A 144,179-nucleotide genomic window follows, 5' to 3' on the forward strand; every position below is an offset into this window, starting at 1 on the left:
GTGCGTTTATTTTTTTAGTGTTTTGGTTTTTCTGGACTTCTGTTTAGGTAATTTCTATTATTTTTAACTTCAAGTCCATTGATCTTTTCTTCTTTAGTATTTCATATGATATTAAGACATTCTATTAGTTTTAAATACACATGATGTGTTTTTCACCTCCAGAATTTCCATTTGGTTCTTCTTCTTATCTCCTGTTTTTCTCCTCATTATGTTAATGCTTTTATTTAAATCCTTGGGCATATTTAGAATAACTGTAATTGCTTTTTTAAAATTCCTTCACTGCTATTTCCATTATCTTTGCCATTTCTTGGTTTGTTTTTATTGACGGATTTTCCTTGTGATTATGGGTCATAATGTATGCTACTTTTTTGTACATCTATAAGCTTCTTTAGTCAAGCAGCTCAGTTATCTATTGATCAGCTTATCTTTTTCCTTTTACTTCTCTTAAAAACCCTCTTTTATTTTTAAGCTTTGTTAGAGCATATTTACAGTAACCTTTCCAGTAAAGCTAGTTTAGTCTTAATATTTAGGTGTGACTCTGGCAGCTCTGCTGATTGCCTCAGTGTTCAACAAGGTCTCACTACTTCCCATGAGTTCTAGAAGGTTTTGCTTATAGATATCCAACTGTTTTTGTTTTGTTTTGCTTCAGCTGATGGAATATTTCCCTTTGAAAATGATGATTACTATTTAGCTGAAAACTCTGCAAACCTCCTATGCAGACTACTGGAGCCCTTTTTTTCTGTATCTCCCTCCCACTCAGTACTCTGTCCCACAAATTACAGCTGATTTCGCTTCTCCAAACTCCAATCAGTGTATCTTAAGCTTATCAAGATCTCCATTCTCTGCTCAGGTTCCTCCTTCCTGTGCCATTGTTCTGAAATTGGCTCTAGGTAGTAAGCTGTGGCAGTTTTTAAGGTGGACTACTTCTTTCTCTTCCCTCAGGGATCACAGTCCTACACTTCTTGTTCAAATGTTTGAAAACAGTCCTTTCCTATATTCAGTCAAGTTTCTATCTCTTATTTCAGAAAGGCAAGTTTCATACCTGTCACTCTTTTATAGTCAGATGCAAAAGTTCTGAATTATACTTCCATGTCATTGAATTCCCATAATATAAACTATCATAAATGATTGGGGACTCTGGGATCACAAAATAACCTTAACTTTATAGAGATTTATGGGATAAGTTGTAAAGAATTTTAGTTTCCTTATTTTTAGCCAATTTTGTTCTTAAAAGTGATTACCTAATTGCACATTAATATAGTAATATTGTTTTTAATTATTCAATTGCTTGGCAATGGATCGATTTCTTTCCCCAAAGTTTCTCAGCATACATTCAAAATTAGCAAAAATGTATTGAGGTTAACTGGGATAATAATGACAACATTAGCTAATATTTATGGAGCCCTAATTATGTGCCAGCTGCTGAGCTAGATTCTTTATATAGTTTATTTTATTGAAACTCTGAACGGTCTTTAAAGGCAGTTGTTATTATTGTACTGATATTATTGATGAGAAAACAAATAAGGTAGGTAGTATTATCATACCCATGTTACATAAGGAACAAAATGCTTAGAAAGATTATATACTTAATAGGATATGAACTTAGGTTTCTCTCAGAAAAGTACAAATAAATGCTATTTTCTCTTTAAAAAAATGTGAATTTAATGTGTATGATTTAGGATATTCTTGAAAGAGTAAGCTTAAAAGCTAAAGCGAGAGGCTTATTTGGGTGTGTGAAAAACACTTCTCTGTTAAAATTACTTTCAGTGTCCATTTGAGATTTCAAAGGTTCATATCAGAAACATAAAGTTTATCTCACAATCTTTTATTTATTTTCACTTTTATAGTTATTGACATCATTATTTTATGTGGACAAATATCTTCCCCTTTTCTAATTTGTAATCAAGATCATCACCATTTGTATTTCTCCAAAGATCTACCTACCATTACGATCTGTTCTGTTTTACTCTAGACGTGGATTTATTTATATTCCAGCACCTCCCAGTGCACTTTGCACATACTGTAGTGGTATTCATTATGCATTTGTTGAATAAATGAGTAAATGCAATAAATAAGTAATGAAAGCCTGAAATCCCTGTCTGCTCTCCAAGTTCCCTATGCCAATTACTTGCTCTTTTCACTCGCCACAGAATTCCACATCTCTAAATCACTTATACTGTGAACGAGTCATTGCTCTTCTGTAGAGAATCTACATTTTAACACTTTCTTCATTCTTTCCTCCCTTCTTCTCTTTACCCTTACCTCTCTAAATTGTAAATGTGCACTTACAAACAAAACACAGACCCACATACAGCATACATTTACCCACAGTTTACTTATAATTGTGTTACAAGTTTCATTTACTCTTTCACTAATGGAAAACTCCTCATTGACAGGAAACATAATTTTTCTCTTTCCAGCACTTTATTCCTCAGTTGCAATGAATGGAATCAATGCGTCCATCAAAGACTGTCCACTCCCAAGGAAAATGCTATCTGATATTTTTTTGGTTGCTTACTAGCGCACCATATGCCACCAAATTTGGTCATATTTAAGGATTACACACACACACACACACACACACACACACACACACACACACGACCAAGTACTGTCTGCACATAGCATTTTATTGTGTATGCATTTTATTTCATGATATAAGTAAACAGACACAATCCTAATTTATAGAAATTTACATTATAATATGAAGAGAATTTCAAAAAGTTTAACCCAGGAATAATGACAGAGAGGATATTTAAAATAATATGCATACAGTACAGAGTAGTGCGATTGAAACAATTAAAATTAAGAAAAGATTAAAAATTATCATGATAATGATATATACACAGTTACTTGTATATATTTCATGTATACACGTTTTGACCCTTGAACAATGCAGGGGTTAGGGATGCTGACCCTCCATGCAGTCTCAAACCGATGTGTCCGATGTGTAACTTATAGCTGGCCTGCTGTATATGCAATTCCTCATATCCACAGATTTAACTAACCTCGGATCCTGTCTACTCTAGTATTTACATTGAAAATATCCATATATAAGTGAACCAACGCAGTTCAAACCTGTGTTGTTCAAGGGTCAAATGTATATATTTTGGGGAAATATAAAACTGGAAATGCAGAAGAGGATATAACATAAGATTAAGGACATGAATTTGGGTATCAGCTCTGGGTTTAAATGTTAACTCTGGACACACAAGCTGTAGGATTCTGGGAGAGTTACAGAAACTCTCTGATCCTTGGAGATAATACCTGTTTTATGGCACTATTTTGATGATTGAATGGTAAAAAGCAACTTCTCTCAAATATTATTTTCCCATGAATACTTTCACAATCGTCGCCATATTTACATATCACCTATAATTTACTTAATGTTTCTATAAATGTACCCATATTTTGACTATTGTATTTAAAAAGAAAACTATAAATGGAAGCAGTATTTTTCTAATTCACATGAAAATGAATGCATACATATTAATATAAGAAATATTTGTGTATCTTCCATGATACACATACTATTGTATTGATACTTGGGTTAACCCTGAGATAATACTAAATTGAATTGTATTATCTCTTCATTATGTAGATAACACTAAATTGAATTTACTGCTCAGTAAATTATGACTCAGTAAATTATTGCTCATAACTAAAATAACTAAAATAGTATAATAATGAAAAAATAAATTGTGTTATTAGAGGTATTTTTTAAGGAGAAGATGAAATTTCACTGTGGTAGCTAAGCAGCGAAATTTGGTAAATGTGTGCTAAAGTTTCAGGGAGCATCCTAATTTCATTTAATCAAACCCTGTTCTGAGCCTATATCCCAATTTTTACTTCCAAATATATGAAACAGGATATAAGTTTGGTGCTTGAGGTCTAGGGAGGAGAGCAGAGCATGTATTTCTAGTAAATTTCCAAGTAGTACTGATACTGCTGGTTCTTGGTTCACACTTAGAGAACCACTGCTCTAAGTCATTTAGTCCATCTTTCTCTGTTGTTCATTTGCACATTTGTTTCTTTACTTCATGTTGGAATAAATCTACCCTTAGAGGAAATGAATTCATGTGAAATATTGGGACTTAAGATAAGGGACTCCCCTAAATTATCTACATTAGGTTAGTCCCTTTTTTCTTGAGTTTGACAATCCAATTCGCCCACCCTAGCTCACTAACCCTAATGATTCTGAATCTTAAGATAAATCTCTTCTATCAAGGTTCATAAATCCCTTCCCAAACCCTGCTCCTTCTTTCACAGAGTTGCATCTGAGCAGAATCTGCTCTTAGGAACTTTTTCCGAACACCACTGATGCTTCTATCAAAGTCTACCAGTCCTTTGTCTTCCTCTTGACTCTGCTATCTTATTGGACTGGACAAATAAGCTTGTATTATGTCTGATAATGTATATTTTCATAAGCAAAAGTGGATACTTTATCACTTGGATATAGACATGTCTTATAGAACATAAGGGCAAGGAGTGTGACTGGACTTCCTAAGGACTGGCTAGAATCAGGAACTACAAAGGTATCAGGAAATCAAGTGACTACTCACTTGTTTTCTCCCCTTCAGAAAACACAGTCACTTGTCTGTTGCATTCATCTCTGCAGATAGCTTTCTATTTCTCCATTCATATGTCCATGCCACAGCTCTCAATTTCATGTTTGTATGAGCAAACAGGATGATCAGTGTCTTTGTTACAAATCAATGGAATACAGAATTTGGCCCATGTTGGTGTCAACTGTCCCGCCCTTTATCAATTAACCATGTCCACAGGAAAAGTGTATATAGTAAAATTGTAACTGTTGATGCCAAACCCTGGGGATCAGGACAACTCTTAAGATGAATGTGGATTTTTCATAAAAGGAAAACATTGATATTTATGTTCTACTGAAAAATATGTATATATGAATTTTAAAATTACAAAAATAAAACTTGCATATAATAAAACAAAACACATTCAGATAGGTCATTAATGGAGCTGGAGGAATCAGGCTCCCTGACTTCAGACTATACTACAAAGCTACAGTCATCAAAAAAGTATGTTACTGGCACAAAAACAGAAATATAGCTCAATGGAACAGGATAGAAAGTCCAGAGATAAACCCATGCACCTATGGTCACCTAATCTATGACAAAGGAGGCAAGAATATACAATAGAGAAAAGACAGTCTCTTCAATAAGTGGTGCTGGGAAAACTGAATGGCTACATTAAATGAATATTAGAATACTCCCTAACACCATACAAAATAAAAAACTCAAAATGGATTAAAGACTCAATGTAAGACCAGATACTATAAAACTCTTAGAGGAAAACATAGGCAGAACACTCTCTGACATAAATTGCAGCAAGATCTTTTTTGATCCACCTCCTAGAATAATGAAATAAAAACAAAAATAAATATATGAGACCTAATTAAAGTTAAAAGCCTTTGCACAGCAGAGGAAACCATAAACAAAACGTAAAGACAACCCACAGGATGGGAGAAAATACTTGCAAACGAAGGAACCAACAAGGGATTAATTTCCAAAATATACAAACAGCTCATGCAGCCCAATTAAAAAAAAAAAAAATGGGTGATATATCTAAATAGACATTTCTCCAAAGAAGACATACAGATGGCCAAGAATCACATGAAAAGATGCTCAACATCACTAATTATTAGAGAAGTGCAAATCAAAACTACAATGAGGTATCGCTTCATACTGCTCAGAATGGCCATCATCAAAAAATCTACAAACAATAAATGCTGGAGAGGGTGTGGAGAAAAGGGAATGCTCTTGCACTGTTGGTAGGGATGTAATTTGGTATGGCCACTATGGAGAACAGTATAGAGGCTCCTTGCTAAAAACAGACCTACCATATGATCCAGCAATCCCACTCCTGGGCATATACCTGGAGAAAACCATAATTTGAAAAGATACATGCACCCCAATGTTCATTGCAGCACTATTTGCAATAGTCAGGACATGGAAGCAACCTAAATGTCCATCAGACAGAGGAATAGATAAAGAAGATGTGGTACATATATACAGTGGAATATTAGCCATAAAAAAGAGTGAAATAATGCCATTTGCAGCAACATGGATGGACCTAGAGATTGTCATGCTGAGTGAAGTAAGTCAGACAGAGAAAGACAAATACCATATGATATTGCTTATATGTGGAATCTAAAGATGGTCAAATGAACTTATTTACAAAACAGAAGTAGAGTCACAGATGTAGAAAACAAACTTGTGGTTACCAGAGGGGAAAGGGTGGGGGAGGGGTAAACTGGGAGATTGGGATTGACATATATGTACTACTATACATAAAATAGATAACTAATAAAGACCTACTGTTTAGCACAAGGAACTCTACTTAATACTCTGCTATGACTTATATGGGAAAAGAATTTTAAAAAGAGTGGATACATGTATATGTATAACTGATTCACTTTGTTGTACAGCAGAAACTAACACAACATTGTAAATCAGCTATACTCCAATAAAAAGTTTTAAAAAATTAAAAAAATATATATTATATATACCATCCTTGAGGTAACCACTTTTAAATTTTTTTAGTTTGCATGATTATTTCTTTTTAAATATTTAAAAAACTTAAATAGATGAAAACAGATATTCAGATATTCAATTTTTCCAACAACATTCTCTAAAAGGTTCTTTTCTAACAAAAAATTTGGGGTTTGTCAACACTCAGTTTGCAAAATATTTGTGGGTATCTCCATACTCTCTATTCTGTTCCATTTATCATTTAACTGTACTTAAAACCAAGAGAACACTATCTTCATTAACGTAGTTTCATATGCAGTCTTGACATTAGGTAGTAGGAGTCTTACAGCTTGTGGAATCTTAGTTCCCTGACCAGGGACCAAACCCGTACCCTCGGCAGTGAAAGCACAGAGTCCTAACAACTGAACGGCCAGGGAATTCCCTGTTCTACTCTTTCAAGATTGCTTTGGTATAGTAGATTGTTGGCATTTCATTATACATTTTAGAACCAGTTTGTCAGTTTCTCTAAAAATCCTGTTAGGATTTTGATCAGGATTTACTTGAGCTATTCATTGGTTTTGGTGAGAATAGACATTGATGTCTTCTAATCCGAATGATGGTACATTTCTCCATTTATTTAGATCATCTTTGGTTTCTCTCTCAACAATGTTTTGTAGTTTTCAGTATAGGGAACTTACCCCGTTTATTCCTAGGTATTTGGTATTTTGACATGCAAAGAGTTTTCTTAAAATTTCACTTTCCCATTGTTCATTAACAAGATATAGAACTAGGATTGAATTTTGATTACTGACTTTATATCCCTTGGCCTTACAAAATTCACTAATTGTAGTATATTTAAAAAAAAATTCTTGGTGTTTTCTATGTACACAATTCTGTCATATAGAAATCATTAAAAAATTTAATTTCCCTTTCCACTCTGTATGCTTTTTTTTTTCCTTTTTCTTATTTTATTTCAGTGGCTAAGACTTCTAGTACAATGTTGAATAGAAGTGCTGGGTGAAAATATTCTTGTCTCATTTGTTATGCAGGGACAAAGCCTTCAATGTTCTATCATTAAGTAGAGGTTTAGGCTTTTTGTCAGATTGAAGCATTTTCCTTCTATTTCTAGTTTACTAAACATTTTTATTATTCCAGTTATTAAAATGATGGTGTTTTTCTTCTTCCTTTCATCTGTTAACATTGTAATATTGATTGATTTTCTAATGTTAAATTAACCTAACATTACTGGGATAAACTCTATGTGATTATGATATATTCTCTTTTCATATATTTTTAGATGCTGTTTGTTAATAGTGCCTAAAGCATTTCGTATTTATGATCATGAGTGATAATAAGTAATTTTTTTCTTTGTCGGGTTTTGATATTAGGGTTATGCTGCTCTTATAAAGCAAGTTGGGTTGTGTTCCTTCTACTTTTAAGTTGAAAGAGTTGTCTAAGATTGACATTCCTTCTTTCCTAAATGATTAATAAAATTCACAAGTGAAAGCCTCTAGACCCAGGATATTTTTGTGGGATGGTTTTTGATTAGGAACTCAGTGTTTAATGTATATAGAGCTATTCAGATTTTCAATATCTTCTTGCAATATTTTTTGTAATTTTTGTTTTTTAAGGAATTTATTTCTCCTAAGTTTCTGAATTAATTAGCATAATGTTCATAGTATTATCTTATTGTCATTATTGTCCTTTTCATCTTTGCAGGATCTGTTCTGATGTCTCCTCCTTCATTCCTGAATTATGTCATTTGTATTTTTTGTTCCTTGATCCATCATGCTAGGAGTTTATTAATTTTATTAATCCTTTCAAAGTTCAATTTCTGATTGTTTCTCTATTATTTATTTGTTATTTACTTCATTTATTTTATTTCTATTTTTATTACTTCCTTTAAAATTTTCCTTTGGTTTAAGCTTGATATTTTAAATTTTATTATAAATTGATTGGGACATTTTTATTGTCCAGATTATGGTAAATCTTAGTAAATATTCTAAGAGAACATGAAAAAATTGTATTCTGTGCTTGATGACTACAGTGTTCTATAAAAGTTCATTCAAATTGGGGGATGGTACTGTTTAAATATTTTATGTTTTTACTGAATTTTTGTCTACTTTTCTCTACATATACCTGTCCACTTGTCTTCTATGTTCTGATTTTGATTGTCTCCTTATTGTGAACTTATCCATTATATTAGTTTTCCACTGGTGTGTAAAAATTACCAGACATTTAGCAGCTTAAAAGAACACAAATTTATTATCTCATAGTTTCTGAGGTCAGGAATCTGTGTTCCCTAGAACACAGAATATGTGTTCCCTAGATACTGTGCTCAGGGTTCCAACCTGGCTGGGGCTGCAATTTCATCTGATGTTTGGAGTCCTCTTCCAAGATCATTCTAATTTTTGGCAGAATTTATTTGTAGAATCTATGTCCCTGCTGACGGTTGGGGTTCACTGTCAGCGCCTAGAGGCTGCTCTCAAAGCCTAACCATGTGGTACTCTCACAACATGGCAACTTACTTCAAAACCAGGAAAAGAAGCTCTCATTAGTCTCCTAAGGCAGAGTCATATGTAATATAGCATAGTCAGGAGAGAGATCATTGCAACAACTTTATCATACGATGTATCCTAATTAAGGGAATGACTATCTCATGGTATTCACAGGTCACACATACACTCAAGGGAATGAGATTATTCAGTGCGTACACCAAGGGGCAGAAACCTTGGGAGCCTTCTTAGAATTTGTCTGCCACAATGAGGAAATCAAAATGAACCAGTAGGATTGCTCTATTGTATATCAAACATCTCCACGTTCATAAGATTACTGTAAAAAAGTGTAACTTGTGATTCCTTGAAGTGATGGGCTGGGCCCTGGAAATGTGGCAGAAGGATCTGGGCCATGTTTGAAGAGCTATGTTTTATCATGAGGAGAGGGATTTTAATTGCCTGAAGAACATCCCAGAGTAGAAGCTTGTATAATAAAAGAGTAGCTAGGCACTGCCTTGTGGGTAAAATATTTTTAAAAGAAAATTGCTGCCAAAAGCATGGGATGAAGGAACTTTGGAGAGGAGAAAAGTTGAAATGATATTTTTCAAATGAAATACATTGCAATGTAACATGAGGACATCTACTCACTCCCAAATCTCAGTAAAGACCATAAAATTTGCAAAAATAAATTGACATTTTCATATATTTTGTAGAAACTAGTGAAGGGGCTGGATTCCATGTCTTACTCGATGCGAGGGCAAAGCAGACTCAGTCTGGGCAGATGAGAAGGCCGACATCTCTGTGATAGTGGAAATTGCTGTTTAATAAACATACAACCCATCCTTAATCAATTTTGTGATAAAAAAGTTTGGCAGATAACATGTGAAACTAGTTTCCCCTAACCCCTTTTCTAGCTATAAATTAGGTTAGCTCAATGACTCTTACACTGTATTTTTTTGGACATATTTGGCTGTTTCTTGAACTTCTTAAAAGCTTAATTGTAGGAACAATTTGCTGCTGAAAGCAGAGTTTCAAAAATGTTCATTTTATTTTATTAAAAAATTACTTCTGAGTATTTATAAAATTTAGAAAAGTGCATATAATAAAATAATACTCCTCCATATTTTCCACTGCTGTGGAAATCTTAGCCTATTTGCTTGCTTTCTTTACTTCCAGTCTCCTCCTCCTCCTTCTTCTCTCTCTCTCACTCTCTCTGTCTGTATCTCTCATTCTATGTCTCTCAACTTCTTACTCTATTAATTTTGTTAAAATTATAACTGCACAGCATAAAAACTAAAATAATCCAACAATTATAATGTTATTGTAAGATCAAAATTAAAACAATGGCAATAAAATAAACTGTAAAACGCACCACTATGAACATTAGGTGACTGCCATTTCCTGTTTTACATGTAGTAGCAGGGTAAATAGAATGCTAGATAGGCAGGTAGACAGACAGACTTACATTAAAAAGTAAGTAATATATATTTTTTATATAATTACTGCTATTTTTTAATTTGAGAGTAATAACTTTATTATTTGAATTAAATTTACTTGAATGAACAAGTAAATATCTGTTTCAAGAAATATTTCGTAAATGACATTTAGGTTCAAAAAAGTGATTATAAAATGCATTACGTAGTTGAATTCATATTCTTCTAGCCTGCATTTCCCTATCATAAACAATTCGGACATGGACATTCTCCCAGGTCTCCTCTCCACCCACATGTGTCTTTTTATTTTTGTTTTAAATAACTGATCGACATTTTCATTGTGGATAATCTTGGTTTATATTCTTTTTCTCTCAGACACTGGTATATGTCTGTTCTGTTGTCTGTTGTCTTCTGGCATCGAACTTTGCCTCAGAGGTGAGGACAGCCAGCTGCTTTGTATTTCTCCATTATCGGTTGCTTGTTTGTTTTTCTTTCTGGGTATTTAAAAGAATTCTTTATGTTTGAGGTACTAACTAGGCTATTTCTAGGTGTGGAATGTCTACATCAACTTTTTTTTGAAACAGGATGGGTTATTTCAATCTGTAGTATTTTCTTCATTTAAAGTAAAATATATAAATCTATGTCATTTTTGGCTTCTTTAGTTTTATATCAATGTCTATAATTTTAAACGCTTTGACTTTTTAATTTGTATTCACTTTGCTTAAGCCTTCTTTTTATGTCAACAATTCAGTTTTTAGTGTGGCCTCTATTCGGCCCCTTCTTATTTTTTAACTTCTTAGCTCTGTAATGATGATGCCATTCTGTTGGTCAATGTGTTTCTTTGGGAGGGTCTGCAATCTGAGTTTCATTTCATACTATCATTTATTTCATTGCTGTTTTGTGTTGTTTTATCAAATTCATGTTCTAATTGATTTGTTGTCTATTGTGAAAAATAATTATGAGGAATTTTATTCTTTTCCTTGAAATTTTAATTTTTTCTGAACTAGATTACTTGCTTTCCTATTACACCTTACTTCCTCTCTTTCTTTTTTCTGTCTTCCTCCTTCCCTTCCTCTCTCCCTTTCTTCCTTTCCTCCCTCCCTCCCTTCCTTCCTTCTTTCCCTGCTCTGTAGTATATCTCCATTATTGCCATGTGGTTTCTTTCATCTGGGTTATGCTTGGCTATTCTGCCCATAAATTTTTTTGTTTATATATAGAGTGAATGAATGTTGACTCTCCTCTTGGAATATCTGACACTAGTTTGCTTTTCCTTTCAAGGTAGAGATAGGTGTTGGGGATTGTGTATCTTGACCATGTTCCTGCAGATTTATATGGGATAGTAGAACGAGGGATGTAAAGATGAGGTGAGTGAGAACTCAGTAGAGTTCTCGCACTTTTCAGCTTCTGGTTAAGGTCTTGAAGCAGGTTTCACTCTGTCTAATTTGAAGGCTGGTATTTTTTTCATGGAGAGACTTTTGGCGTACCCTTGGGCTTTGGACTTTTTTGTCAATTTAATATGTAGAGCCTTTAGTTGATTGAGTCATTTCCTTTGTTGTCTTCTTTATATTAACCTTCAGATTCCAATATTCCTCAATACAAAAAGGAAAAATAAAGTGGATGTCCACTCAGTTGCTTCATTCTGGGTTTGGGGAGGCATTAACAGTGAGTACTAATGGGATTTTGTTAACTCATTAGTAAAACTTCTAGAAAGTGAGATCAGTGTTAGGAATCAAGTGCTTTATCTCCTGTAGCCACTATTACTTGCTAAAGAATCTTAATATATGAAGCAACTAAAGTTTCTGTGTCACATGGTGTCTTAATTTGGGTGCCTCCAGAAGAGCTTGAGACAAGATTTGACTGCAGGTAGTTTATTTGGGAGGTAACTCCAGGTGCTGAAGAGGAGACTTGAGCAGAGAAAGAAAGACATTGTCAGTGCTTACTTTTCAAGACAGAAAGTCACATAAATAGTTGGAGAAACTCTGGAAGCCACTCCTCAGAATTCTGCCACCTGAGAAATAAATACCTGCCACCAGGTATTTATACCCCAAACACCTGTCAGTCATTCATTAGTTGTGTGTTGTTCCTGAGGTTGTTAATCCTCAGCACTTTTAATCTGTTGTATAGTCAGAAAAGCAGGTTTCATCCTGCCAGAGAAAACCCTCAGGCAAAGCAGTGTAGGTGCTGCAGGTTGGAAGATGCAGTGAACGCTGAATTAGTAATGGGGGAATGGGCACGGTTCTGACAGCATCTGTTACAGATAGATGAATTTTCCACTAATTTGCTGTCAATATGGTGAAATGGTAGCCAAAGGAAAAAAGAATATGCCCATATAATTTATGGTAGACCCCAGTACATTCTAAAAAGCTATTAATTTATAAATAATAAGGGATTACCAATTTTGCTCCAGTATTTGGCTTAATGTGTGTTTTTATTTCCCTCAAGTGACACTTAAAAATACAAAGGTTAGATCAAACCACTCAAAAGTAATGTGTAACAACAATATTATAAAGCACATTTCAGGAAATCACAGCAAATGACACAGAAGAAAGAAATTCAGCTACAACATTACAAAAGGGATGAAAATTCGCTGAACATATTAACATAAATAATTTTAGCTTCTAGCTCAATTTTGGAAGTTGGAAAGTTTGGATCTCTTCCTCGGAGATCCCATTATGATCATGGCATTGAAGTACAAATAATAATAAACCCAGAACGACAAAGAGAATTAACACGTGAGATCTCAAGACATTTCTGCAAGCTAGAAAGTCTGTTGTTTGAACAATGAATGTACTTCAGACTCTTAGAAGCTGTAGCCCAACATATGACCCTAGAGAACTCTTGTGGAGGTAAGATTCGGTCTTCAAAACAAAACTTCAGAAAGGTGCTCAAATTGGAGTTAGAAGAAAGGAAAGAGAGAAATAATGAGAATGAATGTAGGAATTGGGGGAATGATTGACCAGGAAACAACCCAGTATAAACAGCCACTACCAATCCAGGAGGGTCTTCTATAAAGAAATCAGATGCAGTCTCTTGGGAGAACTAATACATTTGGTACATGTGATGGCGACTTGGAATAAAACCCTTCTTAATTCCGTCATTTAATAGAACCATGCTTGGCCTGCTAGCATTTTCTTGTGTGATAACCCTAAATTGAAGCTTTATAGTTAACACCAGACTTCCTAATCTGGCATGCCACTCTGAGAAAAGATCTGTTAGAAAAAAGACAAGGTTATTAAAAAGCAAAAGAAACTCATATTAGCTACCTAAAGTAGTCCTCTCAGCTCTTTATTCTTAAATAAGAAATGGTACTTAGATATCACCTGATTATGAAGAAAGCTAGAATAATGAAAAAGATAGGTGTAAATTGAAGAAAAACTGACCTCCTTAGGATACAGAAATAATTCTTTAAAACTATCTCTTAAAAATAAAACATTGATGTCTTCAAAACAGAATAAAACCTGAAAAACTAATTTTAATCTTCCTTGAGTGGTAAACAATTGCACTCATAAAACATGAAGAATAGATTATGTGATATAAAGCATTATAGAGCATGAAAATAACTGTTATAAGTTAAAAATAGATTGCAAAATTTTTAAATCAATTGAAGTGCTGGAAATTAATCTAAATAAAATATCCCAGAATGAAGAGCTAAAATATTAGACACAGAAACTATTTGAAAAAACCTGAGAAACAGATAGCTAGTATAGAACATTCATCATCAGAATTATAGCCCTGGAAAAACAGTTAAGAAAACAGACAAGAAAAAAATCATCAAAGATTACACCAGAAAATCTCACACTGTGGAAGGGGACTACAAGTCTCTAACATAAAAGTGTTCGTTGATGAACATGAAAATTGCTACACCTTGTCACATTTATGTGATTTCATGAATGATGAGAAGACTCTGAAACTAAGTTGAAAAATACTTAAACAGAAGATAGGATATGTACAAAGTAAAGCAAAGCAGGCAGGTATCAGTAACATGGAATGATAAAAGTTAATGAAGCAATACCTTTAAAGTTCTGCGAAAAAAAATATATTAAATCTAGAATTCTATATTCATCCAAAATATCAATCAATTCAAACATTAAAAATGTTCAAGACTGTCAGCATTTACCATTTGTGTAATCTTTTCATAGAAATTTCTTGAAATACTCTAGCAAAATTAGGAAGAAAACCAAGAAAAACAAAGCTCATGAGATCCAGGAAAGTATAGTTATAGCCTAGGAGAGTGGAGAAGTTCTAGGTTAACAGCTTTTGACCACGTGACTCTAAGATTGGAGAAGATTATAGCACTTTGGTATTTTTATATTTGGGGGAAAAGATCTTATATGTGATATTTTTGTCAATAGGTATATGATAAATTGAAGCTATGGTGAAGCTTTTTCTTGTTTTGGTTTTTGGTCAAGAAGAAAAAGGAAAGGCGAATAGACTGTTCAGGAAAAATCAAATTTTGTATAGGAAAATATGAAGCGGACTAATATGTGGAATGGTTTGAAGTAAAGGAGTGTAAGAAAAGTAATTTTATTTGACTTATTCCTCACAGCTACTCTGGAATCGAAATAAGCTACAATAAAGTAGAAAGTTCTCAATATGGCAAAGACATGTGAAGTTAGGACATTCATAATAATATTGATACAGACTATTAGTTTTCAACTTTACAAATATATCTGTACAAAAGGTCAGACAAAATTATGAATATAGAACATAATGTTTTTTTGTATATTTTTTGCCTCTGAGTCCTTGTGGGATTTTTTTTTTTATTCAAACAGAAAGTCACAAAAATTATAATCGTCCTCATCAGTTCACTCAGTCCCATCGAATTCATTTTTTTTCATCTTGATCTTTTGTTAGCACTTTTATGAATTCATCAGTTTTCCATTAGAGTTCTGAAAATGCTTATTCATTCAGTTCAGCAGTATAGTCAGTTACCAGAAACCTGTACTCATCAGAGTCTTTTCCATGAAGTCCTTGAAGATGAAACCCTTTTACAGGAACATTTTTGCAAAAGCATCAGAGTACACCCAGAATATAAAGTTAATTTTAATCTTAAAAATATGCAAACAAAGAAATATTTGAGAAAAGATAGAAGGTTAAATGTAGTGGGAGAAGATGGGATGGAAGGGCATGGGTGATGATATGTCCATCTTACCTTGACAAAACTATTATACTGACTGAGGTTAATGACATAAGAAATAGAGCTGTAAAAATTTTATTCAAAATTACAAAAAAATGACATAAAGAGTGCAATTGTGAGGATGGTTGCTTTTCATTATAATTTTTATGTACTCTTTAATTTTTATTATTTCCCGGTATTACTATGATAAATTATTAATTTATGTGCAATATGGAGAATCAATTTGTTTGCTTTTTATGTTACTTTATCTCTTATGTGACACTATGCAAAAGCAACATTTTTCTTGGTGTAATTATTTCATGATAGCTGGAGAATGGCTCCATTTATAATTGCTCAGAATTTTTAATCCATTTTATTATCAAAAAACAAAATAAACCAAGGGTGATGTAAAAAAACCAAGGCAGACTTAAACTCTAAAACTGATTCTGAAAAGGATTTAAGGGCAAGGGGAAGTGGCTGAATAAATTTACAACGAATGTGAATTTTCAGGCTGCCAATAAATCTGTTAATTACTAGGCAATTCATTGTGAAATATTTAACTTATATAAAAGAAAAGGAAAATTTAAGCAATTACTTTTATAGCAGATGGTTTTAACTCTCTAGTTACAAATCTTATCTCTTTCTGGCTCCCGTATTTATAATCTCTTTTCAAATGTACTGTTAAGACAATTTCTTATTAAAAATAGATTGAGTAACATATGCCTCCTAATATATGAGTTTACAAAGTCAATTGTAGTTGTATTATCACAGAGCTTTTTACATGTCTGTAATAAGACTTACAGTCTTATTTAGATGGCAATATTAAACACATTCGTAACATTTAGGCACAAATATTTTAGGGATTCAATGTGAAAAACTCTGCAGTTTTCATTTTGGTGTTTCATTTCAGTATGCTGGCTGTCATTACGTACTACGTGATGTGCTTTGAGCTCTACAGCTTAACAAAAGATGTGGGAAAATGAGAGAGTCAATGAAAAGGATTAAAGAATTGACAAGATTTAAGATTTGGATATAGAAATTGGGGTTTAGTTTGGCAAAAATGATTTTTGGAGAAATAACTAGTCATTTGTGCCATTTTAACAGGGTGACTTGTGTAAGTCACATTGAGGGGGTTAATTTCTCCATCCTTAAAATTAAAGGATTATTTTAGAAAATCTTTAAGCTCTCTTCCATATATAAAATTGTGTAATTCTAGGAAGCATTAGCACAGAAAAGGTATTGTCTTAAAATATTTTAAATTGAAGCAAGAAAAGGATAGGCTACATATTGCAAAGCAAAAAAAAAACCAACTGTTAACTTAGTTATATTCTTTTAAAAGAATCTCTTTACAGATTTTTGTAACATCAGGCAGCTAATTTGTGTGGGGAAAATGTCTACTTATATGTTGGGACAGAGTGGACTGAGTCCACTTTAAAAATTGATACCTAATCTTAGAAATCTAAGTTCTAAAGAAACGAAAGCCAGCCACAGCTTCAGTCATTTGCTTTAAATAGTCCAGACTCACAGACCTTCTCCTGGTCCTAAGTATTCTTCATCAACCCCCCCACCTTCACAGGATCTTTGCACATGCTGTTGCCTCCATTTAGAATATTTTTCCATCACCTTTTAAGTCTGCTCATCCTGAAGATCTCAGTTTAAGCATCATTCCTCCCTTGGACATTCCTTAACTCTCCTCATTACATCAAACTGCCCTAATATGAACTCTTTTAGCAGCAAAATATCTCCTCTACAAAGTACATGTCAGAGTTGGAATCTTCATGTCATTTGTGTACATACTTGGATGTGTTCTGTCTCCTTCTGTTCTCTAACTCCATGAGGGTAGGGACGAATTAGGGTTTGATCTTAGTTGCATTCCCAGTGTCCTGAGACAGACACTGGTACAAAGAAGGCACAAAACACATAGATGTTGAATGAAGGGATGGATATTTTTAAACCTCTATCCATAATTTTGGAGGTCCTAGCTCTCTTTGGAATATCATTATTTTCTAGAATTCCCATTCTGAGGATTGATAAAGTTCTTTATAAACTCACAATTTCTTCCTTCACTTTTACTCTCAGATGGTAGGTAATCCTTATTAATATTCAGGAAATAAATTGTTAGAATAATGAGACAGTGGGAAGGGCAATGTCATACAATATAAAAAATATCAGATATCAGAAAGACATAGGTTCCAGTCCAAGATATAACGTATTAGCCTTGTCCTTTCTTCCTTGTTTATCTGTAAAATAGAATTAATAATATTTGCCTTACCTGCTATGCTGGATGGCTTTATGAATAAAGATGAAATACTTCCAAATTTTATTGTTTTCTGTTGTTTATTAAACTGTGTATATTTATCTAAATATAACCAGGAAAAACAATAAGCAAATCATGAACAGTTATGTGTTATTAGAGCTCTTTCAATTGTAAGTAATGCAAATGAAATTCAAATAGGCTTAAGAAAAAAGGGACTGTATTAACTCATTCGAACTGAAATGTTCAAAAGAGATTTGAGCACAACTGGATTCAAAGGCTTAAATGAACTCTTAGGCTTCACCTGTACTCTGCTTCCATTGTATTAGCTTTAGTTTCAGGTAGGACCACCACATATGTTGACTAAGATGGCCACATGCAAATCCATTGCCTACCAGGTTAGCATCCCCAGCTGGAAAAAAAAAAAAAATCTTCCTTAATTGCTGCCTCAAACGTCCCAACATTCACTGGCCTGTCTTGCCTCATACTGTCCCCTGAACCAATCATTTTGAGATTTGATTAGTTAGGCCTGAGACAAACATGCTTTTGTTGAGTAAAGGGTAGGGTACTGTCATACCCACACTTGGACTGAATTGCGGAGGACTGAATTGAGTTTTCTACAGCAAAAACAGTGGGCTCTTTGGGAGGATGAAATACTAAGAAGGCAAAAGAAAATATGCCTCCAATATTTATCTTGTTACTAGGATTACCTATAATCTGTTATCTACTTTTTGCTTCTCTGTGTTTTTCAATAATTGTACAATAATCGTGTACTGTGTGGGCAGTAACAAAAATATAAATGAGATACTGTATACAATAGTGTGCTCTAAACTCTAGGGAGCTATATAATGAAAGGGATTATTAAGAAGACTGGATTTTTTTTCAAATAGAAGAAACAGGGTAAGCAAAAACCTCAGCCAAAATACCTTTAATCCCCATTTTAGACTTATTGAGAGTGTTTTTGTAATTTTTTTTAATGTGCTTGACCTAAGAAAAGAATTTGAGATGGTTTTTCCAGCATAAAGCTGTCATTGCCTCTTAAGGAAGATTTGGTCTATTTGCTGTGAATGCCAGTGAATAACTGTGGCTTCTTATGATAACTCAGCACCTATTTCTCTACACGCTTTATGGCCTTAGGGAGCATTTTCTCATTTTTTCATATATTTCCAGTCGTGTTCTATTATTTTATCTTTGGCACTGCAGACTGGTGGTAGATGGAACCCACGTATGGCTCTTAGAGTTGGTAGAGTCTAGATGGAAAGTGGGTCTCAACACTGTCATTTGGCTTTCCGTGAATGTGTTTTATTTAGCCCATCATACTGAGAGAAACAATCTAAGTGATTATTTTCGACTGAAAGTTGCTGTTATGCTTGTTTTTTCTCACCCCCTCATCTTGCGCAGTATTTTCAAAGGACTCAGCTTTAGAAGGGTTCTGTGTATGATAAACTCTCTTAGGTCAGGTTACCCAGGAAATAGACTAGGAGACAGAGATTTGCGTGCACAAGGTTTTTTGGGGAGTGCCTTTCGAGCAACACCTACCAGGGAGGGATGAAATAAGATCACGCAGAGAAAAAAGTTGTACTGTGACGTTGTGAGAACAGAGGCTGATTCTGTGGGGAGCTGTGGAGCTGCAGTGACCCTTCAGACTTGTCCTGAATTCCGGCGAGGCGGCTGGACTTTTGTACCCAGCACAGACCAGTCACTGAATGTGGGGGTCCCTGGGACAGAGGTGCAATGGGGGTGAGGGAGCCCCTGTGAATGAGGGCAGTTCTTGAGCAGGTCTCTTCTGTGAGTGTTCAGTAGCCAACAAGTCTTGGCAGCTGAGGAAATAAGAACTTTTGTCCTTTAGGACAAAAGTGACTTAAATGGTTTTCCTCCTCTCTTTAACGTATTTAAGTTTCGTTTGTAATGTCTTTGATTTTTTGCATTTTGATTATTATGTATCTATGCATGTTTTCCTTAGAATTTATCCTATTTGGAATTTTTTGAGTTTCTAGATTCTATGATTCCCACCAAATTTAGCATATTTTGAAATGTTATTTCTACAATTACAATTCTGCCCTAAACTCTTTATTCTCTTCTTCTGGGACAACAATGTAACTTACTTTAGACCTTTTCCTATTGTTCCACAGATCCCTAAGTCTTGTTCAATTTTTAGGAAGTATTTGGGCAGCACGACACAGCTTCTACTACATATATCTAGTGAATTGATGGTTTCATTTATAATTGAAATTAAAATAACATTCGAACAATCTCCATAGTTAGGGCCAAAAATCTAACTTAAGGTTTTGATATTTGTATCTAGCTATCCAAATCAATTTCATTCTTTTTATCAGCATGCATTTTGTTAGAATTTTCTCAATCTCTTCATTTATTCCTGAAGATTAAATTTTTCCTCTACTATTATTTTCCTTCAACTTGAACTTCCTTAAATTTTTTCTTGTAGTTTAGATTGGCTGGGAACAAACTGTCTTTGTTGTTCCTTGATTTGACAACATCTTTATTTCCCTTTCATTCCTGAAGGATATTTTTGCTAGATATATAATTGGAGCTTTTATGTTTTTATTTTTCCTGTCAGCATTTTATTTCACTAACTACTATTCTTGATGGATTTTTGATAAGAAATCCAGTGATTTATTTAAATGGCTTTCCTCCTCTCTTTAACATATTTAAGTTTTGTTTGTAATGTCTTTGATTTTTTTGCAGTTTGATTATTATGTATCTATGCATGTTTTCCTTAGAATTTATCCTATTTGGAATTTACTGAGCTTCTAGATTCTATAAACTTATGATTCTCACCAAATTTAGCATATTTCAAAATGCTATTTCTACAAATACACTTCTGCCCTAAACTCTTTATTCTCTTCTTCTAGGACAACAATGTAACTTACTTTAGACCTTTTATATATATATGTATATATATATACATATATATCTGTTTATATATATACATATTCTGGTTTTGAGCCCATTCAGTGAACTATTTATGTAAGTAAGATAGTGTACTTTTTACTTTTAAAATTTTCATTTACTTATTTTTTTTAACATCTTTATTGGAGTATAACTGCTTCATTTAGTTATTTTTTATAGTTTCATTTTCTACTGATATTTCTCATCTTTACATTCATTTCAGTACATTTGTTATGAAAGTTATAACAAATAGTGATATTTAAAATAGCTGCTGGAAAGTCCTTGTTGGATAATTACAAAATCTGGGTCATCTTGACCTTGGCATCTGTTGTCTTTTCGCTTAAAAATGAGTCTCTTTTTCCTACGTCTTTCCATGTCAATTTTGGGTTGTACGTTGGTCATTGTTAATGTTATATTTTATACATTCTGGTTTCTATTATAATCCTCTTGGGAGTGTGGATATTTTTGTTTTGGGAGGCAACCAGTCTGGATACATCTGAACTGTAAGATCTGTCTTGTCTTTTGTGGGTGGTGGTTTAAATTTCAGCTCAGTTCTTTCAGCTTTTACTATGCTGTTTTTTTTGGTTTTGGTTCTTTTTTTTTCTTTTTTTCATCTTGCCCTATTCTCAGTAAGTTATACTCATGAGTTGCATTTTTCCTTATCATCAAGCAATATCATAAATTACCAATTACAGACTGACATATCTCAGCTAAATTTTCTGCATGTCATTGAACTAAATTTACATTAGGGAAATCTTGTCTCTATTAGATTTATCAGACAAGATAATATTTTAATATTTTTGAAAGCTGGTCCATTAACTTCTACAAATATTTATTTTTTAAGCAATGATAAAGAAATTCTGCTTCTAGTAATGACTAGGAGTTTTCGGAACAACCTTTTTGCTGAGAACAATGAAATAAGCTAGAAAAATATTTAGAAAATTATCAGTTTTAAGACATAAAAAAGGTACCAATACATTGAAAACTTAAAGAACCAGGAGACAGAAAATGAGGAATACCAAGGGAGGTTATTTCAGTATCTGGAGCCACTTTTACCAGTAAAATTAATGCCAAATGCTAAAGCAGTGGTTGAGAGGATATCAAATGCCAAATGCTAAAGCAGTGGTTGAGAGGATAATCAACTGAGCAGAATATGGGCTGTCTTATGTTGCTGGGGAAACTATGGTATTAAGGGCTCTGGGTAAATACCCCGATCTGTCAGTTGGTATCTAAAGGTAGTGCATTCTACATGTGATGTTGAATGGGAACTAAATAAGCTCTCATAATAACTAATGCCCAGCTTAAAATCATCTCATCTCCTCTGTGGATTATGGCGATGTACCCCCCTGCTTCATGATAACAAAAATAATTCCTCTCTGGAGAAAGATGACGTTAGTTAAAGCTTCAAATGATTGATACTAATTTTCTATACAATGGTAGGCAATGTGGGTGAGCAATAAAAAGTAATCAGGCACTTATAAAATAAATAAGATACAAGGACGTATTGTACAGTGAATATAACCAATATTTTATAATAAGTATAAATGGAGTATAATCTATAAAATATCAAATCACTATGTTGTACACCTGAAACTAATATAACACTTTAAATCAACTATACTTCCATAAAAAACAATCAGGTGCAAAACATCAAGAACCGGCCAAAAACAAGAAAAAAAAGCCAAGAGAAGAACCACATATTAGAGTTATAAACTATAGCTTAATTAATATGTTCAGAAATTGTGACAAGATGGAGAATTTTAGCAGAGAACTGGAAATTTTTAAAGATGGGAATTCTAGTACTTAAGTAATAAAATGAGTGGTTAAGATCTCAACAGTGGAGATTTTATTAAACTAAGTGGTTGGGTTTATCAACAGACTAGATACAGCTGAAGAAAGAAGAAGCTGGAAAATAAGTCAAAAGAAAATATTCAAACTGAAGGTGAAGCTCCAAAAGGATAGAAAATTTAGAAAAGAACATAATGGATATTTAGAATATAGTACAAAAATGTCTAACAAATATGTAATTGGGGTCTTAGAAGCAGACAAAAGAGTGAATTGGGCAGAAACAATAGTTGAGAATATTGAGATTAAGAATGTTAAAAAAACTGAATAGAGTGTTCAAGGCAGAGATTCAAGAAGTGGTATAAAACCGAAGAAACACAGATACAAAGAAAAATATGAGCTATGTCATATTGCTGAAAACAAAAGATAAATAATAAATCACAAAAGCAGTCAGAAATCTGTAGATTCAACTCAGTCCCAATCAAAATTCCAGCAGTAGTTTTTGAAGAAATTCATGAACTTATTCTAAAATTAAAATGCAATTGCAAAGGATATGTATATTTACATAAAATATAATAAAATATATGTTTATATAAAAGCATGTATATTTTTTTTCTTAATGAACAAAGTTGAAAGACATATTACCTACTATTGAGAACCACTATAAAGCTACGTTAATTAAGACTGTAGTATCAGTATAAGCAATAACAAATAGATCAGTTGACCCAAACGGAGTTGAGATATAGACCTATATATACAGCCAGCTATTTTAAACCAAGGTGCGAAATTAAATCCATGGGATAGGAAAGTTTTTTTTAAACAAATAATGCTGAATCAATTCCATATATCACTCCAAAATTAAATTAATTCAAGATAGATCAAAGGCCTACATCTAAAATCTACAACCATAAATCTGTAGGAAAATGTCTTTGTCATCTTGAGTAGGCAAAGATTTATTGGACAAACACAAAAAAGCACTAGTCATTACAAAAACTGATAATATGAACTTTATCAACATTAAAGATAAAACTTCTGGGCTTCCCTGGTGGCGCAGTGGTTGAGAATCTGCCTGCCAATGCAGGGGACACGGGTTCGAGCCCTGGTCTGGGAGGATCCCACATGCCGCGGAGCAACTAGGCCCGTGAGCCACAACTACTGAGCCTGCGCGTCTGGAGCTTGTGCTCCATGACAAGAGAGGCCGCGAGAGTGAGAGGCCCGTGCACCGCGATGAAGAGTGGCCCCCGCTCGCTGCAACTGGAGAAAGCCCTTGCACAGAAACGAAGACCCAACACAGCCATAAATAAATAAATGAATAAAATTTTAAAAAACAAATAAAACAAAAAAACCCTTCTATTTTTGAAAAAAATTAGGAAAATGAATAGGCAAGTCACAGACTGAAACAAAATATTTACAATGCATAAATCTGAGAAAGGACTTTTATCTGGAATATATAAAGAACTTCTACTTATCAATGTTATAAAGACAGATTACTCAATAAAAAGGGTAAAACTTTTGAACAGACACTTCCCAAAAGGAGATATAAGAGTGATCAATAAGCACAAGCATGTAAAAAAACGCTTAACATCATTAATTATCAGAAAATTAAAACCACAATCATATATCATTTTACACCCACTGCAATGGATATATCCGTTAAGAGTGACAATGCCAATTGTTGGCAAAGATGTGGAGCTACTGTAACTTTCATAAATGCTGGTAGGAAGGTTAAATTGTTCAAATACTTTGCATAACTGTTTGGCAGTTTCTTATCAAATTAAATATACATTCTATCTCACACCCTGAGAATTCCATTCTAGGTATTTACCCAAGATAAATAAAAAGCTCTGTCTGCAAAAGATTTATAAAAATGTTCATCATAACCTAATTTGAAACAACTCAAATGCTCATCCACAAGGAGAACGGAATAAACAATCTATGGTATATTCATACAATGGAATATTGCTTGACAACGAAAAGGAAATTAATAATGCTGACACATGCCATGACAAATGTTATAAACACAACATCGAGCACACAATGTTGAGCAAAAGAAGCCACACATAAGTGATTTTATGCTGTAGGATTTTACTTATTTGAAGTCCAACAAGAGAAACTATAGTGACAGAAATCAGGACAGTAATTCTTAAGGTGAGAGTATGAAATTGAATGGAAAAAGGCAAGAGAACTTTCTGGGATAATGGAAATATTCTATATATTTTGCTTTGGATAGTAGTTACATGGGTAAATAAATTTGTCAAAACCCATCGATACTTATGTGCCTTTTGTTGCATGTATACTATACCTCAATAAAACAGGAAACCAGTGAGATGTCATTACATATAAAAAATGGCTAAAATTCAAAACAAAGTAAACATGGTAATACTAATGAGGGGTTTATGGACCCATGGAAACATCCAAGCAGTGCTTGCAATAGCGTAAGTTAGCACTATCATTTTGGAAACCTAAAGGATGAGCTCCACAGTGCTTTGACCCAGCAATTCCACTCCTAGTTATATTCCAAAAATACATAAGTAGAAAAGGTGGTCCAGGCTATTTATAACAATACACTATTTTAATGGCAAAACTTGTGGTATATACATTAGAGCAATGAAAATTACTACTACATGTAACAACATGGAAGAAAATTTCACAACCATAATAATTTGTGAAGGAAACCCCAAAAGAAAGTATACATATTGTGTGAGTCCATTTATAAAAGCTTCAAAAATGATTATAAATTTCTATATGCATTTTTGTGTGTGTATGTTTTATTTCAGTTTCAGAAAGTGTATTATAAAAGAGAGAAAGTAGAGGCTGTGCTAAAGGATGGGTTTGGGGTAAAGAGGAAGAGGAGATTGGATGAGAAGCAAGTATTTTATATTTAATTGCCATTTTTATTATCAGAAAAACATAGTATCTCTCTTATACTTATGTTCAATTTTTTCTTCATTGATTTTTACTATATTCATCCCAGAAAAAAGTCACAAATCTTTAGCCATTGAAATTTTTTTTTGTTCTCTTCCATATGCACTCTGCATTACAATTTTTAAAGTTCACCAATGCTATGGGAATGTAAGTTGGTACAGCCACTGTGGAAAACACTATGGAGGTTCCTCAGAAAACTAAAAATAGAACTACCATATGATCTAGCAATCCTACTCCTGGGCGTATATCCAGACAAAACTATAATTCAAAAAGATGAATGTACCCCAAAGTTCATAGCAGCACTATTCACAATAGCCAAGACATGGAAACAACCTAAGTGTCCATCAACAGATGAATGGATAAAGAAGATATGGTACATACAATGGAATACTACTCATCCATAAAAAAGAACAAAATAATGCCATTTGCAGCAACATGGATACAACTAGAGATTATCATACTAAGTGAAGTAAGTCAGAAAGAGAAAGACAAATACCATATGTTATCACTTATATATGGAATCTAAAATATGACACAATGAACCTATCTATGAAACAGAAGCAGAATCATGGACATAGAGAACAGACTTGTGGTTGCCAAGGGGGAGAGGGTTGAGGGAGGGTTGGAGAGGGAAGTTGGGGTTAGCAGATGTAAGCTTTTATATATAAGAATGGATAAACAACAAGGTCCTACTGTATAACACGGAGAGCTATATTCAATAACCTATGACAAACCATAATGGAAAAGAATATAAAAAAAGAATGTGTGTGTGTGTGTGTGTGTGTGTGTGTAACTGAATCACTTTGCTGTATAGCAGAAATTAACACAACATTGTAAATCAACTGTACTTCAATAAAAAAATAAAGTTCACCAATGCAGTATTACCTTATTATCTTGCTGAATATTTTATGCATAGACACTTCTTTCTGTATTTGCTTTCACAACTTTGCAGGTTTTTCATTGACTTCCAAATGCTAGCTTTCTGCAGAGACTAATACCTTTTGCAAGTCTGTTAGACCCTTATCAGCTTTTGTAAAGTACACTGACCTTTGTGATTGCACTGTTAAACAGCGTGATTAACATACACATTTTTGAAATTAGGACATTAACGGGCTCTAAAAGAAGTCATAATTTAATTAGATTATTAATGTGTTTCATTTATGCATATTATTTACTTATAAAAACATGATTGCCTCAAATTATTGCACAAACCCAATTTTGTTCTATTGTGCCATTCCATAATTTCAGTGTGAATAACTGCTTTATAAAAAATAAATAACCTGATTAGGAGGACGGGTTAATTAGATATTTACATGATTCTAAGCATTTTTCTTCTGAAACTCCAGTATTTTAACTATGACAACAATATAGGATTCTGAAAAATCAAGATTTTTCCTTTTATAGATCCTTTCATGTATACATTTTGTCTGGGAAAAGTAAATTCTGTCTTAAATATGTGCATTTACAGACAAAGGCAAATGTAATTGGCAAACAAATGTAAAATGTGTTTATAGAAAATACAGCAGCTATAATTTAATTAGTACCTACTGTATTATGGCGCCACATAGACCATTTTCATATATTATTTTATACTGAGTGTAATTTTCACTGCAAATCTCTATAATATATCATCTCTATATTCTATTCCTTTTTGCAGATGAGTAAACTTAGTCTTAGGGAGGTAAAATGACTTGAACAAAACATATATGACTGTACTGATTTCCATTGTTACTGTTCATGGCTTTTCATGGTTCACAATGATGTGCTCAAGGGTTTGGCCATTCCAGGCCCCACCTGTTCATCCATACAGAGAAAGGTCATCAAGTAGCTCAGTGTAGTGGTTGGAAAGCTCTCAACCGATAAGTGGTAGAGGTATTTCTTAATAAGGTAAAAAATATGGAATGAATATTAACATAATGGACACCCTGGCTCATGGCAGAGGTAATATCAGTGGAGAAATAGTTTTGTTGGAGTAGTTTAGTTTGAGTTCTGAATAAAACTGTAGATCTCACATTTTGCTAAATCATTCCTAACCCCAAACACTGCACTCAAGTACATGAAAACATGTCTTCTACCTCTGCTCGCTTCCCTTTTTAATGCCCCTCCCGTCACCAGCCCCCCCACCTCTCTGTTCTGGGTACCTGATTATTCTGCATTCCATTCAGAGCCTATGGATTGTGCTTACTTTTCTAGATTCTTCCTCCTCCTCCCTCACAAAATGTTTCTGTCAGGTATCACATATCTTCAAAATTTTGATGTCTGATAAGCATATCATAATAGAGCTTTCATTACGTTTTGAGCATTTGTAAAAATACCTTGTCCTTGTGACTATCCTCTTGCAAGTGACAATAACCCATCTCTAAACAGCTTAAGCAAAAAGTGAACTTATTAACTTCAACTAACTGAAAAGTTACGGTGGTTCTTCCATTAGGTAGCACTTCACTCTTGGACTTAAATGATGCCCTTTGGGATTTGTCTTTCTGAGTCCCCTAACTCTGCTCTTTGTGCTGACTGCACCTTCAGACAGACTCTGCCTTTTTGGAGCAAATATACTTAAAGCTCCAAGGTTACCCATGAGCAGGTGGGCATCCTCAGTGGAAAGAGAATGCATTTCTTCTAAGAGTGGTAAAGAAAGACCTGTCTCCAGCTGGTTTGTTTGTCATATGCTGACTGCTGGAACAGATTGCCACCTCATGGTGACACAGTTTTCTCCTTGGATGGATGCTTGGTCGAGAAAAAATATATCGAACTCACTCAGTATATTTTCAAACAAGCCTTAAGGCAGTCTTATCAAGACATATGTAACTGTAGGATTAGTGAAAGCATTCCTATTTGCATTTTAGCAGTTTCAGTACCAGGAAATTGACATTCCAGGAGTGTAATTTACAGATATGAGGGCTGATGCAAATGCTCCTTTGGACTATTTGGAATTGGAATGGGGGCCACAACTTCTTTCTATAAGTGGAGCAACATGCAGAAATGAATGAATTGTTCTTAGTAAGATCTTAACTGGGAGATATGATTCTCTCATCCACATTGCAATCCTGTTTTCCTTGTCAACAGCTTTCTTGTGCTGATTTTAAAACATTCTAAGGATTGTAGTTTGTTTTGCTTTTCTGGTAGCCAAAAATGTGTTCCTCCTTTGAGGGGGATTATATTCTGCTCTGGCTTGCGGTGAACACTTATACATTTTCAAATTCATGGCTTTACTCTTGAGTTTGTTGAAAATATGAAAATTCTTAAGGTTTGTGTGCCTAACAGTGAAACATGGTGCATGATGAAACATGACTAGTTTATTTAAATAGCACAAGTGAAATGTCTGCAGCAACTTGCACACCATAGAGATATTTCTCAGTGGTATACCCTGCTGCCTAATATGTCTCACGTAACTGCTGGAAATTTGATCAGGGATTCCCTGTGCAGTCTAGAGTTTCGGATAAAGTATCAGAACTTGAATTTCACATCTAAAATATCCTCCTTCCACCCAATCAGGGAAGATTGGAGTAATCAGTTTGCGTGTAAAAAACGGAAACATTATCCCTAGAGTTTAATTCAGAATCAGGGAAAATACAGTATGCTCTTCCGTTAAGCAAATAGCCTTCTTTATTGAAAGTGGGTCATCCAGAGCCCAAGCTGCTTAAGGAAAACAGATGAAACACAGTAATTCCAAGAACAGACCAATAAAGGCCAAGTGCCCAGTTGATCTTTCAAAGGACAAGTCCCTCAGTAGCCATGAATGCCTGTTAAGAGTTGAACATGTCTAATTTATATATGACTCCAGCGTCAACATGATTTAGTGGGAGGGGAACAAGGTATATATAATTTGTAGAAACCAATGCAAGGGAAACTGTTAAGGAAAGTTTTAAGGTTTAAAAGATTTTAAGGAAACTTTTCAAGAAAAAGTACATGTCATAGCCTCCAATTGACAGTTGCCCCACAGAGAGTAAATGAAAAGGTTTCAGCTCATTAACTCCTTTTTTAAAGGTCTAAATAGAAACAATATAAAGTAAGATGCCCTAAAGCAGGAGAGGACACTCCTGGCATCTCAACTGTTCTGAGGCAGCTTGCCTGATAAACACGTCATTACTGCATTTTCAAAGGTCAGTTTGAGGTATGATATCACATTCCTTTTATAGCATGAGAAATTCAATATGTATTGATAAAATATTCGTTTCCTTCCCAGTGATTTACAAGCTAGGAGAAAAATTTCTGGGTTTTTGGAATTTATCTTTAAACATTCAAATCCTCCTTGAAGCATGCATGCCATATTCTAGAACATGGCAACCTTTTTCTGTAGAGGACTGATAGCAAATATTTTCAACCTCTGGGGATAGATGGTCCCTGTAGAAACTGTTTAACTCTGCCATTGTAGTGCAAAGGCAGCAATAAGCAATATGTAAATTAATGTGCATGGCTATGTTCTGATAAAGCTTTACTAACAAAAACAGGCATCAGGCTGGATTTGAACGATAGACCATCATTTGCCAAATCTTACTGTAGAAAATTGTTTACGTAACTGGTAACTTAATGACTGGCTGTAGAGGTTGGTGGGTTGCCGGCATATGAACAGCCAAGTTTGAAATGACTGGTTAGTGATGTCCCAGTATGACTTTGAATAATTCTGATATCACTAGTAACTGATATAACTCATAATTCTGATATAACTAGTAAGAGCTGTGGATGGTTCTCATGTTTTGATTGTTAATAACTCTTTTGGAAACACTGATTTCTAATTTTCTGTGTACACACACATACACATCCATACATGTACATATCTATTGTGAAAATCATTTTTTGGAACACTGTTGTATTTTGGAAATAAGGTAACTGAATTATTTAAGACACTATGATACTGATTTTGTCACAGATCGGTTATGGACATTATTAGTCAACCATATTCTACTATACTCTTCTGTTGTTACAAACAAACATCATTTTTTGAAGCCACGTAATGAAGTTATTTCACTTTGCAGCTTCTGTTTTCTTGTATTCTCTGAAAATAAGATATCAAGTTAGTTCTTATGGAAGCAGTATAGTGGTTAAGAGTCTCAAGAACCTGAACTGGGAAATCAGATAAATCCATATTGTATTTTAGCTCTGCCTTTTATTAGCTTTAGGGATTCTGTGCAAGTGACATCACTTTTTTGAGCCTCTGCTTCTTCATCTTTGGGTAAGATAAAGTAGATAACATGTGTACAGCATTTAGCACAATCCCAGATGTATAGCAAGTGCTCAATAATTTACAGCTATTATTATCTTTAGTAAGATGGGGAAACCACTTTGTCACTTACCATTATGTCTTTACTGTTAATATTCGTCTTGATAAGGTGGATGACTACTGTTTTTTGCTTGCCAAATATTCATTCTCGAATCTTACAGTAATTTTACTGGATTTTCCTTGTGGTTTCTAGGTGTTTAAAAGTGAGGCTGCCTTCATCTCTGGTTCAAAGTATAAGCATATGGCCTATCTTGGCCATAGGACTGCTTCAAATGTGGCACATGGCCCTTTCTGGCCCATGAGATTTAATTCTGGGACATCTCTCTGGGAAAGTGAAGATGAGCGTATAAGCCTAGAGCTTTGCCAGCAGGCAAAGATATTTGCCTGAAGCCATACCACCCATGAACTTTTCATTTGTGCGTATCACTAAATATTTTGTTGTTGGTTTTTTTGCTTTATCCATTTTGAAAGGGGTTTCTGTCACTTGTAACTGAATAAGTCCTAACCAGTACAGCTAATTATTTTACATTTGCTAGCAAGACAGATTCAATCAGCTAATCAACGTCTGAACTTTCTTATTTTGATTTTTTTATTTTATTTTTCTTTTGTAGAATAGCACATATGATTGACCAACTTTCTTTCTTTTCTTTTCTTTTTTTCTTTTCTTCCTTCCTTCCTTCCTCCCTCCCTCCCTCCCTCCTCCCCCCTCTCTTTCTTTCTTTCTTTCTTCCTTCCTTCCTTCTCTCTCCTCCCCCTCCCCCTCCTCCTCCTCCTCCTCTCTTTCATTCTTTCATTTTTTTACCTTGGGGACCAAAATTCAGAGTAATCAAGTGGCAGGACCTAAACCTGTTATAAAGATCAAATATTTTCAAAGAGTATTAACTCTGGGGGAGGGGTAATGCTAAAGACCAACAGCCCGTTTTTCCCATAAGGGAACACCTTGTCCTATGAGATTTGTCCTAAAGTGACCTGCCCAACGTCCCATAATTAGTTACAAAATAGGATTAGAATTCAGGTTTCCTATCCATACAGGACTTGGCTTTTGATGTGCATTTATATGTTTAGCAAGCCATCTTGTCTGTGCTACATGAACCCGAATTAGTAAGATTTCTTGGATAAAAACAAGGAATAAAAAAAAGAATAAAATACAAACAAACAAGGAATAGACACAGATATATTTCTTTTGTACATAAAGCCTAATTATACCTGTAAAAATAATAGCATCTATTTAAATGCAGGTAATAGTTTAATATAGATGTCAAAATGTGTTAACATTTCATGTACTTGGGGTGCTTTGGATGGCTCTATAGCTGCTAGCATTTAACATACATATTGCTTAAAGTTTGCATGGGGTATCTTTGGACTCAGATTCAAAGTAAATAGGAGATGGCTTTGGAATAATAACAGAGGGACTTTGGGAAGTCACTTAACCTCAGTGAGCCTCAGTTTCCTCATTTGTAAAGCATTTATAATATTAGTAACTTTAGCTTAGTAATAATGTAGGTAAAGATCAAATGAGACAATATCTGTGAAGTATGTAGCACTGGGCATGGCACATAGTGTCTTAGTCTGCTCATGCTGCCATAAAAAAATACCACAGACTGTGTGGCTTGTACAACAAAAATGTATTTCTCTCAGTTCTACAGGCTGGAAAGTCCAAGATCAAGATCAAAATGCCAGTCAAACTGATTTCTAGTGAGAGCTGTCTTCCTGACTTGTAGATGGCTGCTTTCTCACTCTGTCCTCACATGGCCTTTCCTCCATGCTTCTGTAGACAGAGAGAAAGAATGTGTGTATGTGTGTGTGTGTGTGTGTGAGAGACAGAGAGACAGAGACAGAGAGACAGAGAGAGAGAGAGAGAGAAAGAGAGATATCTTTCTATTATCATACCAGTAATCCCATCATGAGAATCCCACCCTATTAAAGAAAAAATTATTGTGAGCCTTGTTAAAGTGGTAAGGCAAGCTGTGTTCAGGATTATCAGGCTAGGTATGAGGGCTACTGCAATGAGGTTTTTGAAGTAAGAGAGGTGGCTCAACTCTAAATACAGCAAGAAATGGTGGGAATTTGTAGCCAAGGATCAGGGTGGGGGTCAGTAGATGGAATATTGCTAAGAAGAAACATCAGCGGTAAGAGAGGATTCTAGCTAAATGAACCTAACAGAATTCTTGCTTAAGGGGCCAGGGAGATCAGATGTCACCTGGGGTAAGGCGGGGAAGAGGAACCCAATTAGCTATAGAGGGTGATCAGATATTGAGGTGGGAAATTCTGGCTAAATTGACTTAGCAGGACTCTTGCTAAAATTGTACAATGCAAGAGGTAGAAAGAGTAGGACAAAAGTTGAGGCCCAGTTGGTAAGAAGATCAAAGGAACCTGACTAAAATTTGGTCAAGGAGAGACACTTTGTCAAATCTCATGACCTCATCTGACCCTCATACCCCACAAAGGCCCTCTCTCCCACTACCATCACATTGAGGGTTAGGGCTTCCACATATGAATTTTGAGAGGATACATTCAGTCCTTAATGATTAGTAAGTGTTCATTTTAAGATTATTATCATTTTGTTATCCTCATCTTTCTTTAGCTCAAATATTAAACCTGAGCCTAGGTTAGCTATTTGGAAGTTTTTTCTATCCTCCCATATGTTGTAATGCTTTGTTTAGAAGTCTGGGATTTTGGTGAGCTTCCTCAGGTATTTTGTCATGTAATAGACTGTGTAATAAAAGTGGAGTGGAGCACGCGTCGGAAATGGGTACCAACCACAAGTTGATCTATTTGTATAATAACAGTACAGTTAAAAATAAATAGGCAACCATACTTCTAAAAAACAGAACTACAATTTCAGGAAGCCAGTGAGTTCATTAGTTTCTTTTAATGATCTAACAAGTAACATTTCACCGGGAACGCTAAAAAAGATAATTAAGCTTTTTGCGTCACAGCCTGTATTCTGTTGGTATGATACGTAGCAATCCTACTCACAACAGCAAGACATTAGAGAGGGATAGTACAGGGGAAAGGATGGGAAGGGAAGACAGCAGGGCAATACCTGGAAATCATGTTTGGAAAGAACTGTAAGACAATCTTTTTCCCCCCCAGATGTAAAGCATTTGACTGGAACCAAGTGGTGTGTATATTTCACTGAGTTCCTAAGGGGACTTGAGGAGATCTCATAAAATTGAGGCCCAAATTGGTACCAGGCAATATCCTCATCTCTTCAGTCATTCTCTATATTGGAATTTTCTCTATGCTTTTCACCCCATTCAAAGTAGCAAATGAGGGGCTTCCTGGTGGCGCAGTGGTTAAGAATCTGCCTGCCAATGCAAGGGATACGGGTTCGAGCCCTGGTCCGGGAAGATCTCACGTGCCGCGGAGCAACTAAGCCTGAGCACAACTAAGCCCGTGCGCCACAATTACTGAGCCTGTGCTCTAGAGCCCGACAGCTACAACTACTGAGCCTGCATGCCACAACTACTGAAATCCACACACCTAGAGCCCATGCTCTGCAACAAGAGAAGCCATTGCAATGAGAAGCCCGCACACCACAACGAAGAGTAGCCCCGGCTCGCTGTAACTAGAGAAAGCCCGCGTGCAGCAATGAAGACCCAATGCAGCCAAAAGTAAATAAATAAATTTATTAAAAAGAAAAGTAGCAAATGATTAATAGGACTCCATTAAAAGGTCAGTTACCTTTTAGAATATGGTTCTCAAACTTTAATATGCACAGGTCACCTAAGAATCACCTTCAAATGCAGTGTGGGACTTGACATTGTGCATTTCTAACTAGCTCTCAGGGGATGTCTGCCATGCTGGGGTCTGCAGACCACACTTTGAGCAGCTGTGCCAATAGAACTCTCTGGGACAATGAATATTCTGTATCTGTGCTGTCAGATAGGTAGCTACCAGCCACATGTGGCTTTCAAAATGTAAATACTGTGACTGAGAAATTGAACTTCTAATTTTATTACATTTAAACATAAATAGACATGTGGCTAGTGGCTACCTGATTGGACAGTGCAGCTCTAGGATAAGACTAATGTCAACTATAACACTGCCAGTGTCCTCTCCCCCATTAAAGCCTCCAAGAGGTTCCCTTTGTATTTGTAGAATGAAGGAGGAGCTAGTCTACAAGACTCAGCTGTCACCTCAATGGCTTCTTCTCACAATCTGCTTCCCCTTCCCTGTTGCTATCACACCCTGGGCTTTGTGCATTAGTCCTTCTCTCTGCAAGCTCCTTTACCCACCGTGTGATTTATGACATCATTTTCCTCTTGGCTGGAACACAACCCCCTTTTCCCCTCTTCCTGAGTTCATTTATACTCAGCTTTGGGTTTCAGTTCAGAGATGCCTTCCTTGAAATTCCTGCCCAACTGTCCGTATTTCTGAATTTCTCTCCTTCATAGCCCGGATCCCTGTTGAGAGTCTGTGCTTGTTTGTGTGGTGGTTGTTTACAAATATCTGGCTCCTCACTAGGCTGAAATTTTATGAGGACAGGGATTATATCTCTTTCTGTTTATTATTATATTCCCAGAAATCAGTATAGGAAATGGCATCTAGTAGAGGCTGAACATTTATTTGTTGAATAACGTTTAATGTATATATTATACACACACAAATTACTTGGGGGTACTTGTTAAAAATGCAAACCCTTTTGTCCTACCTCCTCAAATTTCAGTTCACTAAAAGGTCAGGATGAGGGGTAGTGGTCCTCCTTTTTTAACAAGCACTCAAGCTGCCTGTGATGCAGTTGTTGTCTGTGGGTTCTATTTTGAGAAACAGTGTTCTAGGTAGTCCTAGAGGACAGCTAAGTTTAAGTGTATTTTTGTTTTCTTTTGGTGAGAGGGGCAGTGAACAGTAGTTTCTGTCACTCCCTTTCAAGAACTAAAGGAGAAGCCCTCCTCCCTCCCTCATATGACATACTTAAGCAAAGCTAGAGCAGAGCTGGGCACAGCTAGAAAGTATTGCTTTCGTAATACAGCCCTGTGGAGTTTCATAATGCATCCAGCAAGCAACTCGTATCCCAATAAAAGAAATTATATTAAAGGGCAGTATGTATAGAGTGGCAAAAGAACACAGTATTCCAGTGAATTGAACACAGTTATGATGTAGTTGTTCGAAAACTGCTGCTATTAATAGTATACTAGCAAGTTGTGCTATATTTATTGAAAATTAAAAGGTAACATGCCCAAGTTAAAGGGAAAACACACTGGCTAGCAAAGGTTATTTGCTTTACAGATGCAAATCATTAGTGTGGAGCTGGAAACTGAGTGAAGGTGACGAAAATAATAAAGGAAAATCCAACATATTTGGACACTCAGCCAACAGGAAGGTGGCCCATCTCATGTTGAAGGTGAGATGAGAAATGAAAACCTCACTATTCTACCTTCTTGCCTGCATTCCTCTGGTGAGAAAAAGATAATCTTAGAAGAACTAGAATTCACTTTTTTTCAGAAGGAGGTAGGGACTACCAAAGAAACGTGATCCTGTTGATATGACAGCCCTTCCTTCTTTGGTTGGTTCAGTTCATTCAATCGATACATATTCAGTAGAAGCATAGCATAGTGATCAAGAATATTCTGTCTGGAGCCAGACTGCCTGGGTTCAAATTCTTTCACCACTTACTAGCATTACCAGTTGGGAAGGCTGCTTATGTATTTGAACGCCCCAACTTTCTTATCTATAAAATGGAGATCATAATAATAATCCCTATTCCATGGGTTGTGGCAGGAGCAAATGATTAATATATTTTAAAAGCTTAGGACAGTGATGGCATTCTAGGTTCTATATTAGTATTAGTTTTTTGTGTATATGGGTGTATTTTTTAGTGCAGTTTTGTTTGAGGAACACTTCAGGGTGAAAACCTACCTTTGTAGAATTTACAATCTAGTGAGAGGAGATGAGACAGTCCACAATAAACATAATGTATCAGTAAATTATAATAATAACAGTAATAACCAGTAAGTAATAGAGTATGCTATGAAATACAAATGGACTGTGGAAAAAATAGCATTAAAAAAAGAGCTGGGGACTTCCCTGGTGGTCCAGTGGTTAAGACTTCACCTTCCAATGCAGGGGGTGCGGGTTCGATCCCTGGTTGGGAAGCTAAGATCACACATGCCTCATGGCCAAAAAACCAAAACATAAAATAAATAGAAGCAATACTGTAACAAATTCAATAAAGACTTAAAAAAAAAAAGAGTGGAGTTTGGGCCCTGAGAATAGTTATTGTTGTTCCCCAAAGGACAGAGAGGTTCAGCAGTTTTCCCAAGGTCACACAGCTAGTATGTGAATTCTGACTCCAGAGACCATGACCACAGTCACCTGATAGGTCATGGTACATCCCACAGAACTTTGCCATTTGGAGGAGGAGGTGGAATGAACCATGCACGTCAGGAGAGGAAGGACTGCAGGCCAAGGGGACAGCTACTATAAAGGCATTAACTTGGGTCCATCATGGCACGTTGGAGGAATTGCAGTGGATTTGTTGCGACCAGAGTAAAGTTAAGGAGTGGGAGGTAGTTGGGTCAGATAGATAATGAGAGGATGTAATTCATGTAGATCACTGTAAGAATTAGGCTCTTACTTAAAGTGAGATGTATGTTTATTGAAAAATTTTTTTTAAGCAAATGATTGTCATAGGAAAATATCAAATATAATAAGTGTATATTAAAAAACAAGATGCAGACGATTATATATACAATTCTAGAAAATAAATTCTGGAGAGAAATACAATACACTGTTAACAGTAATAACTATCTTGTGTTTGGAACATGGCAGGCTTTTATTTCCTTAATACCTTTCAGTATTTTCCAAATAATATAAAATGATATGCATCATATAGTCAGAGAAATAGAATATTATTTTCTAAAATATAGGTGGCTGCTAAGCAACCAGAAGTGAAATATTAACATCTGATAACATAATTATCAGGTGCTTGGCCACTTTACTGATGGTCGCCAAAGAAAACTTTTTACTGTGTCGAGGCAAGCTGATTAAGTTTTCTTTACTCAATTACAGAAAAAACACTTCACCTATATTATCTAGAAAAATAGGTTTATGTAGACTTGACTCTAGGACAGATATAATTTATTCTCTCCTTCATCTGAGGTGTTTTTGTGTCGTGTTTATAAACCTGGTATTAAATTTGTTCATTTTAAATTTAGTAGAGTTTTAGATAGTCTTTTTTTTTTCAAGTTAACAAACTGTAACTGTGTTCCCAAAGATACATTTTTTTTCATAAACATCCATCATACACTGTAACCAAAAAAAGCAGTGTACATGAAATAAGGGAAAATAAATTAAAAATCCATAGCATAGGTAAGGAGGCTCTAGTCTGGAGCACAGCTGAGTTTCCAGCCGTATAATGAGGCTCGAAAGTTTCTTTTATAAGAATGCCTGCTAGCAAAGGTTCCAGCCAGGTGGCTGGTTGGTCTGTAAGTCCGTCTTGAGTACTTGAAACAGTTCTGTGTCTGTTTTTCTTTTTTTTTTCCTTAGCGTTTAGAATAGCCATCATTGTCCTGCAATAGGCAGAGCTATCATGTCCAGGAAAAGTGAGGGAGGGAACCACAGAGGCAGAGGGAGATCCAAATACAGCATTCAAAGATAACTGGTCCAGGGGCTTCCCTGGTGGCACAGTGGTTGAGAGTCTGCCTGCCGATGCAGGGGATGGGGGTTCGTGCCCTGGTCCGGGAGGGTCCCACATGCTGCGGAGCGGCCAGGCCCGTGAGCCATGGCTGCTGAGCCTGCGCGTCCGGAGCCTGTGCTCCGCAACGGGAGAGGCCACAACAGTGAGAGGCCCGCGTATCGCAAAAAAAGAAAAAAAAAAGGTAATTGGTCCAGTGATGCCTAGGGAAGGAGGAAGGGGATGGCACTCCCGGGTTAGCCATCTTCCTTCGGGGGTGTGTACCAGCCGTTTTTTTCATGGATCTGCACCAAGGACTTGTAGGCCTGCTGTGCTCTTGTCGGGCTGTATTGAGATTTGTTGACTCCAAACTGCACTCGTGCTTTTTCCTTCACCCGTGTGGCACTGATCTGCATGATCACTGACTCTATTGAGTAGGCACTGCTCCAGTCCTGCTTGGTGAGAAGTTCCATGCAGATGGCACCTCTGCCCAGAACATACCCTCGGAGAGGACTGGAGACACAACCCTGACAAACGGCACGTCAAAGGGAAAGTTATCTGTAAAAGAAGAGTTAAGTAGGATGAAGTCGGCTCCTTTCTCTGAGGATCTGGAGATGGTTGTGCAAAAAGCACTGTCCTGGTCAACTTTGAGGAGTTTGACATTCCAATCATACAGGCTGTCATTCACAAGTTCGACGGTATAGTTTCTGCCTTTGAAACTCAGTGATCAGTATATATCCCTGAGCTCCTTCATCACCTGGTCAGTAGCCTGCGCTGAGCCAGACACTGCACCATTTAAGTAATCTTGCCTCTGGTTCTTTTTAATTTTCTCTGGTATGGCCAAGTTTTCTTTTCCAATGCCGTCATCTTCAGATTTCTTGCCCTCAGCTGGCGCTTCTTCTTTCATTTATTTCATAGTGATCTAGGTCTTCTGTGTCCTCAGGCATCTCTTCATCTTCACCTTCCGAAGATACATCTTCCTGTGTACACTGCTCTTCTGGCAAGGGCTGATCCAGCATCTCCACATCTGGATGCTGAAAGAGGTTACAGAGTTTACACAGGTCGGAGATGATCCTCTTCAGATGCTGCAACAGCAGAGTATTCCCTTTCTTTATGTCCACCAGCCTCTCCAAGAGAGCAGCCAAGTTAGGGTCATCGGACTCCGCTGACCAGATGGGGGGCACAGCTGGGTATGACTCCGTGATGTTGCAGTGGACGCAGACGGGATCCCCAGGCACCGACCCCTGTGGGGAGAAATGCAGCCCGGGCGCGGCCCTCGTCCCGGCCCCTCGGGCCTCAGCCAGCGGGAACTCGCATCTCAGCTGGTCCAGGAAGGCGCTGGCAATGCGGAAGCGCTCGTGGCCGCGGGGGAGAAGGAACTGGAGCAGTTTCAGCTCCCCACTCAGGCAGGGCCCCCGCTCTGGGCCCCGCCCCCATCCCGGGACTGTCTCCCTCCCCCCTGCCCCCCCAGCTGCTGCCCCGGCCCCGGCTGCTGCTGCGGCCCCAGGGCCGGCGGGCGGGAGCCTCCGGCCTCCGCTCCAGGCTCCGCTGTCGCCCCTGCCGTCCACACTTTCTGATCCCCCCTTCGACAAGACGGCGCCACCGCCACCTCCGGGACAGGCCCCCCTCCGCTCGCAGGCCGCCCCCAGCCGCCGGAAGCCAGGCGCCCCTCCTCCTCGGTAGCCCCGCCTCCCTTAGATAGTCTCCTATACTTCCTGTGAAGTTTGGAAGATTATAAATTTAGATTGAACTGGTAAAATATTTTGGCCTGCAGGAAAAATATTATAATTCTATTATATCTTTGAAATGTTAATTTTACATTGGGATTTGGATAAACTATAATTATGTCAAAATGATACTCACTTTTACAAGAAAATTATATGAATAGAAGACTTAGACATGTATTTTGCATACGCTTTTATAATTACTCTGTTCCTGTGATAAATTCTTCTTTTTATACACATTACAGAATAACTGAGTGTTTCAGTTCAAATAAAGGAAAATTGTGTTTAAGAAAAATATTTTCTCTGGATAAATGCCCAGAAGTGGGATAACGGGATCATATGGTAGTTCTAAATTTTTTGGGGGGAACCTCCATACTGACTTTCATAGTGGCTGCACCAATTTACATTCCCACCAACCTCATCCTCACCAACACTTGTTATTTCTTGTCTTGTGAGCACATTGTAGGGTATACAGAAGTATAATGCTGTGCACATGAAACTCATATAATGTTATAAATCAGTGTTACCTCAATAAACTAATTTTTAAAAAGACAAAAAAAATATTTTCTCTATTTCCTATCCTTTAAATTGACACCATAGATACTGTATCCTTTACGAAGCTCTCTGTGGTCAGAGACCATTAACTCAATTAAAATTAGATTAAGGAATAAATGGAAATTATCAACACATAAATATCCAGAGCTAGATTAATTTTCAGGTATAGTTGGGTTCAGAGACTGGGCCACCTCCTCAGGATTTGTTTCTTTCTGTTTCTTGACTCTATTTTCAACTTTGTTGGCTTAAGTCTAGGTAGCACTAGATTTCTCCTTGTGTCAGGAAGATGTCGGAAAGCAGCTTAAACTTCCCATTCTTCTAGTAAGAGACTATAAGGAAACAGTGAAATTCTTTTCTGGTAGCTTTTCCAGAAGTCCTGAAATTTATTGTGATTGGCCGAACTAAAATCTTATGTCCATAACTGAATCAAATTACAGTGACCAGAAAAATGCCAAGACTTGGTTTACCCCAGAAACTCCTTCCTAAAGATATGGAATGAAGGTGGATCTTCGATTAAAAATCAGGGAGACAAATGCTGGGGCGGTAAACATGAAACATCCATAGTATAAACATTTCTGGAAAAGCCTTTATTAAGGGAAATAGTAATTTCTGCTGTTAACAAACAAGTTCAAAAATCTCACTGTCTTACAACGACAAATATCTTCTTTGCTTTCAAGTCGTGGGTCAGCTCTGCATTTCTCTAATTAGTTAATCGTCACGTGAGGCATGTTTCTCTAATAGCAAATGGCATGAAAACAAAAAAGGTGAGCAGAGTTATGAAATGCCTTTAAAGGCTTCAGCTTGTGTCTAGGGCCCATCACTTTAATCCACATGCTATTGGACAAACAAGTCATGTGGCTAAACTCAACATCAGTTGAATGAGGAAACATATTCATTAGTGCGAGGTAATGCAAAGTCCTGTGACAAATGGTATGGGGTAATTCGAATACAGGACAGAAGTGAAGAATTAAGAGCAATGAACCTATTTACCAGAGGACGTTTCTAGTGCTCACTTGATGACAAAGTCAGCTGTCAGAAGAATTTTCTCCAATTCACGTCTCTGTAGAGTTTATTATTAAGATCCAAGAAGATAGTGTTCATCAGCATTACATTTCTGTTCAGATTAAATTATACACGAATATCTGTATATAAATTTGTTTTATAACAGATAAGTAACCAAAACAGTAACAAATGTAATTTATTTTTAAATTATTATTGACATTTTCCCATATTACAGTTTTTGAATACCAAACTTTATTGAAATCTTTTTTTTTTTTCCGTACGCGGGCCTCCCACCGCCGCAGTCTCTCCCGCTGCGGAGCACAGGCCCCAGACGCGCAGGCCCAGCGGCCATGGCCCACAGGCCCAGCCGCTCCGCGGCATGCGGGATCCTCCCGGACCAGGGCACGAACCCGCGTCCCCTGCATCAGCAGGCAGACTCCCAACCACTGCGCCACCAGGGAAGCCCTATTGAAATCTTTTATACTAGTTCCGGAAGAATTCTGATGTCAATTTCATGTTTCCAATTAAGATTTTTATACTGTCTTTGGTTTATTCCTGTGGAGTATATTTTCTAAATCCCCACAAAGGAAAGTTAGGTCAAATCACCATTAATTCTGAATATGCTTGTGTTTGGTTAGTGTCGTAACTTTAATATGAGCTAAGTGTATTTTTATGCAGTAATTTGGTAAATCATCTCAGTAGATGATAGGAAATTACCCACCTTTTTTCTGCCTGATGGATGATATGTTCTAGTTGAGTAATTAGGTATTAGTTAGACACAGCTGCAGCTTGTGTTCGACAAGTACTTTTTCAGTCACACATTTATCTCTCTCTTGGTGGATGAATTGGCAACATGCCTCATACGGGTCTTTAATGTACTGTTTTTATGCAGCTATAGGCTGCTGGTCCAAAGGGTATGTATACAGTTTGATATATATGTAATACCATCTTTGAAGAAGAGGACAACTTTTTCTTAAAAATCATACATGGTAATATTGATATATTATTATTTTTTATATAATACAATATTTTTAATCTTTCAATCATCCCTACATAATTCTTTCTTTTAGGCTGTCCTTTCCAACTGTGAGAGTTTAAGGGTTATATTTCATGACTTTGCAGATAACATTTGCCTATGCATAATTAGTATGTCTGAAATGCTGGAGACTATGCCATTGGCTGGAATGCCATTGTGCTACAGTGGTGCTCCTTTGAAGTGGTGTATGTCAACCTGGGCATAACTGAAATTTTGGGCCAGCAGATAATTTGTTGCGGGAGGCTGTCCCGTGCTTTGTGGGATGTTTAACAGCACCCTGGCCTTTACCCACAAGATGTCTGTAGTACTCTGCCCTACCCCAGGTTGTGTCAATCCAGAATGCCTCCAGACATCTCCAAATGTCCCCGGAGGGGCAAAATTGCCCCCACTGAGTGCTACTGCTTTAAAGTAATTTCTAATTAATGGTGACATATATTATAGCAACCTCTCCCTCCTATCTGCCTATCATACTTAAAATTGTTGGCCTGAAAATTGATAAAGGAATGAGGAAGAAAGAGGCTAATATGTCTCATTTAACATAAATCTCTGAATCTGGACAATAGTGAATTACATGTTAGAAAAAATTGTTTACATTCTTTTATTCAGGTTTTTCATGTAGACCTTTATAGGATAGGAAGGTTCTGGTCTACCAGTTTTCTCTTTCCTTTCATTAGAAATGTCTCTCTCCATTGTTATTTGTTGTTATTATTGTTCCCTTAATGGCTATTAATTTAAAAGGTTGCATTTATTCATTTTCTTTGCTGTGCAAAATATTTTAGAATAGATGTTGTAAGCGAATTCCGTTATGTCTATGAAAACTTACTCTGAGTAGGTGGTTTCTGTAAATTAGGAGGGTCTGGGGAGTAAGATTTTTTTACATTTGCAGAGAGAATGATTTGGGGTTAATTGAACATAGTTATTAAACAGTCTCACTCCTTCAGTGTGCATGTTGACATGGATAACAGATGAGGTTTCATCTCATTTCTCTGCAAGAATATTTTGCCTTCTAAGTTCACGATTTTTGGAATCTAAAACAATTTCATGAGGCTTGAATTCTGGGCTCTCGAACTTAAATTCTAGGGAAAATCCAATCTAGCAGAAAGAACATGGGTTTTGATTAAACAGAACTGGATTCCAGTTCCAACCCCTAAGTACTTGCTGTGCAACTTTGGCTAAGTTACTCAAAATCTCTGAAACTGTTTCCTCCTCAGTGAATGGAGATAATACATTTTATTGCTGAGACTGGGGCAGGAATGAGTTGGTGGTGGGAAGGTGACTGCATTTATTCTCTCCATTTTCTTTTATCCTATTCTTTATATTTAGCATCAACTGTTTTACTGAAAACTCCTCTCACAGAGTCTCCCAAAACCTACTTGCTGATAAATCCAAAGGACTCCTGGTAGTCCTATTTTTAATCAACTGCTCTTTTGCTTTAAAAAAAGGACTGGCAAACATTTTCTGTAAAGAGCCAGATAGTAAATATTATTGACTTTATGAGATAATGTCTGTCTCAATTACTCAACGTGGTCATCATATGTAAAAGTGGCCATAGACAGTGTATTAATGAGTCGACTTGGCTGTGCTCCAATAATACTTTATTTATAGTAGTAGGCTGCGGGCTGGACTTGTCTCACAGGTGTAGTTTGATGATCCCTACTCTAAGCTCCTCATTGGCTTCTATTTCACTTTATATCCTCTAGTTTTCTGGCTACAAAGGATTCGTCTCGTCATTGATAACTCCTCCTCTATCTCCTTCACTGGGTTTTCTTTTCTTGCTCACATATTAATTGTTTAAGATAGTGCCGGTTGGGAAGAGGAAGCAGATGTGAATCAAAATGAGACCATCATTTTCTCTCTCAAGCCTTTATCCTCTGTGTGAAGGCCAAATCTCAGAGGCATATAAGGCTCTTTATTATTTAATTTCTGCTCAACTTTGCATCTTCTTCTCCTTAAATTCCTCAAAGCTGTTACCCTCCCAAGCTATTTACATTTTCTCAGTTTGCCTGGTGCTCCCTCTTATCCCTGAGCTCGGCACATATGACTTTTTCCTCTCGAAAGACTTTTTCTTTATCTTTTTTTTTTTTTCCTGGATGGAGAAAGTTCATTCTTTATACTCTACCTTAATTGGCTTCTGCTCTCAGCAGATTTCTTTAAATCTCCACCCAAGACTGGATTAGAGCTTTTTCTACATGATTTCTTTGAGTGTATTTTAAATTATCTAGAAATAAAACTTTAATGAAAATATCAACGTAGTCTGTTCCATAATAGAGTTATGGTTGGATTGCTACGGGACTGCACAGAAAGGGTACTATCCCTATTCTTGGAGACAAAACTGCCAGGGAAGGCATAAGTGGAAAGTGATTTTTGAGTTGGGTCTCGACACAGAGGACCAGGGGAGGAAGGTTCTGCCAAGCTGATGGAATGTCAGAATTCAAGACTGTGGGGCACTGGGCAGTTCATGGGACAGTTCATATTCTGGACGACATTCTATGATTCACGTCTGTTCTCTGCAGTAAAGCTTCACTTAGATAACTGATGCTCAGTAAATGTGCATGGTGAGATGACAAATTTATTGTTAGAAGTTACAAGTTAGGCTAATTTTTTTTAAGGTAGGCATTTACTTTTGATTGATCTTAATACATTCATCAATTAAGATAATTTAAAATGCACTGACCTTTAATCACAATACTCTAGGTGAGCTTTCACAGATGTATGTATGACTAATTCATCTCCCCTCCACCCATTCATCTCCCCTCCATCAAAACCCAGCATAGTGCACAGAGAAGGTCTTCATAAATATTTGTTGAATGAAAGAAAAACGCTGAATGTTGCAAGGAGGTGGCACCAGATAGACGACAAAGAGTAAACAATTTGCCAAACTCAAGAATGCACATATGCAAGGCATAAAATAGATCTTGGTACTACTTGTTTATAACAAAATAATTACCTTTTAATCATAAAATGTAAAAGCAACTAGAATATTAAGCAAAGGAGAAATACAATAAAGAAAAATGCTTATGAAAATTCTAAACTCTGAGTTGAGATTTATAATAAACTTCCATTTTAACTAAGGCAGTCCAGTGATATTCATCATTTTCTCTTGACGTTCATTCATTCATGCATTCCAAAAATATCTACAGAATACTACTTATGCGAAGGCACTACTATAGGCTCTCATTACCCTTATTAAATTCTGAAATCTTGGTATTAGCTATGTGTATATTTACACACACATACACAATTATGGATACACACATGTGTACATATACATGCATTCAGTTTAACTAAAAAGCTGGCTATTCAGGATGAAATTGTTTCTCAACACCTGCAATTACCATGTCTCCTGTACTGTACATTCCTTGACTACTTCTGGCAAAATGGCCTTATATTTCACGCTAAGTTCTTCTAAAAGCTCTTCATGAAGTTATTTATGCTGGGAATAAAGTTTATGAGAGAAAATAGCATTAAAAAAATAATTCTTATTGCAATGTGACCAAAATCCAGGAAAAGGCAAAAAGAGGGAAGCTGGATTTTCTTACAGACCCCCTTCTACTTATTCTCTGAATTGGAATTAAGAGATATAACTTATGGAGAACATACACCATTGAACAGGTGCCTAGGGAGTTAGAGCCAAATTCTTGTTTCAATGGGTGAACAGTCAGTCGCTGCCATATGGGCAGAACACGGTTTCTTCTCAGATGTCTCCTAGGTATTTTGTGCCCTATCAACTGTGGCTACATCCACTCCATTTCTAGGCCCAAAATATTAAATATAGTTCAAGTATCTTATGCTGTATTTTCCAAAAGAATGTTTTGATAAAACAATGCATATCATATATATTCATAACCCATTAAAGAGTTCATCACAGACTAATTAGTTGCTCATTTAATATTTGCTGAGATCAAAAGAATGCATTATAACTCTATCAATGTAAAAGATTTGTCAAAGTCCACAAATGAAGCAGGAAGTTATCACTCTTTACAGACATATACAATAACATCTGACTGTTGACAACTTCTTGATAATTCACAGATCACTCATGCTCAGGAAATAATAAGGGAGTACACACAGTATGATTTGATTTGGGGTGATTAAAAAATGAGGATGTTCTATCCTAGGATAGATGTAGTAGTAGAACTCGGTGTCTAATTTCAAGTAATTCTGCCAGCTAGCTGTAATCCCTCTGAATATAGGAATAATAATAATTTCCTCAAAAGTTTTTAGTGAAATTTAAGTGAAACAGTGCAGGTAATGTGTTTGATTCAATACTTACCACATCATAGAATCTTATATAAGAGAAATACTAAGATGAGATCATGAAATCAAAATAAAATAATAAAAATAGTGTTCATCTGTAAATGTTTGTACTACAGTTTCCTGTGCTTTTAATAATTTTCTATAAAATAAATTTGTGCTAATCATTGTCAGGTTTTCAGTGTTCTGATACTCCAGGGATGTAATAGTAACCATATAATTTGAGAAAAGATAACAATATTGGTTGTAGCCTTTTCTGTAATTCTCAATGGCTATTTCTTTCTTTGCATCAATCTTGGGACCCATGAAGAGTGGGAATAAGGAACAAATAAAATCTTTAAAAATGTTGTCAGCTTGAAGGTTCTCCTTTTTCTATATTATTCCTTCAACACCCTAAGTGATCAGTGCTGGGGAAGAGGTCATCATCTGACTAGGAAAATGAATTATTTTTATAAGTGTGGGGATAAAATCACTTAAATTAAGTTATATAGAGAATGATAAAAGAAATTCCTTGAATATATGAATATTTACTATACATTTTTCTTTGAGCCCTTCTCTTTTCTATTCTTATTTTTTAAAGAAATGGTAAACAATCATTTTATGTTCTCCTTCTTGTTCTAATTTTCCTTAACCTTTCCCAATTCTCATTTTCTCATTTCCAACCACCCCATCACCATAAGCACCAAAAAAGAAAAAAAAGGAAGTCAGACTTTGTTATCATTGTCCCAGAAGGGAATTACTTATCACAATTTCTTTTCTTTCTATTCCACAGCTAGTTATTTAAAATTTCTGTTGGAACCAGAGAGATTACTTTATTCTAGGATTTCCCCTAAGACAGAAACCCTGGTAACCATAGCAGCATTGCCATCCAATCTCTTGAATCCACAACAAAATGCGGCTAGAAATGCTTAGCGGAGTCTCCCAAGGCAAACATTGCTATGATGAGTGACAAACTGAAACAGTAGGAGCTGCTCCTGTTGCCATGGAAACAGGCCTTTCCATCTGAGAGGTTCCATCCCAGGATTCACAATCTAAAGCTTTGTAAAGGTATGCTGGTCTTCACTCCCCTACTGGTTAGCACTTACCACCAGACTAACACTGCTGAGATGACTGACATGGAAAAATAAGGGCTATCCCTCATTGCCACAGTAACCCAGGTTTCCAGTAATTTGCCTTAATGGAAAGTTGAAAGAGCTTTGTAGCAGATGTCTACAGTAGCTAAATCAAATGACAGTTAAAGAGAACAAATTGTGATTTAAGTTCCTTAAAAGTTAAATGCACACCTTTTGGGGTATCACTGGGGCTGTGTTTTCTAAAAAAATATATACTCCACCATGCTTTTAAGGAATCACAATTTACATCATGAGGCACTGGAACAAAATATGTTTTATCCACTTGCAAAAATGTTTATAGAGAATACAAAGTTCTCTGAATATAAATAGAAAGCACTAAGTTATTAAACACTTTTTCTTTGGGAGTCCTTCAACAGAAAGGACTCTGTTGAACAACAAAGGACAGAAATCTCATTGAATTAACTGGCATATTTATGACTAATCATATATCCTAATGGCATTTTTTAGCAAATGGCTAGTCAAAATATTAGATTTGGAAAGTTATGATGAGCTGATAATCCATTACCATTACTAGGGGATTACCATTACCATTTAGATCCAAGTTACTAGGCTTTTTCCAACGTAACTGGATTGTCAAAGTGTACATATAGTCAGATGTGCATGAAAATTATAGCTTAATTATTTTATGCAACTGACCTAAACATTGTCACAGACTCTTATCCTTCTAGGCAGTGAGGAGACACATGTTGTTTATCAGCAATATTTCAGCATCTTCCAGCTTTAACAGCACCTTTCAGTTTTAAGTAGACCCTCTATGTTAAATATTTAGTCAGGTTAGAAGTCAAGGTTCTATCAGGGCTGCCTCACCTTTCCCCTTCAGTCTTCCCCCAGGTGGCATCTGGACGTAAGTGACAGGTCTTCACTATGTTTCATGGAGTAAGAGCTGTCTGAGGTTTTACCTGCTACTACTGGTCTGCTCTCCAGGGCGACAGATCTGGTACTCGTGTTTTCACTGGTGGTGTCTGCTGAGGTACAGTTAGTTGAGCTTTATTCCAGGACAGCCAGCTCTTTCTGCTACTATAGTCTATGGCTGGTGACCTTGGGGTCTGGTTTCTTAGCTAAGGCTTGATGATTTAGCCCCACCTCAGTAACTGCTGGTGTTACAGATCCACCCTGAAGGTGGCTGTGACTGCCTCCGAGCTTCATCCTTAATGACCAACCTTCTTGTTCTCGGCTACAAGGCCACTCTGGCCACACTGTTCCTAACAGTGATTCTCTTTTGGTAGTTCCCCCAGCAAGATTTTTAATTCATTATCTCACTATTATTAATTTGTGATCCATATCACATACTTCTAACATTTTGTTTATCTTTACATTGTTTCTAAACTCAAACCCAGTTTTTGTTAAAAAAAAAAAGGGAAATGAAAAAGACATACACACAGACAAAAGTTAGCTGAAGTTTACACAGCTTATATCCATTGAACAAGGTAACTTTTGCAATGCCTTTCAGGCTCTGTATGATCTATTCATCAATACTTTTACCTATAGGAATAGGATGCTGCAGTTAACTTTGAAATAAAAGACTACTTCTATTTCAAGTAGAAAGAAGATGAATAACTTAAACTGGGCCAATCATATTTTTTCCAAAGGTGCCCTTATTTATCAATCAGAAGCAAAAGGAAGAACGGGTGGTTTCTCAGAGAAAAAAAATAGAGATCAAATAATTCCTGTTTTCCAGATACTTTTCTCTTCCTTGTTACCATCCTTCTCTGAGGCCTTGCTACATCCTCACCCTTGGAAAATACAAAACACTTTGATTCTTCATAATGAATTCCCATTATATCTCTATAAGCTAGCTCAAGTTGATTTCTAGAATATTTAATTAAAGAGTTATGATGAACACATCTGTGGGGTTTATTTCTTTCATGGCCAAATTACCTCGCTGAAAATGAAATGGAAATTTTGGCCTTTATTTTGGATTCTATACAAGAACAATGGCTCTAAGAATTTAAGGAAGGATAATCTCCATTTGTAATTCAAAGGTGTGACAACGGTTCCAGCGGTGAGTAGAATCTTTCTGTGTTCTTCATCTGAGTCTCCATATTGTCTGCTTTATATTACCATATTGAGTAATTCAACCAGTTACTGCAGGTACAGCAAAAAAGAAAATCTATTTCTGTTGGCTGATGTTTGAACATTTCCTACCTGTCCTTAATATGGGTATGCTGGTGAACATTTTGCTTTAACTACTGCTGGAATTTTTTAAAAAGCAAAACAGTATTATTATAATTTTTTTATTCTTAATGTAGTCTTAGCAATGATTTCCTGCTGTCTTGGATGGTGATACCTAATAGCTTTTCCTACCTACATCCGTTTCACTTTCTTCCAGTTGCTGCAACTCTATTTTCCTTTAGGGAACTGTTCCTCATTTCTTACAGCCTTGGTGAGACTGATAATCCAGGTACTCTAGCTTGATCTGAGAAAGTCTATCAGCTCCTCTCCTTCTCTAGATCCTGATGTAGTTACTGGACTTTCTGAGCCCAGGTTGTGCTAACTTTCCTTCAAAATTTGCTACTTTCCATTTATTTGTGTCATCTTCAATTTCTTTCATCCATGTCTTATAGTTTTCAGAGTACAGGTCTGTCACCTCCTTGGTTAAATTTATTCCTAGGTATTTTATTCTTTTTGATGCAATTTTAAGTGGAACTCTTAATTTCTTTTTCTAATAGTTCATTAGTAGTATATAGAAAGACAACAGATTTCTATATATTGTATCCTAAAACTTTTCTGAATGCATTTATTAGTTCTAATAGGTTTTATGGGATTTTGGGGTTTCCTATATACAGTACCATATCATCTGTGCATAGTGACAGTTTTACTTTTTCTCTTCCAATTTGGATGCCTCTTCTTTTTTTCTTTTTTCTGATTGCTGTGGCTGGGACTTCCAATACTATGTTGAATAAAAGTGGCGAGAGTGGACATCCTTGTCTTGTTCCTGATCTTAGAGGAAAAGCTTTCAGTTTTTCACTATTGAGTATGATGTTAGCTGTGTGTTTGTCACATATGGCCTTTATTACGTTGAAGGATGTTCCCTCTATATCCACTTTGTTGAGATTTTTTGTATCATAAATGGATGTTGAAGTTTGCAGATGCTTTTTCTGCATCTATTGAGACGACTGTATGATTTATATCCTTAATTTTGTTATGTGGTGTACTGCTTGATTTGCAGATATGGAACTATTCTTGCACTTCTGGAATAAATCCCACTTGATCATGGTGTATGATCCATTTAATGTATTGTTGAATTCACTTTTCTAGTATTTTGTTGAAGATTTTTGTATCTAGGCTCATCAGGCATATTGGCCTATAATGTTCTTTTTTGTAGTGTCTTTATCTGTTTTTTTTTCATTTATTATTATTTTTTAACATCTTTATTGGGGTATAATTGCTTTACAATGGTGTGTTAGTTTCTGCTTTATAACAAAGTCAATCAGTTATACATATACACATGTTCCCATATCTCTTCCCTCTATCTGGTTTTAGCATCAGAGTAATGCTGGTCTGGTAAAATGAGTTTGAAAGCGTTCGTTCCTCTTCACCTTTTTTGCAGCAGTTTGAGAAGGATACGTACCAACTCTCCCTTAAATATTTGGCAGAGCTCATCTGTGAAGCTGTCTGATTATGGACATTCTACTCCTGAGTTTGGTTAGCATCTTTATGAGTATTACTTTGAAGTCTTTATCTATTAAATTGTTTATCTTCCTTTTGTTTAGTTCTTGTTCTGAGGTTTTGTCTTGTTCTTTTTTGATTGTCTTTTGTTTTGTTTTTTTCTTTTGGAAGGTGGTTTGTCTCATTTTGCCTAACTTTCTGCATTTGTTTCTATGTACTAGGTGTTATCCACTACCTCTGTCGGTCTGGAAACAGTGGGCTCATGTAGAACCTGCTCTGTGAGGCCCAGTGGCGCAATACCCTCTGGTCTTTAGAGCCAGGTGCTCCAGGGGTATCTCCTGTGTGGACTGTGTGTGCCCTCCTGTTATGGTTGGGCTGCCATTGCTACATTTGTGCTGGTGGGCAGGGCTGGCCCCCGGCTTAGCTAGCTGTGTGGCTTGGCCTCAACTGCTGTGGATTCCTTGTTGGGCAAGTCTGGCACCCAGCCCAGCTGGCTGAGAGGGCCAGCTATGACTACTGCAGGCACGCTGATGTGTGGGACTGGCCCTTGGCCCAGCTGGCTGTGAGACTTGGCTGAAATTCTTAGGGGCACACTGGCATGCAGGACTGTCCCCACAGGATGGGAGCTGCTGTGGAGGGGTGCCAGTGCTGGTAGAGACGGCCCACCGGGTGAGACAGGCCAGGAGCCATGTTGAAGGGGCAGGCCTGGATGGGCAACTTAGGCAGGTTGGGTCCTTGGGGGAACTCTGGGGTGGGGCACAGGATATTAGCTAAGTTGATGGAGAGTGACAGATATGCACAAAAATCATAATGGCGCCTGCAAGCACTTCCATCTCAAGAGAAAGCTCCATCAGATCCCTGCCTCTCTAGCACACACCCTAAAATTAGTCAAGGAATTTCCTTCTCATATAAACCAGGTGCTTTTCAAGATGCTGCCTCTGCACTGTGAGTATCAGCTAGTGAGTTTGTGCAAGAGTCAAGAGTGGTGTCTCAGTTTCCCACAATCTTCCAGGTCTCCCAGATGCAAGCCCTACTGGTTTTCCAAGCCAGACTTACGGTGGCTCATCTTCCTGATGCAGGTCCCCTGGGCTGAAGAGCCAGACATGGGGCTTGGAGTCCTTGCCTCTTGGGGAGGGGGGACCTCCACGGCTGTGATACCCCTCCTGTTTATGGGTCACTGCACAAGGGGTGTGGGTTCTGGTTAGACCATGCCCAAGCTCATCCTCCCTGTCTTGACATGGACTTTGCTTTATATCCTTAGTTTCAGAAACTCTATTCTGCTAGTCTTCAGGTTGTTCTCAGAAATAGTTGTTGTGTATGTAGTTGTAGTTATCGTGTGTCCATGAGCAGAGGGAGGTGAGCTCAGAATCCTCCTACTCTACCATCTTGATCCAGACTCCACTTTTGTAATATTTTGAAGCAAATCTCAGACATATATATTTCCTTTGTAAATATTTCAGTATACATTTGTCAAAATTAATAAATGTTTCTCTTCTTTAGATATAACTGGAACAACATTATCACATCTAAAAACAAAATGGAGTTTCATTTCTGGTAATGGTGGAATAGCTGATATCAGACCTGCCCTCTTGATGAAATAATTATAAGCTTTGGACAAAACACATTAGGAAAAAAAAAAAAAACAATTGTTTCTAGTCAGATAAATCTAGAGGGTATGCTCCATAGTGAGAGAGACCGTGACTCAGCAGCTTGCCTGGATATGGGAAGGCCAGGCTCTAGGGTCAGCAAAACTCCTCATTTGAGGATTAGAATACGTAGGATCTGCACCCTGTCAAGTTCCCTGGTCAGGGTACACCCAGAACTTGGTTCTGCAGGTGAGTGAAGCTGCTGGTTGGGATTACAACTTGGGCACTACAGAATAAGAAACAAACATGTAATAATGAGGAGGTGCTTGCTGTACTAAGCCATGAACTGGGGCACTGGAATTTGGGACACACAAAAATATCGTTATTAGCCAGATGAATTATTTCCTGTGTTTTTTCTTGTTTGCTGTACTAATTGATTGAAAAAGAGCTTTTTGCTGTATTTGGTTATTATGGCAGCCATTATGCTCTAATTGGACTACTGATCATCTTCCAGTTTATTTTTCCACCTTATCATGATGGTCTTTATTTTCACCTAACAGCCCTAAGCCACAGATTTGACTTTCAAGCTGATGCATTTGCTAAAAAACTTGGAGATGCTAAAGACACATGCTGCTTTAACCAAACTAAACAAAGGTAACTTGGGATTCCCTGTTTTTGACTGGCTGTTTTCAAAGTCACATTATTCTCATCCTCTAGTACCAGGGAGACTTCAAGCTTTGGAAAATTCAAAACAAGACTAGTTGTCCAGAGTCTGTGACTGAAGACACTTCCGATCGGTTTTGTCCTGGTGGCATATTCTAGCTCTTCCTGCTTTTAATTTTTTCTTTAAGAAAAATTATTAAGTACAGAAAATCCAAGATTTAAATAAATTTAATATCTCATTTCAAAAATGATTTTAATAATCCATTTCTTAAAGAAAATGGATGAAATTTTTAGGCTTAATGTTTTAAAAGGCATAGTTTTTCTTGAAGTATAGTTGTTTTACAATGTAGTGTTAATTTCTACTGTACAGCAAAGTAATTCAGTTATACATATACATACATTTTTTAAAAAAGTTCTTTTCTATTATGGTTTATCACAGGTTATTGAATATAGTTTCCTGTGCTATACAGTAGGATCTTGTTATTTATTCATTCTATATATAATAGTTTACATCTGTTAATCCCAAACTTCCACCCCATCCCTCTGCTATCTCCCTTCCCCCTTAGCAAACACAAGTTTGTTCTCTATGTCTGTGAGTCTGCTTCTGTTTCGTAGATAGGTTCTTTTGTGTCAAATTTTAGATTCCACATATAAGTGATATCACATGGTATTTGTCTTTCTCTTTCTGACTTACTTCACTTAGTATGATAATCTCTAAATCCATCCATGTTGCTGCAACTGGCATTATTTTGTTCCTTTTTATGGCTGAGTAGTATTCCATTGTATATATGTACCACATCTTCTTTATCCATTCATCTGTCGATGGACACTTAGGTTGCTTCCATGTCTTGGCTACTGTGAGTAGTGCTGCAGTGAACATAGGGGAGCATATATCTTTTTGAATTACAGTTTTGTCTGGATATATGCCCAGGAGTGGGATTACTGGATCATATGGCAATTCTATTTTTAGTTTTTTGAGGAATCTCCATGCTGTTTTCCATAGTGGCTGCAACAACTCACATTCCCACCAACAGTATAGGAGGGTTCCCTTTTCTCCACACCCTCTTCAGCACTTGTTATTTGTAGACTTTTTAATGATGGCCATTCTGACCATTGTGAGGTGGTACCTCATTGTAGTTTTGATTTGCATTTCTCCAGTAATTAGCAGTGTTGAGCATCTTTTCATGTGCCTCTTGGTCATCTGTATTTCTTCTTTGGAGAAATGTCTATTTAAGTCTTCTGTCCATTTTCCGATTGGGTTGTTTGATTTTTTTGTTGTTGACTTGTATGAGCTGTTTGTATATTTTAGAAAATTAAGCCCTTATTGGTCATATTGTTTGCAAATATTTTCTCCCATTCTGTAGGTTGTCTTTTCATTTTGTTTATGGTTTCCTTTGCTGTGCAAAGGCTTGTAAGTTTGATTAGGTCCCATTTCTTTTCTATTGCCTTAGAAGACTGACCTAAGAAAACATTGGTACGATTTATATCAGAGAATGTTTTGCCTGTGATCTCTTTTAGGAGTTTTATGGTGTCAGGTCTTATGTTTAAGTTTTAAAGGAATAGTTTTATCTTTAAAATCAAATTTATCATCAACTTGTAAAATTATCTGAGAAAATACAGAACTTGTTTTACTTACACACTTATATGGAATCAGGTCAGTTTGGGGTCATATGTTTAAAAGAGGGAGCATCACCTCTAAGTCCTCTCTGTAAGACAGAAATAGTAGTCCCAAATTATTGTGCTCATACCTGAGTTGAGACTTGTTATTACTTTCATGCTTTTATGATTTAACCTGCAATCAGTGTTTTAAATGAAAAAGAAAAGTAACAATTGGTAAGGCTGATGTTATTTAAATGAAAGTAGCTAGAAATATGCTCTACTGTTACACCAAGTTTCTCTGTTTGCTCTCTTGCTACAAACTGATCAGGAGTTTCTAATGATGCTTTGAAATTAGAAATTATGTGTAGAATGTTTTACATCATTGGGCTTTATTTTTGTTTCTAAGAAAATCCCAGTCTTTATTTTTCCATCTACGTACTGGGAATGATCCCATTATGGGTAAATTAGTATTTTTTTAAAATATTCAGCTTTCTCCTCATTCATAATCTTTTAGTCAATAAACAGTGCATCTTTTCACTTAGCAGAAGTTGCCATATTGAACAGCTTTTACTGTTTTTAAAGTGGCAGAATGTGGATAGAAGAAGAAATGACATTTTAAGAGACACAGGGCGAAACACTGGTGGCTCTCCTATAATATTGCAGGAAAAAATATAGTCTTCTATCTCTTTCAAGGACAGAAGAGTTTCACTTTTTATTTATAATCTTATCAGTAAGTTGTAAGTACTGTTTAAGCAGGCCTGATTCTGTTCTTGATAATTATAGTTTTTGATATGCAGATAATTTTTACTTTCAAACCAAATGTCATAAAATTTTTCTTTTCCAGTTTTCAAGGCTCCATATTTGACTGCTTTAAATTTCTGTCCACTTTCTGAATGAGAACTGACTTTGTCCCTAGAGCTCCCACCCATTGGTGATATCTGCCTTCTGGGGATTTATTCCAAAGTAAGATCAATGATGCATCCTTGGTATCTGCCCAGAAAGTCTGTGGCTCAGCAGATATTTGGGTGATGTCTTTACATGGAAATATAATTAAAAATAAATATCTAATTTAGTGCCACATTATTTATTTTCCTAAGGCTAAAGAGGAGCAGTCCTATGATTTTATCCAGCATCCTATATCTTTGAATTCATGCTGTGACAACTGCCTTTCCTTCCTTCTGTGACTTTAAAGACAAATTTCAGTTGTGCACAAGTGAAACATTAAAAATTGCCAATGCAAATTTAAAAAAAAGTTTGAAGGCATTAAAGAGGCACCAGAAGCAGAGAGAACAGAGAGAAATAGAACTCTTGAAATGAAATAAACTAGGTGAGATCCACACTTAACTGACTTTTCCCTGAGGGAATTCTCCAGTCTGTGTGAGCACCCCAGAGTTCAAGGTGAAAGATGCAGTCTTACTTGACTGTAGAGTTAGACATAACAATGTGAAACTGACAAAGAGATTAAAAATTGAGAGGAAAATGATAGAAAGTAGTTAGACACAGAACAGGGAGACCTAAATATGCATACAGACTCCTGTAAATTTTTCAGTTTATTCCTAAAGTATAACTGTATAGAGCAAGACTTCAAGGGACCCAGCAGACAGCAACAAATAGAATCCTTAAAATGTGAGCAAAGATTTCATCAGCTTCAACACTGGAGAATAAGAGTTTTGTATTGGAGTCCTGTCAAGTTGGGGTGGTTAGATAAAAACCTTGCTTTCTGTGTAAAACTTAGAAGGGGCATACTTTAGGAATGAAGTCTCCAGTAAGGGCCATGCCCAAGGACCAAGGGCAAAAGCAAAAGAGTCCTGCCCTAACAAAACCTAGTAAAAACTTTCACAGAATTAAAGTTATCTGTAAACAATATAAATGTGTGCTAGAAAAAATTCTGAGATACCTAACAATATCTAGCATTTCTACAAAGCATTATATTCAAATTTTCAATATAACAATACTATAAAAAATTACTATACACATGAAAATATCAGGAAGTGCCATCACATTCAAGAGAATAAAGAGTCAATGGAAGCAGATCCAAAGGTGACTCAGATATACACAGGCTTTATAACTTATTAGTATGTTAAATAATTTATAAGAAAACATGGACATAATGGGTGAAGGCATTTTCTCAGGAAAGGAATAAAAAGTGTAAAAATGAAGCAATCAGAAATCCCAGAACTAAAAAATACAACATCTGTAGAAAACATCATTAGGTGGGATTATGAGCAGATTGGACATAGTTTAATAAAAGCATTGAACTTGAAGAAGGGTTAATGGAAAATTTGTGGGTTCTTTAATCTTTGTATTTGTAATTTGCAACTCTGAAACTCTAACTCATGTTTAATTTAAAATCCAAAGCAAATATACACATACAAAAATTAAAGTTTGAGAGTTTAAAATGTTAAATATACATAAAACTTAAGTTTTTAAATTTGAAGGAATTTCCACTATTTCTCCATTTCTTTTGATGTGTTCATGACTGCTTCAGTCACAAAGGCTTAAACTCTACTAGACATGGCTCTCTTGACAAATTCATCTAGTGAATCATTAAGTCAGTCTCATGGCAAAAAATTTCTGTTCATTCTTTCAGTTTCTTTTTTTTTTTTTTCTGCTGAAATTACCCTCCTCCCTAAAAAGAAATACGCCCCTTGTCAAAATATGAATATAAATTGATAGGTGAATGAATGGGATTATTCAGTACTTAAAAAATGAACAGTTTTCCCATGGCATTGAGTAAATTAATAAAAAGGAAGATCCTTTTCTTCTGCTCAGGGAACGCAGAGCTCCTTCAAGGTTTACGTGAGAGACCTTACTTATTACTTATCTACAACTCCCCCTTTCTTGCTGGCTATCAGAACCACAGTTGTTTTTTCATTTTGTTTTGTTTTGTTATTTTGAAGAACAGTAATATGTCCAGTATCAGGGAGTAAATCATGACTGTTCTAAGTGAACCCCTGTCTCCATCTTTCCTATTTGCCATGTACAAATTTTCCAGTGTCACTTATAGCCATGTGAACATTTTCTGGCCCATAAGATGTAAGGAGATATCTTTTTTTTTGGGGGGGGGGCGGGTCTTCAATTAAAGCTTTTATTTCCTGATAAGAAGACATAGACTCAGGAGGAGAAAACCCTCCCCTCTCTTTCTAATTTTAAATATAATTGTGACATCTGGAGCTTGCAGCTATGAGGCAAGAAACCTAAAACAAACAAACTAAGGCAATGAAACATACAAAACCAAAAGAGCCAATGTGTCAAAAAGAATGGGCAAATGGAAAGAGTCTAAGTCACTGATGATTAGATTAAAATTTGAACTAGTCTTTAACTTCCTATCTCTGGACTTCCTATTAAGTGAAATAATTATAGCTGTGATTTTAGCAACAGTTAGTTGGATTTTTGTTATTTGCTGCCCCCAAACTCTTGATGAATAAAGATTACCTCCTTGAAATAATTTAATACCAATGCAAGAAAGCATGTGATTGTTACCAAAAATCATGATGGATTATTGTAATATGGAAAGACAAATTTGATAAATGTGTACTTTTGAGTCAGAAAAACTATCATGGAATGTTTGCCTGTAATGACCACGAGTTGCTGATTCTTAAAGTTTTCCTATCTCAAAGAACATGAATAGTACGTGAAAGTAAACTCAAAACTTTTCCCACGTTCTATTTTTATGAAGGTTGAATTTACTGGATAATAAAGTTCTGTTTATGAAAATTACCTCTGCTATCATTATCCCTAGTAAATGTGTAAAATGAGGTAATAGTGTATTTATGTTTTTCTCACAAAGTTTCTGGATTGGAAAAAGATCTTCTGAGCACAATACCTTTCCAGTTGTTCAATTCCCTTTACACATTACTGATAAACGTTTGCCAGGTCTGTTCCTAAGTTCCACTGGTAATGAGGAACTGGAATCAGTACACTTTATCTTCTAGCAGTACTGGACTTATGACAGCTCTCTCCTTCTGTGGACTAGAAATATGTATTCTGTAGTTTCTTCCCATTGGTGTGAATTAGTATTGGAAATGTATAAAGATAGCTATTATTTCCTCCCTGACACTTTTTCAGTTTACTCATCCCCAGTTCTGAAGAGCAGTTTTATAGTAAAGTTTTATAAACCTTAGTCATTTGTGGGCTACCTTCACGTTTTTTTCCATATCAACTAAACTATCATTTATTCAATAACTTATTAATGTGACTCCTTGTTTTACTTAAATAATTCTACCTCCCCCCAGGCAGTAATAGACATTAAATCACTAGTTTGATTCCTTAGTTATATTTTTCTAATAGGCATTATAATAAATAAATATTAAAATAAAAATATTCATGTTTAGCCTAAGTAATATGTGTAACACATATTGAGAAATACTGCATTAAATATATTCCTATAAAGATTTTGTGTGTCTTAAAACCTTTCTACTTTCTCTGCTATGTTAAAGCCTCTTTTTCATTCTTCGTTTCCCTCCCTCTCTCCCTCCCTTCCTTCCTTGTGACAAAACAAATTAAACTTATTTACCATGAAGCTAAAAAGTATGAGTTTGAATCTTTCAACTTGAAGAGAGCTCTCATTTCATGACTACAAATACGTAGGTTATTTTTTCTCTTAGCTACCATAGAAATATTCAGGTACCCTATACTTGTTGAAGCATGCATTCTTTAGGACTGAAGTAAACATAGTTTTTTATTAAAAATTAAGAAGAAAAGTGAGATAATTTTTATCCATGTTATTTAAATTGATATAGGAATACCTCAGTTGGAAGGATAGCTGTTTTAATAATAGAAGTTCATTCTATTTTTAATCAATATAATAAGGTAGACATGGTTGTAATTATTTTCTAGGAAACAGTTATGGCTATATCAAGGAAATTAAATAAATCTTAATATAACATTTTCCAACATTTTTAAGAATCAAATCCTACATTTTAAAATAAGAAAATACATTGTAGATTATAGCCATTTTCATGTGTGAGATGGTTCCTTATTTCTTTTTCTCTAATCAAGCTTTTAGTTGCTTCACATTGTCTGGCCAATTTTAGGTTTATGCCCATCAATGCTTGGCAGCCTCCAGCATGTCATAGTCTTGTTTTATGAAGACCCTAGACAACCATTCAAACAGATTGTGTGATTCCAGAGAGGGCTGAAGGTGAGGTTTAAAAATGTCAGTAACTCAGATTTATTACACTTCAAGATGGAGGAGGAATAAGATGTGGAGATCACCTTCCTCCCCAAAAACACATCAACAATACATCTACATGTGGAACAACTCCTACAGAACACCTACTGAACACTGGCAGAAGACATCAGACTTCCCAAAAGGCAAGAAACTCCCAGTGTACCTGGCTGTGTGGCTGAAGGGTCTTGGTGTTCCATCAGGGTGTCAGGCCAGAGCTTCCGAGTTGGGAGAGCCGAGTTCAGGACACTGCACCACCAGAGACCTCCCAGACCCATGTAATATCACGTGGTGAGAGCGCTCCCAGAGATCTCCATCTTAATGCTAAGACCGAGCTCCACTCAACGAACAGCAAGCTCCACTGCTGGACACCCCATGCCTAACAACTAGCAAGGCAGGAACACAACCCCACCCATTAGCAGAGAGGCTGCCTAAAATCATACTAAGCTTACAGACACCCCAAGACACACCATTGGATGCAGTCCTGCTCACAGGAAAGACAAGATCCAGCCTCATCCACCAGAGCACAGGCACCAGTCCCCTTGGCTATGAAACCTACACAACCCACTGACCCAACCTTACCCACTGGGGGCAGACATCAAGAAAAATGGGAAATACGAACCTGCAGCCTGTGAAAAGAAGACCCCAAACACAGTAAGTTAAGCAAAATGAGAAGACAGAGAAATACGGAGCTGATGAAGGAGCAAAGTAAAAACCCACCAGACCAAACAAATGAAGAGGAAATAGGCAGTCTACCTGAAAAGGAATTCAGAGAAATGATAGTAAAGATGATCCAAAATCTTGGAAATAGAACGGAGAAAATACAACAAATGTTTAACAAGGACCTAGAAGACCTAAGAGCAAACAATGATGAAAAACACAATAAATGAAATTAAAAATTCTCTACATGGAATCAATAGCAGAACAACTGAGGGAGAAGAATGGATAAGTGACCTGGATGATAAAATAGTGGAAATAACTACCACAGAGCAGAATAAAGAAAAAAGAATGAAAAGAATTGAGGACAGACTCAGAGACCTCTGGGACAACAATAAATGCACCAACATTCGAATTATAGAGGTCCCAGAAGAAGAAGAAAATAAGAGAGGGACTGAGAAAATATTTGAAGAGATTATAGTTGAAAGCTTCCCTAATGTGGGAAAGGAAATAGTCAATCAACACCAGGAAGCGCATTCCAAGGAGAAACATGCCAAGACACGTATTAATCAAACTATCAAAAATTAAATACAAAGAAAAAACATTAAAAGCAGCAACAGAAAAGCAACAAATAAGAACAAAGGGAATCCCCATAAGGTAGACAGCTGATCTTTCAGCAGAAACTCTGCAAGCCAGAAGGCAGTGGCAGGACATATTGAAAGTGATGAAAGGGAAAAAACTACAATCAAGATTACCCAGCAAAGATCTCATTCAAATCAACGGAGCAATTAAAACCTTTACAGACAGGCAAAAGCTAAGAGAATTCAGCACCACCAAACCAGCTTTACAACAAATGCTAAAGGAACTTCTCTAGGAAGGAAACACAAGAGAAGGAAAAGACCTACAAAAACAAACTCAAAACAATTAAGAAAATGGTAATAGGAACATACATATCGATAACTACCTTAAATGTAAATGGATTAAATGTTCCAACCAAAAGACACAGACTGGCTGAATGGATAAAAAAACAGGACCCATATATATGCTGTCTACAAGAGACCCACTTCAGACCTAGGGACACATACAGACTGAAAGTGAGGGGATGGAAAAAGATATTCCATGGAAATGGAAATCAAAAGAAAGCTGGAGTAGCAATTCTCATATCAGACAAAATAGACTTTAAAATAAAGACTATTACACGAGACAAAGCAGGACACTACATAAACATCAAAGGATCAATCCAAGAAGAAGATATAACAATTGTAAATATTTATGCACCCAACATAGGAGTATCTCAGTACATATGGCAAATGCTAACAGCCACAAAAGGAGAAATCGACAGTAACACAATAAACGTAGGGGACTTTAACACCCCACTTTCACTAATGGACAGATCATCCAAAATGAAAATAAATGAGGAAACAGAAGCTTAAAATGACACATTAAACAAGATGGACTTAATTGATATTTATAGGACATTCTATCCAAAAATAACAGAATACACTTTCTTCTCAAGTGCTCATGGAACATTCTCCAGGATATTCTCCAGGATAGATCATATCTTGGGTCACAAATCAAGCCTTGGTAAATTTAACAAAATTGAAATCGTATCAAGTATCTTTTCTGACCACAACCCTATGAGACTAGATATCAATTACAGGAAAAAAACTGTAAAAAATACAAACACATGGAGGCTAAACAATATGCTACTAAATAACCAAGAGATCACTGACCACATCAAAGAGGAAGTCAAAAGATACCTAGAAACAAATGACAATGAAAACACAATGACCCCAAACCTATGGGATGCAGCAAAAGCAATACTAAGCGGGAAGTTTATAGCAATACAATCCTTCCTCAAGAAACAAGAAAAATCTCAAATAAATAACCTAACCTTACAGCTAGAGCAATTAGAGAAAGAAGAACAAAAAATCCCCACAGTTAGCAGAAGGAAAGGAATCATAAATACCAGGTCAGAAATAAATGAAAAAAAATGAAGGAAATGATAGCAAAGATTGATAAAACTAAAATCTGGTTCTTTGAGAAGATAAACAAAATTGATAAACCATTAGCCAGACTCATCAAGAAAAAAAGAGGAGACTCAAATCAACAGAATTAGAAATGGAAAAGGAGAAGTAACAACTGACACTGCAGAAATACAAAGGATCATGAGCTATTACTACAAGCAACTATATGCCAATAAAATGGACAACGTGGAAGAAATGGACAAATTATTAGAAAAGCACAACCTTCCAAGACTGAACCAGGAAGAAATAGAAAATATAAACAGACCAATCACAAGTACTGAAATTGAAACTCTGATTAAAAATCTTCCAACAAACAAAAGCCCAGGACCAGATGGTTTCACAGGCAAATTCTATCCAACACTTAGAGAAGAGCTAACACCTATCCATCTCAAATTCTTCAAAAATACAGCAGAGAGAGGAATACTCCCAAACTCATTCTATGAGGCCACCATCACCCTGATACCAAAAGCAGACAAAGATGTCACAAAGAAAGAAAACTACAGGCCAATATCACTGATGAACATAGATGCAAAAATCCTCAACAAAATACTGGCAAACAGAATCGAACAGCACATTAAAAAGATCATATACCATGATCAAGTGGGGTTTATCCCAGGAATGCAAGGATGCTTCAATATACACAAATTAATCAATGTGATAAATCATATTAACAAACTGAAGGAGAAAAACCATATGATCATCTCAATAGATGCAGCAAAGCTATCGACAAAATTCAACACCCATTTATGATAAAAACCCTCCAGAAAGTGGGCATAGAGGGAACTTACTTCAACATAATAAAGGCCATATATGACAAAACCACAGCCTACATCATTCTCAATGGTGAGAAACAGAAACCATTTCCACTAACATCAGAAACAAGACAAGGTTGCCCACTCTCATCACTCTTATTCAACATAGTTTTGGAAGTTTTAGCCACAGCAATCAGAGAAGAAAAATAAATAAAAGGAGTCCAAATAGGAAAAGAAGAAATAAAGCTGTCACTGTTTGCAGATGACATGATACTATACATAGAGAATCCTAAAGATGCTACCAGAAAACTACTAGAGCTAATCAATGAATTTGGAAAAGTAGCAGGATACAAAATTAATGCACAGAAATCATTTGCATTCCTATAATGCTGAAAAATCTGAAAGAGAAATTAAGGAAACACTCCCATTTACCATTGTAACAAAAAAAATAAAATACCTAGGAATAAACCTACCCAAGGGGACAAAAGACCTATATGCAGAAAACTATAAGATACTGATAAAAGAAATTAAAGATGATACAAACAGATGGAAAGTTATACTATGTTCTTGGATTGGAAGAATCAACATTGTGAAAATGACTCTATTACCCAAACAACCTACAATCTACAATCCCTATCAAACTACCAATGGCATTTTCTACAGAAATAAAACAAAATATTTCACAATTTGTATGGAAACACAAAAGACCCCGAACAGCCAAAGCAATCTTGAGAAAGAAAAACAGCTGGAGGAATCAGGCTCCCTGACTTCAGACTATACTACAAAGCTACAGCAATCAAGAAAGTATGGTACTGGCACAAAAACAGAAGTATAGATCAATGGAACAGGATAGAAAGCCCAGAGATAAACCTACCCACATATGGTCACCTTATCTTTGAAAAAGGAGGCAAAAAAATGCAATGGAGAAAAGACACCCTCTTCAAAGTGGAAAACTGAACAGCTACATGTAAAAGAATGAAATTAGAACATTCCCTAACACCATACACAAAAATAAACTCAAAATGGATTAAAGACCTAAACGTATGGCCAGACACTATCAAACTCTTAGAGGAAAACACTAAGAACATGTAGAACACTCTTTGACATAAATCACAGCATGATCCGTTTTTTTTTTTTTTTGCGGTACGCAGGCCTCTCACTGCTGTGGCCTCTCCCGTTGCGGAGCACAGGCTCCGGACGCGCAGGCCCAGCGGCCATGGCTCACGGGCCCAGCCACTCCGTGGCATGTGGGATCTTCCCAGACCTGGGCACGAACCTGTGTCCCCTGCATCGGCAGGCGGACTCTCAACCACTGTGCCACCAGGGAAGCCCAGCATGATCCTTTTTGACCCACCTCCTAGAGAAATGGAAATGAAAACAATAATAAACAAATGTGACCTAATGAAACTTAAAAGCTTTTGCACAGCAAAGGAAACCATAAGTAAGACGAAAAGACAACCCTCAAAATAGGAGAAAATACTTGCAAACAAAGCAGCTGACAAAGGATTAATCTCCAAAATATACAAGCAGCTCATGCAGCTCAATATCAAAAAAACAAACAGCCCAATCCAAAAAGGGGCAGAAGACCTAAATAGACATTTTTCCAAAGAAGATAGACAGATTGCCAACAAACACATGAAAGGATGCTCAACATCACTAATCATTAGAGAAATGCAAATCAAAACTACAATAAGGTATCACCTCACACTGGTCAGAATGGCTGTTATCAAAAAATCTACAAACAATAAGTGCTGGAGAGAGTGTGGAGAAAAGGGAACCCTCTTGCACTGTTGGTGGGAATGTAAATTGATACAGCCACTATGGAGAACAGTATGGAGGTTCCTTATAAAACTAAAATTAGGGCTTCCCTGGTGGCACAGTGGTTGAGAGTCCGCCTGCTGATGCAGGGGACACGGGTTCATATCCTGGTCTGGGAAGATCCTACATGCTGCTGAGCGGCTCGGCCCGTAAGCCATGGCCGCTGAGCCTGCGCATCCAGAGCCTGTGCTCTGCAATGGGAGAGGCCATAACAGTGAGAGGCCCGTGTACCACAAAAAACACCAAAAAACAAAACAAAAAAAGAACTAAGAATAGAACTACCATACGACCCAGCAATCCCACTGCTGGGCATATACCCTGAGAAAACCATAATTCAAAAAGAGTCATGTACCACAATGTTCATTGCAGCACTATTTACAATAGCCAGGACATGGAAGCAACCTAAGTGTCCACTGACAGATGAATGGATAAAGAAGATGTGGCTCATATATACAATGGAATATTACTCAGCCATAAAAAGGAACAAAATTGAGTTATTTGTAGTGAAGTGGATGGACCTAGAGTCTGTCATACAGAGTGAAGTAAGTCAGAAAGAGAAAAACAAATACTGTATGGTAACACATATATATGGAATGTACAAGAAGAAAATGGTCCTGAAGAACCCAGGGGCAGGACTTGAATAAAGATGCAGACATAGAGAATAGATTTGAGGACACGGGGAGGGAGAAGGGTAAGCTGTATGAAGTGAGAGAGTAGCATTGACATATATACACTACCTAATGTAAAATAGATAGCTAGTGGGAAGCAGCCGCATAGCACAGGGAGATCAGCTCGGTGCTTTGTCACCACCTAGAGGGGTGGGATAGGGAAGGTGGGAGGGAGACACAAGAGGGAGGGGATATGGGGATAAATGTATACGTATAGCTGATTCACTCTGTTATACAGCAGAAACTAACATGACATTGTAAAACAATTATACTCCAATAAAGATGTTAAAAAAAATGTTAGTAACTCACACATGAACCTCTCTAAATCAACTCTCATTTCATTTGCAGAAAGACAGTTTTGAAACTTGATTTCTAAGGATTTAATAATAAGTAAGCTCACTGCTCTCAGGATCACATGAGATAGACTAGGGACATGCTCACATTAATATATCTTAACGTAATGTTTTTCAAACAAATATCACTGTATATTTTTAATGTCACATAAATGAGAAAAAATATCCTCTGATGTGAATTAATATACATGAATGCAAAGAAAGTCAACAGAAATTTACAGAGATTGATAAACTGGAATAAAGTAATGAAAACTTTTTAAAAATAGCTTTATATGAAAATTATAATATGTTCTTAAAATGAAGAGAAAGAAACTCACATAATTAAAAAGTGAACTGGTTTGGCTGCAGATATTTCAATCAGAAGGACACATTTTAGTAGATAAAATTATGTTAGATCCTCATGTCTACTCATCTTGCAGGTGTGACTATTTGGATATACAATATATTGAGATGAAAATATTCAACGTATATAGTTAAGATACATGGATTAGCCTCAAATTCAATTCCTTTCATCTAGACTTGTTGTGGGAGATAAATAAGTGATAACTATTCAAATGCTTGAGTAATGAGAATTCAAGTCAACAGTTTCTTTTGATACTACTTATTCTCCAAAAGCCCAATCGAGTCATGAAATTTCAAAACAAACCAAACAAAAAAAATTTATACGTTGCTTACATGAGGGAAATCTATGGACCTTTTGAAGATGTCAGTAATGTGCTTCATCGTGAGAAGCAGAATTCTTCAAATTGCACAATGTTTTTTATGGTTGGTATTTAAACATAAGCTTTTGGCTTAGGTTGACTCATGGGACAATCCCACCTCATCCTAATGGGTTTTATTTAAAGCAACACAGAGATTTTTTGGTTGAATCTTGCTGCTTTTTGTTGTTGTTGAATCTTGTTTTCATAGGTCTAAATCTCCCATTTAATCAGTTTCACAGTAGCTTCTCTGTACTGCTGAGAAATCATATATAAATTCTCCTCTGTTTTTAATTTTCTCTTCTATTTAAGTGAAGGATTTGTGAACCTTATTAAAATAGGATTTATCCATTCACTTCTGCTTTATCCAACTACCTGTGCTACTTTGTGATATGGAAGTTGCTTAGTTGCTTTTATACTTTGGGTGCAAGTATCATATTTAAGATCATATAAAGATGTGGTAGGCCATTTGCTTTGTGTTCCATGGAATGAAATCTTTAAGAAACCAGAAATAAACACAATTATTATCAGTATAAGTTCTCTGCCAAGAAACAGAAAAAAGATTCTTGAATAAGAAAAAAATTCTCTGAGTGGGTGATATCATGGTCTGTGATCCATATTTGTGCTGAATTAGATGTTGCTGATGGTCTAAATCAAACAATTTTTCAACAGATTTGAAATCTAATTTTTTTAATCATAAAGATTTGTTTACATTGATTTCTCTATAGTCTTCTATTCAGTCATCCCAATGGTAATGATCTATATTTGGGAATCAAAGTTAAAAGTCAAAACATAAGCCAAGAAAAAAAAACAGGAGTAGGAAAATTTGCCTGTTATCTCATTAACTGATTATCTAACCATCCAAAGTTAAGGTTTAAATATTATTAAAATGGGATTAATTTTCCCCTCTTCTAAAACCACCTTGTTATCACAATCTATACTTAAATTGTGTTAATTTATATGTTGACCTCTGTAGAGTTGGTTGCCTGTCTGTTATAAAATAGGTTTCATAAGGACAGATACTTTGTCTGTTGTGGACTCTACTATACCACTGGCATTTAGCACAGTACCTGGCACCCGGCAAATGTTTGTTACAGTTGAGTGCACAAATGGCTTAGGATAATGGTGCCATAAACCAGGCACTATCCGTGTTTGCAGACCATAACCCAAAGTCTTAGGTTGGACAGGCATTTAAAGCTCACCAGTCCAATTCCCAATGAAGAATTCTACACGTTGTGTAATTAAAATATTGTCATATGGATTTTGCTCCTTGGAGCAACAGAAATGAAGACACTACTGTAACTGCTTGAGACAACTATCATTGCTTCTGCTGTCTCCTATTGTTTTCTCTCTGACTAAAGCACCAGAATTTCATTCTGCTCACTCTCTTTTGAGTTCTCTGGTGTGATCCTCTAGTGTTTCAATGCTTGACTGTGAGAGAAAAGAGTCCTTGCTTTTAGATACACTACGTTGCTGGATTCAGTTAATACAGGTGACTGATTACGAAGTCCACTAGGTGATTAAGTCTGGCTGGAACCAGAAATGGAAAATCTTAAGAAAAACCTTTATCAGGGTTCCACAGTGGAGAAACACCAACTCTGAATGGCTTTACAATGTTACAAGTGTAGATAATAGAAACTAAAAAAGTTATTAAAAGGAGTATAGAAGTTTTCCATTTCTATCAAGACATCTAAATTTCTGATTTCTTTGGCTCTCTGATTAGGAAAAAAGTACATCTTTACATATTTATATATAAAAGATACAAATAACAGTTTGACTATAAAGTTTCCAAAGTTATTTATAATTTAAAAAAAGCACTTGATAATGCAAATGCCTCTCTTATTGGTTTACTTTAAGAATGAGGAAGAAGTGAATGATTAGAGAAGAATTCATTTTGAAAAGTCATCTACTTAAGATGACTCTGGAGGAGTAAACATAAGCTTCTTTAAAATAAGCATGATTATGAGACAACAAATAACAACAAACTAAAGTCTGAACACATTCACACTGAGAAAGAATTCTAGCCCCTGACGTGCAGCTAGAACCTGGTGTTGCTGCAGGCTGATCTGATGCTCGCAGTCATGCCGCGGAGTTCCCCTGTTGAACATAAACTGACTTAGAGAACATCAACATCAGACGCAGCAACCCCATGAGCATGATGGATCAAGACAAAAATAAGACCAGTGAGTAATCACGCTTGAACACGGACTAAACATGAACATTGTCTAAACCATGAAACACCAAACACTTCATTCTCCCATATGGTATGCGTGACTGTTGCTCTAGAGCTTAAGGATTTAGTCTTCCCTTCTTCTAGATAAGATTAATACATCCATTCATAGAATTACCCCACCTCCTGAGAATATCCAGTCCAGACCAGAGCCCCACATCCTTAAACTCTCCCCCAGATCACTTAACATGATCCCAAATTCTTTAACAAGAATATAGTGTTTTCTAACACTCTCTTACTGAGTCATCCCATGATTCCCATGGCAAATGTTGTCTCTCACTGTTGTGGATAATAAACCTAACTTGTTCACCTACAGCTGTAACACTGGGGGGCTTTGGCTGGAGAGCACTAGCAGCAGATAGGTGCCTTGGACACTTTTGGTACGATGGTGCTTGTGGTAAGGGTAGGAGTGAATAACCCTCTTACAGTTTTAACTGACACCATCTTCCTAGCTAACACTGGGAGGTGTTTGAGCCATTTGCACTGCCCAAGTGCTCTACACTTAAAGCATATCTAACGCATGTAAAGACAGATTTCTACAATAGTTAAAGCAGATTGTGTGTTACCTCCAAGGATTACTAGTTGTGCAGTTCACTCTTAACGGAGAGTCCTTTTAAATAACAAATTCTCCGAGTGCTTTTGAAGTGTGATTGATTATCAGAAATTTGATTTAAGAGAAACTTTTCATGAACACATTGAAAGCAGAATACAGCTGTAAGGGGAAATATTAGAACTTGTTGGTCTAGACAGTAATTCGATTTGCATTCATTTTTTAGTATCTAGATGCACTATTCTAAACTTAATTAAAGCCAACAGGGAAAAAATTCACTTGAAGAAAGGATGTTTCTTAAGGGCCCATGTGAAATATGAAAACACTTCTGATTTTTTAGATGAACATTTTATCACCTGAGGTAGAGAGAAAAATGCACTTTTTCTGTATTTCCCAGAGAATAAGTTGGCATAAAACATTTTTAGTAATTCAGTTTTTAAAGATAAACAATTCCTATTTTCTTTCCTATGTATCTTAGTTCTTTTTCAATGTTATGTAACAATAAGACACTCTTCACAGCAGATGCCTTGTATGAATGAAACTGGCTTTAAAAAAATTATATTAGATCTTGGTTTACAAGGATTTTATTGGAAATATGTATATATTTTTAATATTGCTGAAAATGCTTCATTGCTATAAAATGGTTTCCTTTCAAATTGTTGCCATTGTTTCTGACAGAAGCTCACCAGCCAGAAAGAGCCACATTTCTGCTCTTTTCTGCTATAATATACCTGATGAAGAAGTGAATTCTCATGGAATCTATGCAAAACTTGGTCACTGGATTTCATTCATTGTATGGATGGCGAAATACAATGTTTTAAAATTTTAATCGCAATTTCTACCTGCCTTTACTGTCACAAAAATAACCATACAGTTCATCTGAGTGAGCCCTTTAAAATGTAAGAATAGAAATGGCAAGGTGAACCTCTTAAGTTTCATTTCTATTTAAGGTCAATATTGTGTTCTGAGGAGGTGGCTGAAGGTAGTGGTGACTTGAAGAATACCTAGGATGGCAAAGGTGCATGGAAGTAGCTGGTACATGGTGCACAAATGCCTTGGGGGGAAGCATAACTTGGTTCACGTATGCAATCGTTTGTGCCTTGAACTTCCTCTACCTTTATGTTCCCATTTTTTTCAGATAAATTTATTTATTTAAAAGTGATTTAAACTAATGATTTAAATAAAGTAATTTAACCAGTGATTTAAACTAGTCATGCTAGAACATCTGGAGATTATCATTACCAGTTTTTTATTTCATCTTAAGAAAATGATACTTTTAATCTTAGTTTTGAAGAACATAGATTTTTTTTTAAAATTAATTAATTTATTTAATTTTGGCTGCATTGGGTCATCGTTGCTACACGTGGGCTTTCTCTAGTTGCGGCGAGCAGGGGCTACTCTTCACTGTGGTGTATGGGCTTCTCGTCGCAGTGGCTTCTTTTGTTGCGGAGCACAGGCTCTAGGCGTGTGGGCTTCAGTAGTTGTGGCACTCAGGCTCAGCAGTTGTGCCTTGCGGGCTCTAGAGCGCAGGCTCAGTAGTGGCGCATGGGCTTAGTTGCTCCACGGCATGCGGGATCTCCCGGACCAGGGCTCGAACCTGTGTCCCCTGCGTTGGCAGGCGGATTCTTAACCACTGCGCCACCAGAGAAGTCCTAGAACATGGATTCTTAAACTGCTGTTTGAAGATGAAGTCTTCAAATCAACTAGTCCAATGGTTTACAACATCATTTTAGAGACAGAACCCATTCTTCTGTTAAAGCTCATTTGACATCCCCAAATGTAAAATACATAACATCAGAACTTATGCATTATTTATATGTATCGAAGTAGGAGAAAGAGACATAAAGCTCTTCCTGCTCCAATATCCTGTTTATTCCCTCTCTCCTTCTCTAGCTGGGTAGTCACTGAGGCATTCTATGAAATTCTATGATCTTCAGGAACGTGGGTAGGAAACTTCAGAGGATAAAGGCCTTCATTGTATCAGGGAAGTGATTCAGTTCTTTCAAGAAGAATTGAGTTTTTTGAGAGGCAACAGCCATTGAATGATAAAGATTGAACCCGAATACAAACACCTTCATTCCAAGCCTGGTTGTTTTTGATAAATCTTATTACACATTAGTGTAATTCTTTAATCATTAGGTCATTTTTAGAAAAATAAGGTGCATGTCAGAAGGAATTGAAAAGTATTTCCATTTGAGTAGAAAAGAGAATTATGAGGATAATGATTTATACTCTTGTTCTTAAAATCTTCTATTATATTTCTTCTTGAAATTATAACTATAATTACTTTGAAACCAACATACAATCAGTTGCCTATATCATAGAATCTCCTTGTTGAGCAGACTTTGATATGGGACCATAAGAACAAGTTAAGATCTCATAAAATAAAATTTTTGCTTCATGTCTCACTCTAACTACTACTAACATATTTAGTAAAGAAAATAATAAATTGGTGTCTTTGCACAGCTAGCTGCTTCTCATCCTTCAGGGACCAAGTTAAATTTCATTTCCTCAGAGAGGCCCTTCTGCAGGTTCTGCTTGTCATTTTCTACAATGACATTTGTTTACTTCCTATAAATGAAATAATCCAGATTTATCCTTTTTTTTTTTTTAAAGGGCTTCAAATGCTTGGCTTTTTTAAAAAATTAATTAATTAATTATATTTATTTTTGGCTGTGTTGGGTCTTCATTTCTGTGCGAGGGCTTTCTCTAGTTGTGGCAAGCAGGGGCCACTCTTCATCGTGGTGCGCGGGCCTCTCACTGTCGCGGCCTCTCTTGTTGCGGAGCACAGGCTCCAGACGTGCAGTCGCAGTAGTTGTCGCTCACGGGCCTAGTTGCTCTGTGGCATGTGGGATCTTCCCAGACCACGGCTCGAACCCGTGTCCCCTGCATTAGCGGGCAGATTCTCAACCACTGTGCCACCAGGGAAGCCCCAGATTTATCCTTTTTGTATGTGCTTCCTTAGTATTTATCTTTCTGTACATCTGTACTGTAAACTCCATCATACCAGAGTTCATGTCTTTTGTTCTTGGTCATTTTTGTATCGTTAGCAACTAGTATATTTCCTGTCACATGGCAGGTCCTCAATGCATAATTATTGAACAATAAATGAATATATTATATAGATGGCTATCGCATGTGTGTAAATTGATCATATATAACACATTCTAAGATGCACATCACATATATTTATGTACACGCATTCCCAAATTGATACTCAATTTTGAAAAGTTAGAGTTGTACATGCTCCTACACTTGTTAGTGGCAATTTTTGGATGATATCTTGATGTGCATTTGTGGTGCTTATATTCACTTACAGAGTTCAGTGAACAAACTTCATGAGGAAATATTCAGCCATATGCTGCTTCAGAATTGCAGTAAGAGTGTGACTAATCTCTGCAGCTCTTTCTTTCAATAACTCTGAATTTCCAAATAGTTCAGTTACTTTCATTTTAGGTTTCATTTTTGGCTTTCTCTCCAATTGCCGCAAAATTACAAGGAAAGATTGGACATAAATAGAATGTTTTCTATCCCTTGGGTACTTATAACTTTGAAAATAATAATGTACAAAAATTACTGGATTATGTTTAATAAACAGCTCAGAGTGTTCTAATCAATCAAGTAATCAATTTAGCATCTCTTTATTGAGACCCCATATGGGCAGCACTATGATACAGACACATAAATATATAAACAAAGGTCCTTTCCTTTAGAGAATATAGTATCTATTAATGATAAATATCATCCTACAAACCAATTCATTAATTGCTTAAGCCAACTAGCACTAATTATGTGTGTAATCGAGGTAACTGAAAAAATGAATGATCACTGTGTGCTGGAATAATGATGAAAGGTTTAATGGAAGTTAGATTTAATCTTAACTTTGAGGGATGGGAAGTATTTGGAGAGGTTCTGGCCTTTTGGCTTTTTCAGGACCTGGTAAGGGTGGGAGGGAGCAATGCACAAAAGTTCAAGCTTCCAAGGTTAACGCAGACAAAGATGGTTGGTTGAATATGGTAGACCCAGCATTCTGAGAAGGAGAGAGAAATGAATGGGTGTTTTTAGGATAAGAAAAGTTTATGGAAGACCTAAAATGTGAAACAGTCTCATGTAGTACGTAATAGGGAAGCATCTTTTATCCCTAAGTAATTCAGTGATGGGACGCAAAATGTATTTTTAGAAAAATTAATGTGGCAGTGATACGCAGAATTAATTTAAAATCAAAAATGGAGTTAGGGAGAGGAAAATAAAAATATATGCTTGACTATTTTCTCAATACGTTCTAGTTTTTTAAAAACACTCTTTAGTCATCCAAGACATAATTTCTGACTAGAACAATATACGAATCACTCACAGCTTAAATATGACAAGGTGTGTACTAAACAAATCCCAAAGTGCAGATGTATAATTTAGAGACATTTTTGTTTATGAAGATATATCCATTTAAGTACTTCTTACCTACAGTTATATTGAAACAAAACACACACAGACATCTCTGTGACAGCTCTATGTAGATGAAATGTTTTCATTAGGTTTATAATAATAAACTAAACTCAGAACAAATTCATAGAGTGTGTTTAATGGTAGGAGATGAAATGAGAAGAAATTCATAACAATATCTCAGTAGCATTCAAATTGAACAGTAGATAGCAAGTGGGTGATTACCATTGATCTACTTCATATGCACGTACAACAGATATTATCTTTAAACACCTCCAAAATTATGTTTCTTGCTGAAATCCACAATCAATAGCTTTAAAAATACTGAAGATTTGATGCCAGGGACGGAAAGCTGCTGGCAGCATCTGGGGCGTGTTGGGAGGAGAATGAGCATTTCCAAAGGTGACAAAAAACAGTTCAGTAAATTTGTTCTTGGATTTAATTCCAGGATTTAAATGTAATTTTTTTTTTTTTTTAAAAAGCTACATTAGATTTAGCGACATCAACAGCTAGGATGATTTTATTCCCAGGATTAACCAGTTACCTATCTATCCAGCTGAGCAAACCAGAAACCCAGGACTCACTCTGGATGAGTTTTTTATTTGCACAGCCCGCATCCATTCCCTTATTAAGCGCTGTTGGTTTTACATATACCACTGTAATCAGTCAGCTTCTCATCGTCTCCACTGCCTCACCTTTGTCTGAAATAGGATCATGTCTTCTGTGATTATGTACCCTGCGTTCATGCTGGCCCTTGTCTGGTCTGTTCACGACATAGCAGCCAGCATGATCTTTTCCATACCTCTCCCCATTCCCACATTTAAATATTTCCATGACTTCTTATTCTCAGGAAACAATCCAAATCCTTAACAGTGGCTAAAGGCCAAGTGTGTTATTTTCACTGCCTGTCTCTGCAGACTCCCTGCTCACTACCCCCTCCCCCAGTCTTGTCCTAAGAGCCGTTCTCTTCCCCCACATGGGTTCTGTGCACATACTGTTTCTTATGTTTGGAAGGCCCTTCTGCCTCCTCTTTTCCTGCTTGACTATTATCTGTTCCTTGAAAATTAGCTTCAACGTACTTCCTGAGCGAAGACTTCTGTGAACTCCTAGTTTAGAACAAATGATATTACGTGTTATATGATGTCCTAGGATCATGTTTCTTTTATTCAAATCACTCAACTTTTCTATAATTATAAACTTGTCAATGTGACTTTTCATTTTATTGACATTTTATTGATACATTTGTCTCCTGTACTATATTTTGTGTGCCGTGAAAGCAGAGGTCATGGCTCCTTTCTCTTACCGTTTTATCCATAACACCGAGCAACATGTCTTGCACACAGTGGGTATCTGATCTGCTTTTACTCCCACATTTATGACTGGTACTTCTTAGATCCACTGACAAGTCCCTTAACCACGAGTCATTGTTTTCCAATCAATAAAATGGGTAGTAGCACTAAGTCCCATTTCTGTCAAAATGTTTTCCTTTTGACAGTATGTGCTTAAGCTAAATAGATGCAGTTTGACTCAGGAATTTCCCAAGACCCTCTGACTCATGAATTCCACTCCTAGGTATAAACCCAAAAGAAGTACATACCTATGTCCCCTAGTAAATATGTATAAGAAAATGTTCATTGCAGCATTATCATACTAGCTAAGTTCAGAAAACAGCCCAAATTTTCATCAAGTACAAAGTGAATAAATAAATCATGATGGATTCATGCAATGAAATATTACCCACGATGAAAATGAAGAAAACAAAAGTGGATGCATCTCATGAGCATAACAATAAGCAAGAGAAGCCAGAAACAAAACAGTACATACTGTGTACTTCCAGTTACGTAAATTTGAAAAATATGCAAAACTAATAGGAGTTAGAATAATGATTAAATTTAAGGGGATACTGACCAGGAGGTGGTGTGGTAAGAGCTACTGAGGTGCTGGTAAAATTCTGTTTCTTGATCTGAATGGTAGTTACGTGGGGGTTTTTATTCTGCAGAAAAATTAATGAGTTTAAAATTCACCACTGTGTCCATTTTCTGTATGTTTGTTATACTTTACTATAATGTAAAAAAATCCATGATTATAGATAATTCCAAGTCCTAATATAATGGGTGAATATGAGAAAACAGGTTTTATCTAAGGTATGTGAGGATATTTATGAAGGTGTTAAAGTAATTTTCTCAAGAAAAGACTATATGAGATGTACAGATTAAGATACTTAAAAATAAACAAGTTATTGTTCTGGATGGAGTAAGCTATTTAAATTTTGAATCATTTCTATGTTGTTATACTAGATTAACTAGAAAATGATAATTTATATTTTCAAGATATTAACTTATGTACATTCTCCTGATTGTTAACTGAGACAAATATTTTTATTGTTCTGCACTTAGACACTGGCTAAACTCTGTAATTATGGCCAACATTAAGTGAGCGCTTATTATATGCCAGACATTGGGCCAAATACATTATATACAATATATTATTTAATCTCCATGACAACCATGTACACTTGGCACTATCATTTTCTTCAACTTAAAGAATGAGGAGGGACTTCCCTGGTGGTGCAGTGGTTAAGAATCCACCTGCCAGTGCAGGGGACATGGGTTTGATTCCTGGTCCAGGAAGATCCCACATGCTGCGGAGCAACTAAGCCCATGTGCCACAACAACTGAGCCTATGCTCTAGAGCCCCGCAAACCACAAATACTGAGCTTGTGCACTGCAACTACCGAAGCCCGCATACTCTGGGGTCCGCGTGCCGCAACTACTGAGCCTGCGTGCTGCAATTACTGAAGCCTGTGTGCCTAGAGCCCGTGCTCTGCAACAAGAGAAGCCACCGCAATGCAAAGCCCATGCACCGCAACGAAGAGTAGCTTCCACTCACTGCAACTAGAGAAAACCTGCGGGCAGCAACAAAGACCCAACACAGCCAAAAATTAATAAAATTTTTAAAAAAATGAATGAGGATGCTGAAGTTGAGAACTTAAACACCTTGAGGAAGGTGACAGAATGAATAAGTGATGGAGCACTGAATTTAACTGAAATTGAGGGTTCTAGTTCCAGTATCTTAACTGTTACTCTGGCTCTCAACAGATGCTGAATAAACTCATCAATATTTGTTTAATATAAGAAATAAACTGAAAAAATTTTGCATAGTTATATTTGTTAAAGACTTTCTTACACTGCCTAAGAGATAGGCCCTTGAAATCTAAGTGTTTACATGACTAGACCACTTATGAATTTTAGGGATTTAAAGTAATGTAATTTTTAGTTCAGCCAGAATAGAATAGCTAGAGCTGACAAGATCTTTAAGAATATGGGCAAAGCGAAGACAACCTATGGGATGGGAGAAAATATTGTATATGATGTGACCAAGAAGGGATTAATTTCCAAAGTATACAAACAGCTCATACAGTTTAATATCAGAAAAACAAACATTCCAATCAAAATGTGGGAAGAAGACTTAAATAGACATTTCTCCATAGAAGACATATAGATGGCCAACAGACACATGAAAAGATGCTCAGTATCACTAATTATTAGAGAAATGCAAATCAAAACCACAATAAGGTATCACCTCACATGGGCTGGTGAAGCCACTATGGAGAACGGTATGGAGGTTCCTTAAAAAACTAAAAATAGAGTTACCATATGATCCACAGATCTCACTCCTGGGCATAAGTCCAGAGAAAACTCTAACTTGAAAGATACATGTACCCTGGCGTTCACAGCAGCACTATTTACAATAGCCAAGACATGGAAGCAACCTAAATGTCCAATGACAGATGAATGGATAAAAATGTGATATATATATATATATATATATATATATATATATATGCAATGTATATATATGTATGTATGTATATGGAATATTACTCAGCCAGAAAACAGAAAGAAATAATGCCATTTGCAGCAACACTGGTGGACCTAGAAATTATCATACTAAATGAAGTAAGTCAGATAGAGACAGATATTATATGATATCACTTATATGTGGAATCCAAAAAATGATACAAATGAACTTATTTACCAACAGAAATAGACTCACAGACATAGAAAATAAACTTATGGTTACCAAAGGGGAAAGATGGGGGAAGGGATAAATTTGGAATTTGGGATTAACAGATATACACTACTATATGTAAAATAGATAAGCAACAAGGTCCTTTTGTATAGCACAGGGAACTATATTCAATATCTTGTAATAACCTACAATGGAAAAGAACCTGTAAAAGAATATTATATATAACTGAATCACTTTGCTGTATACCTGAAACACTGTAAATCAACAATACTTCAATAAAAAAAAATTTTTTTTAAAGAATTTAAAAAAGAATATGGGCAAAGCTATAAAAGAATCCCAATGTTTCTCTAAAAATGAGAAATAATATTTATCTGACTCGTGCTACTACATTTTATGAACAGAATAAGAAAATAAATTATATATTTGAATGAGTAAATATAATTAATCAAATTGCTAAATCTTAGTAGCCTGTTATAGAATTAATAGCCTATTTTTCAGAGCAAGTATTTTATGTCTGTAAATGTACTCATTATATAAATTTTGGTATACTCCCACCAAATAACTTTTATAATGATACATCTGAAATATATAAAATAGTTAGTACTCTTCAATAATTTTTGCAAATGAAGCAAACTATTTAAAATCTCCATGTAATCTACAAATGATTAGGAGCATAAAAAGACACAGAGAGAATAAAACTGGATGCATTTGCAAAAGATTTGTTAGCTCTAACTTTATAATCAATCATATTTTTTATCCCGGAGAACATTCCAAAATGAAGTAAAATAATTTGTTAAGTTTTCAACTGTAAGAAGTTATTTATAACTGCTTGTATACAAAATAACAATAAAATATTTATTAGAAGGTGAAAACTGCCAACAGTGATAGTACAGTGATCTGTGTTGATATTAATGCAAAAATAATAGTAACTTTCTACTGAAAGTTTCCTCCAATTAAATAGGGGGAAAAAAATCACATGAGCTAAAATAGTTACAGATAATGCCTTGCAGGCACTGAAGACAATAACAGTTAATGTGACTTTCAGAAATAAATCTTGGGAATTCCCTGGCGGTCCAGCGGTTAGGACTCCTCGCTTTCACTGCTGAGGGTGCGGGTTCAGTCCCTTGTTGAGGAACTGAGATCCCACAAGCCAAGCTGTGCAGTGCAGCCAAAAAAAAAAAAAAGAAACAAATCTCCTAATTCTGATTTTCTTTCAATTTGCTATTGATCCATAAGTCCCCTTGGATTTAATGAACAACCAGTATTCATGCGAATAATCAACATATTTCCATCATTATCTCTAAGAAGTGAACTAGCCCTATCGTCCTATCATTGCTAATAGAATATATCATATATGTGTGTGTATGTATATATATATGTATATGCACACATATATCATACATTCTACTGAAAAATTATTTCAATATTTCCTTGACTACATTGATAAATCAGGAAGCTAAAAACTTCAAACAAAATGGCATTATTTTATTTCATTATATTATAAGCTTGGTTTCATATCAGGACTAATGTTATTCAGATTCTTACTGTGGCAAAACACTTCAGTGAAATTATCTTTACTTTCCTGGAACTCACTTCCCTGGGATTGATGATGTCTGCTGGATGGTAAATAAATTTCAATGACCATGAGTTAAGTGCACAAAATAGATGCTTCAAGGATTCACTGAAGGGAAATTGGGACAAGTATTGCAATCCCTAAGGATGGGATGACTTATCATTCATCTCTCAGGATAGAGACGTAACAAAGAGACAGTGTGTTCTGCCTTCTCTTCTTCTTGTAGGTGTTTTGTCTGGAAATAATCACTGTTATTTGATTCAGCATCTGCTGTTAACATTAGAACTTAAAAATCTTGTCACTGATTTCCTCATTCTGAGACCTAGCAGGAAGAAGCGAAACTCTTTCTCTTGTAATCCTTTAATAGAAGCTGAATGTAATAACTACAGTGATGCAGAGATGAGCAAAGTTAGGAGAGACTGCCTACAGAGACTCCCATTCTGGGTCTGGCCAGTTCCTTCTTTATTTATTGTGTGACGTCCGTGAGCTGGAGTCGACTTGAATAGAAGCGTCTTGGCCCTTATTATTCTTCCCACTCACATAACTCTAACTCCTTTTGACCAGCTCATATCTGCCTATCTCTAGCTGATGCCCTTTTGCTCTGCTCATATTTCCAGGATCCGTTTTAGAAGAGTGGCACCCAAAGGCTCTCATTCACATCCTTGTTCAAGGTATTGCCATTAGGCATAGAAGCTGCTTCCCTTGGAGGGGCTTGGGAATGGAGCCCCCTAGCTGACCCAGAGCCAATGACTACATGGACAGGAGATACAAAAGCTCAGCTATTTGCTTCCAGGCAAAAGAGATTTCCTATGCAATTTGCACTCCCTTGTGGAATCAGACTGTGGCTAGACATCACCTGAAACCACATCCTTACTTAGCTTCTTCCTTTCTCCGGAAAGGAAAGCGCTACTTTAATGAATTTCTAGAATGAGAATCCTCATCTCAGCCTTTCTTTTTTAGGGAATCTGACCTAAGATAATACATAAATTGTATTTGTATGTTTAAAACCTAGTACAAATGGCATTTTGTCAGCAAATCTTTCACTAATCCCAGAGAAGGAAAAAACTGCTTTCTCTCTGGGAATGCTGTACATTGCTTAGAGCTTTTATTACTTCCTATCATTAATCAGAGCTATCAGTAATGTGGGTTTGCTCCTCACTAGAGTGGGTGCTCCTTGAGACTAGGAAATGGTTACAGCTGTGTCATGTTCACCGCTTCTACCTCTTTTTTTCATGCTGTAATAGCGAAGAACCTTTTGTATTCTATTACAAGTTAATTACTAAAGGGATGTTGCCTATAAGCTTAAATTATCCATAATGGCCCATATCTGGGAACCCTGCCTTCCAGGTAATGAGCATTAAGCTGAAATACCTTTGTTTAGCTCTCAGGGAACATCCTGACCAGACCCACCTGTGAATGACTGCAGGGAGGAAGAAATTAACACATCCCCTCTGGAGTCTGACCGGAACCAGGATATGTTTGACTTTACTCCCTCCTCTTTTAGTATAAAAGAAGCCTGAATTCTGACTCAGGCAAGATGGTTCTTTGGGGGCGCGAGCTCACCATCTCTTGGTTTGGCCTGTTGTGTGGCGAACAATATGCGCTTAGACTCAGTAACAGTGCATCTCAACCTCTTGGTCTCTCTCTTTGTCTCTCCTCCAGCCCTCACTGCCTTCCTTTTAGTTCCTCCAGCTCTTTTCTGATTCTAGACCTTTGTTCTTGCTATTCCTTGTGGCTGGCATGTTTTTCCCCTCTGCCTTTTTTACAAGCTGGTTCATACTTCAAGTCTCCCCTTAAAGTCACCCTCTGGCAGATGCATTTTTCCTGACCACCCTGTCCTATAGCTCCTGCCACACTGTTTTCTGTTATACTCATCTGTTTATTTTCTTCAGGCCTTTTGTATTAGTTTCCCACCGCTGTCTTAAAAAAGTACCACTAACTGGTGGCTTAAAACAACAGAAATTTGTACTCTCATAGTTCTGGAACGTAGAAGTCACAAATCAAGTGATGGCAGGGCCAGGCTCTCTTCGAACAGTCAGGGGAGGACCCTTCCTTGACTCTTCCTAGATTCTGGAGGTTGTTGGCATTCTTTGACATTCCTTGGCAGGTGGGCACATCATTCCAATCTCTATTCTGTCTTCGTATGACCTCATCTCTATGTGTCCATGTCTCTACCCAAATTTCCCTCTTTTTATAAAAGCAACAGTAGTATTGGATTTGGGGCCCACCCTGATTCAGTATGATTGAATTAGATGCAGCTTGATTAGAATGAGAACCCATTCAGGGGTTCTCAGCAAACATGAATTTTGGGGGACACTAGTCAACCCAGTACATCTTCTTAACGTTTAACACAATCTCTACTTTTGGGGATTAGTCTCCTGTTTGTTTCTTGTTTGTCTCTTGGCTGTGTCTGCTATGTTCACAGTTGTATCACCTGCTCCTAGATTGAGTACCAGACATATAGTAGGCACTCAATAAATGCTGATTGAATGATTACAAGAAAGCATTTTTCAAGCACCAGTTGATTCCTAAATAAAAATTGTCATACTCACTAGTTATACATGCGATTTAGTTGATAATTCAGTGCCTGCATTATAACAAATAACCTTCTGCAGGCATGAGTTTTGTCTACCTGCTTTTAGAGAAAGAACAGTTCAGTTTCAATCACAAAACACTGAAATTTAAGTGATGACTCATCAGCTTACTGATAAATATCATTAAAAAATCTGCATCTTTTGCTTGGAACTCAATGTTTCTTTGCTTGCATTAAATACACATATTTATATGTCTCTATAAACAATGGAATTTAACCAATAGAAGTTGGTTTAACCAATAGAAGTTGGTTTAACCAATAGAAGTAAAGGCAGCTCAAAACATCATAAAGGTCTGTATTCTGGATAAGTTATCAGACATGTGATTGTTAGTTGCCCATAATCTACATATTCAGTCTACTCTGAGTATGAACTTTTTTGGAGAATGTATCTTCTTTCAACACGGAGAACGATTTCATAAATAGACAAGGGCTGTAATTTGCAAAAACAATGAGATGTATTCAGAAGCTCAATGGGGCTGGTGCTAATGAGAGAAAAAACAAACATAAACAAAAACCTTTGCATATAAATGATGTTTCAGCTATTAATTTAAATCAGCTTGATGGGATTCAATATATGGTACCACTAGCCTCCAACTTTTAGTTTTTTTAAACAATTCTAAGCCCAAAGGGTATATTCAAGTTAGTACCATCAAGGTCACTGGGTATATACAACACAGAATTAGTTGCATAAAACACATGGATTCAATCCACAGAGCCCAGAGACCTATTGCAAGAGTGTTTGTTGGTACTTGCAAGTAATGGTAGAGCTGTTCAGCTATAGAACCGGGAGTGTAGCTGTGTGACCATTAACAAGTCATATAACCTGTTTATAACTCAGTTTCCTCTTTTATAAACTGGAAATAATCATAGTACTTCCCCATAGGGTTGTTGTGAGGATTTAACAGGTCACTACCTGTAAAATGCTCAAAGCAGTGCCTAGAAATCAGAGCTCATATGAAGCTATTGTGATCATTATATGGTAATAATGATAAATAACATCAGAAGTTATTTTCAAGAGTGCAAACATTTTTTATCTTGAGGCAGGATAGGTTTCGAATGTCCATCTGGATAAGACCTTTCTTTTGCTTATTTTTCTTTTTTCCACAATTAACTTATTTTTTTCCATTTAGTGAGCATGACTTCAGATCTTTAGTTTCAGTTTTAGCCTTTGGTAAATAATAGTTTTAACTGAGTGGCAAGGGTGAAGAATAAGTGTTTCCCTTCCTGGTGTACAACTATCAAGAATTTGGGGTTTCTCAGGTTTACCATGGGGCATCAATGGACTAGCAAATGACATGATAAAACCTGGAAGACAAATGTGAAGTTCCAAATCTGTGAATGGATGTGCCAATGTAAGATAAATATGATTCGAGGTGAGTACATTTAGGAAGTTCTAAATTTGTAGCTTCCTAACCTTTGTGAAAAGCTTGTGTAGTGGGGGTTGGCAGCCAGATTTAGATTTAGTCTGCAGTGCATCTTGACCATGATGGCATGGGATAGCTTCACTCTGACGTTTGCTGGTCAACAGTGTGTCCTCAATGGTATTATTCTGAGAACCCACAACTACTGTGCAAGGGGCTTGGGAGCAAGGGAGAAAACATCGTACAGTGTATTCAGTTCTGTTCTCTCCGTCTGGAGCTAGCCTACAGGTTGATTATATTTTAATACTTTTTACATAATATTAGAATGGCACACATTGTCATCGTTTTGATGGGAAGTTTCACTAATCTGGCAGCTATCGTGTTTTTACTCCTTGTATTTTTCCCTTTTAGTTCTATTCTTTTCAGCTACAAAGATGAAGTGTTTAATACTAAATGTGGGGGGAAAATAATCATTTTTGATCTATTTTTTCCTCCCACCCATTGCTTTTCTTTCAAAAATATTTTTGTACTTTCTTTTGCTTCTATTTTCACGACAATATATTGCATCTGAGCTCTTCCTGCTGTCTTACATTGTTTGTCATTAAATCATCTGAGATTTGCTCCCAAGAGCAAATTTATTTATTTTATGGCATTCGCTTCCAATAGCAATTCGTTACGTTTATCCATTCCATTGTTAAACAGTTCTTATTAATGAGAGATTCTTAAACTTAATGTTTTGAAGGACTTCAGGATCCTCTCACAATTCAGACTACCTTAAATGTAAAAGTTAATTTATTTGACTTATCTAATGCAAAAACCTAGGAATAGATTTCCTGTCTTTAGGCATGGCTAGAACCAGGTGCTCTACAGATTACCTGGTTTCTTTCTTATTTTTCAAATCTGCTAAATCATTATCAGAGTCACGTGGTCATTTAAAACAGGCTTCCATTCTCTCATGTGCAAATCTGTTGAAAAAAAGATTGCTTCATTCTCACCAGTTTGAACAAAGGCATTGGGCCTGGTTACATTGGTCTAGTGGGTGATATGCCTAGCAATAGGTATTTGAATTGCTGCACCTCACTCAAATATCCACTACAAAAGCTTCATCTTTCAGATGGTTATGACTTTTCTCATTGAAGATGTCGGCTTTCCAGCAGTTACCCAATAATTCTAGATAGCCTTTCTTTAAGTCCACAACTAGATGGAAGCTGCATCAGCAAAGGCTTGATTATACTATACTATACGCATAGTATAGTATATACTATAATATACTGTACTATAATATTTGAGGAATAACACGTGCACATTATAGTATTCTGCTTTTTTGTTATGGTCTTATATTTTTGCATTTAATATGTCATAAATGTGTTTATAATATTAATGATAATTGTAAGCTATTTTTTAATTGGTAAAAATGGCCGACTACTTTGTTTCATCATGATGTATTCTATGGGAGTCCGAACAGTCTTTGGATTCAGACTTTTGAGAGTCAAATTTCAGAGTCAAACAAATTTGTTTGAGAGTCAAACAAATTTCTGTTTGTTAAGCTCCCTAAATATCTGTCTGTTATCAGAAAAATGGACACAAAATTACTGGGATTAAATCACTAATTGAGATAGTGACTGAAAAGGATCAATGTGGTATGTATTATTTTCTGGCTTAGATTTTATGCCATGCTTCCCAAGGACCATTCCTCTACTTCGAATATATGAATTCTTCATAGTTTCCACTTTATAACCAGTATAGATATCTAAGGTACAAATCTGAATCAGATCAAAAAGTTTATAATTTTAGAAGAATGTTGTGGTTGAGTAACGTGTACTTTTGCTGTGATTTGCGATCATCTGTCTTTTCAGTGTATTCTGTTTTGTTTTTTTATTTGATTTTGTTTTTAATTGAGGATTCTCCTTCTATGTTGAAACACGGTGGCTGGTAAAGTGATCACTGAACAGACCAGGTGCTGTTTTTTGGATTCTCCAAATTCTAGAAGCTGAGCTTAAACTTTTACCAGAGTGCCGTAGTACTTGGTCAATAGGCCTCTTTATTTTTTACAAAAACGTCAGGGCTCTGAAATATTTCTTTCTCTAAGCACCTGTCAAAAGTCAATGAAGAAAAAGGGGATATAAAAACAGATGGTTGACTCATATTTATAATCTTAACAACTTTGATAGTTTGCTGAAAAGTATCTTGCTCTTGGTAAAGACTGACAAAAAAGAGGACACCAAATGCTGGACATCTGGAGGCCAAATAAAAATAAAGACATATGCCCTTTGTGGGCCCTCTTGCCTTTTTAAGACACTGTTTCTTTGGAAAAGATATATAGTCCATGGGTCACTATTAAACATGTGCTATAACTTTTATTTTCTTATATTTGTGAAAAATGAAGTGAGGTCTGATAGCTTACAGGCAACCTAAACTACCTGGTGAGACGGAATGATATATCTTGATGGCAGAAGGGGAGTAAAACAATATTCAACCACCCCAGTGATCTGCTTTGTCCTATATAACTCATCCTCAGTCTTCCTCTCTTTGTTATGAAATAGAGGTTTTCAGAGAAATAATACTTTGATTCATAGGTTTATTATGTGAACATAATAGAAGTTGTCAATAGTTACAAGCAAAGATATGAAAAACAGTAATACCTAAAACTTAAAGAATATTTCATTGCTTTAAAAACTGTTTCAGATGCACAGTATAATTGATACACTCTGCAAAATTTTAAGGGTTGTGGGGTATACATTTTCCCATATTATAGGTAAGAATGCAAAAACTAAGAAAAGGTAAGTGTTTTACCCAAGGCCATCCAGATAGACAATGGCTAGTTGGGAGCAAAATTTCATTATTTTATTTCTTACCCAATGTTCTATTTCACAGAACTATATCCCAGAACATGTAAAGTGATATTCACATAAATGAATCCAAAACCTTAAAAAAAAATCCTAAGAAATTGTTTTCAAACGTGTAACAATCATTAGCCAATGTGAATAAAGGCAAGCCGCAATCCCTTTTTTGTTTAAACTTTTAGAGGGGGGTTTTCACCATATCCAACTAATAGAAATCAGATTTAAGTTCCTAAGACTATTTCATTTATGTTTCCAAAAGCATGGTGAGCTTCACACAAAACAATTTTCCATCTTTTAAGTCTTGCTAATCCACTTTAAGCTAGGAAAGAGTCACACATCATCTCAGCTGCTGTGATCACATACAAACCACTTCTGCTAATCTCTTCGAACGGGATTTTCCTCTGCACAGGCATACTGCACAGCGTGGAAGTTAAAGGCAGTACCTTGCCAAGTTTCACAGGTTCATTTATAATTCAGTCCTTATCTGAAAATTATAGCACGGAAGATCTCTTCCAAATAATTCCAGCCCCTTTCACTGCTGCCTTTGGTTTTCTCCCTAGCTTTTTAATAACTGATGAAGTCAAGGATGCAGTCTTTACAGCAAGGATTAACTGTGATCCACATCTTTTATTTGCAAATGGAAATAGAAAACTACCCTGATATTTGACACATCAACTTTACAGGGTGTATCCAAGGGTTTTGGTCGTTGGGTTTTCTTAGCTTAGTAAATTATTAAAAAAAACACAGTAATTCTCTCTTGTGTCTCTGAATGCAATTTCCATTTTAGATCAGGCATTTGAAAATCTTAAGCACGATTTAGATAGCTTCTAGTACATAATGAATAGTATTATAAATAAATTTGAACACTTAGGCAAAAACACAAGCACAATTTTTCTTTAAAAATTCAACAGAAATCTAAAACTGAAAAGACGTTAATAAATACTAGCTTGACACACTTTAAGACAAACAAAACTACACAACTGACATATTCCAGAAAAAAAAGTGAATAAGTGTGTAATCAGCAAATTCAAGGATATGAAAGTAAAATCTTATCTCTCTATTACATTTGTAATGATATTCTGCAACTATGTTATTTAATTCCCCAAACTGTAGCTTGGGAGATATACTTTCATAGTCCTGTGTGTTACAACTTTGGAAAAGTTTATGGTTTAGAATCCCTTTATAATTCAATGTAGCACATCCCACAGGAGTCAGTTCAATTCCGATGGTAACTCAGCAAAGCATGCTATCATTAACAGGATGGTCACACATCCTTTTGTTGTTACTTGGCAAAATTTATGGGATTCTAATTTTAATTTAATTCTGCTGAGAACTGATACTTTAAATGCTGAAAAATGAGGCAGAAGGTCATTAAACATCCTTTCTAGAGGACCTAAAATCATAACATTGCAGTCTCTTATTTGTCTAGATAAAATCATTCAGAAAAAGTCTTAGCAAGATGGATAGCTTTGGAAAAATTCACACAATCTTTAAGAACCTTGAGCTGGGAAATGTATTTTTCTCGGGTTAGTTTCTTTTTTGGAACATATATTTCCTATCCAAAGAACTACAGTTGGTTAAAGAAAGAACAGTGTTTTTTTTTCCTAAAGTATTGATTGCAATATTTTAAAAAGAAGTTTTTTTCTTCCTTCCTATCTCTCTATCTCTTCTCTCTCTGTATATATATATATATATATATATATATGTATCCCTCTCCCTCTCTCTCTCTCTCTCTCTATATATATATATATATCCCTCTCCCTCTCCCTCTCTCTCTCTCTCTATATATATATCTATCCCTCTCCCTCTCCCTCTCCCTCTCTCTCTCTATATATATATATCTATCCCTCTCCCTCTCCCTCTCTCTCTCTCTATCATTTAATATCCCTAAGAAAAGAAATTAAGTGGAATCCCTACCTTGGAAAGAAAAAAAGGGGGGGATAAATAATTCTCTCATAATTTTATATTCTTAATCCATCTTCTTTGTGACCAGATTTTAGATATAAAGCTGAGGATGTCAGAAATGCAGATTGTCTGAGACATTCAGTTAGTAAGTGACACAAAACACCAGGATTTGATTTCTTTAAACCTAGGGCTTCTTAGATTGCACGAGGAAAAAAAATACAGAATTGCAATTCAAATCTTAATCACTCCCTTGCTTGTTTCTTTGTGGTCTGATCTGAGAATGTAAGAATGGACATGGTGCCTTCTGAAGCCTTTTCTAGTCCTGTGATATTTTCATTTTCAAATGTAATACAAGTCTAAAGAAGATAAACATGCCCAGCTTTTATTTTTTAACAACTTTATTGGAGTATAGTTGCTTTACAGTGATGTGTTAGTTTCTGCTGTATAACAAAGTGAATCAGTTACATGCATACGTATATCCCCATATCCCCTCCCTCTTGCATCTCCCTCCCACCCTCCTTATCCCACCCCTCTAGGTGGTCACAGAGCACCTGAGCTGATCTCCCTGATCAGCAGTGTTATGCAGCTGCTTCCCACTAGCTATCTATTTTACATTTGGTAGTGTATATATGTCAGTGTTACTCTCTCACTTTGTCCCAACATGCCCTGCTTTTAACAGGTGCTTTGTGGTGAGTGCCACAGTGATTTTACTTTACTATCAATTCTCCTTGCTGTGCACACTGACCCTCCTCTTTCCAGGAGACAAAAAAGTAATAAAATACATAATAACTTTTCTGCTCTTTACCATCCACTCCCTTTAAATTGTAACTTATATCAGCAAATAGTTCATTGGAAAGGGAGATTACTTTGTGGAAAAAATGTAGAACAGAATGATGTAAAAAACTCAGTTATTGCTTCCTTGAGCTGAAAGAATGGCTAGAACCTTTGGTCAGTTACCTTTGCATATTTGGATATAGAAAATATCACTAGCTTTTTAAAATTAATTTATTTTTGGCTGTGTTGGGTCTTCGTTGCAGTGCGCAGGCTTCTCACTGCGGTGGCTTCTCTTGTTGCAGAGCATGGGCTCTAGGCGCGCGGGCTTCAGTAGTTGTGGCTCGTGGGCTCTAGAGTGCAGGCTCAGCAGTTGTGGCACACAGGCTTAGCTGCTCCGTGGCAAGTGGGATCTTCCCAGACCAGGGCTCGAACCCGTGTCCCCTGCATTGGCAGGCAGATTCTTAACCACTGAGCCACCAGGGAAGCCCCCATTAGCTTTTTTGGGAGGGGAAAAATCTCTTAATAGAACAGCAGTGCGTTGTGAACATCTCATATAATATGTCTTTAGAAAACCAGGTCAGGTTAGTTCAGTTACATCACCGAGGAGAAAAGCCAAGTGACCACAGAGGAGTGTCATATGTTTTGCCTCAGTTCTTAGTTCAGTAGCTGATAATTCTCTGGGGACAGGCAACTAATCTCTTGATTTGGAGCGTAGCTCTTTGGTTGCATCCCCACACATCTGCATTCCAAACTTCAAGCCCCATTAGCATGCATAATACTAGGTAGAGTCCTGATGAAGGTTTAGTTGGCACAGTGTGCATCCGGTTATGCACAAGTGCCTAGAATTAAAATAATAATTTCTAGTTGATTTCATGCTTCCGTAGCTTAATGGTCTCCAATGCTACATGTCTTTGCACAGAAAAGATGAACTGAAAGGAAATGTCAGCTTTTGAATAAACCTGTATCCAAATTTACTCCAAAATGAAATTGAAAAGAAAATTGGAAATATGACTTTATGAAGGATTTACTACTCTCTTTTCTGGGTAATTTGATACCACGGTATTCATAATGATCAGTGAAGTACTAAGGACAATTTTGTGCTCATTTCTACACCAATCTGACATCTCCTGTTTTTCCTGTAAGTGCAGTAGAATATAATTAGCCAAGAGCTTGATTAAAATGTCATATTTTATAAATTTATGGTCATCTTCTGTGCCTTCCTGAAATTGAAAGACTCAGAATTCGACTCGACCTACGTGCCCGGTAAAGGTATTCCTTTGTTAAACAAAAGGGAAATGTACTGCCTGGTGGTATTCAGGAGTTTCCATAAACTTCCTTATAATGTACATGTAAATGACTTATAAAAAGTAAGCTCTTACATTATTAAGTGTATTTTGATTGCTAATTTTTTAAAACAAAAGCTATCAAATTTATCTCCCCAATTATTCAAAAGTAATGTTAATAGAACTAATAATAAAATTAGAGCCTGCTTTCTGATTGCTCTGAGCCTCCAAATATGAAAGCTAGAGATGGTATGATGGAGTCTTTAGGCTGTGGAGTGTGCTTTCCACTTCTTGGCCTTTCTATATTGCATAAGACTTGCTTTAGCCAGTGGAATGCGGAAAAGTGACCATGGCCAGTTCTGAACCTAGGCCTTAAGAAGACTTGTCTATTTGCACCGGCTCTTCTGCAATCAAATGAAAACATCTTTCGCTGGGAAATGGTTGCTCCTTCACAGGGAGCAGACCTAAGTGAGGAGTCAAACTCAACCAGACCTACAGCTTGTTGTGGAGTCACTCAGGCCGTCTCTCTCTAGCTGAGTTGGCCACCAACCAGCTGACCCAGAGACGTGTGATAATTGCTTATTGTCACCAACAAGTTCCATGGTTCTTGGTTAAGCAACAACAGTTGATTGGTACAGAAATGGAGTAAAAGGATATTTGGAACTAACTAAATAGTGCTGCTCATGGATACCAATTCTGGTATCCAGCAGAAACAAGTAAATTACTCACTTTTGGGGTAGATGTTTTAAAAATTTAGCACACATTTTAAAAAGGGTGCTGGGAGCAGAAATTCTCTGCATCGAATTTTATATCTATATCTATATAATATATATCTACATAATTTATTGTTTGCTGTTACTAATTAGTATGTATTATATATAAATATATATGTTTGTTTACCTATTATATATACGTGTGTATATATATATTTAGAAGTAAGCACTCTTGAGATATTAGATATTTGCTTGACTGAACAATAGGACAGCTTATTAAAGTGAACGCAGACTAACTTCTGGATTTTCTTCACCTGTATCATACTGTATCAGTCAAGGTTCTCATTTGAAGAAACAGAATCCATACATTCTTACTAGATTAAGCACCGAGGGATTCCTTAAGGGGCTTCAAAAGCTGATAGAATGTTTGGGAAGACTGAAGAAACAAACTCTGTTCTTAGCTTCTAGGAATGATTCTCAAAACTCATTATAGTACTGGGCCTCCAAAGGAGCTGTTGCCTGAGCCCTGACCAGGAAGGTGCTGCCCTCACTGCCAGCTCCAAAACCACTCACCCCAAGTGGTGAGTCACGCAAATAACACAGTTGCCTTTTTCTCCACCTAACTGTTGTAATCAGAGTGATTCGTGGAGCACAGAGATAGATGGAAGTCAGTATTTGTAGAACGACTACAGTGCCTACGATGTGCCAGCCACTGGCTTAGGTCCTGTCCTCCTGGACTTTACATTCTGGAATGGAATTAAATAAAATATAAAATATATAGTGAAATGGATGATGATAACTCCCCCGGCTGAGTGAGGGTACACAATTTAAACTCTTTGGTTAAAAAAACCCCCCAAAACTCACTTCAAAAGTAACAGCTGAGCAGAGTTTCAAAAGAGGGGAAGAAGTGAGTCATGCAGACATCTGGAGGAAGAGCATTCCAGGAAGAGGGAACAGCAAGTTCAAAAGCCCTGGGAGTAGGGTGGGGGGGCATATCTGAGCATTTAAGGAATGGCAAGGAGGCTGGTGTGAAATGAAAGAGGAAGAAAGTAGAACACAAGGGTCAGAGAGAAGTGACAGAGGAGCAGACTGTGTGGGTTCTTTGCAGGGCACGATAATGAGTGTGTTTTACCATAAGTGGGTTGGGAAGTTATCAGAGGGTTTGACCAGATGAGTGATTTGAACTGCCATTTTTCCCCCGCTTAGAAAAAATGGTAAAATCCAAATAATATAAAATAACCGTCTTAAAGTCCACAGTTCAGTGGCATTTACTACATTCACAATGCTATACAACTGCCACCTCTATCTAGTTCCAAAATATTTTGTAACCCCAAAAGAAAACCCTTTCCCTATTCAGCAGTCATCCCTCAACCTTCCATGGCATGGAAAACACCAGTTTTTCTGTCTCTATGGATTTACCTGTTCTAGAGATTTTATATCAGTAGAATCACACAATATATGACTTTTTGTGTATGGCTTCTTTCACTTAGCATAATGTTTTCAAGGTTCATCCACTCTGTAGTGTATATCAGTGCTTCATTTCTTTTATGGCTGAATAATATTCCACGATATGTGTAGTCTGCATTTGGTTTATCCAGTCATCAGGTGATCCATTCATCAGTTGTTTCCACCTTCATGTACAAGTATTTGTTTGAGTACCTTTTTTTCAGTTCTTTTGAGTATACATGTAGGAGTAGAATTGTTGGGTCACATGGTAACTCCATATTTAAATTTCTGAAGAACCACCACCCTACATCTGCATCATTTTACATTCCCACCATTACTGTATGGGGGTTCTAATTTCTCCCATCCTCACCAACACTTGTTACTGTCTATGTTTTTATTATAGCCATCCTAGTGGGTGTGTAGTGGTATCATTTTGTTGCCGTTTTTCCAAAACAAAATCACTCTGGTTGTTATGTTGAGAACAGGCTGTATGAAGGCAAGGGTGAAAGCATAATAATTGGAAGAGTATATATCCTTTTCAATAAAACCTACTCTGGTAGAATGGAAAACAAATTTGCATTGTCTGTTAAAAAGATCTCTGAATATATAGAATGAAAAATCATGAACGTATAGATTTCCATAAAGGGAAAATTATGTGTAGTGTTAAAAGAAAGAAAAGTAAATGTAGGAGATATGGGGATGTATGTATATGTATAGCTGATTCACTTTGTTATAAAGCAGAAACTAACACAACATTGTAAAGCAATTATACTCCAATAAAGATGTTAAAAAAAAAAAAAGAAAGAAAAGTAAATGTAATAACATCCTTACAAAATGACCCCAGAATGTTGTTTCCTGCGTGTTTGAAAGAGGTCACACAGTTCTAGAAGACAAAGCCTGTGACTGCGAGAGAGACTTTAGGCCTCTGTATTAGTCGTTTTCTCTTCAGTTGTAAGAAACAGAAAAGTCAAACAAAAACTGGATTAACTCATAATGGAATTAACTGTCTCATGCAGCTGTTATCCTATGGGAGTAGCAGTGGTGTTACACTCAATTAAGGAAGAGGCTCAAGAGATGTCCCCACAGGAACCAGTTTCTTCATCCATCTTGTCTGCATCTAGCTCTTCTTGTGTTTACATATGATGTTAGCTCTTGCAAAACTTATCTTTAACTCAGATTTAAATCCTCCAGGAAAGATGTGAGTTCCTTTCCCAGGTGTCCTAGCACATGTGCTATGGCACCTTGTTGATTCCAGTCTATCATGAGCCATCACAGGCTGACACTGTACCGCATGCTCTCCCCATGAAGGCCCCACACCTGCTGTACACATGATGAGTGGAGGAGAGGTGGGCTGCCAAGTGACTGCGAGCAGAAGGCAAAATGGATGCTAAGTTACCAAAATACAGCAAAGTCAGATATATCTGGATATATTTCCTGACTCTACCAGTTATCTGTTCTCTAGATTTGCATGTGTTCATATTTCTGAACCTCAGTGTCCATTTTTAATAACTGGAGATGGAATTCTCTGTCCATATGTTTATTGGGAAGTTGAAATGAGATAAAATATGTAAAATCCTTTATATATCTTAGGAACTGAACAAATGTTATCTGCTTTTATTTTTATAACAATGATTATAATAACCACAGTTAAATTGAATAGCACTTAATGTTTTACATTTCATCACTTATCCTTGTGCTGTGCCCATAATCTACACTGAGTAGGTACTGTTGAACTGGAAACTGTCTGTCTTTGCTTCTTTTTATTTTTTCCACTGTTATTGAGAAATAATTGACATACATCACTATAAGATTAAGGTGTATGGCATGATGGCTTGATTTACATATATTGGTAAATGATTACCACAATAGGTTCAGCTAACATCCATCTTCTCATATAGATACAAAAAACATTCTGCTTGTGATGAGAAATCTTAGGATCTACTCTCTTAACAACTTCCCTAAATATCATAGTGTTAATTACAGTCATCACGTTGTACCTTATATCCCTAGTACTTATTTATCTGAAAACTGGAAGTTTGTACGTTTTGACCATCTTCCTCCAATTTCCCCTAACCCCATGCTGCATTTCTGATAATCAAAAATGTGATCTCTTTTTCTGAGTTTGGTGGGGTTTTTTTAAAGTATTTTAGATTCCACATATAAGTGAGATCATGCAGTATTTGCCTTTCTCTTTCTGACTTATTTAACTTATCATAATGCCTTTAAGGACCATCCATCCATGTTGTTGAAAGTGGTATGGGTTCCTCATTTTTTATGGCTGAATTATATATATATATATGTATATACACACACACACATACTTACACACACACCACAAGGTCTTTATCCAGTCATTCACTGATGGACAAAACTTAGTTTATTTCCATGCCTTGGCTATTATAAATAATGCTGCTATAGACATGGGGGTGCAGATACCTTTTCAAGTTAGTATTTTTGTTTCCTTCGGATATATATTCCTGGAAGTGGAATTACTTTATGGTAGTTCTAGTTTTAATTTTTTGAGGAACCTGCATACTGTTTTCCATAGTGGCTGTACCAATTTATAATCTCCCATCTTTGCCTATTTTAACTAACACTGACAATGAATTTATTATATATATTCACTGAATGGAGTTCAAAATCCTCTCTCTACAAGTACCTTACAATAATTTCTTCTATTGTACTTGTTATTCTTATTCAAAAGACATGATCAGTTTATCAAATATGGATTTCATCGCATTCTTAAGTTTATTCCTTGACTTCAATGTTTATTTCTAGGCCACTAAAATAATTTTCATTTGTATCACTGTTTCACGGAGACCTTTTTCAGAGGGTATGTCTTAGATTGGATTCCCTCAGAGCAGAATATAAGACAAGGATTTGAATGCAAATGAACTTCTGGGAGATGATTTGAGGAAATGCTGAAAGAGTGGAGAAGTATAAAAGGGAAGGAAAGGCAGCCAATAAATGTTGCATTTCAAATCATCTACCACATGAGTAAATGGAACTTGATGCTTCTGTGGAAATTCTGAGACAAGATGAAACACACAGCTCTGAGTTATCCCACCTAGTGGGCAAGGATTTATCCACCAACACTCATGCGTATGTATACCAGATCTCATGAGTCACTGGTTGAGGACGCTCCCAGTGGGGGTCAATTTTCAGCCTATGGTGTATGTAGCAAAATGCATTCCAGTGGAAAGAAAATATTCTCAGGGAAAGAAGAGTAGGAACTTACAGTTAGAAGAAAACAGGTTCTTCTAGGTGATAAAGGTCAGAATATGAGTAGGGCACAGATAGCAACTGCTGCTGATATATCTTAGAAAATAAAGTTAGAGAATTTAGTCATTCGTGGGACTTAGAAGGAAACCTCTTGCAGTGGCTTACTAAGCACAGTGTGACCAGTGATGGGCTACAGGAGAGAGTGCTGAGCCTGTTCACACTGAGATGTGGACCATGACAAGGACAGAACAGTGATCAATTGCCACAGTGCAGGTAACTTCAGAGGGGACACTCAGAACCTCATTGACTCATTTTTTTCCAACATATTCAGAAGTAAGTGTGTGTCGGGATTTTTCTGGATTTGGGCTATCCAATGCCAGTATCAATAGCCATGTGTGGCTGTTGATCACTTGAAATGTGGCCAGGACCATATATAGAAATTATATATTTTGCAGATACATTAGATTTTTACATGTAATAAATACATTTTACATTTATTTCACCTGTTGCCTTCTACTGTTTTAATGAAGCTTCCAGAAAACTTTAAATTATATATGTGGCTCTCATATTTCTCTTGGAGACTACTCTTCTACACATCTGCAAAGACTCTGTCCTCTTAGACTTTCAATTCTAGTGGAAGAAATGAGATAATCAACAATAAACCTAAGTGAATTATATGGCGTGGTAGAAGTTGGTGAGTAGTATGAGGCAAAATAAGAACTAAAGCAGCATAAGAGGAATCAGGTGTAATGTAGTAGGCTGTTTTTGTCAATATGAGTGGGAGGGCAGGTTGCTTTAAGAAATTTGAACATTTGAACAAAGAATCATGCAGGGAGAGGAAGAGTTGCACAGGAAGTACCAGAGACCTTAATGTGGAAGCTTGCCTGACTTGTTTGAAGAACAGCAAAGAGACCGAGGTGTGTGGAACAGAGTGAGATTAAAGAGAGCAGTAAGGACTGAGGTCAAGGAGGCAAGGGGTGTAGGAGGTGGGACAGACTGTGCGTGTTTGAAGACCTAGACATTGATTCTGAATGAAATGGGGATCCAGTGGATGGTTTTAAGAGGAGGAATGGCCCGACTTACTTTCATTTTAAATGGATTGCTCTGGCTAGTATGTTGCAGCCAGTTTACAGAAGAGTCAACTGTGGAAGCAAGAGACTCATGTGCAGGCTCTGAAGTAATCCAGTTGGGAGATGAAGATGGCTCAGATCAAGGGGGTAGCAGGATAGACTGTGAGAAAGGGTCAGATCTCCCAACCATTCAGCTCACCAGAAAGATACTTTCAAACCTTCAAGCTTAGGACAAACTAGAGAGATCCTGAAGTTCTAGGGGGTATCCCTGCCAAAATAATGTGGAATTTATTTCTTGGTCTGCTTGTGTACAGATTTGAGCTCTGTTCCTTTTATCCCAACACAAGCTTTGAGTTATTTATGTGTTACTTAAATAGGTTCAAGTGGTTCTCTGGGAAACGATTATCGTTAGGAGTCAGGAGCTTTGCATATTTGATTATCAGACATGCATTTCCTGCTTGGTGTCTATTTTCTATGAAACCTCAGACGGATGGTAATAATAAATGTTTGTTCAGCAGCAGCTGGTCCCAGATTGTTATTCTGTCTTGAACATATTTTATTTATTCATCTTCATTTTTTTAACCTCTTTTGGTAGCCTTTCTTTCTCTAGGCATTACATGTGAAATAAAAATGTGTAGCACTTAATGCGTTCACTTTCACGTTTCTCTAGCTGAATTAAGTACAACTGTATTTATATAAAAGGCCTTATGATACCTGCTGTGCATCATTAAATAAGAACCTGAAGAACGAAGAAAAGGTCTTTCAACATTGCATAATGTTATGACAAATTTTCCAGTTTTTAAAATGTCTTTGTGGGGAGGTCTTTAATGTTGACTTAAGAGAATCAGCTGCTTTCAAAAGAATTAATCTAGTATTAGATTTGAAAGAATTTAGGGAAAGAATGAAAGAAGACCACATATCCATAAAGGCTGCTATGGCATCAATACTCTTACCTTGTACTAAGTGAAATGAATTGTTTTAACTGGAGCATAGTGTTCTGTTTATGCTTATTTCAACCGTATTGCAGGCTTTATCTTATAATCACATTCTCCAGGTCAGTTTTAGATAGCATTTAGCAGCCAAAAACCTGGGAAGTCATTTATTCTAATGCCTGTGTGATTTATGGATTATTTTTTCCTAACTAGACTTATCTAATCTTAGTGTGAATGACTCAATTGTTCAAATCCATTAGGAAATACCACCAAATAAACCAATAAATTAAGACAACTTGCTCTAGACTTCTGACAGTGTGCCTTTTGAAGGCAGCATTAAATAGGTAAGGCTATGGTCTTTGGTGGCAAATATCTAAATTCTGACCCCAACTCTCTAACGTATCAACTTTGAAACCTCGATGAAGATACTCAGTATTTCTAAGCCTCCGTTTTCTCAATTATGGAGGTAGAAAGCCTTCCCTTGAGTGTTGCCATGAGCATAAAGGGAAATATTGTTTGTGCATTAGCTTCCAATTGTTGCATAATAAATTACCACAAACTTGGTATCTTAACACAACACGCATTTTGTTACCCCACAGTTCTGTAGGTCAGAAGATCAGGCAGGCTCAGTAGGGTGATCTGTTTAGGGTCTCATGAGGCTGAAATTAAGGTGTCATGTCTTGGCTGGTCTGTGCTCTCATCTGGAGGCTCTGGGGAGAATCTGTTTCCAGGCTTATTCAAGTTGTTACAGGAATTTGGATCCATAGTGGTAGGACTAGGGTCCTCATTTCCTTACTGGCCGTGAGCCGGGAAACATTCTCAACTTCTAAAGGACACCTTCATTCCCTGGCTTGTGCCCCGTTCATCTTCAAAGCCAGAAACAGCACAAAGAACCCTTCTTGTGTTCAACATCTCTCTGACTTCCCTTCTAGTTCTACCTGTTAGAGCTCATGTGATGATACTGAGTTCACCTGGGCATCCAGGCTACCATGGCTATTTTAAGGTCAACTCATCAGTAGCCTTCATCACATCTGCCAACTATATTATGCATGTAACATATTCATGAAGGTAACACCAGAGGGCAAAGTCATGGGAGCTAAAATTCTGTCTGTCACAGTTTGCAAAGTACTTAGCATACCCTGCTTGAAACAGAATGATTGCTGACTGTTGGCGTTTACAGCAGCAGTGAGAACAGCACATCCACCATGTGTGGGTCTATATATTCTAAATGAATATGCTACCCTGAAGTAAATTCCAAGGCACATTAGTTACTATGTTTGTATTCAAGGTGCCTTGTTACAATGTTGAATGATACCAGAGAATTTCAATGGCAGCTTTATTCACCTGAAACTGAGGAACTAAAATCAGAGAGGAGCTATTAACGCTTACACCTTTTCTGAAGTTTATAGGAGCTGGGAACTGAGCAGATTGATGATTAGACAGAATCCCGCTCACAGGGAAGGGAACCCGCATTCCTGAAGGGAGCCCTTAGGTTAGAAATCGCTAGATAAAACATGACAGGAGACAATGGGATGGTGACAGCAATTTTAGCTATATACAGCAAAGAAAGATAAGGGATTTCTGCAAGAGCATAATGTCTCCCTCAAGAGAAAAGGACATTCCAAGGAGACTAGTCGAAGAGCAGTGAAAAGGAAGCTTACTGAGTGGAAGTGTCTTACCAGAGTGAAAAGACATAAGGCAAACAGCAGTGTGTACATGAAATATGGATGGATTAATTGGCTGTTTTTGATTATTGCAATATTGAAACCATAACAGCACTTGGAAGAAAATTAAACAAGCACAAAAAAGTGAAGCTCGTAATATGGGAGCTACTGTTGATGCCCTGCCCTTATTTCTTCGTCACTCCTCATTCACCTAAACCAAGATTTCTCAGCCTTGGTGCTGTTGACATTTTAAGCAATTTAAGTCTTTATTATGGGGCTGTCCTCTTCTACGTAGGGTGTTTCACAGAATTCCTAGCCTTATCCACCAGCCAGTAGTACTCTCCTTCTCCAAGTTATGACAACCAATAATGTCTGCAGACGTTGACAAATGACCCCTGGGGAACAAAACTGCCCCTGGTTGAGAACTCCTGCCTAGACCAGTGGCTCACACACTCGAGTGGCATGAGAGTCACTTGGAGGGCTTGGTAAAACACAGATTGCTGGGTCTCAGCTCCAGTGTTCCTGTTCAGCATCTTGGGTGCTGCTTGAGAATTTGCATTCCTAGTAAGTGCTCAGGTGATGCTGATGCTCACAGCCCAGAACCACACTTTGAGAACCAATGCTGTAGAAACCAAAAGCTTCCTCCTACAAACACCTGTCACTCTCCCTGGGGGCTTCCTCTGACCATAGGGAATGCCCAGACCCTCCATAAGGCAGGCATTAAGGGCCAGAGAATCAATGACCTCAGGAGTAGCTGCAAGCAACTAGGGAGGGAAGTTGCTGAATAAATACCTCAGGTCCCTCACTTTTAGGGGGACAAAACTAAGGCATGTTCTTCACAGTCTCCCAGGGGTCCTGGTCGGATTAAGCCCCAGTGGCATATGGCAGAAATCTGTTCATTAACTAACCACTACTGGCTTCTTCCCTTCACTGGCTCAGTTTCCTCCTCCTCTTCTGGTACTTTCTGGGACTACCTCCCAAATAAACTATATGATATCACATACTTGCATTAGGGTTGTCTTCTAGAAGAACCTGAATTAAGGCAATATTATAACTATAATTTCTAGGTTTTATTTTTTAATGGCTATTACTTTTTCCCCTTTTAGCTCAGGGGTTCTCAACTGGGGGCAGATTTGCCCTTCTCTGCCAGAGGACGTCGGCAATATCTGGAGGCACTGTTGGTTGTCACAAATGTGGATGGGAAGTGCCACTGGCATCTAGTGGGTAGATGGCCAGGGATGCTGCTGAACATACTACAATGCACAGAACAGTCCCAAATATTAGCAGGGCCAAGGATGAAAAACGAACTCTAAAGGATCTAAGGAAGATGCATTCTCAGCACTATGCACTTATCGTTTCTGGAATTACAGGCTTGAGGTTCAAGTTCAGGGACTGATAAGATTCTGAAACTGTAGCCATTCATCTGCCTCAGAAATACTAATCACATTTATTCTGTGGCATTTTTTCTTACCCTGTGAATTGGACTATTCCTAGATAAACTTCCAAAAGATCTCTGAACTCCTTAAAATATGTTTCCAAAAGTAAATGTTCAGTTTTCAATGGATAAAATTTTATGAAGGATGAAAATAATGCAGTTAATGTGTTAATAGTTACTTTTGAAAGTCTTACCTTTCCTGTCTTTCTCTCATTTTCCTTTAAGGAAAAGTAACCAGCTGCTTCTTGTGTTTAAAGTACATTCCACGTCAATGTATTATGCAACTGTATATGTGCAGCAGAGTGTCCTATAAGATCTCCTATAAGGACAGTGATCACCAGGTTGTTTCTACAGAAACAGCAAACTAATTTCTGGCAGACGATTGCATTGCCATTGCACAGCTGGAAGTTGGTATATTTGGATAACTGTCTGCAAGTTTTCTCATCTGTTCATATTGTTACCATTCAAAGATGTTTCTGGATATCTGACACATAGGGCTTTTTTTTTTTTTTGTCAGTGTAATCTTTTGAAATATTGAATGCTAATGAAAATGTTCAAACCAATCAATGCAAAAAATTTAACCTTGATAAAAGTGTAATAAAGGATAACTGAAGAAAGAAAAGATTTATTGCATAAATTCAAGTGCTTCTTTTTTAAATACAAAAGTTTGAGATAAGTAAATTAACTTGTGAGTTACTGAGTTTTAAAAAGAGAAAAACTAGCAGGACCAAAATTATTATTTTCAACTGTTATCAGTGTCTTAGTAATCTAGACAACTTTAGATTTAACTGATTTTTAATCCTATTTATCAGAAATCTGACATCAGTAATTCAAGGTCTAAAATTCAGTTTAGTATTTCTTTTGTGACATCAGCCTTTCACACAACCGTTAAATTATCAGCTACAAGTAATTCCATTTGCAATAACTATTAGAAAAAAAACCTTCTTAATAACATTTGTTGCAGATTGAAAGAGAAGGTCATTCTATGTCACAGTACTTGATTCAGTCGACTTTTTGTTATAAAAATGTAGTCATAAGACAGCCACTATATTTAAAACCATAGATTATTTATGCTCCCCCATATGGAAGACAGTGTTTTACATTATAGCTTTTCTAAAGACTATACAGTGAAGTAATATGAGTGCATGAACAAGAGAGAGGAGTGGGGGAGGGAGGAAGAGAGAGATGATGGATGAGAGATGTGGTTTGAAGTGTCTGATTAGGAACAAAGATTTTAGGGAGTACATTTCTGCAAAATACCTTAAAAATACAAGTTTTACTCTGTGGAAGACGTTACTTTTTTCCTGCGTATATATGCATCAAAATGAAGTGATTATGTATCCAATATCACTCAGGAATTATGAAAAAGTAATATCAAATCAGGTCTTATTTAACAATTGAAGAGAATAAATGAAAACATTTTTTAAAACCTATATAATTTAGATGAATAGCTATTCCATATACACATTTTATTGTGATTTATTTTTTATTAACTAGAATAAAAAGATTTAATATCAAAAAATGAATTTCTGAAAGTGTGACATAGGAGTGGAAAAAAAATTAGCATTCTCTGTGATGGGAAACAAACAAAAACTTAAATATTCCAACTTGGACATGCCATTTCACTTTCTGTTTTTGTTTTATCCTGAAGAAGAGGGATACGTGTCCCAGGCTCTTTGGGCATGCTTTTCTCCAAGTCCACCCAAAATCAGAAAGATGATGACCATGTTTATAGCTTTAGACAACAGTAATGCAAGGCAGCTGCTCTGGGAGGGGCCATATCTAATTTGAGGATGCACAGTTGATGAATGGAACACAGCATGGAAATTTTGAAACACACAATAACCATTAAAAAAAAATCTGAGTAAAAATGTATTTGGTATGATTCCTATGTCACTACATGAAGTCAGCTCATAGACTGGGGGCATAAATTAATATAATTTATCACCTCTTGAAGGCTGCTTTGGAAATCCGCATAGCTCTGTCTATCTAGAATAGACTAATCTAACTCCTGGCTCAGGGTCTCTTCCCTCCGCCGTCACGGAACTGCCCCGGAGCCCAAGGGGAGGGCGGCCTCACTGAGGCTGCCAGCTCTGGAGGGGCCCCGGCAGCCGAAGCTGCGACAGTCGTGGGGACGGTGGGCCGGTTGTTTAAACAAGTAACTTAAAGACAAAATGGAAAAAGAAGGAGGTTTGTGCCTGAGATCATGTTGATGTGAAACCAGGGATGGCCACCTTGTGCCAGTTCCCTGAAACCTGGACCTTGAAGGCCACCTTTATTCACACAAAGAAAGGATTCTTCCATTTGAAGGTTAACATGTCAGAGCCGTGTGGATGAAAGGCTCTTGGTGCTGCAGCCAGGAGACAGTGCTGTGCCTCTGAGGTGGGAGAGCCAACTTCAGGACACTGGTCCATAAGAGACCTCCCAGCTCCACATAATATCAAACGGCGAAAATCTCCCAGAGATCTCCATCTCAACACCAGCACCCAGCTTCACTGAATGACCAGCAAGCTACAGTGCTGAACATCCTATGCCAAACAACTAGCAAGACAGGAACACAACCCCACCCATTAGCAGAGAGGCTGCCTAAAATCATAATAAGGCCACAGACACCCCCAAACACACCACCAGACGTGGACCTGCCCACCAGAAAGACAAGATCCAGCCTCATCCACCAGAACACAGGCACTAGTCCCCTCCACCAGGAAGCCTACACAACCCACTGAACCAACCTTAGCCACTGGGGACAGACACCAAAAACAACGGGAACTACGAACCTGCAGCCTGCAAAAAGGAGACCCCAAACACAGTAAGATAAGCAAAATGAGAAGACAGAAAAACACACAGCAGATGAAGGAGCAAGATAAAAACCCACCAGACCTAACAAATGAAGAGGAAATCGGCAGTCTACCTGAAAAAGAATTCAGAATAATGATAGTAAAGATGATCCAAAATCTTGGAAATAGAATAGACAAAATGCAAGAAACATTTAACAAGGACCTAGAAGAACTAAAGATGACACAAACAATGATGAACAACACAATAAATGAAATGAAAAATACTCTAGATGGGATCAATAGCAGAATAACTGAGATAGAAGAACGGTAAGTAACCTGGAAGATAAAATAGTGGAAATAACTACTGCAGAGCAGAAAAAAGAAAAAAGAATGAAAAGAACTGAGGACAGTCTCAGAGACCTCTGGGACAACATTAAACACACAAACATTCGAATTATAGGGGTTCCAGAAGAAGAAGAGAAAAAGAAAGGGACTGAGAAAATATTTGAAGAGATTATAGTTGAAAACATCCCTAATATGGGAAAGGGAATAGTTAATCAAGTACAGGAAGCACAGAGAGTCCCATATAGGATAAATCCAAGGAGAAACATGCCAAGACACATATTAATCAAACTGTCAAAAATTAAATACAAAGAAAACATTAAAAGCAGCAAGGGAAAAACAACAAATAACACACAAGGGAATCCCCATAAGGTTAACAGCTGATCTTTCAGCAGAAACTCTGCAAGCCAGAAGGGACTGGCAGGACATATTTAAAGTGATGAAGGAGAAAAACCTGCAACCAAGATTACTCTACCCAGCGAGGATCTCATTCAGATTTGATGGAGAAATTAAAACCTTTACAGACAAGCAATAGCTGAGAGAGTTCAGCACCACCAAACCAGCTCTACAACAACTGCTAAAGGAACTTCTCTAGGCAAGAAACACAAGAGAAGGAAAAGACCTACAATAACGAACCCAAAACAATTAAGAAAATGGGACTAGGAACATACATACCGATAATTACCTTAAATGTAAATGGACTAAATGCTCCCACCAAAAGACACAGATTGGCTGAACGGATACAAAAACAAGACCCATATATTTGCTGTCTACAAGAGACCCACTTCAGACCTAGAGACACATACAGACTGAAAGTAAGGGGATGGAAATAGAATAGACTAATCTAAACAAATGTAGATATTTGCCCCCTTTGAAAAACCATAATCTTCAAGTGAAGGGTGGGAATTTAGTCTTTGGCAGGGAAAATCTGTTAGATCATGGGTGAGCTTTGTCTCAAAATAGTTATACCTACAGCAAGTCAACCAACCATTCAGAGAAAGAATATTACCACCTGGAAAATTATATGCTAAAATTTAACATAAGGTTACCTTGTTAAACAAGCATGATCAGATTCTCTACTACTCACGGCTTATGCCAGCCCTTGGTAAAACATATGCCAGGAGGTATGCCACTTCAGCAATCGTGCACTGAGTAATATTTGCTGCCTACGAAAGTAATTACACATTTGTAAGCATTCAGTATCTATTGGAAAACAGGGAGACACTGACTATATTTAAAGAAATGGTTTGAACACTGTGAAAAAGGAGGCAAAGTGTTGCTATTGTTTTTAGTATTACTATTCATTAGAAGCTGCCCTGAGTGGATCAGACTTGTATATGAGGCAAAGGTCCAGCTAAACAATGCTTGACTGATCTTGTGACGACACATTCAATAAAGTGAAAATCCAGTATGGAGATGTGAACACAATGCTTGTCCACTCCTACCTAATCTGCAAATTAGATGTGGTTATGGTTGACTTTCTCGGGTGTAGAAGTATATTTAATGTGGCAGAAGCCATTGTTGAAATGTGTCCAGATTAGTTGCTAAGGATTATTTCGAATTTCTTCCTTTGAGGGTTCAGTGAGAGAAAAGATGACGGATAAATAAGAGACTGGGTGGGGCTGGGGCAGGGCAGAAATTGAGGTGCTACAAAGTCAATGGAGATGAATGGAAAAACTGCAATATGTTCTGCATTAGTCATTTCCTTCAGTCACTATAGGAGTCAATTAGGTCAGCCTCTTCAATCTCTAACAGTGTTGTTTCTATTTAAAGGGAATCCAGATGCATCAGAGTGAATGGGACTATCTAACAAGTTGGCTAAAATGGGACCTAATAGAACTATTTTTATACTGTACAGGAGAAAAAGTAATTTTCCCTCTACCATTCTGAGATCCCTGTAACAGAAAGAGAAATTAACAAAAAACAAACAAAAAAGCCATTAACCCCTGCAGCACACATCCCATGGGAGAAACCGAAACCGAGATTAACTCAAAATGGTGCTTAAAATTGCAGTTTATATAGCATCTTCAACAAAGAACAATAAATTTGTAAAGAAATGACAAGACAAAGGAAAGCAGTTTTAGGCTTCCAAGGGTGGCAACCTTTGGGCAAAAATATGGGAGGAAACTAATGGAGTAATGTTTGTCTGCAGATTCCTCCGGTGCTATCTCTGGGCTAGTAAGAATGTCTTCTTTTCTCCTGGTACAGGGAGGGTGCCTTTCCCAGATAATATATGGGAATATTATTTCCTGCTTTTAGGAAGAAAAATGAGGGTCAGAGTGAACTTCCTGAACCTGCTGTTTCAAAAGTGCTTTTAATTCAAAATAATCAGTGTTCCAAAGTAGCATATTTTGGGGTGACACATTCTGATTTCCTTCAGTACCTTACCTCATCTATATCTATATTATATATATTATCTATATCTATATTAAATATCTATATATCTATATTATATATATTATCTATATCTATATCTATATCTATATTAAAAAAATACAAATATAGATATAGATATCTATATCTATATCTATATCTATATTAAAAAAATAATACAAATAGCCATGGCTTTTTCAGATGTGAAAATTCAGAGAATTACGAAGCATTCTGGTGCTCTACCTTTATGTCTTACACTTTACTAGTTTTAGGTTGAAATAAAAGTAAATTTTTTGACACATTGAGCCAAATTTTTGATGCTGTCGTTCAGTGAGTGGAACAAGAGGACTGAGATAAAAATGTAACATGTTCTTTTTAAATGTAAAGCATGAGACCCATTTTCAATGTGAAATATAAAACCAACCCTTTTGGCTAGCAGATATCACGCAGCTCCATTTTTATTTCAGTCCTTTGGCTACAAACAAACAAACAAAAAGCCAAATAATTTTATTTCTTTTTTGATTCCCCGATTGAAGGGAAAAAGGAGATGAGGGTATTAGAAGCGGTATTTGGACCGAGTTTTTTGTTTGTTTTTTGTTTTTTCTTATGAAAAGACTGCAACATATTCTGGATAATAAAGTGAATAAGGTTGGAATACAAAATGGAAAGTATTTTTCAATCATACAATTCTCTTTCAAAACCAAGACAGGCCTATGTGGGATACTGAGATCTCAGCCTGTGTAATCAGAAGCCATTAGAACTGAATGAAATTGATTTGAAGAGATGAGAATGTTGTGATTGCCTAGACCTAGGCTTGTGTTTTTTGCTCCTGCCTTATAACTACCCTTAATACTGTTTGCTCAGTTGTAAAACAAAGCATTTGAATCCGTGAGACAAAAATTAAAGAAGCAAAACAAAAAGCCACAAGAGTCAAACCTGCTACTGGTTGTAATGTAGATCAAGCAATTGTTTAGATAAATCCCAAATGATAAATAACATTTCACTGGACAGCTTTTCTTGGAAAAAGTCCTCATTGATTTATGTTTTAGTATGCTAATCCAGTTCTGAAAAATCCAGGGCATAAACCTTTTGTTGAACTGAAAGAAAGTTAACTGCTGTTTTAATTTTAAAGGAAATTGCAAAGGTTAGTGGTACACTTTAGGAACATAACATGCACAATTACAGCAGGCATGACTGGCCAGAGTGGGTTATATTGTACACGTAATTAGTCTAGACACATGGTGGAGCCATGCGTGAGGGCAATCTGGCTGATTTTGCTAGCACTTTCTTCACTTCTTGCATACTCATTTTTAAGAAAGTATTTGCCTTTGATTTTTTATAGTAAAGCAGTTTTCGTAATAATATTGGGTAAATAAATAGGTATCTTCCAAAGCCATATGTTATCATAAGTAACCTAAGTCATTGTTAATTTATTTTCCTATAATAAGAAATTTAATAGTTGGGATTGTATGTAGTTGCTATAGTAACTACACAAGTCTATCTCTTGAAGGGGAAGCACGCAATTAATTCGTTTTTTAAACTATTATATTTTATTATGAGAACATCCATGAAGTGCAGTAACAGAGATCTGTAGGCCTAATTATTTAATCTTTTTATTGTAACCCTCTAAATAATCCTTTCTGATTAAAAATGTTAATTAGCAGAACTATTTTGAACTTGAGGAAAAATAAGTGTATCTTCTGTTAAATAAAACTTCTAAAATATTCAGAGTCCTTTGTATTATTTTACATTTTATGGAGTTCATTAACGTTCTCCCCAAACAAATTTTAAATTTATTAGTCTTTTATTACTTCACATAATGCTTTTAGTTAAAGTAAAAATATCATTCAACTTAAGGTGGAAAATGTACCATTGTTTCAGAGTATATTAACATATTTTTATATCATGTATCATTTGGCTTAAATTTTCATGGGCACATGTCTCTGTTTCTGTGTACATATACAGAGTTCTCCCACAAATACCCCTTGCTGGAGTCTTTATAATCTAATGGTAAGTAGTTCTCTAATGTTTTTGATAATCTGATATAAACCTCTACTTCTAAGCCAGGGTTGTAAACGTAAATGGCTATAGGAGCTAGCCTGGCAAGAAAAGCAAGTGAAGAGGACCAGGCGAAAAACAGTAAGGAGGAGTGAGGATGGGAAGTCAGATACCCACGAGAAAGACAGCAGCTCCTTCTCAAACCCTGGTGAGTACTGATGTGTGGAATGTGTACCAGTGTTTTCCCAGTTTTTAAAGAGAAGCCAGAATCTGAGTGTTGCGAAATCTGTTTGCATATAAATATAGGAAACAAAAGGCATTTAATTTTTGAAAAATGTCCCATGAAGAGTCATGAACATCTGCAGTGTTAATCTGGATCATCAGCTGTCATTTTGCATACTCTATTTCCCTCCAGGGGCAACTCCAGCCTTGGGAACACAAAACCTTGAGCTGGTGATATCTGCTGAGCCACTGGAAATTACCAGAATTTACATTCTTAGTTTATAGATGCAAAAATCATCATTGATTGCTTGAAATTCACATCATAAATCAGAAGCAGTCTTAAAAGAATGGACTCCCTCTTGCTATTATAAAGTGAAATATGATATTGGATCTGATCATTAGAATTCTATGTTGAGATGAATGAAGGCCTCTGGGGTGGGGCAGAAATATGAGGAACAGTTAAGATGGTTTGGGTTTGTGCTACTGGGGCAGACATTTGAGCAATGCAAAGGGACTTTGATGAGTGGAGCTGTGTAGAGTGACTGGGCAGAGAGTGATTGTGGGGGAGAAAGAAGAGGAGGTGAGGATGTCACTGGAGGAGGAATATTGAGAGGGGAGTTGATTGGGGAAGACAAGGAATTCTGCTATTACTAGTTCAGGTTAACTTCCTCCTAGTCTTCTAATATCACCTTCCATAAAATCCAGATTATACTTCAGTGCTTTCAGAGGTGGGTATAGGTTGGTAACTGTTTGCCTAATTAATCTTGTAGTTGCTTGATAGTAGAACATCCTGAAATTAGCCTCATGGAAAAAACAGGTTACCTGAGAATGCCCAATTATGCCAGAGTTGCCTTGAGTTCTATATCATGCTATTTTATTAAATAAGACACTACTGAGAAAGGAATAGTTTTGAAACGGTAAGTAACAGAGATATAAGGCTAGAGACTTACTGTAGCAGCTGAGTATATGGGGAAGGAAGGAAGGAAAATTGAACAAAGAGGGTGGAAGGAGTCTCACCGTATGGCAGAATTTTAAGAGTCACTGTACCAGCCCTGGATGGAGGTAACATCTGCCACTACTTTTTTTTTTGCTTCCATCTATTATGGTTTTCTTAAACCATGTTCCTCTCAGACTGATACTTGAGTTCATAATATATATCCCAACCTCTGAGGATGAAAGTTCATACATGAGTAAATACAGAAATATGCAGGACTCCAACAAGATAAAATGTGATTGGCAATGAAGTGGGGTGAATTAAGTCCTAGGATAGCGTTTCACTAAATTTGTTAAGGTCAAGAGTAAAGACTTTGGTGAGAGGGCGATCAAGATGGTGGAGTAAGAGGATGTGGAGCTCACCTCCCCGAACCAGCACATCAAAAATACATCTAGATGTGGAACAATTCTCATGGAAAACTAACTGGAAACTGGCAGAATTCCTGTACAACCAAGGCTGCAAGAAAGATAGCCACATAACTGGGTAGGATGGGAAAAAAAGCATCAGGTCTGGACCTGTGCCCCTGGGAGGTGTCTAAAAGGAAAAAGAAAGAACACATGAGCAGAGACTCACCCTGGGGAGTGAATGGGTTGAGCCACAGACTGGGCATCCCAATCCTGGGGTCCTACACAGAGGAGACAAGCCCCTTTGGATACCGGGAGAACCACTGGAACAGAAAGAGGGGCTGGAGAATCCTAGACTCCACTTGCCAGGAGCATGCAGGTGCTGGCTTGTCAACAAACAGGATGGAGAGAGTTCTGCACTACCGGCTGCTGCCTCTCCACACTGGGGCAAACTGGGTGAACACGCTGGCTCCACTCACTCCACATCAGGGCTTGGTGTGGGATCTCGGGCAGCCAGGTCCTAGGAAAAGACTTGATGTAGCAACACAGAGGCAACAAGGGGGGCCTGGGGTGTGGTCCGGGTGGGGAGGCAGCAGCGATTGCTGGCACATATGCAAACAGCGCCACAGAGGCAGCCCAGACCCCTAGTGGCAGCACAGTCGCTTGAGCCCCCATGACCAACAGGCCACAACCCCCACACTCAGCCCAGCAAACACTCCAACCCTGCCCACTCCACGCCACAACCTTGCACTAAATCTGGGATGACCACAACAGGGGAAAAGACACAACATTGTTCTGCATCTGAGTGGAGCCACAGATGCCTACACAGACAGTACATCAGAACGCTGGGAGCAGGGAGCCTCACTTCCTTCAGCACTCCCCTGCAAAGGCCCCGGTGCGGGGAGAAGGAAAAACACACACGTAAAGGGAACAGAGCCTGCTCAAGCCCGACCCTCAGGGCTTCTGCTCCAGCAAATGCGGATCAGACCCTGCCTCTAGCAGGGTGGAGATAGCCATGGAGCAGAGAGGAGGTCCTGCCTCACACCCTGAGCAGGCTTTATCTGCTCCAACACAGACCGCACCCCTGTCAAGGTGATAGTGGCCAGCACACCCTGTGGAAAGGTGTGGCTGGCATCCACATCAGATCCAACCCTTGTACCAAAGATATTGGGCACATGCAGTCTACCCTGGGATGCTCCCAATAAAATATAAAACACCTCTTCAAGACCAAAATAGATAACTGTTTCACCTAACTTCATAGAGACAGAGAAAGTCAGATGAAATGAAAAGGCAGAGAAACTGCTCCCAATTGAAAGAACAAGAGATAAACCTGAAAAAAAAAAATGGAAGAGATAATTAGTCTACCAGACCCTGAATTTAAAAAAAAAAAGTGATAATAAGAATGCTAACTGAACTAAGAAAGAACATTGATATAAACACAGATCATTTTAACAACGAACTAGAAACTATGAAGATGGCCCAATCAAAAATAGATAAATCAATTTCTGACATAAAAGGTGATCTAAAAGCAATGAGTAGCCAACTAAACAACACAGAACACATAAGTGATCTGGAGGATAGAATAATGGAAATCACTTGATCAGAATAGCAGGCAGAAAGAAAAATGAAAAAGGAAACAAACCTAAAGAAACATACTAGATCTGGGGGATAATAGAAAATGTGCCAACCTATGTGTAATAGGGGTTCCAGAAGGAGAGAAAGAGAGAAGGGGATCAAAATTATGTATGAAGAAATTATGACTGAAAACTTCTCAAAACTAAACCTGTAAACAGATATCCAGGTACAAGAAGCAATCCTAAACCTATCCTAAAAGGAATGTTGAGGGTCTTCTCTAAATGAAAACAAAGGAAGAATCTATAGGAAAGGGAAAAATTCCAACTGGAAAGGCAAATATATAATGAGGACTGAAGATCACTTAAATAAGCTCATATGCATATTAAAAAACAAAACAAAAATAAAGTAAAAGGTAAAAGCAGCAGTAACTACAACAGTAAAGGGATAAGCATGAAGGTGTAAAATATGATGTGAAAAACACAAAATGTCGGGTAGGGGAGTAAAAAATGGGGATCATTTAGAAGGTGTGTGAACTTAAATGAATACCAGTTTAAATCAAGTAGATATAATTATGGGCCAAAATATATGAACCCCACAGTAATTATAACACAAAAACCTACAATAGATGCACAAAAACCAAAAAGAAAGGAACTCAAGCATACTACAAAGGAAAATCATCAGACCACAAAGGGAAAAACAAAAAGAAGAAATGAACAAAGAAGAACTACAAAAACAACTGGAAAAAACAAGGAATAAAATGGCAGTAAGTACACATCTATCAACAATTTTAAATGTCAGTGGATTAAATGCTCTGATCAAAAAACATAGGGTAGCTGTTTGGATAAAAAAGAAAAAAAAAGACCCTCCAATATGCTGTCTACAAGAGACTCACTTCAGGGTGGAAGACACACAGACTGAAAGTGAGGGGACAGAAAAAGGTATTTTGTGCAAACAGAAGTGACAAGGAAGAATAGGTAGCAATACTCTTATCAGATAAAACAGTCTTTAAAACAAAACCTTTATAACAGAAGACAAAGAATGGCATCTTATAATGATAAAGGGATAAATACAAGGAGAGAGCTATGGAAATCAAAACAGCGTGGTATTGGGGGTGGGGGGAAGAAAACAAAACAGACAATCATCATCAATGGAACAGAATAGAGAGCCCAGAAGTAAACCCTTACACCTACAGGCAATTAATCTATGACAAAGTAGGCAAGAATATACAATGGAGAAGAAACACTCTTTTCAACAAATGGTGCTGGGAAAAATTGACAGACACATGTAAAGCAATGAAATTAGAACATTCCCTCAAACCAGATACAAAAATAAACTCAAAATGGTTTAATTACCTAAATGTCAGACATGAAACCATAAAACCCCTAGAAGACAACATAGGTGAAACACTCTGACATAAATTGTAACAATATTTTCTTGGATTAGGTTCCCAAGGCAAAATATATAAAAGCAAAAATAAACAAATGGGACCTAATTAACCTTAAAAGCTTTTGCACAGCAAAGGAAACAGTTAGCAAAGCAGAAAGACAACCTACAGGACAGGAGAAAATATTTGCAACTAATGTGACCGACAAGGGGTTAATATCCAAAATATACAAACAGCTCATATAACTCAATACCAAAAAACCCCACAATTCAATAAAAAAGACTTGAATAGACATTTTTTTCAAGAAGACATACAGGTGGCTAACAAGCACATGAAAAGATGCTAAACACTGATAATTATTAGAGAAATGCTAATCAAAACCACAATGAAGTATCACCTCACAACTGTCAAAATAGCTGTTATCAAAAAGAACACAAATAACAAATGTTGGTGAGGATGTGGAGAAAAGGGATCCCTCATACGCTGTTGGTGGGAATGTAAATTGGTGCAGCTACTATGGAAAACACTATGGAGGTTCCTTAAAAAGTAAAAATAGAACTACCATATGATCCAGCAATTATACTCCTGGGTATGTATCTGGAAAACATGAAAACACTGATTCAAAAAGGTACATGCACCCCGATGTTCACAGCAGCACTATTTACAATTGCCTAGACATGGAAGCAACCCATGTGCCCATCAACAGATGATTGAATTAAGAAGATGTGGTATTGGGAGTATTGGGAGCCCTAACCAGAGCAGTTAGGCAGGAAAAAGAAGTAAAATGCATCCAAATTGGAAAGGAAAAGTAAAACTGGCACTATTTGTGGATAACAGGATCTTATATATAGAAAACCCTAAAGAGTCTGCTAGGAAACTGTAAAAAATAATAAATCCATTCAGTAAAGCTTCAGGGTACAAAATCAATATACAAACGTCTATTGCATGTTTATACCCTAACAACTAACTATCAGAAAGGGAAATTAAGGAAACAATCTTATTTACAATTGCATGAAAAAGAATGCAATAGCTAGGAATAAATTTAACCAAGAAGGTGAAAGACCTGTACAATGAAAACTAAGACAATGACGAAAGAAACTGAAGACGACACAAAGTAATGGAAAGACATTCCATGCTTATGGATGGCAAGAATTAATATTGTTAAGATGCTCATACTACACAAAACAATCTACAAACTCAATGCAATCCCTATCTAAAAAATGGCATTTTTACAGAACTAGAACAAATAATCCTAAAATTTGTTTGGAACCACAAAAGATCCCGAATAGTCACGGCAACTTTGAGAAAGAAGAACAAAGCAGGAGGTATCATGGCCCTGATTTCAAACTATATTATAAAGCTATACTAATCAAAACAGTATGGTATTGGCATAAAAACAGACACACAGATTAATGGAACTGAATAGAGAGCCCATAATTACACCCACACATATATGGTCAATTAATTTACAACAAAGCATCCAAGAATATACAATGTGGAAAATACAGTCTCTATAATAAATGGTGTTGAGAAAACTGGACAGATGCATGCAAAAAAATGAGACTAGACCACTATCTTACACCATAAGCAACACTGAACTCAAAATGGATTAAAAACTTAAATGTAAGACCTGAAACCATAAGAGTTCTAGAGGAAAACCTAGGTGGTAGGCTCCTTGACATCAGTTTTCTTTTTTTTTGTTTTGCGGTATGCGGGCCTCTCACCCGCTGTGGAGCACAGGCTCCGGACACGCAGGCCCAGTGGCCATGGCTCACGGGCCCAGCCGCTCCACAGCATGTGGGATCTTCCTGGACCGGGGCACGAACCCGTGTCCCCTGCATCGGCAGGCGGACTCTCAACCACCGCACCCCTTGACATCAGTTTTGGTGTGGAATTCATGTATGTGACCTCAAAAGCAAAGGCAACAAAAGCAAAAATAAACAAGTGGGACTACATCAAACTAAAAAGCTTCATCAACAAAACAAAAGTGTAACCTACTGAATGGGAAAAAATATTTGCATACCATGTACCAAATAAGGCGTTAGTACTCAAAATATTTAAACTCAACTCAATAGCAAAAAATCCAAATAAGCTGATTATAAAATGGGCACAGGAACTAAATAGACATTTTTCCACAGAAGAAATACAGTTGGTCAATAGGCACATGAAACTATATTCAACATCAGTAATTTTCAGAGAAATGCAAATCAAAACCACAATGAGATATCACCTCCCAACTGTTAATATGACTGTTATCAAAAAGACAAGAAATAAGCGTTGGAGACGATGTGGAGAAAAGGTGTGAATGTACACTGGCACATCCATTATGTAAAACAGTATGGACAGGCCTCAAAAAATTAAAAATAGAATTACCGTATGATCCATCTATTCCGCTTCTGGGTATTCATCTGAAGAAAAAAAACACTAATTACAAAAGATATATGCACCTTTATGTTATTGCAGCATTATTTACAATAACTAGGATATGGAAACAACATATCTTGAGTGTCAATCGATGGATGAATGGATAAAGATTTGATATATACCCATATACAATGAAATGCTACTCAGCCATAAAAAAGAAAAGAATGCAATCATGCCATTTGTGACAACATGGATGGCTCTTAAGGGCACTATGCTAAGTGAACTAAATCAGACAATTGCCATATAATTTCACTTATATGTGGAATTTAAAAAACAAAACAAATGAACAAACAGAACAAAATTTATAGATACAGAGAACAGATTGGTGTTTATGAGAGGAGAAGTGGGTAAGGGGTGGGTAAATGGCTGAAGGGATCAACTGTATGGTGATGGATAATAATTAGACTTACTGTGCTGACTACTTTGTAGTGTACACAGAGATCAAATTATTATTTGTACACCTGAAACAATGTTAATCAAAAACAGACATGTAATTCACTGCATTTAACATCCCAATTTTAAAAAATGCTGAAGAAGATAAGCTTGGATGAAAATATATAAATTATAGATGAAATATTAGCCCAAAGTTAGGGATATAATATATAAGGTATATTTTTCTGGGAGGCAATTTTCCTTCATTTAAAAAAAAATGTAACAAACTAAATTAACATTTTCTTCTAAGTAGACACACTTTCTGTTTGTATATATTTTAAATGAAATTATGATGATCTATTCAAGAATGATGACAAAATGGCTTTGACAGCTGAAAGGAATAAGACAAGTTTAACTGAGAAAAGTCAGCCCCCACTCAGTGACACAGGAAGAGAAGAGAGTGCGGGGGTCACCTCGAGCTTAGCACCCTTCACCATGTGGAAACCTGAATTCCTTTTTATTTTAAATTCTCCTTTCAACTTTAGGATGAAACTTCCAAATAACTCCATTTACTTATCAACCATTTGTGGGCTTCTTTTTATCCATCTGTGTACTCACATGTTATTTGAGTCTCTGTGCTAGATGTCATTCTCATATTAGGAGCTTTCCCATACTTGAGAGAGAATCCAGAGAACAAAGTGATGCCCTCTTTCTACCAGATGACCCATATTAATAGACATTCTGAAAGGAGAGCATGACAGAAATCGCTGGTTTAAATGAATGATACCCTGTCTTAAACACAAAGACTTTCAGCTACTTCTATATGAATTCAATAAACCTCAATTACTACACACTTGAAAAATTTCAAGTTGTTAATCCTATGGAACAAATATTTTCAGACTTTCTACCCCTTTAAAGTCTTCTACAATGAAAATTCTGATAGCTATTTGTCAGAAATCGGTGAAAAAGTGGCAGTATTAGCATGATTGTTCTTTCTTTATAACACTATTTCGAAAGTTGTTCATTCATGCATTCATTCAACTAGCAGTGTTTGAGAACTCAATCTATGCTTGGCGTTGTACTAGACACTAGTTATGGATACAAAGATTAGTAGGCTAGAGTGTATGTCCCCAAGTAACTCAAAATTTAGTTTGTTACAAAGAAATATTCATGGTGTTTCTTATATGATGCTTTAGGCTACAAGAAACAAAATCTCTGCACTTCTGCACAGTAGAAGTTGGAAAATCCAGTAGCTTAAAGGTGAGAGCAATGCTTAAGCGTTGTTGTTTTTCTTCCCATCTTTTCTCTCAGCCATACTTAGTGAGCTGTCTTTACTCATAGGCTTTACATTCATAGCATCAATGTGGCTGCAGCACCTCCAAGCATAACATCCTCACAAAACAGCATCCACAATCCAGAAGGGAGAGGGAGAATGATGAGTCGTAACTATCTTACATTCTTTTTAAAAAGTAAATAAAAATTGTTCACACATCTCTCAGCAGACATCCCTCATTTTTCATTGATCAGAATTGTATCCTTTGACCATTTCCAAACTCATCATTAACAAGGGTGACAGAAATACTAACTGTTTTCAAGATTCAAAATTTCAACACTCAAAATTCACCTTATGAGTTTGCTGTGGGGTTGGGGAGGGACTTAACATCAATTGAAGCACACGACTACCTGATTTTTGAACAAGTATTAACAAAAAAGAAGGGTATGCAATGTGTTTGCATGGTCAGCCAGAAGTCTAGTACATGGAGATAATTGTAATCCAAGATGATTAGTGCTTTAGTAAATGTATGTACAAGATCCTCGGAAATTCTGCAGAATAATATGAGGATGCAAAACCTTAAAAAAATTTTTTTGGTCAGTTGATTAGTACTGACGACAAGTGCAATAACAATTCACAGAAGGCTGAACAAATCTAAAATCCTAGCCAGTTTTTATCAAAACATCATTCCTTTGTTAACAAAAACCTCAATTCCAGTGGAGTTGGAAGGAACATCAGAAAAAGAAAAAAGAAGAAACAGATTTTCTAACTCAGCTCTATTTCTGAGTCTGTATCAGTGGTTAATGTCACTTAACTATCTCTAAAGTCTGGATAAAAATTCTTACCTCCTGAGTGGATTATGAAACTTAAATAAGTGTATAAAAGCAATTTGTGAACTGTAATTTGTGAGCACAAATTTTCTTTGTACATATGATATTAACGTGAATAGATCACATCTTTCCCTATGTCCATTTTTCCATCTTTCTCTCTGCCCAGCATATTCAGTCAATATCAAGGTGATGCCACACCTGTTTTTACAATATCCTCTTGTTAGTTAATGCCATGTAATGAATTCACAAAGCTGCCCGCAGTCAATTCCATCATAATTTTCAGAAAATCAAAACTGTTAAGAGGGAATAAAATCAAAGTATCTTTTCAGCCAGAGAAAACTACTGCATCTAAATGGTATATTAACAGCTCCGTGTTCCACAGACAGGAACATGATTCTCTGCTGCATTACAGTGCCTTTAAAGAAAATAAGAAAGCACTCTGTAGGTAATTAGATACTTGTCCTTGCCTTGCCCTGTGCATTCTTGAAGTTTGGGTAAATTTTTTTTTAAAGCAGTTACTAACTTTAATGCTAAGACAATAAATACTGGTCAAAGAAACACTTAATGAAGAGCCCTCCAGGCCCTATGTTATGCTTTCAATCATCCAAATCCTTAGAATGCATTTTATTTACATTTCTCTTTTTTCTAAGGAGCCAGAGTTGTCTGTGGAGACAGATTCACTTCTTCGATGAATCTGACAGGTTTTATTAAAAAGACCAGGGATTTACACACGTGAACTGGATGTCTATAGTAATTGTGTAAAAACAACATCATAAATTCATCCACAACATATTAAGGTTCAAATCCCATTCCTTTCCTTTTTCAATTGAGGTATAACCAATTTACAACATTCTATTAGTTTCAGGGACACAGGATACTACTTGGTATTTGTGTATACAGTTGACCCTTGAACAATGTGGAGGTGGGAGCGCAGGCCCCTGTGCAGTCAACACAGCGTTGTAGTCGGCCCTCTGTATTAGTTCCACATCCTTGGATTCAAACAGCCATGGATTCTGTAGTAGTATAGCACTTATTTTAAAAATCTGAGAAGTGGACCTGTGCAGTTCAAACCTGTGTTGTCCAAGGGTCCACTGTATTGCAAAATGATCACCCCAACTCTAGGTAACATCCATCAACACACATAGTTTTTTTGTGTGTGATGAGAACTGTTAAGATTTATTCTCTGTTAGTATTCTCTTTAATACTAATACTTTATAGTATTATTAACTACAGTTGTCATGCTGTATATTACATCCCCATGACTTATTTATTTTATAACTGGAAGTGTATACCTTTTGACTTCCTTCACCCATTTCACCTAACCCCCATCTCCCACCTTTGGCAACTACCGATCTGTGCTCTGTATCTATGAGCTTATTTTTATTTTTAGACTCCACACAAAAGTGAAATCATACAGCATTTGTCTTTCTCTGTCTGATTTATTTCAGTTAGTATAATGCCCTCAAGATCCATCCATGTTGTCTCAAATGGCAAGATTTCCTTCTTCTTTTTTTTTTTTTTTTCCGGCCATGCTACGCATCTTGCAGGATCTTAGTTACCCAACCAGGGATTGAACCCAGGCCCTGGCATTGAAAGCACCAAGTCCTAGCCACTGGACCACCAGGGAATTCCCAAGATTTCCTTCTTCTTATGGCTGCATACTATTCCATTGTGTATATATACCACATCTTCTTTATACATTCATCTACTTAGGCTGTTACCATATCTTTGCTATTGTAAATAATGCTGCAGTGCACATGGGGTTAAAGTTAGTGTTTTCAATTTTTGCAGTAAAATACCCAAAAGTGAAATTGCTGGAGCATATGGTAGTTCTATTTTTAATGTTTTGAGGAAATTCCATACTGTTTTCCACAGTGGCTGCACCAACTTACAGTCCCACTAACAATGCACAAGGGTTTCATTCTCTCCACATCCTTGCCAACACTCCGTATTTTTTGACTTTTTGATAATAAGCATTCTAACAGATGTTTGGTGATATCTCACTGCTATCTTGATTCATTTTTCCCTGATGATTACTGATGTTGAACATCTTTTCCTGCAGCTATTGGGCATCTGTGTGTCTTCTTTGGAATAAATGGCTATTCAGATCCTCGATCTACTTTTAAATAGGGTTATTTGTTTTTTTTCCTATGGAGGTATAAAGTTCTTTATATATTTTGGTTATTAACCCCTTATTAGATAAACGATTTACATATATTTTCTCTCATTCAGTAGGTTGCCTTTTCATTTTGATGATTTTTCTCTTTTTTGGCTGTGCAAAACCTTTTTAGTTTTATGTAGTTCCACTTGTTTATTTTTGTTTTTGCTGCCTTTGCTTTTGGTATCAAATTCAGAAAATCATTGCCAAGGCTATGTCAAGGAGCTTATGACCTCTGTTTTATTCCAGGACTTCTACGATTTCAGTTTTACATTCAACTCTTTAATCCATTTTGAGTTTATTCAAATCTCATTCTTATTTGAAAATGAATTTTTATAAATCCTAGACCCAATAGATTTTTTGAGGTGCCTAAGAACTGGTAAGAAAAAGAGAGGAGCCTGAATTTATTGGCTCATGTTTTAAAAATATCATAGTATGTTGGTTTCAGGCATGGTCGTATACATTTAAATGACAGTATTAGAAATTTTTGGTTCATTCTCTGCACCCTCCTTTCCCTTGTGTTGCCTTCACTCATAGGCAGCCTACTTTCATGTGGTAATCCTCAGCACCTCCAGGCATGCATCTTCCTAGCTTTAACACCAGAAAATCTTCTTTTCTTGACACTATCAACGAAGGTCCCTAGGTAGAGACTGGCAGTGAATGGCCAGGTCTGATTCACTCACTTCTAGAGCTTGCTGTGGCTTCAACCCCAAACTAATCACAGGAGTTGAAAGTGGAGGTTGAGGATTTCCTCAAAGTAATGTAGATTCTGTTATGAAGGAAGGTGCATAGATTCTGGGAAGTCCCTAAACAGATTTAGACCAGTGTACCAGATACCACTTGTACATGTCACTACCAATTACTTCACCACTTTTGTGGTGACCAGTTCCCAACTTTGACAAGGGGCAACCTAAGAGAACCTCAGCTCTCACACTTATTTCATGTTCTTGAAATAAGCTCCTCAGCACTCAACCTGGAGATGCAAAGAACTTAACCCTCCTTAGGTTACTCTTGATCAGTGAGGTGCAGGAGTTAATAGATAATGTTTTTTATCCCCCAGCATTCTGCATGACTGAGTATAAGTCACCCTCAGTTCTGGATTCTTATATTGGCCTTGCCTCCTGTTTCTGAATCATTTCTGTTACCTGAATCATTCTCCCTGCAAATTACCTTAGCACCTGCTTTGGAGAATCCCAGCCTATGAGTGGTACCAGAAATGGCCCTAGAAAGAAGAACTTTTAAATGGATTTGGGGACTGGATCACTCGCTGGGCAGACAGCAAGTGTGGTGGTGAGAAGTGAGGGAGTTACTCCTGGCCTGTGCCAGTACACTGGTTACTAAGATACTCTTGCCTGGATTGGGAAGAGGTGAGAGAAGAAGCAGCAGCATTAAGTTCTGAAGTAGCTGTGACAATTAAATGATGTGAAGGCAAAAATAATTGTATGAACTGTGTAAGAATTTTGGAAATCTTGAAAAAAATGATAGCCTAACATCATGATTCAATAAATATCTCCACCCAATGCTAGAAGAAAATGCCCACAAATGAAATATGTCTGGTATTTTTCTTTTTATTTTGCTTGTATGTTTTTATTGTAAAATACACACACACACACACACACACAGACAGCATTAAAATGCATATATCAGGTATAAGAATAGATATATAGTGAATGATTTTAGTGTAACAGAATATTAACAGCTCCCTAAAAGCCCCGATTACATATATAATACTATGTGCTATCACCTTTTAAGCCACTCTCTCCCTTCTTAAACTACTACTCTGACTTCTGTGAAAATAATTTTATTTTTAGTTGTATCAATCATGATGCTTTCCTAAAGAGTGAAATTAATTTTGTTTCTGAACTTTATAGAATATATATTTATATATTCTATATAAGTATACTTATATACTTATATAAATTTATACAAGTATTTATTTTTTCTTTTGAGCAACATGATGTTTCTTGAGATTTATCCAGTGCTCATTGATATTCTTCCAGCAGATCTGTATGAGTCATTAATATCTGGCATGTTTCCCATCTGTTCAAAACCAATGTCATATCAATTATTAAATATTTGCAATATAATTCCTGGACTTGATTTATCCATGAAGTTTTGTGTAGCTGTTGCTCATTTATTTTCAGTGCTACATAGTTTTCTTTCATATGAGTATGCCATAATTTTATGTTCCCTCTATTGTCATGGACATTTGGGTTATTCTTGTCTGGTATTATCATGCACAATGTTGCTACTGACCTTCTTACCTGATCCTGGTACAAATGTACAGGTGTACTTCCAGAGTGTATACCTAGCGCTGTGTCTTAGGATATATATATATATATATAAAATCAACTTTAATGGTTAATGTTATTTTTTAAAGTACAACTTATTTGTATAATGTAATATGTTGTACAAACAATATATGAGTTATCAGATGTTTCATGTGTTCACAAACACTCGCTGCTTTCAGACACTTTAATTTTTTGCCCACTTGATGGTGTATATTGATAGCACATTGCAATTGTAATATTTATTTTCTAATTTGCTAAGGAGGTGAGCAGAGATTAATTGGCTTATTACCCATTTGGATTTCATCCTTATGAAATGCCTTTTCAATTTTTTGTCAGTTCTTTTTCTACTAGGTTATCTGTCGTGTTCTTATTTATTTGGAGAGCTGGTTTTTATATTTTGAGTGAGGCTTCTTTGTTTCCAAGTTACAATTATATTCTGTCATTCTGTGGCTTGTCACTTTACTCTTGACTTAGGTGAACTTTTTTACTGAAAAACTTAATCTTAGAGCTAGCATCAATGACTATATGTTCCCACTAACAATGCAGATAAGTTATCCTTATTTTGAAAGAGTTGCACACCTAAGGGTCAGCTTACCTGCAGGGTAAATAATGAGTCCTTGGCTTAAGAGTCTTCATAAACCCTGAATGATGGGCTTAGTGAGGAAAATAGATTTAAATAATCCCTTGTCCATATTCCATGAGTTTAATTTTGCCTCCCACCTCTGGATAGGAATAAATATACTATTGCTTATGGATTAAATGAATGGTTGTGCATGTATCTACGGGCTTTGTTTTGCCGATTTACTTTAGGAGGACGATAATCTCCTGTGCCTAAAAATGAGTATGCTTCATTATTTGGCCCCATATATTCTGTTTCCTAAAGGGAAATAACTGGGTTCTCTGGAGCTGATAATTGAAAACTGAGTAGCTCTTTAAAGAAGCAAATTGGTCTCAAACCTCACATGCTAGGCTTTTGGATGCATCACAAGGTTTGCAAGGGGAAGTTTTGGCAACCATATGGGTATATTAGCACTCTTTTTCTGTAGCTACTCAAGCAAGTGACAAGTAGATATGTCATGACCACGTGACACATAAATTACAAGTTCTCCTGCCCCTCTAAAACTTTAGTCAGCATCAACCTTTGCACAATACACTCAGGCATAATAGCTAGTAATTCATGAGTGTAATCTGAAGGAAGCAATTCTCTTTTGAGATTACGGTAGTAAATAAAAGATTCAAATCCTCATTGACTCAACATCAAATTCAACTTCACCTTTTTATTTTTCTCCTGATGTCATTTATGGAAGTAAGCAAGCAGAGTCCAAGAAAGGTGACAGATTAAAGAAATGCAGTGACTGCAAAGGACAAAGACTCTGGTGTTAAAAATGAAGGAAATTATTAGTAGAAAATAAATGGGAATACATCCGAATTTTACAATTTCGATTTCTTTTTTGCTGTTGAAGGACAGAGCTTTGGACATGAAGGTATGATAGGTGATATAACTGATAGAAGTAATGATGAGAGCCTAGAGGGAAGACTTGGATAGAACTGCTTTATGATTTCATGATTAAAATACTTGGAAGAATTCACTTCCTTGATACATGAGATATACTGGTGTGGGCCTAGGGTTTTACCTGAGACTCTCTCTCAGTAAAATATCTGCCCTTCAGACTACAGGAGCAGCCAAAATTTGGCAGCAATTAATTATATTTTCCTTGGAATTTTAAAAATAGGTTTTTCTCCCCAATTATTCTTTCAGGCTAGAACTCAAGTAGGAATGATAAAACCTTTGTGAATATGAAAAGGTGTGTAAATACTGAGCTTACCCACTGGATCCATCCCAATTTGCATTAGCCTGAGGCCTGGGTTCAAGTTCAGATCAATTTAGAGATGAAGTGAGATGAATGTGAATCTACCCACAGATGACAGCAAGATCTGACGTGGAAACCACGAGCATACATGCCTTGACAAGGGCACTAGGCTTAGGAGTTGACTGATGCCTGACTTTGTTTAAAAGTCTTGGAATCCCATCTTAGTAGCACTATATTTTGCTTCTCTATGAGAATTAAAAATAAGTGGTAATTAGTAATAATTTTGTTACATGACATTCCTGCCGAGATGAACGTTTGGCTTACCTCAGTTACTCTATAATAAAACAGTGCCTTGCATAAAGACTTGCTTGTTAAATATTTGTTTAAGCAGTCATTGCATGATAATAATTTGCATGTATCCAACATTATTTTATTTTCTCTTGAGCTTTAACATATACTCATAACAACACTGTGAGGTGTGGAAATTGAATCAGAGCTATGTAGTAATTTGCCCCATGCAACACATGTACTAAATGGCAGAACTGTGACTAAAAGGCAGAATTATTTTCCTCTAAGCCAGTGTATTTCTTTACTATGTTTCCCACAGAAGATGATTTTAGTAACAATAAAAGTAGCTAATGATTAGGCTACTATAGCCAAGTTAAAGATGAATTATAAAGTATCTGCCTAGTAAGTATTCAGTATATGGGAATTATCTTTCCATCTGGTGTTTTGCTAAGTCTCCATCTTGGACCTCTCTCCATATCTTTTTCCACTTTCAACCCCTCCACTTCCCAATTCTGCCTTCCATTCTGCCAGCCACACACACTCAGATATCAGTCAACTAACTGTTCCTCAAGGATCACGTAATAAGTTCTCTCCAAAGAGTGTTTTCATTTAACAGGAGATTAAGAGAAACTTCAGCATACTCAGGTATCTGTGAGTTTGTCAGAGGGGCTTTCAAGTTCCACCCACATCAAAAATTTTATGGAGACAAACCGTAGAACAATATTTTACTCTTTCCTGTCTATGAAACAGGTGAAAGGGAGGGTCTGATGGTTCCTTTCCCCTCTCAATTTAATGTGTGCGTTTGCAGCATGGTGCAAAGGAAAGTCCATGGGGGCCCAAACTCTGCCTTTTACTGAGCTCTGTGACCATGTGTACATATATTTCTTTGTCTAAGATAAGGCTGCAATAGTGCCTACTTTGCATAGTTGGTGTGAAGGATAAGAAGGATCACTTGCTGAACGTGGCAGATGAGAGTACCATGTTTCTTTTGCCTTTGCAGTTGATGCTCTGGTTTGGTCAATCAGACAAACACACCTTTTGGACTACATCCAGGGGAATCACTATACATATGACAGAAAGAACAAGTGTTCCAAGGCCTCGGCATGTACAGCAGTAGCAAATGACATTTATTGAGCACATGTCATGAGCCAGGAATGGGCGGTGCTAAGTGATTTACATGCATGATAATATTTAGTGTTCACAAAACCCTATTATGCCCATTTTACACAGGAGGAGAGAGGCCTAGAATATTAAATAATTTGCTATTTGTCAGTCAGCCAAGAATTGGGTCTTGAACTCAGGTTGTCTGACTCCAAATCCTAGAATTTGTTAATACTGGAATTATTAAAAACAAGGTTTCATTCTAGGACACAGTGTGTAAAAGTTTAACATTTCTGAAAATTTTCGGATTTTGTGGTAATGAAATGAAAGCTGATCTCTATTTCATGATTTTAGAAAAGATTTAAATGTTGCACTATTTGTTGCAAAATCTATATCATATTACCTATTCACAAACATGGATACATTGTCCCCAGCAGATGTTTGTATTTTCAGGTGAGTTTAACTGATTGACTTTCCCATTGTAAATTAATTAATATTAGAGGAAGTTGTTTGGGGTTTGAATTATTCTTAACATGTAAGTCCAGTTATTTCAAGGATCATTTCAAGATTAGTTATTTCAAGATTCAGTTATTTCAAGATCAGTTTAAAGATTTTTTTTCTCTTTCATGTCCACTAAAAATAATCTTGAGTGGTAATGATTATTATCATTATTTAAGTAATAACTAAGCCTAGAAAAGACACTAACAATGTCAGAAAACATGAGGGTGAATAAATGCCTTTTTAAATATTCTGGAGTATTTACAGCATAAGATAAAACTACTGTCCTTTTTTAAATAGAAAAAGCAAAGTGTGTCTAACATGGAACTTCTTACCATTTGATTTGCTCAAATGCCTCCTCTATTTGTACTATTTTTCCTTTATAAAAATAAAGAAGAAAATCTCAGGGAAAAATCATTTCCTAGGACATTATTTTGGAGATTGGTTTCTTTCTCTAGAGGAGTAAAACTCCACTGTCATCTTTCACGGGATAATTTTTTGGAATATAAGCAGGAGACTTTAAATTTATTGCATTTTTTGGCTTTAGGTGGGAAAAAAAACCCTTTGTTGATATAAACTGGAAATAAATTTGGAATGAGTTGCATTAAGAAATAAGAAGGTGAGTTTGCTGGTTATAATATACATATGTAAATATTTATATTTGGTAGCTGGATGTATATGTTGTTAGATGATTTAAAGAGAAGAGTTTTTGAAGGACTAGGGAGTTACAGGGAAAATGAGGATTTTAAATTTTATTCTGGGATTTTTTGGGAAAAATATTTTCACAGAATAGTTAGGCAAACTGAAAAGAATTTATATATATAAAATTTTGAAGCTTGTGAGTTTTTCTTACATACTATCTATCTAAAAGCAATAGAATGTAAAATAAAGTGGTCAGAAGATACAAAGTCAAATTAACCTGGATTAGATAGAATTAGGTAGGATGCATGTATTTGTCCATAGGAACTCAAATATGCATTATAGCCAAGAGAACAAATGATGACCAGCTTAAAGCCAGGGTCCTTCTTTCTTTGGTTAATGGATTTGTCAAGGGTAAAGATTGTTTAGTTATGAAGTGTGACTGGCTCATGATATACAAAGTGAAAATAATGTAAAACTCTATGGATGAAAGATGGAAGAAATAAGTAGGTGAAAGATAATGCTTTCCAGAAAAGAAATTTATTACATTAGGCAGTTTGTGATTTTACAGTGTATTAGAGGTTTATCTTCTGTGGTGAGGATACCAACTCAAAAGGAAACTTATCATTCACCTTGCATTTTCATCCTAGAAGAAAATTTTATGTAAGTAACAATACTAGATGATATGGCACAATATTATTCTATCTGAAAAGCAAAGCTAGGAAAGGAAAGTTTTGCCTTTCTTTTACAGGCTGTATCATTTGTTCAATGGCAAATTAATGTAAACTTATTTTTTTGGAAGACTGATGGGCATGTATTTCAAAGATGAAGATGCTAGGACATTTAGACAGCACTAGTATTTTAGCAGCTAAATATATTACTTTAATATATAAAATTAACAAAATACTGCACTAAACCCAGAGCCAACTCCTTAAAAGATGAATTGTTACATAAGTGTTAACTAGAATACAATCATTTCTCAGTGATATTTCATGCATTTACATCTTCCTTCCTTGATTTACTCAGCACTAGTTTTCCATTCTCTCAAAATAGGAATTATTTAAATCTTAAGTAACTTAAGCCATTGCTTTTAAATTAACATCATTCAATCCTTGCCACTCTCACCATTTGGAAGGCCATAAAATAATTTAAATATGTGACCAGCTAAAATGAAGATGATTTTATTATTCATGAATAATTTAATATGAACACTTTAGAGCCTGCATTCCTCCATTATGTTGAATTACAGTACAACATAAAACTGTCAGACTAGGTTGCAGACTCATAGTCTCCATGGAGTTTCCTTATGTTTTTTCTTAAGATTTCTTTTTCTATAAATCCAATTTTTTGTTCATGTTTCCTCTGATATTCTAAAGCCTTGTTTCATTGACCTTTTCCCTTTCCTGGGATTTGATGCCAGAAACTAATAGTGTCTTAGAAATGACATTACTATAACATAAAAATCCAATAGAGGTTAATAGGCCAAGTTAATAAACTCTTAGACTTGGAGTAGATTTTGGGGATCAACCCTGGTAAAATGTCTCCCCAGGGTGAGGTGGCCTTTTCAAAGGAAACTTTCCCTGTAACCTAGCACTCAGGGTAATGTTATCCTACAGACCTCCAAATATATCTACTGCCATGAAGAATGGTAGTTACAAGCATTGGCCTTGGAGTGAGACAGAACTGTATTCGGTCTCTTTCTAACTCTGTGATCTGGGACATACCTTCTGAGCTGTGGCTTTCTCATCTATCTAATGAAGCAGATTGCAGCTCACCTACATAGCTGTTGTGAGCATTAGATAATGCAATTCAATCGAAGCATCTAATGTGGTTCCTGGTACATGGTTTTTATTGTAAATGGATCTGTACGCTATTGAGCTGAGACCACATCCTTCCTTTCTCTCTAAAATCTCAAAGTCTAGAATTATTGGTTAGAACCCTAGGAGGATTTGCTGGAATGATTATATGTTAACCCTTTATATGATGATGTTATAACATAAAATCCTTCAGGTGTTTCAGGTTGGTTTCAGGTTGTTCCCCTGGCCAATGGGTCTACAGAGTTCAGCACGCAAGTGCTGCCTGGACTCGCCACTCATTGTTGAAGGGCTCAAGGCAATAGTCCCTTACACAATATACCAAGAGGCTCACCTACCATAGTTCTAAATGTTTAAAAGTTATAAAATAAAGATAACAAAATGTCAAATGCAAAGTTCTATCCTCTTAGCTTGATAAGTATACCTTCAATATCACTAGGAATGCCAAGTTAAATTTTAAAATGCTTCTTGAGTTCCTTCTAAACTCCTTGAAGTCCCATCCTGAAACATAGTGGTACGGGGAGGACTAAAATGTGGCATGTAGCCCATCCTCCTTCCCTGCCTATCTCAGGCTCTGTCCTGGATGGTGAGGAGCTTTGCAATGGTTACAAAGGATTCTTCTGTATGCACAACTAGGCTTGGTTCACAACTTTGCAGGTGGTGCTCTTGGTTGAGTTTTAGTAGTTTGTCGTACTTGAAGACTTGGTCCATTTCTTTTGTCAAAATCATGAGCACAAAGCTGTTTGCTGTATTCCATTAACTTTTTAATGACTGTAGACTCTGTAGTGATATTCCCTATTTCATAGCTGATATTGTTAGTTTATGTTTTCTCTCTTTCTTTTTGTTATTTTTACTACACGTTTCTCAAGTTTAGTTAACTTTTTTGAAGAGCAAGTTTTTTGCTTCATTGATGTTCTCTGTTGTTCTCCTATTTTCAAACTCAATTGAATTCTGTTATTATTTCCTTTATTCTACTTGCTTTAGGTTTAGTCTTCTTTCTCTAATTTCCTATGGTAGAAAGTTAGGTTACTGATTTGAAATCTTTCCTCATTTTCAATATAATCACTTAGTCCTATAAATTCCCCTTTTAGTACTGCTTTAACTGTGTGTCACAAATTTTGATATGTTGCAGGTTCCATTTAGGCCCTTTATCGTTCCCTTTTTAAATACTATTATCTTGAGTATCAGATGGTGTTATAATTGTTTCCTTTCATCTCAAACATTATTTATGAAACTCACGAGGAAGAGAAGAGTCTATTTTGTGCCCATAACTATGCTCTCTTTGTTGTTCCTTCTTCCTTTCTGATGCTCCTAGATTCCTTATTTTATCATTTTCTTTCTGTTTGAAGAACTTTCTCTAGTCAGTCTTTAAAGAAAGGTCTACAAGCAACACATTCTCTTAATTTTCCTACATTTGATAATGGTTTTATTTCCTCATTTCTGAACAATAGTATTGAAAAATATAGAATTCAGTTGGCAGGTTTTTTTTCAACAATTGCAAAATATTGTGCCACTTGCTTTTGGCTTCCCAAGGTCTCTGATGTCATTCAATTTGTTCTTTGCCTACTGGTAATGCATCATTTTTCTGGCTGCTTTTAAGATCTTTAGCTTTATTTGTTAGAAGTTTAAATACAGTGTGTCTTGGTATGGATTTCTTTTAGGTTTGTCCTCTCTGGAGTTCATCTGTAACTGAGCAGGACCCTATGGAGTCTTTGTGGGATAGACCCCTCCCCACATGTCCTCTGCCTGTTCATAAGAAAAGCTGTAGTCTCCCAGGCCAAGTCACAAAAGCCTGGCTCAAGAATCAATAATTGAAAGGATGTGAACATGCAGTGACGAAAGTAGCAGTTGGGCCAGGAGAACTATTACAATTTAAACAGTAAATCAGCCATGTGGCAGTCACAGAATCTTTGTTCCTCCCTGAAGTATCTAGATAATAGTTTCTGATGCAAATATCCTTAGCTGCTTTACAGATGCTCAAATCCCCATCAAATAGAAGAAGTTAACTACTTGATGACTATCAGCATGTAGCCCCCAGACCTACTGGAGGCTGATGATTGATAATAATGAATCCTGTGACACCACCCTGTTACTTCACCATCAACCAATCAGAGAATTGTGCACAAGCTGATCATACACCCTGCAACTGCTCTCTACCACCTTGCTTTTAAAAATGCTTTCCTGAAACCCACTGGGAGTTTGGGTTACTTTGAGCATTAGCTGCCCTAGGCTCCTTGTTAGGCACCTTATAATAAATGCTGCACTTTCCTTCACCACAAGCCGGTGTCAGTCGATTGGCTTTACTGCGGGAAGTCGAGTGGACCCAAGTTTGATTCGATAGCACATTCAACTTCTTGTATCTATAGATCTGTATTTGTCAAATTTGGGATGTTTCTAGCCATTATTTCTTCAAACACTCTTTCAGCCTCAATCTCTTTCTCTTCTACTGTTTCAATGATATGAAGAATGGTTCTTTTGTTATTGTCCTACCATTTTTTGTCCTGAGACTGTTTTTTCTTCAGTATGTTCTATCATCATGCTTTACCTTTCAATTATTTCATTTTTAATTATCTTAACCATAGTATAAAAAATAAAGAAATCAAGATAAGATCAATAAAGTTTTTTTCTTTTTTTTAAATGAGGCCGTTGAGAGGTTCTAAAGATATTTAGGACTAAATACCACATTATATTATAGTATAAATATTATTTTCTTAATTTCATGGTAAATTTTTTTTGCAAAAAAAGTAGGAAAACAAAGAAAGTTAAAAGAAGAAAGTATAGATAGCCTCATCCACCAGAGGGCAGAGAGCAGAAGCAAGAAAAACTATAATCCTGCAGCCTGTGGAACAAACACCACATTCACAGAAAGATAGACAGGATGAAAAGGCAGAGGGCTATATACCATATGAAGGAACAAGATAAAACCCCCAAAAAACAACTAAATGAAGTGGAGATAGGCAACCTTCCAGAAAAAGAATTCAGAATAATGATAGTGAAGATGATCCAGGACCTTGGAAAAACAATGGAGGCAAAGATCAAGATGCAAGAAATATTTAAAAAAGACCTAGAAGAATTGAAGAACAAATAAACAAAGATGAACAATACAATAACTGAAATGAAAACTACACTAGAAGGAATCAATAGCAGAATAACTGAGGCAGAAGAACAGATAAGTGACCTGGAAGACAGAATGGAGGAATTCACTGCTGCGCAACAGAATAAAGAAAAAAGAATGAAAAGAAATGAAGACAGCCTAAGAAACCTCTGGGGAAACATTAAACGCAACAACATTAGCATTATAGGGGTCCCAGGAGGAGAAGAGAGAGAGAAAGGACCAGAGAAAATATTTGAAGAGATTATAGTCAAAAACTTCCCTAACATGAGAAAAGAAATAGCCACCCAAGTCCAGGAAGTGCACCGAGTCCCATAGAGGATAAACCCAAGGAGAAACACACCAAGACACATAGTAATCAAATTGGCAAAAATTAAAGACAAAGAAAACTTGTTGAAAGCAGCAAGGGAAAAACAACAAATAACATACAAGGAAACTCCCATAAGGTTAACAGCTGATTTCTCAGCCGAAACTCTACAAGCCAGAAGGGAGTGGCATGATATACTTAAAGTGATGAAAGGGAAGAACCTACAACCAAGATTACTCTACCCGTGAAGGATCTCATTCAGATTCGACGGAGAAATCAAAGGCTTTACAGACAAGCAAAAGCTAAGAGAATTCAGCACCACCAAACCAGCTCTACAACAAATGACAAAGGAACTTCTCTAAGTGGGAAACACAAGAGAAGGAAAGGATCCACAAAAACAAACCCAAAACAATTAAGAAAATGGTCATAGGAACATACATATCAATAATTACCTTAGGGGCTTCCTTGGTGGCGCAGTCGTTAAGAGTCCGCCTGCCAATGCAGGGGACACGGGTTCGTGCCCCAGTCTGGGAAGATCCCATATGCCGCGGAGCAGCTAGGCCTGTGAGCCATGGCCGCTGAGCCTGCGCGTCCAGAGCCTGTGCTCCGCAAAGGGAGAGGCCACAACAGTGAGAGGCCCGCGTACCGCAAAAAAAAAAAAAAACAATTACCTTAAACGTGAATGGATTAAATGCTCCAACCAAAAGACACAGGCTTGCTGAATGGATACAAAAACAAGACCCATCTATATGCTGTCTACAAGAGACCCACTTCAGACCTAGGGACACATACAGACGGAAAGTGAGGGGATGGAAAAAGATATTCCATGCAAATGGAAATCAAAAGAAAGCTGGAGAAGCAATACTCATATCAGATAAAATAGACTTTGAAATAAAGAATGTTACAAGAGATAAGGAAGGACACTACCTAATGATCAAGGGATCAATCCAAGAAGAAGTTATAACAATTATAAACATATATGCACCCAACACAGGAGCACCTCAATACATAAGGCAAATGCTAACAGCTATAAAAGAGGAATTCGACAGTAACACTATAATAGTGGGAGACTTTAACATCTCACTCACACCAATGGACAGATCATCCAAAGAGAAAATTAATAAGGAAACACAAATGTTAAATGACACAACAGACCAGATATATTTAATTGATATTTATAGGACATTCCATCCAAAAAGAGCATATTACACTTTCTTCTCAAGTGCACATGGAACATTCTCCAGGATAGATCACACCTTGGGTCACAAATCAAGCCTTAGTAAATTTAAGAAAATTGAAATCATATCAAGCATCTTTTCTGACCACAATGCTATGAGAATAGAAATGAACTACAGGGAAAAAAACGTAAAGAACACAAACACATGGAGGCTAAACAATACGTTTCTAAATAACCAAGAGATCACTGAAGAAATCAAAGAGGAAATCAAAAAATACCTAGAGACAAATGACAATGAAAACACGAAGATCCAAAACCTATGGGATGCAGCAAAAGCAGTTCTAAGACGGAAGTTTATAGCTATACAAGCCTACCTCAAGAAACAAGAAACATCTCAAGTAAACAATCTAACCTTACACCTAAAGGAATTAGAGAAAGAAGAACAAACAAAACCCAAAGTTAGCAGAAGGAAAGAAATCATAAAGATCAGAGCAGAAGTAAATGAAATAGAAACAAAGAAAAAAATAGCAAAGATCAATAAAACTAAAAGCTGGTTCTTTGAGAAGACAAACAAAATTGATAAACCATTAGCCAGACTCATCAAGAAAAAGAGGGAGAGGACTCAAATCAATAAAATTAGAAATGAAAAGGAGAAGTTACGACACCAAAGAAATACAAAGCATCCTAAGAGACTACTGTAAGCAACTCTATGCCAATAAAATGGACAACCTGGAAGAAATGGACAAGTTCTTGGAAAGGTATAACCTTCCAAGACTGAACCAGGAAGAAATAGAAAATATGAACAGACCAATCACAAGTAATGAAATTGAAACTGTGACTAAAAATCTTCCAACAAACAAAAGTCCAGGACCAGATGGCTTCACAGGTGAATTCTATCAAACATTTAGAGAAGAGCTAACACCCATCCTTCTCAAACTCTTCCAAAAAATTGCAGAGGAAGGAACACTCCCAAACTCATTCTATGAGGCCACCACCACCCTGATACCAAAACCAGACAAAGATACTACAAAAAAAGAAAATTACAGACCAATATCACTGATGAATATAGATGCAAAAATCCTCAACAAAATACTACCAAACAGAATCCAACAACACATTAAAAGGATCATATATCATGATCAAGTGGGATTTATCCCAGGGATGCAAGGATTCTTCAATATACACAAATCAATCAATGTGATATACCATATTAACAAATTGAAGAATAAAAACCATATGATTATCTCAATAGATGCACAAAAAGCTTTTGACAAAATTCAACACCCACTGATGATAAAAACTCTCCAGAAAGTGGGCATACAGGGAACCTACCTAAACATAATAAAGGCCATATACCACACACCCACAGCAAACATCATTCTCAATGGTGAAAAACTGAAAGCATTTCCTCTCGTATCAGGAACAAGACAAGGATGTCCACTCTCACCACTATTATTCAACATCGCTTTGGAAGTCCTAGCCACAGCAATCAGAGAAGAAAAAGAAATAATAGGAAGAAATTGGAAAATAAGAAGTAAAACTGTCACTGTTCGCAGATGATATGGTACTATACATAGAGAATCCTAAAAATGCTACCAGAAAACTACTAGAGCTAATCAATGAATTTGGTAAAGTTGCAGGGTACAAAATTAATGCACATAAAATTCTTGCATTCCTATACACTAAAGATGAAAAATCTGAAAGAGAAATTATGGAAACACTGCCATTTACCATTGCAACAAAAAGAATAAAATATCTAGGAATAAACCTACCTAGGGAAACAAAAGACCTGTATGCAGAAAACTGTAAGACACTGATGAAAGAAATTAAAGATGATACCAACAGACGGAGAGATATACCATGTTCTTGGATTAGAAGAATCAGTATTGTGAAAATGACTATAATACCCAAAGCAATCTACAGATTCAATGCAATCCCTATCAAATTACCAATGGCAGTTTTTACAGAACTAGAACAAATCATCTCAAAATTTGTATGAAGACACAAAAGACCCCAAATAGCCAAAGCAGTCTTGAGGGGAAAAAACAGAGGTGGAGGAATCAGACTCCCTGACTTCAGACTACACTACAAAGCTACAGTAATGAAGACAATATGGTACTGGCACAAAAACAGAAATATAGATCAATGGAACAAGATAGAAAGCCCAGAGAGAAACCCACGCACCTATGGCCAACTGATCTATGACAAAAGAGGCAAGGATATACAATGGAGAAAAGACAGTGTCTTCAATAAGTGGTGCTGGGAAAACTGGACAGCTACATGTAAAAGAATGAAATTAGAACACTCCCTAACACCATACACAAAAATAAACTCAAAATGGATTAAAGACCTAAATGTAAGACCAGACACTATAAAACTCTTAGAGGAAAACACAGGAAGAACACTCCTTGACACAAATCACAGCAAGATCTTTTTTGATCCACCTCCTAGAGTAATGGAAATAAAAACAAAAATAAACAAATGGGGTCTAATGAAACTTAAAAGCTTTTGCACAGCAAAGGAAACCATAAACAAGACGAAAAGACAACCTCCAGAATGGGAGAAAATATTCGCAAACAAATCAATGGACAAAGGATTAATTTCCAAAATATATAAACAGCTCATGCAGCTCAATATTAAAGAAACAAACAACCCAATCCAAAAATGGGCAGAAGACCTAAATAGACATTTCTCCAAAGAAGACATACAAATGGCCAAGAAGCACATGAAAAGCTGCTCAACATCACTAATTATTAGAGAAATGGAAATCAGAACTACAATGAGGTACCACCTCACACCAGTTAGAATGGGCATCAGAGAATCTACAAACAACAAATGATGGAGAAAAGGGAACCCTCTTGCACTGTTGGTGGGAATGTAAACTGATACAGCCACTATGGAGAACAGTATGGAGGTTCCTTGAAAAACTAAAAATAGAATTACCATATGATCCAGCAATCCCACTACTGGGCATATACCCGGAGAAAACCATAATTCAAAAAGACACATGCACCCCAATGTTCAATGCAGCACTATTTGCAATAGCCAGGTCATGGAAGCAACCTAAATGCCCATCGACAGACGAACGGATATAGAAGTTTTGGTACATATATACAATGGAATGTTACTCAGCCATAAAAAAGAATGAAACTGAGTCATTTGTTGAGACGTGGATGGATGTAGAGACTGTCATACAGAGTGAAGTAAGTCAGAAAGAGAAAAACAAATATCCTATATTAACACATGTATATGGAACCTAGAAAAATGGTACAGATGAACCAGTTTGCAGGGCAGAAGTTGAGACACAGATGTAGAGAACAAACGTATGGACACCAAGGGGGGTAAACTGTGGTGGGGTGGGGATGGTGGTGTGCTGAATTGGGCGATTGGGATTGACATGTATACACCGATGTGTATAAAATTGATGACTAATAAGAACCTGCAGTATAAACAAACAAACAAAAAACAACTAATACTAAAATTTCTTTGGGTTATTTGTATGGTAATATGTTAATATAAATGTTTCAGACATTACATGAAATTTCTAAAAATCTTACATGTTCTGGTATAATGTTATAAGTCATAATTCTAGTTATTACTTTAAAATGTATATCTCAGAAATAACTAAATTTCCTTGTCAACTGCATTATCATGAACTTTCATCCAATCTTTAACTGTGGTCATTTTTAAGTCTGTTGTCATTTACAGACAGTTCTGGGTGTACTGTGATGCTTTCGCAAAGATGTTCCTATAAAAGGGTTTCATCTTCAAGGAATTCATGGAAAAGACTCTGACAAGTACAGGTTTCTGGTAACTGACTATACTGCTGAACTGAGTGAATAAGCATTTTCAGAACTCTAATGGAAAACTGATGAATTCATAAAAGTGCTAACAAAAGATCAAGATGAAAAAAAAATTAATTACATGGGACTGAGTGAACTGATGAGGATGATTATAATTTTTGTGACTTTCTGTGTGAATAAAAAAAAAATCCCACAAGGACTCAGAGGTAAAAAAATATACAAATCAATTTTCACTGCAAAGTAAAGGAGCTGTTACAGTGGAGGATTACTGGACAGAATGTCAATATTATGACACAGTATGAGTGTGTTTCGTGTTTGGTAGTTGCAATCATTGTTGCTTTTGTTGTGGTCATCCATTTACAATGCTTACTGTCAGTTTATTTATCTCTTAAAAAAATAAAATACAGTGTGTGTGTGTGTGAAAAAAAAAAGAAGGATATACTTTTTAGTCACAGTTTCATCACTTAGAGGTGACCACCTTTCCTTTTTCCTTCTAGAAAATACAACTGGACTGATTTTTACCTTTCTTACACACATATACAAACACATATTTATTTTCTTGTCTTTTAAATACATTTGGAATTTTGCCTCATTGATAATTTTAATGCTTTTTAAAGAGTATTCTATTCTTTTGGATTTCATCATCCTATAAATCTCCATGTTTAAAGCAGTTTACATAAGCCAATAATGTTAGTAAATGAAATAATTAGAGGTAAAAATCTGAGTTATTATCATAATGTCATGATAGGGACAGAAAAGAATGAGATTCTTTATGTTACTTAAATGCCACATTAATGCCTATGCCTACCTAATTAATTCTAAATTTAAATTTATGGAAAATGGAAATTAATCTATAAGAAAATAAGGAAAATACATGAATAGTAGTTCACAGAAAATAATATTAAAATTAAGTAACGAGCATTCTAGAAAGAAGCAGAGTAAAGTTTTAGGTGCAAGTGTAATTCTTTGTTGGAAGGATGAATTGGAATTGATGGTAATGCACTGTCCTTTGGAACATTTGGCAGATGTATAGTTTTCTGTATAATATTGTATTTCATGTGGCCCTGGTGAGAAATATAATTATAAAAGTACTCCTCTATATTTACAGTACCTTGTTTTTATATTTCTTTTCTGCCTTTTTATGGATTCTGTGCTTCTACTGAACTTATGCAAGCATTATAATGATAAGGTTGGAGTGAGTCATTCATGCAAAATATAGCTACCTAGATATTTATGACTCTGTATTTGATAAATGTTTTTGTTTACCACTGTGTTCCCTAAGTTTAAAAAAAGGCAAAAACCTTTAAGTTGATTGTTTTCCAATATCTTGTCAGCTGAGTCAGGGTTTGAGTTAGGAATACAGTGCTCTCTAACTTGCCAAAGTAAACTTCACAGGTTGTTTTCCTGTGTCCTTACATCACCTACATAACTTGGAGAGATGCAAAGACATCCAGGTCAGTTCCTTTCGTCCATTAGTTTATTCACCCATCACACATCTATTCAATTTCTACTGTTTTTCAGGCCCTGTGCTAGCTGCTAGAGATAGAGTAGTAGATAAATTACTAATATTTTATACTCACAGATTTTATACACACACATATATCCATTAGCATATAATTTTATTTTATTTGGACACAAACATGCACCAATATATATGTAATTTTAGCCTGGTATCTTAGATTCTTACAATGACCTTTTTATCCTGTGCCATCTTGGACATCTATCAGATCATCACATTGAAAAGTACATTAAGAAAAGATAAGTCAGAGAAGTTCCCTTCTGGAGCTTATTAAGGTCTGGTATTTCTGATGCATCTTCCAATGATTATTCTCAAAAGTTGGAAATTCATATTTTAAAATGGTAAACGACATCTAGAGTTTCTAGTACCATTTGAGAAGAGGTACTGGGTGGAACCTTGCTGGACTAAACTGTGGCCTTCCAATCTTATTATTTACTTTGAGGTTATGACAGAATGATCATGTGATGTGGTGGACATCTGTCTTTTTTTTTTTTTTTTTAATATGCCCAGTGTTAATCCCCACCCTGCTTCCCATCACAAACTCTTCATGATAACTTTTCTTTGTATACAACTCCTTCTATACTCTCAGTACGTGTTGCTTGGGTAGGGCCAATTCATTCCAGACCTGGCCATCAGATTACCTTATCTTGTTGGCCATGGTTATTTGTTCAGACATGTGAACATGACCTTACTGAGACTTCTTAGTCACAAGCAGTTGCCTGAAACTATTAGGAAAAAGGGAGGCATATTCTGTTTTCCTTGTATTTTTAATTTAGTAGATGTATGTAAGAAGTTGCTGGTTTCCATCTTTGATCCCTTGAAAGGCTGTGTGCCAAAGGATAGAGGAAAGCAGACTAAAAAAGTGAGAGGGAAAGACAGCATCCTGATGACATTACGTAAGATCTTAAATCAAGCCATGACTTAAACGAGCTCATCCTTGAAAGGCAACTTTTAATTGCCTTTCTATTATTTGCAACTACCAGAAATTTTACTAATACAGTGTCCCTCATCCACCTCTGTCTTAGTCCCTAGATAAAGGGTCATGGAAGTTTATGTTTTAGCTCTGTTGGTACTCATGATTTTTGCTCTAGTCCACTGATTGTATATTTATGTGTCTGCCTATGTGTCCATATACAACATACGCACAAATGCCTACACAGGCACATGTATAATTTCACAAAGGAAATTATAAACGTCTATATCAAAGAGAAATTGTGGTCATCTGTGGCTCTGATATAAGTAGACTGTCCATGTCTGTTATAGTAGCATCATTATGTCATCAGGCGCCAAGACTCCTTCTGTCTGTCAGTTTGGCATATAGTTTAGAGCTCATTCTCATGCTCGTTTGATGGATGCTAGATCTATCACCATCAGTTATGTTCCAAGCAGGAAAAGAAAGAAGGGTGCATGGTAAAAAGGACAAAAAAAAGAAATATGGGAAAAGAAAATCAGATTAACAAGCCAAAATTTGTCATGTTTCAAGGATTTTTTTTCTTAGAAGCTGTATCAGAAGCTTCTGTTACATCTCATTGACTAGGACTGTGTCACATCATGACTCTTGCATGTAGAGACTGAGAAATAAAGTGTTTTGCCTGCAAGTGAGGAAGAAAGACAGAAAGGGTGTTGAGTAGGCAATTATCAGTCCTGCCATAGGGTATATTTTATTAACTGGTGTTTTCTCATTTATAAGATGAGTGGTTTGCACTGACTAGATAAACAAACTTAGCTGGTTTATAACCCTAGTCTCCAACAAAGGCCCTGACTGAATCAGAATCTCTAGTGCTGGTGGTCAAGAATCTTTATTTTAATAAGCTCCCACAGTGATTCTCACTATAACCCCAATTTGATGGATTTGAGTAGGTGAGGATTAAGTTTCCATCCAGTACTTAAATGTAATTCTGAATATTAACTTTCTAACTATCTGTTGTTTTGTTTCATATATATTGTATTATTAAAAGAATAAAACCATCCATAGTAAGCACGCTAAACAATCCTACAATTTCAAGCTTGTATCATTGTATTGTGTACTATTTATTGCTGTATCCTGACTGAGGTATCTTGAAATCTAGTAGGATGTCTGAAAGAAGATTCTAGCTCTTTACAATCAATCTGTGAAAAGTATTTATTTCTCTTAACAGAAAGAAACAGACTGAGGTTAACTCCATGAAAGCAAAAAGCACAGGTTGCTCAGGAGGCTGTGTCTGTTTTTTCTGTCATTGAAACTATAGATTTGGAAATGGAGGAGACTCAACAGTCCCACAAAATCAGCAGTGTAGGCAGAGGTGGGAATCTCGTGCTCTGTGGGACACCTCCAGAGCCCAGCTGGTCTGATGGTCTCACCCAATGAAAGCAAGTGACAAAGCTCATTCTTTTCGTTTGGAAATAGTTTGCATGTCAGAGGAATATCAGAAAGAGAGCTAGTTGCTCCTTTTGAGGCAATAGAGAAAAAATAGTCAAAATGTGTAATGCAGAACCCCCAAATTTGTCAAAGGAAAAAGTATCCTTTTTAAGAGTGTAATTCACCTAGCAGCAGGGATGAAAACCAGGGAAACAAGAATGTCATCTAGTAGTTTGGGCATACCTTAAGCTCAGAACTGTGGCCTTCAGAGAGGAACAAGAGTTATTCAAATGCTGTGCTCACTGAAGTACTGAGAACAAGTTATGCTGTTGCTGTTGATTCTCATTTATTTTGCATTTACCCTTTAATAATGCGCAGTTGGTTAATCTATATAGATATATTAAAATATTTAGGAACTTCTTAAGGCCATAAACAACGGTGACTCAAAGAACTAAAGACATAAATATGAAGTATAAAACTTTACAGGTAATAGATAATTTAGGTGAATATCTTTATGACCTAGGAGTGACAAGGAGCTACTTAAACAACACCTACAAAACGTATATTACAGAGAAAATAACAGATTAATAACTGGCAAAAATTAAGGATTTCTGTTCAAAACATGACACCATCCACAAAGTTATCAAATAATAGATTGGGACATGGTATTTGCAATGTCTCAATTTGATAAATTGACTTAAAGAATGCAAGAAAGTCCTGAATGGAATTAGAAAAATAGGAAAAGAATATGATCGGACAATTCACAGAACAGGAGCTCATGAAGCTCAGGAAGAAATCCCAATTTCTAAAGCTCATGAAGAATTCCCAATTCATTAGTATTAGAGAAATTCAAACTAAACCATCAATAAGTTTCACACACTTAACAAATGTATAAAGTAGGGTTGACCAAGATGAGGGTATTTAGAAAACCATGTGCATCACTTTGGAGAGAAATCTAGCAGTTCTTAGTCTGTTTACATATGAGCCACACGACCCAACAAACCTGCCACTGTATATGACCCAGAGAAGTTATCTCATACGTCAATAAGGGGACTTGCTGAAAACGCTTATTATATTGTGTTGAGTAGGCAGTTATCTGGAGTTCATCACTGGAATCCATCACTAGGGTAATAGGATAGTATAATGAAGTGGATGGAATACTCTCTTAGTTTGGGATCACCTAGATGCAGACTATGGGACAAAGATACTCTTGGGGGATGTGTAAGAAACAAGTAAGAGAGCAGAGAAGTGCCAAATGAATGGGAAGGCAGCAGCCAATAAAGAATGAATCATTAATTCAACAACCAGCTACTGAAGCTTAACCATTTGGGGAAACTCTGGAGGTTGGCCTAGAATACCATACGGACAAGAGAAGAGGTTGCTGGAGAATCTGTACACCAACTCTGGTCATTGAGGATTGCTTTCAAGAAGCATAATGTCCTTAGCTTTTTGGGCATACTGTGGACAGCAGTATGGTCTCTGGAGGCCAGGCCCTCAGGCAATGAAATGCAGGTACAGGTATTTGCAAGTTCACAGATGTGCACTGATGCAGTAAGAATAGAGGACATGAGTAGGACACTGTGTCTGCAATAAATTCTAAGCAGCAGTTAAAAGCAGTGAAGTACATACCTACAGTAACATAGAAAGACCTTGAAAAGAGTGATAAGTGAGAACATACAAAACAGAATAAGATCTATGGCACAATTCCATTTATGTAAAGTGAGAACACTTGCAGAGGAAAAACAACACATTAATACAAACTTCTTAAGAACACATATACATATGGGACAGAAATCTGAAATAAAATGGTTACCAGGGAACAGAAAGGGGAATGAGAGTGGGGAATGGAGAATAAAAGACAGGGTCTCTCAGCTTGCTATTGTGCCATGAACTGAGAAATATAACTAGCACAAACATCCTCTCTTAAGCCCCCCAAAAGGAAAAAGACACTAAGGGTTTTAGTTTCATTGCTTCAAAATCTCTTTTTCTCTACTGTTTACCTAAGTAGATCTAAAGTAAATGGGTCTACTCTTGGTATACAAAGTAGCTGGAGATGATTACTTCATCTGTAGTACTAGGTTTCAGTATAATAAAGGCAGAAACTTATGATTTTAATGTGTACAAGGAGAATGAGCTGCTATACCTATGAATAGTAATAATAATAAGAAGAAGAATATTGCCATTTTCAAACATTTACTAAGGGCTTACTAACTTGACATTTCTGAATTACATTGCATTATACGCTTATAAAAACCATAACAAAATAAGTACAAAGATAACTTTGCCCCCTAAATTTAAACCGTTTCTGTTGCCGAATTAGATACAACAAACTGTTTGCCTATATTAAGGTGTTATAAAATATCTCTTGCCTCAAGAGACTCTCGTAAAAAAATTTCAAGAAACTTGACGTTTAAAGGAAAGAGATACATTTACATAAATTATCTCAGAAGTATATACACATTCATATAGGTAAGAATATTGTATGTGTCAAATGAATAAATCCATTAACTCTTTCTTTTAACAAGGGAGTTTAATCCATTTATATTTATTGTCGTTACTGATATATTTGCTTCTTCCACAGTATGTCTCATTCCAGTAAATGGTAACTCTGCTTTCCATTTCCTTAGGCTGACACCCTTAGAGCCATCTTTCATTTTTCTTACTTCCCATGTGCATTCTCTCAGCAGCTCCCTCCAGAGCCCTGTATAATCTGGCTTTTATTCTCACTCTGCTTCAGTATGCCCATCCTCACTCTGCTCAGCCACACTCATCTGCCTCTGTCCTTTGGATT

At 36.5% G+C, this 144,179-nt stretch overlaps 1 protein-coding gene across 1 annotated transcript; it reads right to left on the reverse strand.

The window, feature by feature from the left end:
• Positions 1–38,511: 38,511 nt before the first annotated feature.
• On the reverse strand, positions 38,512–111,349 carry LOC114907614 (ubiquitin-conjugating enzyme E2 Q1-like). The gene is given in 8 exon segments (XM_029243328.1): positions 38,512–38,759; positions 38,762–39,161; positions 39,163–39,696; positions 39,699–39,969; positions 43,575–43,663; positions 103,704–103,786; positions 105,831–105,909; positions 111,098–111,349. Coding segments are annotated over 8 exon segments (1,956 nt in total).
• Positions 111,350–144,179: the final 32,830 nt, after the last annotated feature.

This window comes from Monodon monoceros, unplaced genomic scaffold, assembly GCF_005190385.1.
Source record: "Monodon monoceros isolate NGI ecotype Baffin Bay Population unplaced genomic scaffold, NGI_Narwhal_1 Super_Scaffold_3, whole genome shotgun sequence".
Taxonomy (NCBI): Eukaryota; Metazoa; Chordata; class Mammalia; order Artiodactyla; family Monodontidae; genus Monodon; species Monodon monoceros.